The sequence below is a fragment of the Furipterus horrens genome, unplaced genomic scaffold (assembly GCF_987537825.1).
Source record: "Furipterus horrens unplaced genomic scaffold, mFurHor1.1.pri manual_scaffold_9, whole genome shotgun sequence".
NCBI classification, from domain to species: domain Eukaryota; kingdom Metazoa; phylum Chordata; class Mammalia; order Chiroptera; family Furipteridae; genus Furipterus; species Furipterus horrens.
In genome coordinates this window covers 502,018-617,089 of record NW_028327179.1, presented here as the reverse complement: position 1 = coordinate 617,089, position 115,072 = coordinate 502,018, and the positions used below count along the sequence as shown (strand labels likewise).

Below are 115,072 nucleotides of genomic sequence, written 5' to 3'. Positions count from 1 at the left end.
TCAGCCTCCCCACGCCGACCCGTGGTTACACCAGGAAGCGTTGTCCCCGTCCGTGGGGTGGTCTTGTCTAGTGACATATTCGTTCACCCTCTGCCCCCATGGCCATGTAGGACGTAGAAGGCCCCAATGGGCAGTGTGCAGTGAGAGACTTCGGGGACGTCACCTGAGAGGCAGTGACATGCGCGGATGTCGTCAGTTGAATTGTGCCCCCCGCCTTCACATTTTGAGGTCCTCACCCCCAAGACCTCAGAATGTGACCTTGCTTGGAAATAAGGTCATTGCAGGCAGAGTTAAGGTGAGGCCACCTGAGCAGGGTGGGTCCCACTCCAACATGACTGTGTCCTTATACAGAGGGGGCTGTGGAGACAGACTGGCATCCAAGGAGGACACTGAAGACAGAGTGACGCTGCCGCAGGCCTGGAACAGCCCTTCCCGGGAGCCTTCAGCGGGAGTGGCCCTGCCCACACCTGGAGCTCGGACGTCCCGCCGCCAGGACGCCAGAGAGGATGCGCCAGGGTGCATCCCAGCAGCCTGTGTACCTGGCACCTGGTCTGTCCTGGATGATATCCGTGTGGCAGACAGTAAGTACCGACCAACAGCAAAGGGCTGGCTGCACAGACCCCACCGGGGCCGCCCTCCCCTCAGAGCCGAGCAGACCGAGGAGAGCGTCAGTGGTCCCGCTGGGTCCTGCTGGGCTGAGCAGGTGGACACTCAGTCACGTGCCGTAACCACGTGTGCTCTCTCCTCTCAGTACACCAAGCACGCGTGGCGGCCCTGGCCCTGTGGCTCAGGTGTCCCTCTGGTTTTCCATCATTTGCAATCGCATGTGTTCTGTGTATTTGAGCCTCAGAGCTGTGGGGGCCCTGGCCTTCGGACAAACCACACGAATCTCCCTGGATCGTGGGCGGCCACCAAAGGGGGACGGGTCTCAGCTGAGTGTGGACCCTGAGGCACGCGTCCCAGTGTCCCTTGCAGCTGTGTGACTTTGGGCAGGTTACTCAACCTCTCTGTGCCTCTTCTCCTCCTCCGACTGGCTCACAGGGTTCTCATGGGAAGGGAGCCCAGTGCGCAGGGAGCCTGTACGGAGCCAACTGTGACTCTCAGGCACCTGCAGAAACCCCCGCGGCCTGCTGGGAAGTCGTGCGACTCCGGCTTCTGCGCAGCGAGATCACTGAGTTCCTCCTCTTCGGTGGAGACCTGGCTTCCAGGCTTCCAGGCGAGAGTTCCTATCCTGTCCCCACTCTCTGTTCTGGCACAGAGTTGCCCGGTGGACGACGAGCTGCTGTGGAAACAGCTGGTGGGAAAGCAGCAGTTGATATTCAACAGGGAACTACATTCAGTGCCGCGAACTTCGTCCAAGTGCTTCTCGGGAGTCTCGTCCCCACACCATTGGCCTCATTAGGCGCTGAAATGGAGGAGCCCTGAGCCTGCAGGGCTCAGCTCGTTCCTGGCCCCTGGGTGCGGGACACAGCTCCTCGCTCCACCCTCAGGCACCCTTCCCCACCTCCCTCGGGCCCTCCCCCGCGGACTTGTGGTTGGGCATGTGGGGCGTGAACACAACCCGTGGAGAATTAGGAATGGCCCCAGGACCTCCTGAGGACAGAGCCCTCACCGACCAGCTCAGTCTAGAAACGGGAGCTGCATCCGGCCCACTGACTCGGAGCCTGGTCGGCTGGCTCAGGACCCCATGAAGCAAAGAGTGGCCACAGCTGCAGGCCCCGGAGGCCCGGGGAGGCTGCAGGGGGCAGGTGCTCCACTCCCAAAACAGAGGAGCGTGGCCCAGATGGCTGGAACCCAGGGCAAGAGGGTCCTCGAGCTGAAATCAGGGCCACTGGGCTGATGCCCAACGTTCCTCTGAGCCCCAGAGCAGGGACGGCGGGATCAGACTCACTTTTTCGGCCCCTCCACACTCCACTGTCCTGCATGGTGTGGGCGGGAAGAAAAAATGACAGGAGGTCAGTATGTGTCCGCCTCAGGAGGGGAGAGTGCTCTGGGCACGCTGGGCTCTGTGGCCCGTGGCCAAGGCCGCCAAGTGTGGCTGCAGCTGGGAGACCAGGTGCCTGAGCTCTCAAGGCTCAGACTAGGGGCGCAGACCCGCCTGGGCAGGGCCACCCCCTCTCCTGCATGGAGTCAGGGTCCCCAGGAGGTGTCTGTCATCTGGTGGGACCACAAGCGGCCTCATGAGGAGTGGACACCAGCCTCGGGTCGGCGGAAGGGTCCAGATGATGCTGGGAGGCACGCGCCCCCACGCCCAGGAGCATGTCCCTCCCCTTCCTGTTTCCTCTAAATGGCCATTTCTTCCTACTAAACTCAGAAGAAATTAGATTCTGGGCAGGTGTGCTTGGGTGTGCTCCGTGCCCGGCCCTGCATGCTTCCGCCACGTGCCCTCTTCAGACGCGGCCCTGGCCCGGGCGCGGGGACGCGGCTCTCAGGTAGGACTTTGCTGTCCCCGTCTCCCCACACTGCAGAGGGCACAGCAGCCCCTCACAGAGGTCAGCCACGGAGCAGGTTCCCCAGATGGGTTTCCACTGTCCCTGGTTTCCCCAGGTGACGGCGACTTCACAAGGGGTACAGTGGCCCCGTGTCCTCGCTGGGCACATCCTTGCAGGTGAGACCCAGATGCTGGAAGGTGCAGGGCTGAGGTGTGGGAGGGACAGGCTGGTGCCCCAGCCCCGAACCTGGCTGAGTGCCGCCCAAGGGTGTTGGGGACAGAGCTGGAACAATGCTTCCCAAGCACCCCTCACTGGATCTAGAGCCACATCCACGTGATTGTCTCAGGAAGGATCCTGCGTGGTCATTTTCGGAATCCGATGGCCTGGGGAGCGGGGGCTGAAGGAACCAGATAGGGCCACCAAACCAGGCCAAGTCTATCGGTGGGAAACTGTGGTGAGGAAGGACTCCATCCCAACTTGAGGTCACGGGGGAGGGCGTGGGCTGGCCGCCCTCCTGTGCAGGCTTCCTGCGAGCTGGGAAGCGGGCAGAGCCTTCCGGAGAGGCACAGAGGGGAGGCCTGCTGGGCAGAGACGCTGAGAGCGGAGACTGAGTGGCAGCGGAGGGAGCTGGGCGCTCTGCTCTCCCCGCTGTGGGCCCGTCCCCCCACCCCGTGTGTAAGAACCTGGGGTTGGGCCTTCCTGGCCAGGGGTCCCTGTGACAACCAGCTGAGCAGGTGGACTCCAGGGACACGCACATGCACACCCAGCCCCAGCGGGGCACCCAGCCTGGCCACTGCCCCCTGGCCCCTCAGGCGCAGACGCCTCTGCTTCTGCTGGGGTTCGGGGCAGGCCCCACGGACAGGGCTGCCCAGGGCCTCCTGAGGAGACACACTGAGGAAGGCCCCGCCTGCCCACCGGACCTCACAGTCCAGCGGGGAGAAGGTGGGGCCGCCGGGCATACGAGAGGCTGAGGACAGGCAGCGAGGACGGGCGGGGCCTCGCACCCCGCGGGTGGTGAGCCTCCCGGCTGACTGAGGTCCAGGGCGGGATTCCCTGTGAATTCCCCGGTGACGTCCAGGGTCCTCACAGTTCATGGAACAACACGCTTAGGGCTCACTCCCTCTGGGGGACCGTCCACCTGGGGACAAAGAGACCGTCCCAAAGCTGGCCACGGCCTGGGTTATTCAGAGTGGCCCAGGGGACCTAAGCAGACCGGCGTTCATCGGACGTGTGCGAACCGCCCAGGGGGTCTGGCCCAAAGTGGGGGCTCACCCTGCACACACAGGAGAGCTGAAAACGAGGTCTGCCGGGGAGCGCCACGCAGAATGTCGGCTCTGACAGCTGCGCCGAGAGGCGCTTCAGCCAGAGGATTTGTGCTAAAAATAGAATCGCTGGGTTGTGGGTAGAGAATCTGACCCAATTAGAGATTACCAGTTTCAGGAATTACTGGAAAAGAAATCTCATTAAACTGGTTAAATATAGGCGCCGAGGCTGGACCAGCCACATGGGATTAGAAGGAAAACCAAACTCCTGAAGCGCTGACCGGACACTCCACGTCGGGGAGGGGAGGGGCTGCGTGCTGGGGACGCACCTGGGACAGGGCCCCAGCCAGGGCAGCAGGTGCAGCGGCGGGTCTGCCAAGCCAGCCCCCCTCCCGCAGGAGAGCCTCAGCTCTGGGTCACACGTCCGTGTGCACCGCGCATGGGTCAGCCCACGGAGACGTGAGCCAGCAGCACCCAGATCCGTAGGCACCGCTTCACCCGGCAGGCGCCTGGCAGCCTCCCTGGCCACCTCCCTTCCTCACCCCACGTCCCATCTGTCCCCAAGTGCTGGGGATCCGCCCAAAATAGCTCCCTCCTGTGCGTCTGTACTCGGCCCACGGCATGGCCTCCTGCCAGGCCTCCTGGGACCCCCGCCTGCCCAGCACATGGGCCCTAAGTGGAAAGGGACCTACCCACTCCTCGCTTAAAAGCAGCCGCCTCCTCATGCCTCCAAGCACCCCCCAGGGTGTTTCCCAGCGCAGGTCCCCAGGGAAGCCCCGGAGGAGCAGCGTGGTGTCTGGATTCACTGAGACGCTGCGGGCAGGAGTCCTCACCTGGGTGTAGCACAGCCTTCCCAGCCACCTGGCCACGGGCGCCTGAGAGCCCGGGAAGCACCTGTCCCGCCGGCCCCACGTGCTGGCCACCCCACTCCTGCGAGTGACGCTCGCTGTCCCCTGCGTGGCTGGGCCTCTCCAGCCTCCGCTGTGCATCCTCGCTGCAGTCCAAGCGGTGGAAGCTGGGGTGGGGGGATGGGGCCCTGAGCACCTCTGATGGCCCTTGAGGCCCAAACCTGTTTTCCAGACACCAGCGGAGGGACGCTGCACCCGGAAGGTGCCCTGTGCCTCAGGGCTGCTCGCACACCGGCCGAGCCGGGAGGACTGTCCCCACCTGGCAGCCACCTGCAATCTCTGCCGAGAGCCTTCCAGCTTAGCCGGCTCCGTGCACACACGCCTGGGACAGCCAGCCCGCAGCCTGGTCCCGGGTCTGTGCAGAGCCGTGTGCAGGGGCCGCTGCTGAGATGAACAGTCATCACGCCCACGTGTAGGGGCTGACGGGGCTCCCTGTTCATGGACGCAGCCCCACCACCACCCCCCATGCTCCCACCACCCGCCACCCGGTGTCTGCCTTGTAGGGGCTGAGTGGGGGTCCCCGGAACTCATGTCCTCCTGGAGCCTCAGAATGCGACTGTGGAAATGGGGTCTTTGCAGGAGCCGTTAGTTAAGGACCTCAAGATGCCGTCATCCCGAAATCCAGTGCCTGGAGTCCGTCTGGGAGGAGAGGACACGCGGGCAGCGGGCCTCCCCCTGCAGGTTCAGAGGGAGGAGGGCCCCTCCTTCACCCTGACCTCCAGCTTTGGCTGCTGGGTGGCAAGAGGTAAGTTGCTGTTGCAGGACCACTGCCCCCGCTGCCCCGCTGGCCACTGTGACGCCCAGCGCCTCCGCCTGCCCCCCTGTGAACTCCTAGAGTACAGCGGCCACCTCTCACTCAGCTCCCCGACCCCAGGGCTCCGATCCTGGAGGCGGGTGCTCAGTGCTCGGGACGGGATTTGCTGTGTCGACGCCAAGGCCCAGAGTTTCAGAGCAGCAAGCAACGGCCACAGTTGGGGTGGCCCCTCCGTCACCCTGTGCTGTCCTGCGACACCCCGCGACACCCCGAAACATGCGCGGCAGCTCCCAGGCATGTCCATGTAGTGGGAAGGATGCCCATGTGTTCCTCCTCTTCTGTACACGTTTCTGCAGGTTACAAAATTTCTATGACAAATCTTTAACGTCAGAAAAAGACAATTCAATATGATAAGTTTTGGCTGAAGTCTAGCACGTTCCAGGTTTGCCGGGAGGCCCGATGAATAAGTCAGAATATACAGGGACCCTGGCAAGCTCGCCTTATTATTGTGATATTTCTTTTGCAAGTCAAGGTGGATTAGAACCAGAGAGAAAAAAGCAAGTCCACTTGTACATCCACAACTATTAAGCCTCTGCCCTCAGGGCCCGCAGGAACCGCAGCAAATCAGGGCCCTGGGCCGCCCGGGGCGCCTGGTCCACACGCCCGCCTTTCCCTCGGTCAGGTCGAGCTTCCTTCCCCCACAGACAGGCTAGCACGTCAGCCAGAAGTCAGGAAACACTCACTTATTGGGCGTTAATTCAAGTTCCCAGGAAGAAACAGAAAAAATCAGAACCCCAGAGAGGTAGCCTGAACCCCCAGGCATGGGCAGACCTGACGCCTGCTCTGCTCACAGCTGTGGGGCATGAGAGGCGTGGCCCTAGTCCCCAAGGGTGGCAGTCAGCAGCCTCCACAACCCCGGCTTGCACACCTGAGCACGCCTGTGCACACCGGCACCTGTGGGCCAAGTATGTGAAACAGTGTATAAACCTACAAAACAGAAAGCTTAAGCAATAGAATATTGTAGGGAGCCCAAATGTTATTTGAATATTGTACGATATTCTACACAGAAAACTCAACAAAATCTATGCTTGACTTATTAGAAGTGATGAGCGCGTAACTGTATGACTCGCTATAAGACAACTATCAAAAATTCACAGCGTGTTTACACCTCTGGAACAGACAGATTTTTCCAAGGGACCTGTTTACAACAGCAGCAATAATTACAGGGCCCTGGGCACTACCTCCACGGAAGAGGCGCAAGCCACGGAGGGACGAGACGGGGCAACGCGGCGGCCACTGCTCACAAGGACCGAGTGCACGGGCAGGCGCACGGAGGCCACGGTGAGGAAACACCAGGCTGGTGTCCGCTATTGCGACGCCTTCAAAATCCCCAAACCAGGTTCTTAAAACACATGGGCCGGCTGCTTCTAAAACCCTGTGGCAGACCAGAGACCCCGGGAGAGCAAACTGCTGAGGAATCGGGGGGGCCACCCGCTGGACAGGGAGGAGAATAACCGAGAAACAGACACCCTCGTACGCGGACGTGTGAGGAGGTCGCATTATTGGTCACTGGGAAAGGACGGGCGTCCGTCACCGGCGCGGGAAAGCCGGACGTCGGGCCTCGCTCTCCAGCACTCACGGGACTCGGTCGTTGGGGAATAAAGACAAACGCGAAAGGTGTCGTTTCCACCCCTTTAGAGAAAATGGAGGAGAGGCCGTGTTGCCTTTGGGGCAGGAAAGGGTTGCGTCAGCAGGACACCAAAGGCAAGATGCTCGTTGAATAAACCTGATGACGTTACAGTTGAACACTCCTGCTCACGAAGGACCGTGTGAGAGATGAGGGACCAGACGCTACCTGGGAAGGTCACGTGCCTCCTAAAGCGGAGAGTGTGCTCAGTGCCCAAATGACACGCGAGACACTCACAAATCAACAAGTGACAAATGACGCCCACCCTGAAAATGGGGGAAAGACGGGAGAAACGCATCACGGAAGAGGAGCGTGGCCGGCCACTGCACCCAGGTCCAATGCGGCGCAGGGAGGCGCACCCCACCTGCTGGTCCGTGGGAAGAGCTGTAGCTCTGGTTCCCACCTCCACACGGATAAACCAGAAGCGCGCGAGCGCAAACCACTGTGCACTGGCTCTTGGGAGCCCGTGTGACGTGGGAAAAGTAGAAGTCCAAAGGTTGCATTCGGATGCTTCCAGCGTGTCGATTCTACACACCAAGCGTCCAGGGCGCGGCCTCCAGTCTGTCTGCAGGGGGTGCTGAGGGTCCTCGCTGTGTGCCGGGCCCTGCGGGAGCACGTCACCACTCCTGGCTCAGGCCGTCCTGGTGGCCCAGGAGGTGGGGACAGTGAGGACGCGGAGCTTGAGGCTGCAGGTGGCTCCAAGGTCCTGACTGTCTCTCCGGTGCTGGGACCGGGAAGGAAGCAGTGAGGGGTGAGCCTATGCCCTGTGGCCGAAGGCGAGGCTGTGTGCACCCCGCGGTCGACTCTGCACCGAGGGCCTTTCCCGTAGGGGACCCGAGGACAAGGGTCCTTCACAGGGAACAGCCCCGTCCAGCAGGCCCTGCCCCAGAGACCCACACTGTCACTTCGTGAATCATTCTCAGAGGACAGGGCTGGGCTGGTCACCCCTATTTGCTGCACTTTCCCAGAGACGTGTTTGCAAAGGTGCCTTGAAAACCCGCAGCTCTCATGGCGCTGTTTCCTGCTCGTCAGAAAGGAGAGCAGCCATTTTCTTCTCTGGCTCTCGGTGCTGCCAGGACAGGCGAGGCCATTTACCTGGGGGGCTCCAGCGTGAGGGGGTTAACCACACAGAGCCCGTGGGCCGACTGTCCCCCTCCCCCTTGGAAACCAGTCATTAGAGGGGAAGTTATTTTTGAAAAGGAAAATGCCGTTCCAACAGCTGGAAGTGGCCCACCCTGTGATTCTCGGCCTTTTAAAAGACGTGTCTGCAAAGCCTTAAATGACAGCAAACTCAGAATCTCTGGGTGCTCAGCAGCCCCGCCCCCCATTCAGCCCCCCTCAGCGTCTGCCATCCGATCCCACCCTGGTCCTGATGTGCCCTGTCTGCAGCGACCTCCCCGTGGGGCGGGCGGCGCTGGCTCCTGGCCTCCGACCTGCGCCCCCTGCCCTCTGCTTCTGGCCCCACCCCCGCAGCCCCCTGGGACCTCTGGGAACAGAGGAGGTAACGCCATTCTGGACTGGATGGCCCTCGGCTTTCACCCCCTCCTCAAACGTCACCTGCCTTCCTTCCAAACACTGAGCACGTCCTGCTTTCTGCTCACAGGGATGCTGCGCTCTTGTCTCTTACCAGCTGTCCCCCTGCCGCCCTTTGTCAAAAATCCCCTTCTAAGAGACTCCAGGTTATGAGCCTGGCGGGGGGGCAGCCGCGTCCCCCCCACGGGCTCACGGCACAGCCTTGGGCTGCCTGTGGCTGGGGGCCCCTCGGGTGTGGGGGCGGCAAAGCCTTTCCCCCTTTGTTCTCCTCAGGGCCTTCAGGGGTGGGGACCCGGAGGCCTGGCGCAGCCACCGGGGTGCTGGAATCTGGTCGCGGGGGTCTTGCCCATTTTTCCTGAGCCCGGACATTTGTGATTCAGGGAGCCCCGGAAATTTGGACTTTGCTCTAAGTTTTGCCCGACCAAGATCTCTAAACGTGCAAAATTAGCATCAACCCTTCCGAGAGCAGCGTTGCCTGGTAACGTCAGCAATTGCTTTGGCTCCGCCAGGAAAGAACCCGAATGTCTGCGCTCGTATGTCCCTTCTCAGCACAGCTGGGCGCCCCGTCCGACAGCGGCAGGAAAACGCACAGAAGTCGCTGTCCAGCCATCCAGCCGTCCAGCCAGCCCAGGTTCGGGGCCAGGGACCCTCCGGCTCTTCAGATGGGTCCCTGTCACAGGCCGAGGTCCCCTCTGTCCCCTGTGTGACGCAGCCAGGCACCGCGCAGAGGGAACAGGGACACAAAGCGAGGACTGAGCTGCCGCCATGACCCCACTGCTGGCTGCTGGAACATGGGGCTAAAAACCAAAGCGCCTCCCAACCCAGGGCTCCTCCTCATCAAGGTGGTGAAGAAAACCACTCCTCACTGAAGAAGCAGCTAGAAAGAATGGGCCGCGTGTCCCAGGCAGCCGCAAACAGTCCAGGGATGGCGGGAAGCCCAGCCCCCAGCGCTGAGCAGGTACAGCCACGCCACTTCTGCTCTGGGGAAGGACAGACCCAAACAGCCTGCTGGCCACAGTGGTCCCTCCTAGATGCGCCTGGTCATGGGGCTGACCGGCCGGGCGCCCAGCCAGGTCTCCTTCCCTGAGATGCCAGGAGACGGGCACTGTCCCCCTGGACGGTTATGTTCCAAAGAGACGCTCCTGGTCCTGGAGGAAGACACTCCGGGGCTGTCCCACTGGCAAGAGGTTCATGCTGCTTTTACAGATTTCGCCGCATTCCTGGGGCAGACGAAGAACAGTCAGTGGCCTATTTTCTGAAGCAGACGCTCTGCAGAAACAGAGGGCCGTCCCCCCGTCTTTTCCCAGGAAGAGGAAGCCTCTTCTCTAAATTCCTACTCGTCTCCGGTGCCCGCCAGGCAGCATCCTGCAGGGCCAGGGTGACACAGCACGGCCTGTCCCCTGGGCTCTCTGGGCACCAAGTCAGGCCGCCAACTCCGCCCCGGCGTCTGATGGTCTGTGTGACGGGGCCACGACCATGACAGGTGCGCCGGCCTCCTGCGGGCACCGCTGAGAACCAAGGTGCTTCCCTGCGTGCGTATCAGACCGTGTTCACCGCTCGTGCTTCTCTTGGGGGCGAAGGACGAGAACGTAAGTGGGCGCAGGCCGGAAAGGGGCGGCCTCGTCCGTCTGTCCCCCATCCGTCCTGGGGGCGCAGTCCTTCTCACACGAGTGCTGGCGTCAGGGGCCGAGGGTGGTGGGGACACTGAGAGGCCGTGTCCCTGTCGGTGGTCACTGCTCACACGGTTCTCGGAACGCAGCATCATCCTTGCGACCGGCTGGAGACGCCCAGGCTCAGAAAACGCCCGGAGACCCGTCTCCAACCAGGTGGCCATTCCGCCGCTGCGGGGGTCCATGCGTCAGCGCCAGCTCCTCCCCTTGGACGTCACATGTCTCCCTGGTGTCATCATTTGACACTGAAGGTTCCATATCTAACCCTTCCTGTGATGCATCCCATCACGTCCCAGCTCAGAGGGTGTCCTCCGTGCCCGTGTCTGTCCTGTCTCCCTCCGGCATCTCTATCCTGACACTCTTCCCACCACGTCTGTGGGAGAGCAGCTCAGTCTCATCGCCACGCGGGAACCGGCGGCCACGGTGCAGCCCGCTGCCTGCCGGGGATGCATTTTCACCCCCTCAGCTGCCCACGGGGATTCAGATGTGAAACCTGCTTTGGGAGGGAACCTCCGCGGCCGCCTGCGCACAGGTGAATGGTGGGGGGCTGACACAGAGGGTCCGGCAAAGGCTGTCCCCTCCACGTCCTGTTGCTCCTGGTGACCCAGCAGGAACGTGTCCACCAGCATTTGCTCTGTCTTCTGTCCCTTCCTGGCCCGGAACGGCAGGCACCCCTCCCTCTGTCCTTCCGTCTGTGGGGCCTCGCGCTTCTGTCAGCGGCCCCTGCACCTGACCTAGAAAAGCACTGCTCCTGATGGTCAGGACCATGGCTGGAGGGTCCTCCAGATGAGGATTGATTATCCGGTGTCGGCCAGGCCTGCGGCCGGCAGCAGAGGGACTTGGGCAAGGTGTCCTCAACTGTTAGCGGCTCAGGGTCATCTGTCCAGTGCATGGCCAGCCACTATGGGATGTCTCCCAGGAGATGGCAGAAGTCAGCGTCTCTTAGCCTGCAGCTCAAGCCCTAAGATCTCCTTTCATCCCATTGAATCACTTCACTCAGCTCTCCCATGGCAATGACGGACACCAGGAGGCTGTTTCCAAAACCTGATTTTCTCATGATGACCTGTCTTTTCTGTGTCTTACAAGGACACAGAGTATTTATTGCCAGTACCATATTGAAGGAAAGCCCTCGCTGTGGGCACAGCGTGACTGTCTGGGTGTGTTGTACGTGGTCACATTGCTACTCATCAGCTCCAAGGCTGAGGCCATCTCCTTGTTTCTGCGATGGGATCTTTATTATTCAGAACTACAGCACAGAATTGGGGTGTTTATTTTCAATGAGGTGCAATTTCTCCTTCCAGAATTTATTTAGACTGTTTCATGGTGCATTTTAAACTGTAATCTGAAAAGTAATTTTCCACACCAGCAACCACCCAAACTGGCTACTGGCATAAAAAGAAAAGAACAGATATAACTTTCTCAGTTAGAAAAATGTGAATGATAAAATTGTCATTCTTTTTCAGAAAGAACATATGTAAAATCTTTAAAAATAAAAGTAGTCATGGGATGAATCGTGAAATATATGGGGAAAAAGAGAAAAGGAAAGGAAGTTACCTCTAATGCTACCAGCAGAGAACACCATTCGTAATATATCGGGGGTTTCCTTCCAGTCTTTCTTCTATGAAGTAACCCTGGAGGAGGCGGCTGGGCGTGAGCGGAGCAGCAGTGATGGGCCAGGTGTGGAGGGTCACCAGGGCGGGGAGCCCCGGGTGCCTGGCAACGGGCAAAGCTTCAAGACCTTGCACGGCCACGCCCCTAAGCATCAGCCCCTGGAGGTGACATCCAGGCCTCGGCTGTTTCAGCTCCAGGCCCAGGAAAGCAGCAAAACCAGACAAGCGACGCTATGGCTGACGTCAGTGAGGACCAGACGCACTGACTCGTGACCCCCTGCCCTGCGCCGACCAATCGGTGGAGGCCGTGATGGATACTGTATTGAGATCCTCCCCTGAGGCCTCAGATAAAAGCCCTGGGGACGGAGGACCCAGCCCTGCTCTCACTCCCTCTCCCCCCCCCCCCCTCTCTATCTCTCTCTTCTTTTTTCTCTCTCTCTCTCCTCAACTCCAAGGCCCTTCTTTTGCTGTAACTTGTTTCCTGAGCCCATTTCTACTACGGCTCCTTCTCTCTGCCTCTGTGACTTTCTTAAGTAAACTTTCTTGTATAACCTGAGTCCTGGCCCTGAACTCTTTCTTAGCCAGAACTCAGGTCCCGAGGTTTCGGAGCGAGATCCTACGCCTGGGGCCGTCTTCTGCTCAGACACACCCACGTCCTGAGCTGTGCGACGTTGTTGCAGGTGAATGTAGCAGCTTCAGTAACTTCCTGCAGAGAACAGAGCTCACATCGCTGCACGGATCGGCTCCTGGAGGTGAGACGGTCCTGGTGGGCGTGCAGCGATGACGCGGGATTCCAGTTTGTGCTTCCCAGGCGTTCTGTGGAGGGGCCGTGTGTCTAAGCCCACGGCCACATGCTCGTTCTGTGCGTCAGTTTGACAGTTTCCCCTGGTGGCCTCTGAGGCTCCCCGTCTTCTCTGCTGCATCCAGTCCTCGGCAAATTCTGCCCAGCGAGTGTCTGGCCTGAGGGTGCGCGTTTTTGGTTCTAGGGTTCCCACTGGGCTCTTCCCCAGCTTTCAAACCCTCACGCACCATGTTCAGTTTGTCCCAAGTCCTGACGTCAGTCCCGGCGGCTGCATCCCCTGTGAGTCTCTAAGGGCTGCGTGTCCTCACTGTGGTCACCTTTTCCTGTTTCTGCACATTCTGCATCTTGGTTTTTATTTTAGTAAGAGCAATGGTGTCATATGGCCTATACGCCACTAAAGTGTGTGTTTATGTATTTCCTTAAAAAATGTATTTTGTCTTCAATGTCAGCTTTTAACCTAAACTTACAGTTGCATGCACAATAATGTCAAATGTTTTATTTTCTATGAAATAATCTTTTAAAAGGTTTCTGTTGATCCCATGAATTGGATAAAAAAATAGAAACAATTTATATTAACTTTCCAATGAGAAGGCCTAATGTCACCAACAAGAGCTGGCGTTACTTAACTGACTTTGGAGGGCCCGTGTTAACCGACAGGACTTCACTGCTCATACGTGCAAACACCCAGAAATAAAACGGGACGTTAACCCAGAACAATGGCTATTTGACCTACAGAGTCCTGCATCCTCAAGTGGATCCCAGCCGCAGCCCCCGCCGTTCTCCTCCTTCGGACACGTTGCTCTGAAGCCAGCCGACCGCTGAACACGAGCTGGTGCTTCCTAGGCAGGCTTGGCCCCGGGAGGCGGGTGGTCCCGGGCCCTGTGTGGGCCGGGGCCGTACCGGCCGCCCCGCAGACACAGCCATGGGCCGCGGTCAGGCGGCTCACAGCACATGCACCCACACGTGGGTGAGCCACGGGAAGGGCCACGTGGTGGCTGCCAGCTCACCCAGCATGTCCCCATGGGATCATTCATCACAAAACAATCAAAACTTGAAAACTCAAGATAAGTAACAAGTTATGTGGGACGGCAGGACAGCAGGGTGCTCTGAGGGACTTGGGGCGCGTCATTGCGCTGTTCACACGTGGAGACGCCGGCAGCACACGTGTGTTCCCGCCTCGCGGCCCGGCCCCGCCCCGCCCATGGGCCCCTGCCACCAGGACGCTGAGCCCCCCGGCTGTGGGCCTGGACACTCTGTCCCAGCACCAGCCACACGGAGACCCCAGCTGCGTGTGCGTGCTCCCGCTGCTGGGCAGGTCCAGTAAGAACACGCCAGTCTGGTTTTCGAGGTGCCCGGCCGTTTGTCCCCATCTCTCCTATGTGTCGAGACAGATCACGCCACAGACTCAGCTTGTTCCATAACTGTGCTGATCGCTGTTCATAACAGGAGGCCACTATGGCTTGTTACTGGTCATCGGTGCTGGCAGGGGTGGCCCACATCTGTGAATCACGCGTGCGCTGCGAGCAGATTGGTCCCCGCGCGGCAGGTGTCCCCTTGCTCGGTGGGAACCTCCGCCGCCGGGAGGTTTGGAAATAGACGTACATCCTTAATGGGAACGTTAATACTTCATATGCGCCTCGCGCTGGTTGAGAACAGTGACAGGCACCGGCCAGCTCCCGTGACCACGCATGTGTACGTTTGGGGGAGTCTTAGCTTGTCGTGTTAGTAAGCCGTGGAGCGGCCTTTCACAGCGGGTGCAGCACAACAATGAGCAGGTGTCAGTAGGAAATGGCGCCCCAGCTGCAGGGGCCAGGCTGGTACTCACGGGGAAGCCAGGCTGACAGCCGGGTGACGCCATGAGCGGCTGCCCTGATGTCCGCTTCAGGGGTCACACCCTCCTCGCAGACACACAGACTCGACGCTGCCCAGCCACGCTGTCAGGACAGAAACGTCCAAGTGACCTGTGCGGTGACAGCGGCCACACCCCAAGCTCAGCTCAACTGAACAAACATCACGGAGCATGCACTGCGACAGGCCCAGCGCAGGTGCTGGGGACCCACGCGGGTCACGTGAGGTCCCGGCCGTGGGGCAGCTCACAGTCCTGTAGGAGCCAGGGGAGGAGAACAGGCACGACCCAGAGTGAGTGTGAGCAGAGCATGGTGAACAGATGGGGAAAGACACAAGCGGGGAAGCTTCCAGAAAACAGATGCGTGACGGGCAGGCATTCCAGGGAGTGACGCTCAGCGATCTCAGCCGTGTCTGCGACCCAGGTGGCCGCCCCCCACGCCTGTGGGAAGGGGCGAGGGTGCAGACGGAGCGTGAGCAGGTCCAGGAAGCACCAGGCGTAGGGACTTACAAAGCATCTCCGTCACACTGCTTTGCGACCCGCTGGACCTGAGGTCCCATCGGAGCCCCAGCCGTGCGGCAGAACAGACCCACCCTGGTCCCAGTCCCCAGCCCCAGCCAGGCTCTGTCCTCTGAGTTTCATGAAAAGGGGTCTCCACTTAGCTTGTCCCCAATGTCAAAAAAAAGCATCACTCACCCCCTTTGCTGTCCCCAAATCTCATTGGCAACAGAACCCCTTTTGGCAGACACACCTTGGTCTCGGTGTGACGATCATGGGCACGCACCTATGACATTGAGGGTGAGCTCAGATCATGTTCAGAGATGACACGTCCACTGTCACCTGCTGTCTGAGTGGCTCCAGAGGGGAAACCAAGTCACTAGATGGAGCATCTCCTGTCCTTCCTCCCAGCAGCATCTCCAATGCGAGCAGGAAGAGCAGCCTCGTGGCCACAGCCGCCGGCCCCCACTTTCAGTAAAGAAAGAAGTGAGGCCCTGGCTGGTGCGGCTCAGTGGACGGAGCGCCGGCCTGTGAACCAAAAGGTCGTAGGTTCAATTCCCAGTCAGGGCACAAGCCTGGGTTGTAGGCCAGGTCCCCAGTCGGGGGTGTGAGAGCAGCAACCAATTAATGTCTCTCTTGCTTAGTGAAGTTTCTCTCCCTCCCTTCCCCTCTCTCTAAAAGTAAATAAATGAAATCTTTAAAAAGAAAAAGGAAGAAAGAAGTGAGGAAAGGCTGTGCTGCTGCACCTGTGGTCGGGGGAAGTGTGACCTATGTGTCGTTCATAAGGGCACAGGAGATGCCCCGTTGGTCTGTGTTCTCACCTAAGCTTATCTGCTGGAAAACGATAAACCAAACCGCTCCAACAACACCCCACTCTGCGCTGTAGGGTTAACCAAGCAAACGTGATCGCGCCGGGCCCACAGCCGCGGAGCGCCCTCCCCAGCTGCCCGCCGTACGGCCGTGTGTGTGCACAGCAGCGCCGCGTCCCTCCGGCAGGTTCCAGGCAGCACCCACGGAGAGAAACACAAGTTTGCAGGGTTTTATGTGATTTTTCTATCAAACCAAAGAAAGGCCCTGGCAACGGGGATTAAAGAGGAATTTGAGTTTTGATTCCGGTGAATTAAGTGCCTCATGGCCTTCCAGGCTGAACCAACTAAAGGCTGGATAAAATATGAAAATGAAAAATGAACATGACAAGCAGAACACCGTGCCGTGGCGTGGCACTGATGGCAATCAAGCCCCTGAGGTCCTGGGCCTCCTGGCTGAGGCGCAGACGGGGCCGACCGCAGTGACCATCAAGCACTCGGCCACGCTGACCCCAGGAACAGGCGAGCGGTGGCTTCCGAGCGAGAGGTAAGAGCCAATGGAACTGGAAAAAGTCAGAAGAAACTCAATGAAAAGATGGCGGGGAGAAAGGAACAGGGAACAGAGCAGACCAGAGCCCTACCCATGTGACAGTAGGTTACATGAAGTTACATGACCGTGAGTAACCAGGCAGAGGCAGACGGAGGAGCACGTGGCTGCCTTTTTCAGCCCAGACAGAGACCCAGCAAAACCCCAGGGACACAAGCGGGGGGCCCCAGGCAACACCAGCCAGAAGGAAGCTGATGTGGCTCTTAAGTGTCAGACAAAAGAACCCTGGCTCAGCTGGCTGGAGCTTTGTCTGGCACCGAAAGGGTGTGGGTTTGATCCCGGTCAGGGAACATACCTAAGTGCTGGGTTCGATCCGCAGGGTGTGTATGGGAGTCAGCCAATCAGCGTTTCTCTCTCTCTCCCTAAAATCAATAAATATATCTTTGGGTGAGGATTTTTTTTTTTTAATGTTCTGGTCCTTAGAAAACTGTCCATATTTCTGTGTTTTACCAGCTAAGCCTTGAATATCATTATTGAACTGTCATTTTAATTAGCTTATATTTGCTAGTTTTTATTCACTTTCAAACTCTAGACTTTGACGAACATCATTTAGACAAGTATTGGAATTCATTAAATTTAAATGTAATATTTATTGGTGATTTTCCCTTCTCCATAAAACAGAAAAAAGCCCTTTCCAATAACTCACTAGGTAATGCAGGTTGTTCTTCTGAGCTGGGTTCCCTCTGGCTCAGCTGTGCTGACCAACCCGCAGCAGCGAGGGGAGGCCCCCGCCGGGTGGGGGCTCGGGGCAGCTGGCTCCAGGCCTCACTCACTCGGGGACTAATGGCCCGTCTTCCAGCACAGATGACTATCCTGCAGGGAAACCACACGCACAGCTGCCGGCGACATCAGCCTGGAGACTCCAAGATGCATGAAGTGTGTGAAGGAAGCACATCACAGAATAACCAACCGGAACAGCACAAGTCCGTTCGCGGGTTAAAAGCGGACACAGCTGCCATGTGCTGCCCTGGGCCACCGATGTGGGTGGGAAACCGTGGGGCAGCGGGAAGAAGAGCCAGGACAGAAGCCAGGACACGGTGACCCTGTGGGGAGAGGCGCTGGGCACGGGAAAGCACACAGCGTGACATGAGAGATTTCGGCGGCCACCAGCTGGGGGCGAGGGCCACACCCCGCCACGCTGCCTCCCAGGTTCGGAGTCGGCCCACCGGGGACCCCTCTCAACCTCTAACTGGAATATTCCTACTGCTCCCGAGTCGGCAAATGGGATGAATCAGGTTGTTGGGGATTCTCATGAGTCCTTCAGCCACTGTCACCAACCCAGGGGCCCCAATGACATTGGGTGATGAGGTTTAATTTTTGGAGGCTGTTTCTATTGCCATAGAAATAAGCAGTGAAGCTAATGAGACCCAAGACCCAGCCCCTGGAAGCAGCGCAGCCCCAGGGTGGCTGTGCAGACCAGGAGGCTGCATGTCCCTGTGTTCATGTTCATACATGTGTGCGTATGTGTGCATTGTATGTGCCCATGGGGACAGGCGTGCAGCTCCACTTCTCAGGCACACGAGCACAGCCGGCAGAGGCCCAGACAAGCGCTGGCTCGGGATGGACGCTCCTGCTCCCATAGCAGGGCCGTCTCCCCTTTCCTGGCAGTTTCCCCGGCCAGAACGAAAGGACTCTTCTCTCCGTCTCTGTGGGAAGTGCTCTGAGGAGACAGGAGAGATGAGCCAGAAGTTGTTCCGAACGCCCGACACAGGCCAAGACACATCCTCCCGTGGCTAGAAATGGCAGCAGAGATGCCACCGAAGGCCAGGACGGGAACCCATCCGTCCCCACAGACAAGCCACCCTTAGCTGCGCATGCTGTCTCTGTCTGGGACCTCCCTGCAGTCTGAAAGAGGAAGCGACCTCCACGCTGTGCCCTCCTCACGTCCCGCGTCCCTGCCAGGTGCAGTGACAGCAGGTGCTCACACGGCCTGGCTGGGGCGCAGGCCCACAGAGTGCCGTTCTTGGGGGCCACAGGTCTGGCCAGCTCCCCGTCCCCCGACCTGCTCCGGCGGGGACCACCCCTGGCATCGCGGTGGCCGCAGCCTGTCTCTGTGTTCCCAATGCACCGTGGTGGCCAGGGGAGCAGGCGCAGAATGACCCGCATCCCTGCTTCGAATGGCCTCAACCAGCACAGCCCCAGAGGTGGGGACACTGGACAGGGCAGATCTGCGTGGGGTGCCCACATGCTAATGTGCTCCAAGGTGCCAATGAGGCAAAGAATGTGGGAATCTGTGTTCTGGTTTCATCTTCAGCGGCCGGGGAGCACGAGTGCCCCTTGTTTCCTGTGGGAAGTGAGGCCCACGTCCCGGGCGCGGTGGCTGTTCGGTGAGATCATGGACATCCTGGCACTGGCGACACAGCTACCAGGGAGAGGTCACCCACACGCTCAGCTGGGTCTCATCACACGCCCTCACAGGCACACACACTGGCTGGCACACACGCACACCCAGCACATGCCAGGCTCACAGGTACACACACAGAATGTAACTGAGCCCTTAGTTATTTGCAATGAGGATCAAAGCAGAAAATGTGTGAAAATGGGAACTGAGAAGTGCAGACTTCCGAATCGTGTCAAAGAATGATCCGGTGTGTGTAAGGTCACATATGGTGAATCGTGTCCCCACAAAAGATGCGCTGCAGCCCTGGCCCCTGCCCATGTGGCTGGGACCTCACCGGAAGCAGGGTCTGCAGCCATGACCGCGGGCAGCTGGGCCAGTCAGCAGGAGAGACGGGGGACACAGGCAGAGGCCTGGAGGGACAACCCCACAGTGCAGGCCGGTGGTCCTTCCGTCATGTTACCTGGGAGAGAAGCGGCTTTGTTGCTCACGGTCCTTTTGGCTTATTCCGGCCTTGTCCCTGGGTGGTTCGCAGTTCGGCAGTGGGACTGCGTGCGGAGCGGGAAGGCGTAAGCACGGCAGGCGTGGAGGAGCCCACGGTCCCGTCGGCCACGTTCTGCTTCTCTGGGCTCGCGCTGCCCCCCAGGGAAAACCGAGCCTGTCCCATGAAGCACACGTGACCGGCATGTTTCTCGAGGACCCCGTGCCCCCCTTTCCTCTTCTTTTCTTGTGTCATTTAAACAGGAGATGGCTGCTCACCTCTCACCTGCAGGACCAGAACGACAATGAGGGCCAATTAGGGGCGAACTCCATGGTGCAGGGGGGCTGGGAGGGGCTGGTCAGGCCAAGGCAGGAGGCCCCCTGGCTGCAGGAGGTGGCAGCAGGGAGGCCCTGGGGTACGGCTGCGGGAGAGGCTGCGTTGCTGGGAGCCGGAGGACAGGAGGCTGGAGAGAAAGATGGAGGGACCCCGAGCCAAACACACGCCATCTGGGGCGGCAGCTATTCTGGGCCCCGGGCTGCGGAAGGAGCAGGTGTCCCAGAGCCTGAGGAGCAGAAGCGGGGCGCTGTAGGCAGAGGCTCCAGGCTGGGAGCCACAGTGGGCGGGGGAGGCGGGCGAGGGGGTCCACCAGCGCCAATCGCCTCTTCAAGGGGTCCCGGTGCCTCCGCCAGCCTGCACCCCAAGTCTTATATCCAAAGGGAGGCAGAGCAGAGCGGCCAGCCCTGCATGTCCTGGGGGGCGGGGAGCCCGCACCCCTACCTTCATGGGCATTTTACTCTTCTGACAGAAACCTCAGTACTGTGCGTGTGCGGTCGGCGGGCCTCACCTCGCGCGCCCCGGATGGGGCAGCCTCATGAAGACAGGCCGAGCCCACGGAGGCACTTCCTCCACGTGTTCCAGGCTTCCAGGCGTGCCTGCTGCACGTGCTGCCCGCCTGCCCGGTGCTGGGCAGCCTCCCCGCCTGGTGACCCGCGAGGAGCAGAGCTGGGGAGGCCTGACGCCCCGCGTGGCTCCTTGAGCCTCCCGTCCTCTCCACACCGTCACAGGTGAGCCTCCCGCCTGGGCGCCTCGTAGCTCCTCCGGGCACGGTGAGGGTGAGTCTGGAGGCTGAGCATTTGCTGAGCAGACACATGGCCCCTTCACGAAACACGTCCAGGCCACCTTCCCTGGTTAGGCTGTGAGCAAGGGGGCCACGGAGGGATTATGATTCATCATGTCAGTCCGTCGGCAGCTTGAAATGGCCACGTGTGTGTGTGCGCACACGTGTGCGTCTGTATGTGTGTGAGGGGGCCTTAACGGCCTTATTCCTGCGTTGAAAATCAGGTGACCTCATTTACAATTTCCAGTCCTTCTGAGTGAAAAAAGGTCAGTTGAACACACCTAGGGAATATCAGTGACATCTGTGCGTGGCGCTGTCCCCACATCCCAGTGCGGAGCTGGGCCCTGGGCACGGCCACGGGGGAGGCCGGCGGCTCTCCTGGCCAGCAGCCCTGCGACCGAGTGTGCACAGACCTGAGCACTCTGTGCCGGTCCTTCCACATCAGGGAAACTGAGGCCCAGAGCAGGTTGGCTGCAGTTCAGGCTCGAGGGCCTGGCACGTGCCAGAGCAGAGACTGTGCCTCCGTGACACGTCCTGTAGCTCCCCCAGGGCAGGCTGAGCATGAGGGCTGCAGCAGAGCCGTGGGCGCACAGGCAGAAGGAAGTCCCCACATGGACACCGCAGGGGTGGAGGAGTGGCGTTCCCTGGTGCCCAAGGGACAGGTGGCTTGCTGGCTAGAGGGCGCATGGACAAGGAGAGGAGCCCCACGTGGGCCCGAGCGGAGTCTGGCTCCGGCGTCCCTCATGACAGCCAGACAGTGGAAACCACCCCGCCTCCCCACCCTGCGTCTGGAGGCTCAAACCCGCCCACAGCTGGAGTGACAGAGAAATTCATCCTCGGAAATTACAAGCCCACACACCCACGGAAGTGCTACATATAAAAAATAAAAGCAGATTCTTTTGTCACTGTCCCCTGCTGGGGATATGTGCCAGCTTTGCTCAAACACGAACTCAAAGAGCACTTCTCTTAGGCAACTGGCTGCCTGGAGGGCAGACGTGGTCCCCGTCCCCACTACCCAGACCAGCCGCTCCGGCGAAGGCCCTCCTCCAAGCCACAGCTCCAGCAGGTGGCTGTCCACGCTGTGTTATATTCATTAACATTTAACCCTGACTAAATTAACAATCCTCCATGTTGGTTCCTTAAACATTCAGTTTCATTATTTGCAAGGGTAATTTTAGTAAACAGTAGCTATTCCAGATCTCTGTAGTGTGAAATTAAATATGTTGGTTAATTAATTGGAAGAATGTAGCAACTTCATTCAGCTTCGAGATTGTGGCATTGAAATTCCTGATCCCTGAAGTCATTCGCAGCAGAGCAAAGTCAAGTCCACGGACTAAACACAGTATCAGCTTTCAGCAACCAGCACGCGCCAGCTGTTTGCAACAATGTTATCAGAGCCTTAGCGCATTGCTCTACTTGTGCCCGCAGGCTCTTGTTCTAATAACAAATTGCTCAATCATTGCTTTGGGGCCGCGCGCTACAGCACCGACCAGGTGCCTGGATCGTTCTTCTCACTGTCACTGAACCCCAAGTCTGAGTGCCCCCCCTAAAGACAGTGGGAAGAGTGCTATTCAGTGAGTTCTCCTAGCTGAAGTTCTACAACGTGACCATACACCTTCCAGTTACAAATTATCACACGAAATGCGCTGGAACAGGACATTTTAAACAGTTGACTTCAAAAGACAATCCCCACCATATGTTTGGCCTCCACTAGCACCCACAACATAACCAATTAAAATAATGAGATTTTTTTCACCTGTTGAATTGGCCGAGATTAGAAGCGTGGGTGATCCCATGTTCACACAGCAGGTGAGAAAGCAGCTGAGAAGCTGTTGGAGGAGTAGAAACTGATACAATATTTATGAAAGCAACTTGGTATCAAAGCCTTTGAACAGAGCCCCCTGTGACAGCACATAAGCCCTGGCTGGTGTGGCTCGGTTGGCTGGGCACCATCCAGCAAACCAAAAGGTCGCAGGTTCGATTCCCAGTCAGGGCATGTGCCTGGGTTGCGGGTTCGGTCCCTGGTTGGGGCACATGCAGGAGGTGCTGATCTATGTTTCTCTCCCTCTTTCTTCCTCCCTTCCCCTCTCTCCAGGATCAATAAAAGACATATTTTATGGGACGCAGCACAGTTTTGGGTTTTGACCTATATAAATTAAATCTGAGGCATACAATCGGAGTGTGGTTTCTGCCCGTAATATCCACTCACCCCAACTGTGCTTTCTGATGAACTTCTGTGTCCACATGCCGACTTACCTAACTATACCTCAAGGGAAATTCTGTGGAGCCCTCAGCCGTCATCGCCGCAGGCTGGCGCAGTCTGGCTCTTTTATTTGTCATACCCTTGCAACTCCATGCCTCAGAAAATAAGCAAAACCCATAAAATCTGGAGTGTCCATGCTCCAGAGCTCCCCCGGGGTCCAAGGTGATGAAGGTTCTGGCCAGCTCCCCTGGAGGTGGCCCCGGTGCTCTTGGACGGCTGAGGCCACACCATGACCCGCACACGGCTCCCCTGGCCTTCTCCGGATTTGGTTAATTTAATGATCTTTGTCATTTATATTTCTGAGACGTGACTGCTAAGGCCGTGTGTCTCGGCACTTTTTTCTCTTTGCACGTGGATTCCATTTGTTAAAAACGTCGCCCCCACTGAGCTGCCTTTGCCGATGGCCAGTCCGCGGCGTCGGTGTCAGGCGGTGCGCGTCTGTCCCCTCGCACGTCAGCGTGTCCTCCCTCAGCAGCACCCTGCTCCCCGTGTCCCCGTTGCTTTGTAGCCCCTCGTCCCTGGCCCGGGCGGTCTCTGTCTTCCGTCCTTCTTGGTCAGCATGGGGAGAGACTCCCCTATTTTACTGATGTTTTCAAAGAGCCAGGTTTTGGTTTTGTTGGTTTTCTCTATGCGTCACCTGTTCTTAACGTTGTCGGTTTCCCGCCTCGTTGTCAGGACTCCCTTCCGCCTCCGTCCCTCCGCTAGGGACTACTCCGCTGGCTCCGGCTTCCTGCGGCGGCAGAGCCTGCCCTCCTAACGCGGTCGCGCCTCGAAGCTCGTGGGCCACAGAACGCGCCAAACCCTGTTCCCCACGCCTCGGCCCCCTCACACTTCCTGGGACCGTCGTGAGTCAGGCCGCCACCCGCAGGACAAAAGCCCATCGTTCTGTCAGTGTCGTCACGAGTTCTGGAACGAACTACCAGCGAGTACCAAGGCACCGCTGTGTGTGCGTTTCAAGCCTATAGAGGCGTGGCCCCATATGTGAATATATATGTTTTACTAAACACTGATTTCTGTTCCACATGGAAGTCCATGACCCACTTAGAGTTAGTTTTTGTGTCAGGTGTAAGGTTTGGGTCACGGCTCATCTCAGACGGGCGCCCACGCGGCCCAGCAGCTCCGTTGTCACGGGACAACCCTCCTCCGTGGAATGGGGCCTCTGCTAGGAGCCCCTCGGGCTCACTCTGTGGGGCTGGTTCTGGTTCTCCGCTCGTTCGTGAATAGCGTGCCTCTCCCTGGCGCCCCGACCCATGCCACGCTGCCTGGACCTCTGGGGCTGTGCGTGAGGCCCTTACAGCTGTCTCTGTGCCACGGCACACACAGCCAGCTGCGCCAGCATCTGTGAGACGCAAAGGGACCCTCCGTCCTGCGGCGACCGAACCAGGAGCTTCCCAGCCAGTGGCAGCCCTCTGGCTGGTGTCTCTCAGTGGGGGGTGGGGTGGGGGGGCTTCTCCCCTAACCTCTGGGTGGGGCTACTAATGCACTGTTCTTGAAGGTGCCCCCCACCTGCTTGGACGGGAAGGGCTCCCTTCAATCTGGGGAACAACTATGCCACCAGCTGCCCTTTGCTGCCAGGCTGAGGGCCCAGGTCACCTTTCTCCATTGCTGGGGGATGGGGGCGTGAGACCCCTATTGCTGAATTACTCTTCAGGCCTCGGGTCCCAGAGCAGCCCAGCCCCTCCTCCCACCTTTCAGAGGCCGCTCTGGCTACCCTCTGCTGTGTCCTCAGGGCAGGCAGATCAGGCGCCAGGCCTCCCACCCAGGCCCGAGGCCTCGCTGTCCTTACTTCATGTGGCAGAGCTTTGGCTCCAGCCCAGGCCCTTTAGCCTACTCCGCTCCGCAGTTTTTGTCCCATAGTGAACTCTACAGCAAATGACCCTCACGGTAATTAGGAGTCTCCAGGAAATCCAAGGCCACTCAAACAGTGATGTATAAACGAGGCCCCTCCCACGACATTCCAGTTGTCCACGGAGGCAGGCCCACATGGTCGTGAAATTCAGAAATCCCCCAAATCTGTCTTCTTTCATGAGAAGTGGGCAGCCTCTGTAAAAGCCGTGACTTGACACCCTTGAAAAATACGTTCATTATGTAAACCCACTGTCACACCGAGCGTAGAAATTAAAACCCCAAATGAATCCCACGTCAGCTCAGATTGTCACTGCAACTGCAGGGTTCTCGGCTGCCCAGGAGAATACTATAATTAGGGCCGCATCCCCCTGCACCCCCACAACCAAATGCTCGATGCTCGTGGTGTCATTCGCGGAGGCAGCCGCGCACGGGGTGCTGAGTGTGGGCAGCCGAATCCTTGCCGTTAAGAAGCCACTAACAGTGTGTGGAAGCCATCAGCAAGCACTGCGGTCCCCAGGCCCCTCCTCCAGTCACACCCTCAGAAAGCCCGGGGGCCCATCTGCCCGGAGCGCCTCTGGTGAGCGTCTCACCCCCTTCACACCGGCGTGGGCTCCGTGGGACGGAAGGCCACGGGAGTGGCCGCTCTGAGGACGCGAAGGCTGGGGAACAGGGCGTTGAGAAGCCACGCCTGGGCAGGCGACAGCTGCAGCAAGAGGGGGAATCTAAGAGTGAGAGGCTGCCCCCCGCCACACCTGGGGGGCCCTACTATCAGGCGGTGGCCCATCTCAGACAGGCTCCCAGAGCCACTCCCCCAAATGCTCTCATCCCCGTCCGGACAGGCTCCTAAGACCCGTCACACAGATTACAGGGGCCCCGTGCCCCGGTCACAAGAACCAAGTCACATCATATCATGTTACCCAAAGCCGCAGACACAGCAAGAGTCTTCGGGTGGCCAGAGAAGGAAGACATATGCACAGGGAGAGGGAGGAGGAGAGGGGGACAAGGGCGGGCTTTCACGCAGGTCTGAGGATGGTGAAGAAGCTTGGTCAACGTCTGAAGAAAAACGCCTGTCAGCCTAGAATTCTTTACCCGGAGAGAATAACTTTCAGAAAAGAAAAGCGGCTCAGTGGGCTGGGTTCCCGGTCAGCGCACAGGCCCCAGTCAGGCGCCTACGAGAAGCAACCGGTTGATGTTTCTCTCCCTCTCTTTTCTCGTCTAAAAACAAGATTTTCTTCTAAAGACGTCTTCAGTCAGAAGAAAGAGTCTCCAGCCGTCTGCACTATGAGAAACACGGACTGAAGGGAAATCCCAGCAGGCGGGAACCTGGACCTACACGGGCGCCGGCCAGCAGCGGAAATGACGGGCACGTAAGACTCGAAGAAGATGCACAGAAGCTCACTCCGCCTTCATAAAAGGTGACTGAGAGGGTCCCAGAGGGCAGCGTGGGAGGGGCTGGGCCGGCCCCCACGAGAGCACGCTGAACACACGTCCACGCAGAGCGCAGTGACTTCGAGACAGAGCAGAGAGTGAGGGCCGGAGGACCAGCCACGGAAGGAAAAGGCCCAAATGGAGACACCCCGGAGCCGCCCTGCTGCCGAGAGTCAGCCCAACTGCCCTTCTCCCTGTCGGTGGCCCAGCTGCCAGATGCCACCCAGAGACCAGCTCAAAGGGTGTCACGAGCGGGGTGGGGTGGGGGGCTGGCACCGCTGGGTCCCACGGGGGTTGCCTGAGGTCCAGAAGGAAGCAGCTACCCCTGCACCTGCGCCCTCTCACCAGAACAGGACAGCCACGTCCCACCCCCTGAAGGCCTGCACCCAGGCAGCACCTGGCCGGGTCCTGCTCCCTCGGCGGGCGCAGCCCCGCAGACACCCCCCAAGCTGCGGCCTTTGCCCCTCTGCAGTGCCCGGTCCCTGTCTCCCACTCTCCTGCGTGGGTCACTGTGGGGCTTGCCCTCCTGATCCAACCCCGACAGACACTCCTCTCACGGTACTTGGCAATTCTTCTTACTTTTCAATAGTTTTAGGAAAACGCTTCCGAACACCAGAGTAGGCTCCTCTCTACGGGCAGGGCTGCTGAGCCCAGGGCCGGTGGTTGGCCCAGGCCGTGACCCCGAGGCAGAGAGGCAGGGAGGCCCAGGCCGCGGGCCGGTTCTGGAGGCTCCCGTGGGTGTGTGGGTGCGTGGCGCCCCCTGCCGTCAGGCGTGGACCATGGCCTCTCTGTCCTCACGGAACCGGGCACCAGAAGCGGCCAGGGTCTGTCTCCAGAGAGGGCACAGGCAGGGCTCTGGCCCTCAGCTGTTTCCCAGCCGCCTGGGGTCCAGGACTTGACTCTCAACATCCCAGCATTATTATTATTATTATAAAATGCACTTAAGTTAAAATTAGCGTCTTAATCATGGTTCAGTGCACAGATCAGTGGCACTGAGCACACTCCCATTGTTGGGCCACTTCAGTGCCATCGATCCCCACTGAGGCACACCACAGCCACAGGAGGACTCCCGCGCACACCTGCACACACCGGCGCACACCTGCCCACACCGGCGCACACCTGCACACACCAGTGCACACCGGCACACACATTCCACACAGTCCCCAGGCCTTGGGATGAAGTCAGGTCCACGTGCTTTGCAGCCACTCACTGCTCTTTGCCCAGACCTGCTCTGAATCCCTGGGTCTGTTTAATTAAACCAAGAAAAGGGGGAAAGGAAGACTTCTGAGAGGGCCAGGGCACCCACAGCGGAAGGACTAGCGGGCTCCCCCTTGGGACGGCCCTGTCACTGCAGGGCAGCAGGAAGGCAGGGTACCACGGTGTGATGGGATTCAGGTGGGGGGCACCGGTGGCTGATGGGAGGTGGCCCACCTGCCTGGTACCCAGCGCCAAGCCATGCACAGGGTGAGGGCTCAGGGTTCCAGGGAATGAGTGTGCTGCCTGGGCCCTCTGCCTCTCTGCCCTCAGCTCGTGAACTGAAGGGAAGGTGGCGGCTGTGAGCAGACATCCGACGGCGTTCAGCAGCGCTGCCTGTGCAGGGTCTGGGCGCCGAATGCTCTTACCCTGTGCAGGCTCGTACTCCAGTGGAGCAGGGGACGAGCGCTCTGTCAGATGCGGGGACTCAGAGAGTGCAGAGGAGAGGGTCCCCGCCGGGAGGAGGCCAGCAGTCTGGCACACGGTGGTCCTTCCAGGTTCTCATGGTTCCTGCGTTCTGGTTCAGGGTTCACCAGTTCACTAAATAGGATTAAATAGGCCAGAAGCCTTTAGTGCATTGGGGCTCAAACACGGACCTTTCTTGCCCCGGTATGACAGGAAATGGGTACATACGGGGCCGAACCCTGGCCTTGGGTGCCAAGGACAGAGCTGCCGGCAGCCTCTGGCCGTGGGTGGCCTGGACCCCGGGTCCCAGATCGGGCTCTGACACTCACCGGCCGTGTAGCCGGCTATCTCGTCTGTGCCCCCGTCGCCCAGTGGGGACAGCACGCACTTGCAACATTTTTTGACGACTGGAAGCAGTAGTTATTCCTACAGCTTAGCACAGTCATGGTGCTTAAAACGTGCCCCCTGCCCTGACTGGTGTGGCTCAGTGGGTTGGGCGTCGTCCTGCAGACCAAAGGGTCACTGGTTTCATTCCTGGTCAGGGCACATGCCTGGGTCGCAGGCCAGGTACCCAGTTGGGGGCATGTGAGAACCAAATGATAGATTTTTTTTTTTAAGTGCCACATACAAATGAACCCTGCTGCTAATAAAAACCCACTCGCTTCATGTCTGTCTGACCTGGGAAGCTGCCTGCAGGGACGAGCATACAGGCCCTAGGGTCTGACGGCTTTCAGGGCGCTGCTGGGAGTGGGGACCGGAGCAGACCAGAGCCTGCAGGGGCTCAGGATCCAGGCGCCTCACAGGCCATCCGCCTCGCACCCCCTCGCTCCCGGGGCTGCTCATTGCCTTCACCAGGGGGAAAACAGACTTCACACACTGTTGCCACTGGACTGGGCTTGGGAGGAGTTACGCTCCTGCCTCCTGCGAAACTGGGAGACGGGGCATGACCCCCTTCAGAGCAACGGGCCGTTCCTGGGAGCGCTCCCAGGCCAGGCTGACAGGACCACTGTCTCCCAAAGCCGCGCACACGTTTCCGAGAGGAGGGCACAGGGCAGCTGCAAGTCTTCTACGGTAAAGGGTCTGAGAAAGGAGGGAGGAGGAGGGCCAGGAGGAGAGACCATGACCGTGGTTCCCAGACAGGGTGGGGTGCTAATGAGTGGGGGTCGTGCCCCCTCTTGGGCCTCAGTCACCAGCAAAGCAGTGGCTGCGGTGGTGTTTCCCTGTCACAGAGCTCAGGGTCGCCCCTGGGCGCATCAGGAGCAGCGTGGACTCCCCACGTTTCGTGACTTTGCTGTGGGCTGCGACTGCGCTCCCCGGTCAGGGACCTGGTGCTGGGCGAGGCCGCGGCACTGACCGTCTGTGCATGGGCTGGCCTCGGACGGGCTCCCTACGCGGGGGCCAGCGGAACACCCAGGGGGACAGGCACGGCCCCCGGGGAGTGCTGAGCTCCGCGCCCACACAGCGACGGCCACACGCAGCTTACCTATCCGCTCACCCACTGAAGGACGTCTTGGTCGCTTCCATAAACGAAGCTGCTATGAACGTCCTGCGCCGGTTCTACGTGGACCAAGTTTTCAGCTCCCCGGGGTGAATCACAGAGCGTGACGGCTGGGTCATACGGGGTCTTATTCTGTGCAGGCTGCTGTCACACAGCAGAAAAGAACAGTAACTCGGTGACTCACAAACGACAGAAGTTACTTCTCACGGCTCTGGAGCCTGCAGATCTCAGGCCAGGCGTCAGCAGGGCGGGGCGCGCACCCTGTGCTGCAGGCTCCCCGCCGCGTCCGCATGGGTGAAAGGGGCGAGAGGGCTTTCTGGGGTCTCTTCGCAGCGGAACCCTGGGGTGAGGAGGGTGCACACTTCCAGGAATTCACCGAACAGGAACCGACTCAGGCGGGGAAGAGGAGAGCACCAGACAGACAGACAGACAGACAGAAGGCAGGGACGGACGGAGGGCGGGCACGGCCACGAGAAAGTGGCCTCGTCACGCCGGGTTCCGGACTCTCGGTCGGCAACAGGCGGAACTAGAAGCGGGAGGTCCGCGGGGGAAGCCTTCGCACCGGGAGGTGGCTTCTGAGCACACGCGGCCGAGCCGCCGGTGACGCGGGGCTGCAAGGCCGTTAGACCTCCCGGCCGGAGGGTGCGCTGCAGCCGACGCGGACAGCGGCGGGGACAGAGGCGGAGAGAGAGCGGCGGCCGTGCGGGCTGGGGGGCGGGGGTTCCGGAGAATTAAACCGACCGGGACTGCGGGGGCGCGGGGGCACAGACAACCGGCGAAGGACGTGGGGTGGGGTTAGTGGTAACGACGTGAGGTCTTCAACAGAAGCAAAGTTACTGATTCCGTGGGAAACGGCAACGTGCAGGAAGGGGGACGACCCAGACCACACACAGGCCTCGGGGGCGCTCTGCTCGGCTTCCCCGCGCCTCACGCTGTAGGTGAACGTCAACACTTCAAAGTCAAGGGCGGCCTATCAAACCGCAGAGCTCTTGCTCTTTGTTATTTCTTTTAATTGCAGAATGCCGGCAAGTCGTGCCCCGGTTCCCGCAGGACGACCTCAGACCGGGGCGGCAACCGCGCGGTGCGGGTCCGCCCGTAGGGGCCCCGTCCGGCCCGCCCCCGGCGCGGGCAGGTCCGCTCCTCGCCCTGCGGGGACCGGGGCCGCCTCCACAGCCCTCGGGAGGCCGGGTTCCGCTGCACGACGCCCAGGCCTTCCACCCCTCCCTTCCGAGCGCTCCAGTCTCTTCCCCTCCCCGTTTCCCACACGGCCATCCCGTGCCTCCCGCTCCACTGCCCTCAACAAAGATGGCAACGGGCAGTCGGAGCGACTTCCGGCCGTGTGACCTCAACAAAGATGGCGCCCGACCGGAAAGGAGCCGGAGGCGCGACTTCCGGCCGGGAGGCCGGCGGCGCTCCGAGTGACGTAGGCGAGCGCGCCGTGCCGCACGGGCCGAGGACGGGCCGGGGCGCGTGGAGGTCAGCGGCGATGCTCGCGGGGCCGCGAGGTGGGTCTCGGGGGCACGGCGCTGCCGAGCGTGTGTCCTGCGGCCGGGAGGGGTGGCAGGGCGGGCGCGCCGGGACGCGGGGGCCGCCGGGGGCCGGGCGCCTAAGCCGGTCTCTGCGCGGGCGCACGCGCCGCTTCCCGCGGCCCCGGCCCTGGCCACGCGTCGGGCGTCGGGCGTCGGGCATCGGGTCGCGGTCTCCGCCGTAGCCCGCAGGGTGTCTGACCGCCGCGGGCCCCGTGCTCCTGGGTCGCGGCTTTTTTCTTTAGGCGGAGTTGGGCTGAGCCTTTTCGGAGCTGCGGTGACGCGCTCGCGTGGAAGTGAAACGTGCCGGCCGTAGCCAAGCGCCGGGAACCCAGGGACCACGCTCGCCCTGGCTTTGGCGGGAGGGAGGCCCGGGTCCGCCTTTCTCCCTGCCTCGGTCACGTGCCCGCCTTCGGTCACTGGCTGACCCCGGTGAGCAGGAGTGGCCGGCAGAGTTGTTCCGAGCAGCGCCATCGGGGCCCGTGACGGCTTCTGGGAGATGGGCCCGAGCCTGGGCGTGGGAAGGGGAAGGGCGGCCTCCCGGCCCGCGGCCCCGCCGGCCAAGCCTGTGCGGGGGAGGCGCGGGCTGCCCAGGGGCCCTGTGGCGGGAGCAGCGGCGCTGTCCTTGCGGTTGTGCGTGTGTGAGAGGCTGGTGACGATGCGGAGAACCTCCTCTGGCTGAGAACTGAAATGCGGCCGTAGAGCCTGTGTTTCAGGGGCTCTCAGGAGCGGTGTGATTGCAAGTGGCCTGTCCCGCTGTCCTCCATTCACTCTTAGTCCTGGGAAATCGTAACCCTTGGAGACGCGGTTTTCCAGGCCGTCCTCGCGGAGACTCCCGCGCGGGACGGCGGGGCTGCAGGGCGGCTCCTGGTGGCCGAGGACACCGGCCCCTTGCCGCCTCCTGCGTTGTGCGCTCTGGCTGCGCCGTGCCCCTGCGCGTAAGCAGCCGGGAAGGTCTGGGCTGCTGTGTGCAGAGCGCGGCTGCGACTGCTTCCCTGGTCACGTTCCCTGTGTCTGTGAGTCAGGAAGGCCCCTGCGCCACCCCCTTCTCTCTCTCTGCAGGGCCTTGAGATCACTTGCCAGGAGCGTCCCCTCCCTGCACGCCCGGCCTCATGGCAGTGCGCCTGGTGAAGCGGTGCTCATGTCTCCTGCGTGAGGCCACTCGTCTGGCCCCTGCTGGGGCTCCAGTTGGTGGGCTCAGACTGGCCAGGGTGGCCCACAGGACTCTGACTTCCTCAGCGACCTCAGCCAGTTCCCACGTCCCCGGTTCCTTGTCACAGCATGCGGAGAAGGCACCGGTGTTCACCCCCTACCCCGAGCGCCAGGAGGTAGATGAGCTCATCGAGAAGGCCACTCGGCCGGAGGAGCTCCTGGAGCTCGCTGGCGGCGGCCGCAGCCTGGACCAGAACCACGCGGCCCTCGCGCTCATCCAGCTGTCGCGCCTGCTGTCCGAGAGGCCGGAGGACCGAGCCGCGCTCGTGCAGGACGCCCGCTGTCAGCAGCTGCTGCACCTGGTCTGCGGTCAGGTGGGCGCCGGGGTCTCTGGCGGGGCACTGAGTCCGAAGCAGCCAGCGCCCCCCCACCCCCATCCCCGTGTGAAGCTCCCAGCAGCCCTGTTAGTGACTGTCACTGTCCTCTCAGGAAGCGCAGGGAGTCAGCTGGACTCTTCTTCTCTGCTCGTTGTGCCCACCCCTGGGGTCTCGCCGATGGCGCCACACTCAAAGCTGGAGGGGGTGTGGGGTGCTGGGTGGGGGAGCCCAGAAGCTTGAGAAGGACCTGGGCATTGTCCAGCCAGTCAGATCCTCAAAGAGTGAGGACAGAGATGGGGGCGCATGCAGCTCATAAAAATTACCTTAATTAGGAGCCCTCTTGTTCTAAGGCTGTAATGCTAGTTACCTTTGGAACATAAACCCAGTGGAACCCAGTTTGGGGAGACTACACATCGTAACAGTTTACGCTGGCAACAAATTGGGAACAGAGTGTATTTGCAACACCATGGTAACCCAGTGTTGCCCTCAAATCCGATGCTTCCCTCCTCCCCGGCCCTTCACAGGGCAGCTTTCTGTTTCTCACTTCACGTGCGAGTCCGGCTCCCTGCCTTGGCAGCGCAGTCTCACGGGAGGAGGGACAGGCTGCGGTCAAGAGCCGGGTGCCACCAGTAGTAAGCGATGACGGTGGTGTCTGGGCCCCGGGGCTCCTCTGAGGCCTGGAGCACACCCTGCGGGGCGCCGTCACCCTCAGTCAGAGACTGAGCAGGAGACCGAGGAGAAGGGAGGCCCTGGGGTGCAAAGGGAAGGCCGGAGCTCGGTGCCCTGGGGCAGCTTCTGGTCTGCCCTTCACGCACAGACCGCAGGGAAGTGACATGGACAGTGGGGCGGCCTGCGGGGTGCTGGCCCCTGGCCCCCGTGGGCTCCCGGAGCCGAGGAGTGTGGGGTGACAGGGCTCAGTGGGGCCGACACATCTAAGGGCAGAGGGCCCCGAGCAGCTTCAGACACAGGGCGGCGGGCTGCTTTGTCAGAGGAACAGGGTTCAGGGGTTGGGGCTTCCCAGACTTTACGTCAGTTATTTTCTTAAAGAAAAGTCTTTTTGACAGCTACAAGTTGTCATCAGCAGAGAGTGAAGTTCTTGATAAAACTGGCTTGTAAAAGCCTCCCACTCCTGCCCCGGCTGCTGCGGCTCAGCAGACTGAGCGCCGGCCTGCGAACCACGGGGTCGCCGGCTTGATTCCCAGTCAGCGCACAGGCCTGGGTTGTGGGCCGGGTCCCTGGCTAGGGGCGCATGCGAGGCTGCCCAGGCAGGAGGCACGTATGAGGGAGACGTGGGCAGCCTCGCCGCTCAGCCGTGGCCGCAGGGGCAGGAGCCGGGCAGCCGGCTCAGCACACAGGCTCCCCCCTGGGTCCTGGCGTGACCTTGCCTGTGTCCCCCACCTAGATAACTGTGGTCTGGCACGGGACCCTCGTGCAGCTGCTGCGGAGCCTCTACGCTCTAGAGCTCCCCGAGGCCTCCAAGGAGCTGCAGTCGGTGGAGCAGGAGGTGCGCTGGCGCCTGCGCAGGCTCAGGTACAAGCACCTGGCCTTCCTGGCCGAGACCAGCGCCGCCTGCATGCAGGAGCGGGGCTCCCAGGAGCTGCTGGCCGAGCTGCTCGTGCACCTGGAACGGCGCTGGGCGGAAATCGAGGACAGCCGTACGCTGGTGGCCATCATGATGAAGACAGGGCACCTCTCCGAGTCGCTGATGAACCGCCTGGAGGACAAGGTACTGAGCAAGGAGGGCACGGAGCAGGTCCAGGGTCTGCGGAGAGCGTGGACCTGACCCCCACCCTTAATCTCCCTCCCGAGAGGCCGCGTGCCCGTGACCTCCCCGAGTGTGGCCTGGGCCAGCCCCAGGGCTTCTTTGAGCCGTGGCGCCTGCAGCCAAGTCCAGCTCAGCCCCGTCCCGTCCTGGCAGGGGCAGGCCCGGTGCTGCCGCCTCCAGCTCCTCGGCTCGTGGGCCCCGGGGGTCCGTTCGGCTGCGGCCCTGGTGCTCCGGGCCCTGCTCGGGGGGCCCGTGTTTAGCGAGCTCAAGCCTAGTTGCTGTCTCGCAGGGGCTGTACCGCTGGGACCCGTGGCCCCCGGGCCGTGGCGCTGACCCTGCCGGCTGTGGTTGACAGTGCCTGGAGCTGGTGGAGCAGTTCGGCCCTGACGAGCTGCGGAAGGTGCTGGTGGCGCTGGCGGCTCAGAACCGGCGGTCGGTGCCCCTGCTGCGGGCCATCTCCTACCACCTGGTCCAGAAGCCCTTCCCCCTGACCAAAGGCGTCCTCCTGGATCTGGCCTATTCCTATGGTGAGCCCTGGCCCGGGGGCAGGGGCGGGAGGGCGCTCCCTGCAGCCGAGTCAAATTCAGTGCCTGCCCTGCCCGTGCCAGGCACTGGCCCCAAGAGCTGCCACAGAAATACTGTGACTCATGGGCCCTGGTCCCCCTGCTGGGCCTCAGGGATAAATGTGCTTACAGACAGCAAGCGCCCGGGCCTGGAGTCCAAGGGGTGGGGGTGCTGGGTGGGCTGCCGGGTGAACCCCAGGGTCTGCTCTGTCCCGAAGGCAAACTCGGCTTCCACCAGACCCAGGTGTTCCAGCGCTTGGCCGCCGACTTGCTGCCCCACACGCGCAGCCTCACGTCCAGCGAGGTGGTCCGCTGCGCTAAGTCCTTCGCCTTCCTCAAGTGGCTCAACCTGCCCCTGTTTGAGGCCTTCGCCCAGGTGAGCGGGGGGCCCAAGGGCTAGAAGCCCCCTTGGTGCAGACATGGGGTTCCTGCTCTGGCATGTTCAGGGAGATGGTGTGTTGGGGAGAAAACGAGTTCATGGAATCTTTCCCCCCACCCCACCAATCTTGGGGGGTTGTCGGGGAGCCGTGCAGATGGCAAGGCTGAGAACCCTTCCACTCTGCTCCAGACGGAGTCAGAGGGAAGGCGGTGTCTGCACTTGGGGTCATGGGCAGCTGGTCGGAGTGGCACTGCCTGGCGAAGCCGCGCTGGGACAGGGACGGGCCGTGCCCTGTGGAGTCAGCCTGGTGGCTGGGGGCCCAGCGGGCACAGGGCGCCCTCACTCCGCCCCTCTGCCTCCCTGCCTCGCAGCACGTCCTGAGCAGAGCCCAGAGCATCTCCACGCTGCACCTCTGCAACATGCTTCTGGCCTTCGCCCGCCTCAACTTCCGTCCAGAGCACGAGGACCCGTTCTTCAGCCTGGTGCGGCCTTCGCGCCCCGTCCCATCCCCCGCTTCCTCCCTGCAGGCGGGGCACATGCAGAAGCAGGAAGAGGGGGGGCCAGGCCTCCCAGGGCTCGTCTGGGGGAAAAATCAAAGTTGCTGTGTGGCCCAGAGCAGCTCTAGGGCAGGAAGGCTTTAGCCTCACTTTCTGTCACCTCCTCAGTGCCCCGTGGAGGCTCAGAGACCTCGGAAGGCCACTTCAGAGACACACGGGCAGGGCTTCTGCGGGTCGGGGTTGTGCCACCCTAGTTGGCCAGCTGCTTCCCCTCGTGCCCCCCGATTCCTCCCGGGGCCAGACTCAGGGTGTTGCCAGAGGCGTGGCTTGGTGCCACAGAGCCTGCTGGTGTCGGGGAGCGCGGGCAGTGGGAAAGCCCAGGGGGATGTCCTGTCCCGATGGGTCCTAGGGGTGTGGTGGTCTCTGGGACCTTCCCCGGGGGAGCCCAGTGCGGCCAGGTGTCTGCCGCCCCTGAGCAGAGCGCCCTCTCTCTGCCCCCCCGTCCCCCAGGTGCACGAGAAGCTGGGGAGCCAGCTGGCGGGCCTGAGCCCGGCGCTGCAGGTGGACGTGCTGTGGGCGCTCTGCGTGCTGCGGCAGGTCCGCGAGGCCCAGCTGCGGGCCGCGCTCCAGCCCGAGTTCCACACCCAGTTCCTCGGTGCGTGGGGGGTGGGCTGCCCCGCCGCCTCCTGGCCCTCGGCACCCCGCCCGGCTCACGGCGCCTCTTCCTTTAGGCGACGGGTCCCCGAAGGGTCAGAGCGCCTTCCAGAAGCTGCTGCACATCAACGCCACTGCCCAGCTGGAACACCCTGGGTACACGGGCCCCCTTCTGCCAGCCTCCGCCTTGGTCCCCAGGCACTCGGCCCTCGGCAGGAAGGTGACGCCCCTGCAGAAGGAGCTGGAGGGGGCCCTGAAGGGGCTGCTGGGGGCCCCCGAGAGGGGCCAGTTCTCAGTGACCACACAGTACGGCTGGGTTCTGGGTGAGTCTCCTCTGCCCCGCCTGCCCCCGCCCCCACCAGAGGGCCCCAGACGCTGCGTTCCCGCTCGGGGGGTCCCAGACGGTTTCTTCTCACCCCTCCCCAGATGCTGAGGTGCTGCTGGATGCCGAAGGCCAGTTCCTGCCCCTGAGGGACTTTGAGGCCCCTCACCTCGCCCCACCCTCTGGGGGCCAGCCACTGCCCCCTGGAGCCAAGAGGTAGGGTGAGCAGCTCCTGGATCGTCCCTTGGTTCCTTTCTGATGTCACCTTTTCCTCCGCAGACGGGGACAGTGGTCAGCACCCAACACCCTCTCTTCCCCCAGGCTGGCCTTCCTGCGCTGGGAGTTCCCCAACTTCAACAGCCGGAGCAAAGACCTGCTGGGGCGTTTCGTGCTGGCCCGGCGCCACGTGCGGGCGGCCGGCTTCCTGGTGGTGGACGTGAGTTCCCGGCAGCCGGCGGGGATGGCCCGGGGGTGTCTGCGGGGCTGCAGGGGCTGCTCCCACCTGGGAGCCCTTCACCAGCCCCTGGCCCCTCCCAGAGAGGCCATCCGAGGAGACCCACACGAGGGTCCTGTCACAGTGTGGCTCTGGGGTGTCCTTTTTTAAGCAGCTCTTTAAAAAGTACAAGCCCACACGCGCCCCGTGCGGCTCTGAGCCCTGACAGACACGGCACGGGTCCCCACCACCAGTCCCCGCACCTTCCTTCAGGACCTGGGGGCCCTGCTGATGCACCCCCGCCCGCCCCCCAGGTCCCGTACTACGAGTGGCTGGAGCTCAAGTCTGAGTGGCAGAAAGGCGCCTACCTCAAGGACAAGGTGCGGAAAGCAGTGGCCGAGGAGCTGGCCCAGTGACCTGCCCCACAGCAGGGCCTGCGTGCCCTGGGGCGGATATCCTGGAGGCCCACTGTCACCCCTGGGCAGGCGAGAGGCCACCTGCTCGAGGACAGACGTGTACGGCCTCGGCCAGAGCGGGCGCCGGCCTGCAGCCCTGAGCAGCCCGTGACCTTGTGGGTAATAAACCTTTAACTTGGGTTTCCAACACCAGGGGTGTCCCCGGCTCTGATGTGACCTCACACCAGCCACGCTGCTCCCGCACACCCGTCTGCTGTGGGCAGGGGTGGCCACTGGGGCCTCTGCCCTGCACTCCATCTAGACAGGGAGCCTGTCACCGGCTGCCCAGCTGTCCCAGCTTCTCTGCCACCCCCAGGGCACCTTTCTGGTGCACAGTCCTACGTGGCCTTCTCCGGTGTAGGGCCTGCCATCAGCCCAGCACAGACCGTGTCCTAAAACCATGAAGCCAGTTGAGGCGTCCCTGCCTGGCTTAGGGGTCTCATTGGGGTGTGAACTCAGTCATCCTGGGAGGTCCCCTCCCAACCGTGCTGTGAGGTGAGGGAGGGCACTCGGGAGGCACTGGCTCTGGAGCAGGAGACGGGAGAGACTGTCCTCACACCCAGGCCCGAGTGCCATCCAGGTGTGCCACCTGAGGCTGGAAGGGAAGGAGCCCTCCCTCCCTCCCTCTAACTCTGGTCCCTCCCCAGAGACTGCTGGCAGAATACAACTTGGGGGGACTGTGAGCGGTGTCACCAGCCCAACAGTGCCGTCCCGGAAGACGGCGTGGCGTGGAGAAGGGCCGCCTCAGTGCCCCACGCGCTCCCGTTACAGCCTCGCCACTCACGAGGGCAGGGGCGCAGGGCACCAGTGCACCAGTGCACAGAACCAAGTCTTGCCACCTGCACGTGCTGAGGGGCAGGCAGCCAGGCGTGACTGAAGCTGGCGACACCAAGCCCGTGCACGGCGAGGGGCAGGCACGAGGGTGCAGAGCCCCTTGGGGCCTCGGGAGACCCCACTGAGAGAGCACGAGCTTCTGCCCACTGCTCGGGACACTGCTGGCTGCACGGCGGTGAGACCCAGCGGAGGCCCCTGCCCACTGTGGGGCTGGCTCCCCGCCGCCCTGGGGGAACAGCGGTCTGCTCAGGGACCTCATGCCAGCCCACGGGCTGTCGGCTTGCCCTCTGGACCCACGTTGCCTCTTCGCCCTTAGCCACCGGCCCCACAGCCTGTCCTCCAGCTCTGCTTTACTTGGAGGATGTTCGTCGTGGGGCCCCAGTGCACCCCTTCCGCGGCCCCAGGATTTGGTCTTGGGCAGCTCTCTGGAAGCTCTTCCCAGTGTCGTGTGGCAGTCCCTCCTGGACACCACTGTGTGCATGTCCCGGGCAACTGCCCCACGAGCGCCACGCTGCACGTGCCAGGCAGGCCGCGGGGCTGGCGTCCCGGATCCACCCACCATGCCGAAGGAGCAGGGGCCCTGACTCCCGGTGGCGCGAGTGCTCTGACCTAGTGTCTCATCCGTGGGGGACCCTGTGGCTTTGCGTTGCATCTTCGCGATGGCTCAGGGGCCCTCCTTTGTGCCTCATCCAGCGCTGCAGAAGCACCTGTGGGCCCTCGTGGGGTTGTAAGAGCTCTGCTCTGCAGACAAGTCCCTCGTCAGATGGTGTGGCCTGCAGGTGTTTCCTGCCCTCAGCCTCACTTCCTTGGTCCCTCTGAGGCACACACGTCCCAGCTTTGCTGCTGGCCGGGGTGCGTCTCGTCCTGCCTTCCCTAACAGTCCCCTGGCGAACCCACGGCCGTGGAGATTGACCCCTGGCTTCTCCTCTAAGAATTCCGTAGTTTTGCTCCTACGCTTGTGTCTCCCGCACACTTTGAGTTCATCTTTGTATTTGGCAGGAAGTGCGCATCAACTCCATTCCTTTGCACATGAGCACCAGGTGTCCCGGCGCCATCGCTGGAAAGGACCCTCCCCGTGTGTGGTCCCGACACCCTTGCCAGAGCCCACACCGCAGGCACGGCGGCGGGGGGGGGGGGGGGGGGGGGCATTCCAGGCTCAACACACTGCCTCCCGGCGGCTGCTCTAGTGAGTTTCTAAACCGGGGCGTGTTGGGCCTGCTCTGGTCTTGTTCAAGGTTGTCTTGGCTCTTCCGGGATCTCTCTCATCTCTTCAGAGATAAACGTTGAACTCCATTTGTTAAACTTATTCCTAAGTAGTTCATTCCTTTTGGTGCCATTGTGAATGGAATTCTTTTATTTCAGTTTTGGATTGTTTGTTGAAAGTTGATAGAAATTCTATCAATTTTTATTGATCTTGAACCCTCCAAGCTTGCTGAACTAACTTTTTAGTCCTAACATTGCTTGCTTTTAAGGTTCTGTCTGGCTTTCGGTGTCTGTGTCTGTCTGTGGGTCTGTTGCGTGTGTCCCGCCGGGACCCCACTGGGCTTCTGGGGGGTGCAGCAGCTCGTTCCCAGTCCTGTCGGGAAGCTGGCGGCCCTCCGCCGTGCGTCCATCGGTGCGTTTCTTGGCGCCTCCGTTCCTCTGAGACCCTGCTCATCTTGCTTGCCTCTCTCCAGCCTGCGTGGCCTCCTGTGACATGCTTGGCGCTCACTAACGCCTGCCAGCTTCTCAAGTGAGTTCCAGGTCCCGTCCTTGATTGGTGTGTCCTTGCCATGACACCTTCCTTCACATCTCCACGCATCCCTTCTGTTCTGCGGACCCACTTCCTGTTCAACGTGGCATCTGGCTGCCCAGGCTGTTCCTGCCGCCTGTGTTTTTACTGGTGTGCAGGTCACGTTCCTGTCTTTAGTCGCTTTTTGTTGGAAATTGGACATTTTAGGTAAAATATTTAACAACTCGGTACGGATCCTCTCCCCTCTGGGGCTTGCGGTTGCTGCTCGTTTAGTGAGCGACTGGAGTCTGGGTGCAGTCTGCCCGTCTTCTGCGCTGCGCAGCCTCGGGGAGGTGCGTGGATGTGCCTGCAGTCTAGGGTGTGCCCACCTTACACCCACGAATCTCCTCCCGCCGGCCTTGTGTGACCCCCGCTGTTGAGAGCACCTGAGGCCCGGCTGCCCCAAGGCCGCCTCACGTCCCGCGGGCCAAGATGGGGCGCTGCCTGCCCTGCAGCCTGTTTCTCCCTGGCAACGCTGCAGGGGGTCTCCAGGGAGACGCCCCCCTCCAGGAGCTGAGCGTCGAGGTTGGGGGGTGGCCCCTGTTCTCAGCCTGCTGTGTCCATGGGGCGCCCTCCCCCATGGGGCTCAGCCAGAGAAAGGAGCAGCCGGCGTCTGGGGACAGGAGAGGAAATGCGGGAGCCCCCTGCCACCCCCCAGAGAGGCCCTGCAACAGGTGGGGCCTGCGTCTTTGGCTGCCTGTCTGGAGTGGATTCTCTGCCTCCCTGAGCAGGAGGGCGGAGGGCAGTCTGGGTTCGAGTACCATAGCCTCCGCTCTCTCCGTTCATCTGCCCGGGTTTCCTGGGGTCACTGTCGGCTCCCGTGCTCGCCCTTCAGACCGTTTCCAGGGGCTTCAGGACTTGGTCATTCTCACCAGGTTCACCGGGGGGGGGGGGGGGGGGGGCAGTCAGCAGAGCCCCGTGCGAGCCTGCAAGCCTGCCTGCCCTGACTCTGCGCCTCTGCAGGGGAGTGGGCGCCTGGCCCTGCGCCGCCTTGGGAAACACTCCGGCGGGGCCAGCTCTGGGCTCCTGCATCAAGTTTATCTGAGCCTGCTGGCTCTTCTTAAAATCTGAAGGGCTTTGGAGTATGTCAGGTGGTTTGGTATCGTACATCCTCTAGCATTTTTCTTTAGCCTGTTGGGGGGGCGAGTTACACTGATGACTTTTCACATGTAGAACCAGCGTCGCCGGCCTGGCGTGTCCAGTGGTGTGGTGTTTAACTCTGCACGCGCCAGCGTTCGGTTGGCCAGCCTTCTGTTGAGAATTTTTGTGCCTAGGCTCACGGGAGACGCTGGTCTGCCGCTTGCTTGCTCTGAGTGCTGGCTGTGCCTGGTTTCCCCGTGGGTTTCGAGGCTCTGGTGGTTGGCGCCCCCATGCAGGCCGCTGTCTTCCCGGAGGGCGGGTGCGTCCCACGGCCGTCCTCGTTCCTTTGCGCTCAGGTGGCAGCGCCTGCCTTCTGTTCCATGTTTAACTTGTGCGTAGTTTCCTCAGTGGTGGTGCTGGGGACGGAGGTGTACAGGGTCCCAGGTCCCAGCCCCTGGGAGCAGCGCGTCACCCCTTTGCTGGAGGCGTGGGCACCGCCTCTGTCTCAGTTCTTTACCTTTAGGGTGTCGCCTCCAGAGCTGGGGGTGGCCACGTGCTCATTCCCGTACGTCCTGCTCACGCGGATTCCCGCCCTTCCCGGTGCCCCCCCGGGCCCCCTGTCACCGCCACTCTGCCCAGGGGTGGCCTCAGCCCGTCTGCGGGCGGCCAGCAGCTCCAGTGTCCCTTCACCTGAGACTTTCTGGGTCTTGACCCGGGAAATGTACCACTTCTGCTGCGAGGCAGCGCGTCCTGCCTCCTGGGCCCCTGTCGCTGTGGCGGTCTCCCTGCGGCCGCTTCCAGGGCTTTGTCCTCCCTGTGAGAGGGCACAGGGCGGTGCGTCCGGCGAGCTCATCCTGCGGGGGTCTGCTCAGTGGCCTGACTCCGCGTGCCCGCCTTGTGCCTGATTTCAGAAGTTCCGGCCACCATTTCTCTGCATCCTCCTTCAGTCCTGTCCCCCCGTCCCTCCCACACGCCGGCGGTGCGGGCGGCAGCGCTGCCTCACCCAGGGCTCCTGTGCTCCCGCGCGGGTCTCCTTCCAGTGCGTCTCCGCCTGCGACCCAGCTGAGTGACACCCGCTGTCACTTCTGTCTGCGAATAACCCCGTTCAGCAAGGTGTTCGTTCCCCTGGTTTCCACTGGGTCCGTCTCTCTAACATCGGTTTCTTTGCTGAGATTCTCCGTTTGTTCCGAGCACGGGCGCGGCTGCCTGCTGGACAGCCCAGATGGCTGATCGCACGTCCGTGCCGGGTCCCTCCGCTGCGCCCCGCACCTCAGCGCCGCCGCCACAGCCAGCTTTTCTTGTTCCAGTTGTGGCTTCCTGGTGTGGCAGGGGTCTCATTACTGTGTCCTGGGCAGTTGGGCGCTTGTAAGCTTCTGGTGTTAGCAGGCAGCCGTCCCGGGCTGGGCTCATGACACCACCTGCGGTTCCAATGACTGTGTCGTTGAGAGGCGTGGTGGCACGGCATGGGTCTCATGCCACCGCAGGTCCCTGCTGGTGTGCCCAAAGCGGGGGGCGGGGTACGTTGTCACGGGATCCCCCTTGCCAGAACCACCCCTCTCCCACAGCACCTGGGTTGGGGAGAGCTGGGCCCAGTGGGGAGGGGCGTGCCCCCCTTGTCAGGGCCTTCCCTGACTTGCCAGGTGTACCAGGCCCCAGAGCACTAGCGGGACCCCGCTCCTCAGAGCAGAGCATGCTCCCTGCTCCTCCTGGAGGTGAGGCGCCCGGGTCCCCTCCGCCAGGCACTGCACTGCTGTCCCTCAGGGCCCAGCCCTCACCAGCTCGCCCTCCTGTCTCCTCTGAGAGCTCTGCTGGGTTTTCTCCTGCTCCCAACATTTACCATTGGGTTAGACGGGTGCAGAGACCAGCCCACAACCTCTCATTCACGCTGGGAGCCCCTCAAGCCCTGTGAAGGGCGGCTGGTCTCTGGTGGTGGCCAGGTGGGGGCAGCTGCCAGAGCTGGGGAGTCCGGGAGGGCAAGGGGCAGCGACCTAGAGCCCCTGGGGCGGGGGGGCCTGTGGAGGAGAGGGAGTCCCTGCCAGGAGACAGGGCAGGTTCCCAGCAACTGCAGGGCCCAGGTTGGGCGGGGTGGGGGTTCAGGGCAGCCCCTGGCTCCGTGGGCTTCGGGGTGGGGCCTGCAGAGGACACGCCCACCTGCCAACAACAGCAGCTGACTCCCTGCCCAGCCCTGCCCAGCCCGGGTGGTGACAGTGTCTCCCTGAGCCTGGCACGGAGGCTCATGCTCTGGGGGTGGGGCAGGGGCTCTGCCAGGACGGGTGGGGGAGGAAAGCGTGTTCCTCCCTGTTCCGAGCTGAGAGCTGAAGGGTGGGGCAGTGGGAGCTCAGGGGACCATTTTCCTCTCCAGCTCTGGTTGCCACAGAGCCGGGAGGCGGTTACCATGGAGACCAACCTGCTAGAAGCAGCCAATCAGTGAGCTGCAGGCCTAACTCACTTCTTGGATGGAGGCGCCAGGCTGGGCGGGGACTCTGACCCAGGCAGGTGGGGGCCAGGAGGCCAGGCAGGGGGGCTACGTTGCCTCCCGCAAAGCGCCCCAGTCCCCCAGAGCTTCCAACCACCTCCGGCCCTCCCACCCCGAGGTCTAGCAACCCCTGCCTCTTCCTGACCCAGCCATGGGGCGGTGCCACTCTGGGACCAGCCCAGCCTCGGCCAGCTGCAAACCCCTCTCCCATGAAGAGGGTGGGAGATTCTGAAGAAAGCCTGGGCTTCTGCTCCGCAGGAGGAGGGCGCACGGGGCAGGGAGGGACCCGCGCTCTGCAGTGCCTGGCGCCGCGCACACGCACTCGGAGAGCCCGGCGGGCGGGGCAGCCTGACGTCACCCACTGACCACCCCCCCCCTCCATCCCGGGCCGAGGGGCGGTGGCCGGGTGAGCTGCACGGGAGGGACTCACCCGGACAGGACCTGGACGGAAGGGCGGGCCCACGGCCAGGCCATGCCGGGGGAGGCAGCCTGTGCGGAGCTGCCGCTGCCGGAGGCAGGAGGCCTGGGGCCCCGCAAAGGTGAGGCCCCGCGCTTTCCCTGCGTGTGTCTCCCTGCCCCTTGTCCGCCCCTTTCCCTTCCCTTCTCCGCACCTGCGTGCTGACCCCTGCCCAGCCAGCCTCGGGACTGCAGGAAGGGCCGGTGTTGCGGGCTGGACTGAGCGCCCCAGCCCCAGTGCGCCCCATTGTCTGTGCGGAGCTGCAGGCTTGGACAGGTCAGCACCTGAGCCGGAGGCGACAGGCTCCCAGCTGTACCCTGGGCCGTGGGGACACTTGTCCCCAAGCTGCCTGAGGGCCCCTCGGGGCCTCAGGGCTGGCTCTGGTCCCAGAGGGAGGCTCAGGAAGGGAGCTGGCATCTGGGAAGCTGGAGGGGCGCTGCAGTCTGGGAGGAGGGAGGTCGGAGGTCCTGGGGACCCGCTGGCCCTGGGCCTTGCGGCCCTCGTCCTTGGAGGGCGAGGTCAGCCACACTGGAGATGTGAGTGTCTGCCTGGGCTGGGGAGACCAGCCGGTGGCCCAGCAGGTCAGCCTTGCGTGACTCCCAGGGCCAAGGGCACCTTGCTGTGGGCGAGGGGTCACCTGGGGGTGGAGCTGGTGCTGCTGCAGAGACCTGGCCCCCCTCTCCTCCAGGAAAGGGGCAGGGCTGGAGGCCCAGGCCCGGGCTCTAGGTCTGGCCGCGCTCAGACTGCTTGGTGACCTTGAATGAGTCACTAAAACCTTTGACCTTTGGGCTTCTCCACTTCAGCCCTGGCTCAACTCCGCCTTCCCCGCCCCGGGGCACTGGGGTCCAATTTGAGGGGCCGGGTCCCACTCCAGGCTCAGTGCCAAGGCCAGTCGTGGGCACCCAGCCACTCCCACCTCAGGTGCTGGGTGTTGGTCACACCCCAGTGGGCCCAAAAGCCCCGCTTCTCAGCACCCCCCGGACCCCCAGCACCTCAGCAGTGCGACCCAAGGGCCGGAACCTACTCCGGGCAGATGGGCACCCTGGGCAGGGGCCACGCCTTCAAAAGCTTCACCTCAAGTTTGGATGGATACTCCTTGTACCTGGGGCGGAATGTTCCGGGGCTGAGCAGTGCAGGCGCCGTGCCCCAGAGCCCAGAGCAGGAGGTCACAGAGGTCTCCCCCACCAAGCCCAGCAAGCCAGTGCCCTGGGAGACTGCCCTGCCCCCAGGGCTGAGCGCCTCACAAACAGCGGGCTGCCTGTCTGTGCCACAGCCACACCCCCACCCCCAAGCTGCTCGCTGCACTTAGAACCCTTGGGGAGTCTCCCCTTTCTCTGCTCCCCCTGACCAGACAACCCCTTCCAGGGCCCTGCGAGTCTTCCTCTTACCCTTCTTTCTCCACAGATCTGTCCTGCGATGCAGCGGAGGCCACCACCCCAAGGGGGGACCGGCCGGTGCAATGTGCCCTGACCCCTGGCCCCAGTGCCCTGGCCCTCACCTTCCTGCCCAGCGAGCCAGGCGCCCGGCCCCCACCCGAGGGAGCCAGCTGGGATGCAGGGCCCAGCCAGGCACCCTTGTCCTGGGCACTCCCTGTGGAGGGCAGCCCTAGCCCAGGGCCCCGCAAGGCCCAGTCCCCCGGGGAGCCTCTCCCAGCCACCCTGGAGCCACGGATTGTAATGGGGGAGGAGACATGCCGGGTGGCCCTGCGGCCTGGAGCAGCCCTGCCAGAGCTCAGGAACCAGGAGGGTGGGCCCTGCGGCCTGATCCCCCCACCCGTGTTTTGTCCTCAGGGTGACCTTCCTGTGCCTTTCCCTGACCCCGACCCTGATTCCTACTTTACGCCTCCCTCCACCCCCAGCGCAACCCCTGACCTGCTCCTCGGCCCCAGGCCCGACGGGGATGTGGGGGATGCCCAGGCTGAGCCAGGGGACTCGCCACCCACCTCGCCCTCCGGCTCCTACATCACCGCCGATGGGGACAGCTGGGCCTCGTCCCCATCCTGCTCCCTGAGCCTGCTGGCTCCGGCTGAAGGGCTGGACGTGGCCTCGGACTGGGGCTTCCCCCCAGGAGCTGAGGCCCCTGAGTGGGAGTTCCCCACCGCAGGGTCCCCGGGGCTCCCATCCCCCGAGTCCAGCCTCTCCACTGACAGCAGCTCTTCCTACGACCAGGAGGCCCACTTCTTTGAGCTGGATTTCCTGGCCAACGACCCCATGATCCCAGCCGCCCTCCTGCCTTTCCGGGGCAGCCTGATCTTCCAGGTGGAGGCGGTGGAGGTGGCGCCCCTGCCGCCCGAGCAGGAGCCAGAGCCGGAGCCGGAGCCGGAGCCGGAGCAGGCAGCTCCAGTGCCCGGCAGGGGCCGGGCCGGCCAGGGCGAGGATGACAGCAGCTCCGCGTCCTCCCTGCAGTCCCCGTCTGACCCCTCCGTCACCGAGGGTGTGGACGAGGCCTTCGCCTTCAGGGACGACACCTCGACTGCCTCCTCCGACCCCGACTCGGCAGCGGCCACGGACGATGAGAGGCTGTACAGCAGCGAACCCCACGCGCAGGCCCCCACCCTGCCGCCAGGCAGCCCAGGGGACTCCGAGGCCACAGCAGGCCCCTCGTCAGGCCAGGCGTCCCCTGCAGCCCCGGCCCCACAGGACACCCCGGGTCTCCCCAAGGCCACACCTCAGCCCCAGCAGGAGAGGGCCAGTGTCGCCTTCTGCCCTGAGCCCAGGACTGAGCCCCACGCCGCACGGTGGGGGGCGGGCCGTGCGCCCAGCCCAGACGCTCTGCAGGAAGCCACAGGCCAGGAGCCCCCATGCAGAGCGGACCCTGCTCCTGCAGCCACACGGGCGCCCCTCCTGGGTGCAGCCAGCCCTCGGGCCCTGCAGACAGAGGCAGGCTGCGCCTTAGGGACAGAGCCCATGGCCACCAGGGCCCAGCAGCAGGCAGGCAAGGCCTCAGGACTGAAGCCAGCTCTGGAGGAAAAGGACACAGGCCACACAGCCGACCCAGAGCCTCTGGCCTTTGACCAGACCCACCAGGGTAATCCACAGCCAGCTGCAGACATCGGGGTGCACTGGGCCTCGTGTGGCGGTGTGGGCCCCCTGAAGACCACTATGGAGACAGCAGGTACCCCTGAGCCCACCATGGAGGCCCCGGACACCCCCGAACTCACCTGTAAGGCCCCAGACACCCCTGAACTCACCTCAAATGCCCTGGACACCCTTCAACATGCCTCAAACACCCCTCAACTTCCCTCGGAGGCCCAGGACACCCCTCAACTTGCCTGTAAGGCCCCAGAAAACCCTGAACTTGCCTCGAAGGCCGCGGACACCCCTGAGCCTGCTGTAGATATCCAGGACCCCTCACATCCACCCATAGAGGCCCTTGACCCCCCAGACTCCACCAGTCCCACCATGGAGGCTCTGGACACCTTCAAGTCCACCACAAAGATATCAGACCCCCCCAATCCCACCTCAGAGACCCCAGACACCCTTGAGCCTGCTGGGGAGATCCAAGACCCTCGCCAGCGCCCCATGGAGGCCCTGGATCCCCCAAATCTCCGCAAGGAGGACCTGGGTTGCCCCAAGGTCACCTTGGAGATTCTGAAACCCCTGTATCCCCCCCCAGAGTCCCTGGACTCCCCCAAAGAGGCCCCAGGCTCCCCTGAGCCTACCTCTGGTCGGGAGGAAGTAGCTGAGGGCCTGCTGGCACCCAGAGTGGGAGCCTGCCCTCATGCCCACCTGCCTGCTGGTGAGGGGTCCGAGCCCCGCTCACCCTCGAAGGAGGCCCCAGGGGCACAGCACCGGGGACACAGCGGCCTCGGGCCGGCACCCCAGGGCCCTGGGAAGGCTCCTGGGAGCAGCTACCCCAACGGTGGCCGGGTGCAGCCCCAAAGCCCTGCAGAGAAGGGAGGGGTCACCCCAGGGCCTAGGCTGCAGCCCTCCGTGGCCTCAGAGTCTCCAGCAAGGGCTGCGCCCAGGTTGCGGGGGCGCTGCCCCGGAGACCCTGCACCCACGCCTCCAGCACCCGCCCCTCAGCCGGAGCCCACGGCAGGCCCGGCTCGGGAGGAGCAGGTCTGGGCGGCCTCTGGAGCCCGGGGCCCCTGCCCACCACAGCTGCAGGGCAGTCTCCCGAGCCCAGAGACATCCACTCCCCGCGCCCTCACGGGGGTGGCCCCTCCCCCCGCAGCGCCGCCTGTCCCCTGCCCTTGCCAGGGTCCCCGGGAAGGCTCTGTGGAAGGGGAGCCCCCCAGCTCACCAGACCGCCCGCCGCCCCAGGCAGGAGCCCTGCAGGCAGTGGCAGCCCTCTCAGGAACCAGGAAGCCCCCCGGGGCCGGGCCACAGGTCAGCCGCCCGCCCCCCTGCCCCCTCCTCAGCCCCGAGGCTGCCCCCATGGGGGGCACCCATGCCAAAGACCCAGCCTTGTGGATCCCGCCCCCCTGCCAAGTGCCTCCTGGCTCTGGCCCTCGAGGGCCCCTGGCCGCGGAGCAGCAGGACGAGCAGGACAGCGTGGAGGAAGGTGAGGGGCAGGGCCGGGGGGGCCACGGTGGCGGGAGGGGGCTGAGCGCCGCTCCCTGCGGCCGCCCTCACCCCTCCCGTCCCCAGAGTCGCCCCAGGCTCCGGGCTCCGGCCAGCACTCGGACAGCCAGGGGGAGTCGTCGGCCGAGCTGGAGGAGCAGGACCCCTCAGGAGCCCCGTCCGGGCAGCGCCTGGCCCAGGTGTCTGCTGGGGGAGGGGGTGCTGGGGGGCCCCACACCCCAGCCTTGGTGCTGAGACCCCCCCCCTTCTCCAGGCCCCAGCCAGCGGCAGCGAGGAGACCGCCGCCAAAGCCAAGCAGAGCCGCAGTGAGAAGAAAGCCCGGAAGGTGGGCTGGGGCTCTGCCCCCTCAGGAGGGCTGGGCTGGCCTGGCGACCCACCCTTCAGGACCGGGGACCCCTCCCATGGTGACCAGACCCCCCATGCTCCACCCGCGGGGCCCTGCCTGCAGCGCGCGGCCTCGCCTGCCCAGCCCCGACCCCGCAGACCCCGGGCAGCGCCCAGGCCTGAGCCTGCCGTGCCCACAGGCCATGTCCAAGCTGGGCCTGAGGCAGATCCAGGGTGTCACCAGGATCACCATCCAGAAGTCCAAGAACATCCTCTTCGTCATCGCCAAGCCCGACGTCTTCAAGAGCCCCGCCTCTGACACCTACGTGGTCTTCGGGGAGGCCAAGGTCGGCGGGCGGGGTTGGGGGGCCGGGACGGGGCGGTGGGGGGCAGGGGGCTGTGCGCGGGCGCTGAGAGCTGCCGTGCGCTGCAGATCGAGGACCTGTCCCAGCAAGTGCACAGAGCCGCCGCTGAGAAGTTCAAGGTGCCCACGGAGCCCTCCACCCTGGTCCCAGAGTCAGCGCCCGGGCCGCGCGCGAGGCCGGAGTGTGAGGAGGAGGGTGAAGAGGAGGTGAGGCCCCCCGGAGGCGGGAAGGGGGGGCTCTGGCTGGGGGAGGGGCGGGCGGCCCAGCACCTCCTGCCCCCGCAGGTGGACGAGGCTGGCCTGGAGCGGCGGGACATCGAGCTGGTGATGGCCCAGGCCAACGTGTCCAGGGCCAAGGCCGCGCGGGCCCTGAGGGACAACCAGAGCGACATTGTCAACGCCATCATGGTGAGTGCGTGGCCCCCGTCTGTCGGCCCCTCAGTCCGCAGACACCCCGCTGGGCCCCGGCCTGACCCTCTGCACTTCCTGCAGGAGCTGACAATGTAGCCACCGGCCAGGCCCCCGGCTCCCCCCCAACCCCAGCTCTGCTGCTCAATAAACGGGTGCCCCCATCATCTCTGCTCCTGCTCCAGCTGCTCCCCAAACGTGCTCTCCAGCTCAACAGGGTGTGAGAAGCCACAGGACACCCGAGGACGGTGGTCCTCCCCTCATGCCCCGGAGGGTGGGGGCCCCCATGGTGACCCCCTCCCCAGGTTCCAGGGGTGCCTAACTTGCCCAAGATTGCAAGCAGTCCAGTCACCGGGCAGTGACCCAGGCGTGGGCTCAAGGACTGGAGTTCCGTGAGAACCCCAGGCCAGGGCACTCGGGACTCAGAGGCTGCGGGCAGACGGCCTGTGCTCAGGGGAGGCAAGTAGGCGCCCAAGGTCATGGGGGCCCAGTCTCGGTGGCCTCATCCTCTCCACATCACTTCTCCGAAATACAGGGACCCACAGAGTAGGAATCACATCCTAGGACAAGGTGACCAGAGTGTCCCAGGACAGCAAGGCTGGGGAACCCACAGAGGGGGAGCCACACGTGGGGGGGCGGGGGGCCTCTGGAGGGTACGGAGAGGCTCCTAACAGTCCTCAGAGGGCCCAGCTCCCCGCGCAGGGGCTGGTCTCCAGAGGCACCATCTGAGTGAGGGGTGTCCTGGGTCTCCTTGCACCTGACCCTGCTGCCTCCCCATGTCCAAAGGGCACAGGAGGAGAGACTGAGGCCAAGGGGCGTGAGAACACAGTGCCCCTGCCTGTGCCCCTGAAGGCCAGGACCCCAGGCCCCATGACGTCACACTCAGGGTGGGGACGGCGCCTCCAGTGGGGGAGGGGAGGGAGACGCCGAGTTTGAGGGCAGACAGTGCCCTCGGAGCCTGGGGACCAGGCCCCAGACCCACAGGCCCCATACACCTGCCGTGGCCGCATGGCCAGGAGCAAAGGCCCCAGGCCCGCCCTCCCCGTGGGCCAGCTCGAGAGCTGCCCTGCTCCCTGGGGCGGGTGGTGTCAGCTGAAGTCAGTGCGGTGCCCAGGCCGGGGCGGGGGCAGCATGGACGCCCAGCCCCCACCAGGATCAGAAACACGCCGGCACCAGAGATAAATATTCACATTGCAGTAAACTTCTTTAAGGTCTCTGAGAGCTTTGATAGGAACGTCGTGTCCTGTGCAAAACCGACAGCTGTCGGGGGTCCGGCCCACAGGGCCCTCCCGGCAGGGCCGTGTGCAGGCGGCTGGGGGCACCTCCACCCCCGCACCGGGGTCTCCTTCACAGTCTAGGGCCGCGGCGGCTCAGACCGGGTCCTGGTCCAGGCTGCAGCCCAGCGCCTCAATGTCATCGCTGATGTCCGAGATCATGCGGTCCCACTCGTCACCCTCGGACGGCACCGACTGGTCATCGGCACTGCCCGCTGCCCGGGTCCCGGTGGAGGTGGAGGTGGAGGTGGAGCTCATGGCCCGCCGGTACCGGCCGAAGCTGTCAGTGAGGATGCCACGGCCGTCCTTCACCCCGATGGTCTCCAGGAAGTTCTCGAAGTGCTGGCTGTCCTTCTCGGGGATGAAGGGCCGCAGACCTGCGGACGCACCGCACGCCTGACCCGCATGCCCCGCAGGCAGCAGCTCTGCCAGGAACGTCCCAGACCGAGGGGAGACCAGAGGGCGCCCCGAGCGAGGCACCCCCACTGCCCAACTGCGCTCCCCCCTCTAGGGGACCACTCACTTCCAGGCAGGACGGGGAGGGCACCCTGAGCTGGGGGCAGAGCGCAGGACCCAGGAGCCTCCACCAGCCACCGTCAACCTGCTGTTCTCCAGGGTCTGCAGGGCTGGTTGGCAGAGCAGGTCCAGGGCCGCAGCCCACTCGCTGGACAAGCACAGGTCCCTCGGCTGCCATGGCGACTTCGCTCCCCGCCCCGCGAACCCCCGCCCAACCCCAAAGCTGCGCGCGCCCAGCTCACCCAGCAGCAGGAACTTGCGGCTGTCCCCGTACAGCCGCCGCAGGTTGATGCAGAACTCGTGCACCGAGGCCCCGTCACGGTACTCGTGCAGCAGGGCCGCGAACTGCTGGATCTCCTGCGAGGACAGCTTGGTGCGCAGCTGTGGGGAGCAGGCAGTGACCGGGAGCCGGGCCAGCGCCCCCATGCCCTCGGGGACACGGCAGCCAGAGCCCCTTCCAGCCCTCCCACGTGCGGCCCCGCTGGCGGGCGCCTACCGTGAGCATGTAGTCCTGCAGCAGCTCAGCAGCTGTGGCGCTCAGCTCGCTCTCGCTGGCCGTCTTGGCATGGGGCACCGTGGACACACACTCGGGAAAGGAGCTGCAAGGACACGGTCCTGCCCTGTACCCGCACCCAAGGCAACGTGCGAGGCCCAGGAAGCACCGGGGTCCGGGCGGGCGACAGGAGGGGCTCCACGGGGGAGTGAGGAACGTGGAAGGTGATGCCCAGCAGGGTCTCACATGATGTGAGCACAGCAGACTCTTGGGGAGCCCTTGGGTGGAACGGGGCCCGGGGACCCCACAGGGAGGGTGCGCAAAGGGCGGGCACTCACAAGGTGCTGGCGTCCACCTCGTATGGCTCCTTTGTGTCCACCTTGGTGGAAGAGTCATCTGTGCGGAAACACAGCGGGGTGAGCTCTCTGCGGCACCGCAGCCTGGTGGGGACTCCTCCTGGGGGCCTGTGAGCTCGGGGTGGCACAGGGCTCCCCAGAGCCAAGGACAAGAAAGGCCGTCTGTGGGGGTGGGCTCCCGTCAGCAGCGTCCAAGGTTTTCACTGTCCTCTGAGCCGGCAGGGTCCCTGGGCAGCCATGCCAGGCGGGGGAACCGAGAGGCTGTGCAGCCTGCTCCGTGCCAGATGGCTGACGAGGACAGAGGCCACGACCAGCTCTGACCACCAGCCTGGACGCAGCCAAGGACAGAGGCGGGCCCCCAAGGCCAAGACCCTCGGACCAGCTAACAGCCTGCTAGAGACGGTCCTGAGGGCACACTGGACAGACCATGAGGGACCCTAAAGCACAGTTACGTGCAATGACCGACAGCTGAAGGAGAGGCAGGTGACAGAGTGGACTGTGGGAGAGGAGAGCAGCAAAGAGACGTTGCCGGCAGAGGGAGCAAAGGAAGAGTGGTGGACAGATGTCACGTCACAGCCCGGGACCTGCGAGCACGTGTGACGGGAAGCGGGCAGCTCAGCTCTGACCGGACGCGGAGCCTGTCCTGGGCTACCTCAGGGGGTCCCTGCTGCCCCAGCCAGAGCCATGGAGATCAATGAAGCCCCGGGAGCCGTGAGGGGCAGGGACCAGCCTGTCCCTGGAGCCTCAGAGGGACAAGCCAGCCACACAGAGGGAGCCAGTGGACCCGCTCGGCTCCCCCACAGACAGTGCAACCCCTTGACGCCGAGCCGAGTGGGGTGGGGGCGTGGCCTGCCCGTGCAGACCCCCAGTGCGTGCAGCGTCCCTGCGGGCTGGAGCGCCCGACCAAGGAGTGAGCCCCGGGGCGGGGCAGGCAGGCCTCCGCACGGAGGGGCCGCACTGGGCTGCTGGGCCTCCGGCCTCCTTTCTGTGCACCTGACTTACAGAAGCCACGAGTCCTTAATAAACTGCAGGTTCCAAAAGCAGGTCTGGCTAAAGTGGGCGTGTACTCAGGAAGCGTCTGCGGGCGTGGCGACCAGTCCCTCCCTGAAAGCGCTGCGCGGCCCGCGTGCGGGGGTGGGGTGGCGCCCGAGTGCCTTTGGGGCTCCTGCGCTCGCCTGCACCCTGCACTCCGCACCCCACCTCCGCCGGCACCACCACCCCGGCAGCCTTGTCCCAGGAGGGACCCAGTCAGGCAGCTCACAGCCCCAGCAAGTCAGGTGCAATGACCGTAGCCACCCGCAGCTCCCGGAAAGTACCCCAGCCCCCGGTCATGCAAGGAGTCGTGGGGCTGGGCCTGAGCGGAGCACCGTCTGTGCTGACCGGCGCTGTGCGGGAGGTGAACGAGAACCGCGAAGTCTGGAAGCGCAGACGCCGGCTCAAACCCCCAGGACCTGGGGACAGTGGCAGCAACACCGTGCACAGCAGCGCCGCCCAAGAGGCGCGTCCCCCGTGGCAGGAGAGCCCGCCCCGCCGCCGCCCGCCAGCACTCACCGCTGTGGAGGGCCAGGTGGTGGGTGGGCGTCGAGGCCCCGTCAAATATGGCTCTGTCCAGGAAGTCGATGGTGGACTCCGTGTACACGATCTGGAAGACCTGCCCGAGCAGGGAGCACAGCTCCTCCGCGGCCACCTGTCACGGGGGCAGAGTGGCACCTCCCTGGGCGGCTTCCGGATGCCTGAGGCCTCAGGTGCCACACAGCACTGGGACCGAGGTCACTGCCCACCACGACACTCCCTGCAGCTCTTCCCACTGCCCTGCCGGCCACCACCCACCCCCACCTCCCGTCCCAGCTGCGGCGGGCTGGGGACAGCAAGCCCCACACCACAGGCTTCACGTGCCTGCTGCTGCGGCAGAGGGGCGGGCCAGGAAGGCAGCCACGGGGAGGAGCGACAGAGGAGGGTGCCAAGGGGCTCCGGGAGGCTGGTGGCCCTCAGGTGGCTGATGGGGCCCCAACCCTAACTCACCACTCCCAGAAATCCTGTAGGGCACAACTTGGGGTGCAGAGACCACCCCCCCCTGCCCCCCATCACACAGAGGAGGGAGGGCGAGGCCCGGGAAGAGACCCAGCCAGCACAGCCCCGGAAGCACCACTCAGTGGGACCTGGGGCCTGGCCTGGCGGGGGCGGGGCCTGGCCTGGCGGGGGCGGGGCCTGGCCTGGCGGGGGCGGGGCCTGGCCTGGCGGGGGCGGGGCCTGGCCTGGCGGGGCGGGGGCTGCTCCCAGCTCGCAGCCTGCTCACCTTGCTGTCCGTGGCCAGGATCACCAGGCAGCACGCCTCCACAGGCACCACTCCGCTCTCAGACAGGGAGCCTGCAGCGAGGCCTCCGGGGCTTTCTGCACACAGACTCTGGCTAGGGGAGACGCCAGGGTCCTGGGCTGGGAAGTCAACACCCTGGCAGGTTAGGGAGGTGGGGACAGGCCACGGGCCTCCCTGCCTTGTGAGCCGCCCCCATCTTCACGCTGCCCACGGCGGCCATCGCCTTGCTCGCCCTTCCCTCACCCTCACAAACACGGCGCAGACGGCTTAGGCTGAGACGCGCAACTGCCAGAACTCAGCTTCTTTTGACCTGCCCCAAAGGAGGTACTGACGAGGCAAGACGCAAAGGGCAGGGCAAAGGGTGTGCGAGGGGCGGCGTCCAGTGGGGACCCACTGCGAGCCCCACCCACGTTCCTAAGGCCAGCGGCTCCGACTGGATCCTCTGCCAAGTCCCCGCGTGGCTGCGCTCAGCCACCGCATCAGTGACACGGGCACAGACAGAATCCACCTTCACGGTCATTGTGCAGATTCAATGAGGTGATGCCTATCACAGCCTTCACGCGGGCGTGAGCCCCATAAATGGCCACTTTTGTGGATTAAAGCAGTTCAATATGGCGGTTTTGTGTTTTCAGTGTAAAGTCGCAGCGTCGTAACGTAGGTGCGCAGTGGGCACACGAAGGAGGCACAGGGGCCGAGCGGAGGGGGCTCAGCGTCGGTGACAGAGCAGGGGTGTGAGGCACGTATGAGGCGTGTGTGTGGGAGTGAGGCATGTATGTGTGTGGGGTGAGGCGCATGTGCGAGAACGTGGAGAACGCGTGTGCGTCCGGCCCAGAGCCAAGGGGCTTCGACCAGGGCGGCCACGGCGGGGTGGCGGGCAGCACCCCAGGCGCACAGGTGGGACGTCTTGACTGCCCCCACCCTCCAGGGCCGGCCCCGCTCCAGGAGCCAGCGACAAGGACGTCTCTCCCAGGGCCCCGGCTCTGAAGAGCAGTTCCCCGATGCCCGTGACCCCCGACCTCGGGAGGATGAAGGGCCTTCCCTCAGTACAGCCTGGTGGGTCTGCCGGCCACCCTCCCACCCCAGCCCCCAGGGAACGAATGGCTTCGGGGACAGAGCCCGGCGGAGCCCAGGGCAGTGTCTGTGCCACAGTGCCAACCTTGAACCCCAGCGGGGGGGCCCGGTGACCATTTCTCAGGGCAGACTATGGACCCGAGGGGCAGCTTGTCTAGGTGCCCAGTGAGGGGCCCTGCCACTGCTGAGGGGCGAGACCAGAGACGGTCCTTCTGACTCCCCTCAAGGGACCCCCTCAGACCACCCCACAGCCAGCGGGCTCCCTGAGGATCCGGCCTCCCCTCCGCGACCCGACTCGGGGGAGCACGGCCAAGACAGAGCCCAGACGCCGGCTGTGCGGAGCGGAGGCCCCACCACAGCCTCCAGTCCCCCTGCGTTAGGGGCCCTGGCTGGGCCTGGACGCCAGAGGACACCGCGCGATCCCGGAGGGGCCCACAGCGGGCAGAGCCCTCCTCTGGCCGAGGCTGACCCCGGGGACAGCAGGCGGGCCCAGCGCTGCAGCGGCCATCTCCAGAGCTCCGTCCACGCGGGCTGCAGCTGCCCAGGCGCGGCCCCGCCCCCACGGCCCGTACCTGTCTTCAGGACCACCAGGTGTGAGGCGTCGTCCCGCACGTAGGACACGGCGGCAATGTCGTGGATGGGGACCCTGAGGATGGTGTCCTCCCCGTCCCTCCAGGCCAGCTTGACGTTGTAAGCAGACAGGCTGATGACCGCATCGTGCTCCTGGGTCAGGTGTCCAGGCAGCTGGTGGGCCCTCTGGAAGGTACGTGGGGAGTCAGACACAAGGCGAGCCTGGGGCCCCGCTGCGCTCACCACGCGGGGTCCTCCGGGAAAGCCTGCAGACGCGGACCGACGCTGTGCAGTTCGGATGTATGAAAATGGGGCGCAGCCCAGAGTTGCAAGGAGCACGTCTGGGAACAAATTCACATTCAGATGGAGGAACCGAACGGGACAGGACTGGGTCTCCCTCACGGCCCTGACGGCCCAGGGTCAGAGGACCAGGAGCTGCCGCCAGAGCGTGAGGGTCAGAGGTCGGGGTTAGGAGGGTTACCTTTGCATTGTCTATGAAGTGCAGGATCTCGGTCCTACTGGACGGGTTCAGGTATCCTGGAATGGACGTCAGCTGACCTAAGTACTGAGAAGGCCAAGGGAGGGGCCGTCAGACAGGCGGTTGCCCTCGGCGCCTGGGCCGCAGGAGCTGCCCGCTGGGTGGCTGAAGGCGGGGCCCCTGGGAAGTGCCCCACGCTCTGGGGACACTTCTGCACAGGCAACACATCCGCACCACCTACTGCATTGGGCCCCCAGCGCCCCGGCTGTGGCCCAGCGCCAGCAGCGAAGGGGGGGCGCAGACAGGGAAATGACAAGTGCCCACAAGCAGGAACGGGCTTCACAAGGGTCCGTCTTCCGCGTGGGGGAGTCAGACTGTGGCGCCGCCTGTCACGGGTGCCGTCACGCTTCTACCGCCGACACGGCTCTTCCTGCGCTTTGAGTGTTCGCGGACTTCTTCCCGGTGCAGACACCCCCTCCACACGCCCGTCAGTCCTCACAGGCTCGCACGGCAGGGTCGCCGCTGTGCAGGGTGACGGGACTTCCATCCCCGTCCTCCCCAGAAAACCCAACCAACGGAAAATCAACCGCCCCCTTAGATCCACCGCCGTGAGGCCGTGGGGGCCGCAGGGGCCCCACGCAGAGGTGCGGGGAGGGGCGCTGACCACGGGCTGAGCCTGCGCGGACGATCGTGACACGAAGGCCGTGGGGCAGGCAGGCGGCAACGACCAGACAAACCGGCTGTTGTGTGAAGACATGATCCACACAGCAAAAGGCAGCCTGCAGCCTGCGGGAGGGGGAAATATCTGCAAACTGTCTCTCTGATAAGGGATCGATACTCGGAATGCAGAGAGGTCTCCTAAAACTCAACAACAATCGGTGAGTGATCAGCTAGGAGTTATTAAGCGGCTTCCTTTTCCTCAATAAAGATGCGTAAACAACAACAGGAAGGAACGGAGGACAAGACGTGGTCCCTCCGCACATGGGACGTGGCTCAGCCCAGAAGGAAGGAGGCTCTGCCACCTGCTGCCGCGGGGCTGGACCCGAGGGCGCGGTGCTGCTGAGAGACACCTGACCCAGAAGGACAGGACGCCCCGTCCCACTCACAGGCGGCCCCGGACGTCAGAGGAGAGACAGAGCAGCAGGGGGAGCCCGGGGCAGGGCGGAGTGATGCTGGGTGGGGACAGCGGTCAGCCCTGCAGGACGACGGGCAACGGCCGCACAGCATCGTGCGTGTGCTCAGCACCCCTGCGCGGCGCCCTGGAGGTGATTAAGGGGGTAGATTCCGGGTTACGCATCCTTTAACACAACAAAAAGTGTATTAGGTTCCTTCCAACCAGCCATCTGCAGTGGAACTGCCACCAAGATGCCAATTTTCGTGGGAGCCCTCACTGGGGGCGGCATCGCTCCCGAGGCTGAGCCCTTGGACGCAACAGAGAAGGTCAAGGCCGCGGCCCAGGGTGAGGAGGGGGTGTTTCCAAGCAGCAAGCTGACCCTGGCTGGCGGGCACTGGAAGATGGGTGTCCTGTGACCACAAGTCAACAGAAGCCCTCTCTCCATCCTGTGTTGAGAACTCATGGTGGTGCTGAGAACAGGACAGTCTCACACCAGTCCAGGGAGAAGAGGCACCAGAGAAAGAAGGCTCAGCCGTCCGTCCTGACACAGGACAGAGCAGACACACACGGCAACATCTGCCGCCTTCAGGTGAACACGCGGCAGCAGTTCCAGTGGCCACTTGACAGACACGGTTGTGGCCAATGTTGTCTGGCCTGTGGCTTCAACAAACCGTAAGACAAGTAACTGTGGGTTAATATAAGACATGAACCAGCCCTGGCTGGTACGGCTCAGTGGATTGAGTGTCCTCCTGCAAGTGGAAAGGTCGCCGGTTCGATTCCCAGTCCGGGTACAGGGTGCGGACCAGGTCCCCAGTTGGGGGTGTGTGAGAGGCAACAGGTCAATGTTTCTCTCGCACATGGATGTTTCTCTCCCTCGCTTTCTCTCTCCCTTCCCCGCTCTAAGAATAAGTAAAATCGTCTAAAAAAAAAAAAAAGACATGAACTAAAAAGAGGGTGCTCTCCTATTGTTTCCTGAAAGGTCGTAGTTTTACATTTTACCTTCGCGTCCACGCTTCCCCCATGAGATCATTTCGTGTGAGCGGTGAGTCTGCGTGGGCGCTGGCAGCTCCAGCGCCGTTTGTGGGGAAGCGGCCCTTCCTCTGTGGCCCTGGGGCCTTGGTCAGACACGCTGGGTGCATCCGTGTGGGTCCGGGTCAGCCCACGCGGACCCCTCGCAGTCCTCACGGCTGTGGCTCTGAGACCAGCACGTGGCTTCTCTCACTTTCAAAACTGTCTCATCCCTTCTATTCTGCTGCCTTTGCATAAGAACCTTAACATCACCTCGTCTGTGCCTGCAATCCTGCTGGCATGCTGAACGGAGCTGCCCGGACCCCGAACCCCAGCGTGGGGAGGGCTGACGTCTCGTCCAGGCTGCGCCTCCAGGCCCGGCGCTTGCCCCTCGCCGTTCCTGCAGCCTCAGAGCAGGAGCCCTGCACGCACGCCGTTACCCACACGGGGGTCGCGGATGTGAGCAGGGTACATGGTATCACACTCCCAGCGCACGGCCCCCTCCCTTCCTGTCCTCCTGACCGCCGGACACTCTGCCTCATGACTGACCTAGTTCTGCTGTCCTGGGCTTTGGGGGAAGACCCCCTGTGTCCCAACACAGGTTCGACAGGACCCTGGAGACCTGGCTGGGCCGTGACCATGGCGCCCGGAGCAGCTCTAACCCTTGACCAAGGAACCAAAACACACGGCCAGCCCGCGCGAGAGGCGGTGCTGCCGCAGGGAGAGCCGGGGGCGGGGGCCAGGCGCCTCGGCTTGCTGGCAGGACGGAGAGGGTGCGGGGCGGACACTGACCTTCACCTCCTTCTCGATGTAGTCGCTGAGCAGCCTGTCGGGCTCCACGCGCTCGGGCAGGGACAGCACCACCGTGTGCAGGGGCCGCCGCTCCGTCACCTTCTCGTGCGCCTTCTTGTCCCTGCCCTTCTCGCCCTTGAGGAAGACCCGCTTGAACGGTGACACGATGCCAGGCTGCGGGAGAAACGGCCACGGCCACGGTTACTGCTGACACACGCTCTGCGCGGAAGCGGCCGCCGCCACCACGTCCCCACGCAGACACACTGGCCGCGCGGCTGCGGAGAGAAGCACCCAGGCACCCACAGGCTGCGCTGGGCCTTCATCTGTACGCGGACACTTGGGAGGTCAAGGTGGGGGGTCAAGGGCCAACCCTCAGCAGGCGCGAGGGCAGAGGGAGGGAGAGCCTCCCCAGACAGCGAGAACAGCCCGCGGGCTCCACAGAGCACTCCGCTCTAGGCCCCGAGAGGCCGGAGCAGGTGGCTGACGGTGACGCCCCTGCCCCCGCCCCGTTTTAGTGACAGCACGTGCCCCTCTGCACGCGCTCCCTGGCCAGGGCCTGGGTGACCTCACACGCCGATAGGTCGGGATGGCCCTGGAGGCTCACCCTCCAGCTGCAGCGCGTGCACAGCCAGGGTGCAGCTGGAGAATGGGGCGATCCCGCCTGTGGCCCCGAGGCCGCCCATCTCCCTGACAACTGCAGGGAGCCCAAGCGCCACAACTGTCACCCGCACATGTGCCAGGGGTCACTGCCCCCGGTCATCCCCAACAAACGATTAAACAGTTGCCAACGGGCAGGAGACCACCAGGCACGGCTGAGCGGGAGCTGATGCCACAGCAGACCGTGCGTCGCCCCCTGTCCTTGGAGGACCCCACGGGCGACGGCAGCTGGACCCACGGCAGGCCCCGCTCTGCCAGCACTCACGGAGGCGAGGGAAGCTGACCTGGGCACAGTCACTGAAAACTCACACTTGCTCCTCCCGTGGAGGAAAAGCTGCCCTGTGCCAGTGCGGCAGGGGACAGCCTCACTCAGTCAGGATCCCTGCCCCGAGCACCCCCGAGCACCGCCTCGGGGCAGCAGTAAAAGCCAGCTAATGCACACTCGTTTGGGGCCCATGAGCGCCAGGCACCAGCAAGGCCCTGTGGGCGAACAAGAGGTGACGCCTATCCTCAGAGGTCGCAGTCACACAGGGGACATAAGCCCACAGCAGATGGACAGGGACTGAATCTGGGATGAGGCCACCGCCAGGTGCCTGCCTGGTGAGCTCAGTGCCAACCGGCCTGTTTTTAGGCGCTGCCCGGGCAGCCAGGCCAACATCGAGGATGGAGAAGGAGGGGGAGGGGAGGGGGGGGCGGTCCTCCCACCGCTTTGAGCTGGTGGGGCGTGGGAGCTGCCCCTCCAACCAGGTCCACCCATGAGCCCCCGCCAAGCGCGAACTCAGCTTTTGCAGACAGTGAGCAAGGGGGCACCACAGGGCTTGGACCTCATGTTGGTTTTGAACATGAAGATGGAAAGGGAAGTTCTGGTTGGAAAATAAAACAGAAACAACCGCGTCCCAGCCAGGGAGTGCGGGCTGTTCCCTGGGGGGGTCTGCAGACCCGCAGACTCACGGCGGCAGCAGGCCTGCGACCAGCCCTTCACGCTGGACCAGTGCTTTTATCGGGCGCCCAGGTTCATCACCACCAAAGCGTCTCGCAACCCTTGACCCCAAAAGACAAAAGGACCCACCCAGCCCCTGGAGCAGGGTGCTCTGGACGGAACCAGGGACTAGAGGAGCCTTTGCAGGGGCTACAGAGGCCGCGGCAATGAGCAGGACCCCGCGGCCCTCAGACCCGCCCCACCGCCCACGGCCCGGCCCGCCCCCCCCCCCCCCGCAGACGCAGCACCACACTGCCCCATATGTGAGCACGTGACGGAGTCCCAGGTGTGGGTCGCGGCTGTGGGTGCACTTTCCCAGACCTTTTTCCCGAGGCTATTTTCCAGCTCGGGCCTTGGGTCCTGACCGACCAAAGTGCACACGCAGATGCTCGTCCCTGGCAGTGGTGACCCCGTGGCCCCTACTCCTGACCTCAGGGGCACAAACAGCCCTCGCCTCACCACCACCCAGAGGTCCAGGTCCCAGACCCAGAAGCCAGAGGAACCCCCACCCACCTTCCCACAGCAGGGCCCCGGGGCCCTCCCTGCCACTGCGACTCTTCCCGCATGGAGCCAGTGCCCACCTCGCCCTCCACAGGCCAGCCCTTCGGAACGTCTGTGGGTGGAGGGGTCCCCGCGGAGGGGCTGTGGCCTCCCACCCCCGGCCGACCGGCGCTGTGCATGCTCCCCGGCTCGCTGTGCTCTTGGTGAAAACTGTGGTCAGGTGGCGGCCCTCCCTCCGAGAGCCAGTGAAGGGACCGGAAGGACAGGAACCACAGCTTCCGTCTGTTTCCAGCTTAAAAATAACGACACAGAGGCAGCACCATGACATTGGTGGCAAGTCCGAAGGGACGCCAAGGGGACCGCACTGCCCTCCCGCAGTCAAGCACTCAGCGCTGCCTGCCCCGTCGCTCGTTCAGAGGCCACTCGCGCGTCTTCCTGTGACCTGTCCGTCCCCGTTTCCTGCCTGTGTGTTCTCTCAGGTCACAGGTCTTTGTTCTATTTCTAGGAGAACCTTACATACAGAATATTTACCTTTGCTCAGAAGTTGCAAATATCTTCCTCAATTTGCTGTCTATCACTTCTGCTGATGTTATCAGGCCTTTGGCCTGGCCCCCACGGCTCCTGGGCTTCGAGTGACAGGAGGAGCGTCCCCACCTCCCAGGTCACTGCAGAATTGCCCAATTTTTGTGCAGATTTGGCTTGTCTGTCTTTAATTACATCTCTGACCATCTGTTGTTCACCTTGCTGTACCTGAGGGAGGGCGGGTCTCACGGGCTCCTTCCCACCAGCTTATCCACGCCCAGACACCATGCGGGGGCCGCGTCCCCACGCCGGGGTCCCTGGGGAGCGAAGCCCATTTCGGAAGTCCCCTGCATCTGTGGGGATCGTGCGACAGCACAGCCCAGTCTGCACAACTCCCCCTGCCCTTCCTTTCCAGAGGTTTTCTGGCTGTTCTTCCTTGTTTGTAACCCAAATGAGCGTTAAGTGCTCTAGTTCCAGGAAAAAGCCTGATGGTGTTCTTACTGGGATCACGTTATAAATTAAGTCAGGGGGACGGGCCCCGCCCCGTGTCACTGTCCCTCCCCAACACCAGGTGCTTCCCTCTCCAGCCTGTGGGGTGCTTTGCAGGAGTCTCTTCCAGAAAGAGGCCCTCTAGGAGGTGGGAAGTCCCTCCTCTTAAGGACAAAACCCAGACGCCTGCTTGACCGGTGGCCACAGGCCTGACCCCCGCTGCCAGGACGCTCGCCTCCCACCCTGTGGCCGGGCCGGGCCAGACCGCGCCCGGCCACCACCACGGGCACTGAAGCTGCCTGCAACCCCACACGCTGGACACCACGGCCAAGGGCCACCGTCGGGCTCTGCCCCGTGGGACAGATGGGACACCTGACCCGCGTGTCCTGTATTCACGCAGCCCATCGTGCACTCAGGAAGCACTGCCAGGGAGCAACTCCACAGCAGCCTGACCCACGGTGACAGGCACTCAGAAGGGACCCGTGTGGCCAGCCTGTCCCATCCCAGGTGCGCAGGTGGGTGCGAATGTGACAGAAGCCACACAGGAGACGCGCCCGGGGACACGGAGGCGCTGCCGAGAGTGAGGCTGGCGGCGCTCACGCAGCCTTGCTCCCTAGAGGACGCCGCCTGGGCGCTGGCGGGGCCCAGGAGCTCCTTGCAGGGCTTCTTAAATTTGGAATTATTCTAAAATAAAGTGATTTTTATAAACATGCACCAAGCCCTGGCCGGGCAACTTAGCTGATTGTAGCTTCGTCCTGACCAACCTGAGGTTGCAGGTTCCATCCCTGGTCAGGACACAAACAAGCGTCAACCAATGACGGAGCAACAAACCAATGTCTGTCTCTCTCTCTCTCTCTCTCTCTATCAAATCAGTGCATTGAAAAACAAAACAAAACAGAACACTTTTGTTTTTTTAGGTTTCCCAGCCCTGGCTGGTGTGGCTCAGTGGGTGGAGCACCAGCCTGCGAACCAAAGGGTCGCCGGTTCGACTCCCAGTCAGGACAGATGCCTGGGTTGCAGGCCAGGCCCCCAGTTGGGAGCACGCGAGAGGCAGCCGCACATGCATGTTTACCCCCCTTTCTCCCTGCCGTCCCCCCTCCCAGTGAGTGACCCCCACCCCAGTTTTCAGTAACACCTCGGTCAGAAGGTCCGTCCATCTTTCCTCCTCCTGGGCCACAAGACACACCGTGCGCTTCGCCATCCTAAGCCTCAAACAAAAGCCCAACTTCCAACCCCTCCTTATTAAGGAGGGTCACACTCACCACACACCTCTAATGCCTGCGATCAAATGTCTAATCTTAACCCCACAGCCCACACTGCTCAGGCGCCCGGGGAAACTATAACATGTCACCACTAGCTCGGGGTAAGAAAACATGTCTTTGTGTTTCTACTCAATTGACAAATCCCACTTCAGCTTCCTCACGACCCAGGAAATCTGGGCGCTGCTCCTGCAGGAAGGGACGGCTGAGCGAGGCCTCAGTGAGAGTGCCAGCACCCACGGTGCTCAGGACAGTGACGGTCACAGGGCCGTCCTGGGCCACGTGACAGCACAGAGTGCATGCGGGTGGCCCTGCCAGTTTGAGTCACCCTTCCAAGTCTGGGGCAACTGTGGAGACTAGGTCCTCAGCCCTCCGGGCTAGGAGGCCACATCCCAGCCCACGGCCCAGGCCCAGGGCCACTGCACCAATTCCTGTCACGTCAGCTGCCCTGGGCTTGCTTTGAAATCACCGGCTGCCCTAGCCCCACGGGGACCGGGGACCACAGACCGGGGCTCCCTCAGCCAACACCCCTGCCCTCCACCCACCCCTGGAGGCCGCACGCCAAGTGCAGGCAGTGCTGGATTCCCGAGGCCTCTCTCCAGGACATGGAGACAGGCCTTCTCCCCATCTCTCTGCGTGCGCACCCCCAGGGGGTTCTTTGTCCAAGTTTCCTCTTCTGATAAGGACGTAGGTCATACTGGACGGGGGCCACCCTACTGACCAGATTCAACCTCAACTGCCCACACCCACGCTGAAGTGCTGGGGGTACACGGTCCAGCTCATGCCCCCCGCGAGCAGGGACGGCTGGGGCTGTGCACCTGAACCAAGCTGTCCTGCACAGGCACTGTGTGAGGCTGGGCCTCCATGACACCACAAGATTCTCTCTACACTCGGGCTCTGAAAGGTTCCTGACTCGCTTCCTCACGACCCTCTCTGCCTGTGCCCTGGGCTCCACTGCAGGTCTGTGGCCACGGAGCTCACTGTCCCCAGCACGTGCGCCAGGCGCCTTCAGTGCCGGGGGACAGTCCTCGCGGAAACAGAGGACAAGCTCCAGTCGCTCCGGCTGCACGCAGGCCTCACCCACCTCCCTGACTCTGGAGGTCACGGCACGGCCCCCATGTCTCCCCTGACGCATGGGAACCAGCCCGCCCTCTGACTGTGAGCAGCTCACTTTCCCCACGAGAGGTGCCGTCGCAGCCCTCGTCCCACTGGACTATGGGTCAGTGGCCCTGGAATCTGTGAACAGGGCGGTGTCAGGCCGACCGCTGACCCAGCCTGTGGCCCTTAACCCAACCGCAGAGCAGGGCGAGCAGGTCAGCGGGGCGGCTGGGGCCGAAAGCAGCTGTAGGGACAGACATACAGGGCACAGAAGGGGCTCGTCCCTGACCTGCCAAGAGGAATGTTTGCCTGGTCAGCAGCCTCCTCTCAAAGCGCGTCCGAGCGGTGGCGGAGCACGGGAAGGTCCCTGCGCGCACTCCACGGCTCCGCTGTGGTGTCAGGGTGTGCGGCAGCGGACTGGCGGGAAGCAGGGACTTTATTCACGACCAAAATGAACCTGGAACCGTCTGCCTGCTCCTCTGGCCCCCCTGCCCTGGGGCACCACGTCGCCATCCCAGAATCACTATGAGGTGCGTGCGAGGGCAAAGGTAAAACAAGGCAGAGCGGCTGGGACTCCCCTTGGGAACCCACATTATAGCTGTGACGGCTACAGGATCGGTTTAGTTATGAAAGCGATGTAGGTAGTCACGGCCAGCAGTTTCATTAATGGAAAAACAAAAACAACAGTTTTAAACAATCAGCGTTCATGGCTTGGAGGAGGCATTACTTTAAACTTTCATTTCAGCCACACAAATATTTACACACGCACACGCCCCATGGAGAAGGTGAAGGGCGGTTGCTGGCCGCTGCGGCCACGGAAGTTTGAAAGGCACGGGTCTTGGCCACACTCCCAGTGCCTCGGACGCTGCCCGATGGGTGAGCTGGCAGGTACAGGGGCTGGTCACCTGGGGCCCATAACCTACGGGACCTTTTCCTCCCCACCTTTAATATGGAAATTCAGAAATTCACAAAAGTAGGCAGAATAATGAGTCGTGAGCCCCCACTGCGAAAACACTCAGCTGTCTCCCCTTGTTCTAGTGTGAATAATAGTAATTTCGTAAGTCTGTCACTTCACCTATAAAATCTCAGCGTCTACGTCTATCAGATCAGAACGTGACCACATGAGAAACTTAAGTCCTTGTTACCACTTACAATCTAGTCCTGCATTTCTAGGGCACCTCACACCTCTTTTTGAAGAGTGCAAATAAACTAGATCAATGTAGAAATATGTCATTTTGTTCTGGCTGAAATGCTGGCCACCAGTAGGGCCACCTGCGGCCTAACAGTGACCCAAGCAGCAGGAGCAGGACCCAGACAGGGTGGAGGCCCGTGGTGACCGGCCACAGGCTGCAATCCTCACCAGGGTCAATGTCTTAACACAGGTGCACACAACCCAACTCAAGTGCACAGCTACATTTCTTACAAGGAGCTACATCCTGACAGAATGGGGTCAAAACGCACAGAACTTGGGTCTGTTTTGTAAAGAGGCAGGTTCATTCACCAAACCCCAAATCAGGACTTGTGGTCCGGAAGGTACCAGTTGCTCTGAGACCTCCGGGCAGAAGGGGCCCCAGTGGGCCCAGGCTGCTGGCACCCAGCAGACTTCTGTATCCCCATGCCCACCCCGACATACAAGCAGCCACCCACCTCCCACAGGCAGGCTCCTCCTGCACCCCCACCACCCAGCGCCTCCCATGGGGCATGGCAGGGGCTCAAGTCACCCTCATCCTCTGCGCCAGGGTAGCCTCAGAAAGGACAGGACTGTGCCTGGGGCCACTTTATATGACATCCACTCGGTTCTCCTGGCTCTCTGGCAGCTTGCCTCTCCCCATCCTGAGGAATTAGGCCACGTTAGAACAAGCCTGAATAACTGCTTGGTGAGCACCAAGGCCAGTACCTGAAGACCTGAAGGGCCCTACGATCTACATTTTTAAATGGTTGAATGTGCATCTTTTGAGAGAGCTAACTTGGGAAGAGAATTTAAATGTCTAACTGGACTTTCATAAAGCTATTACGTCATTACCTCTGCTGTTTCAGCTTGAACTTGTGTATGAGTTTTAGAATAGTGTCTCTGGTTAGTTTACCACAATGAAAACAACTAACACCAAGTTTTAGGAGGGGGGGGTGGCCTCGCATTGGATGGGGGAGCATAGCAGGAAGGTTCTGCAGGCTTGCAACAGGCACAGGGCGACAGGAAAGTGTGCTAAGTGGTGGCCTGAATAGGAATTCACGTCCCAGAGCCCTGTGGCTGCCTGTGGGAAAATGAGCTGCAGAGGTGACAGAACAGAGAAGGCACACTCCTGCCCAAGGCAACTATGTATCCTCTGACAGAGACAATGAATCTCCTCCAACAGACAACGAAGCTGGGCAGCAGCCTTCTCTATGCCTAAACCTTTCCACTGCTCCAACTCTGAAATTGTTTTACTGTTGTTTCACTTCTATTCCAAAAGCTCAGGAATGTCTGCCTCTCTCTCTCTCTCTCAGTGTTGCTAAATGGTGTAATGTTTCTGCCACAGCTGGGAGAAGGTCAAGAGACGCGGTCAATCCCATCCCTCCTGGGGGGCACTAGCCCAGTGACTCCCTTTCGCTGACTGTGGAAGACTGGCTGGGACTGCGCTGGCAGCCGCGGGCTGGAGTCGGCCACCTCCTGCACAGACCCTGACCTGCAGGCTCTCTGCGACAGGGAAGGACCGAGGAGACAGAATGCCTTCCAGGGCCTTCGAGCAGCTTAGACTCAGCTCTCGCCCTTCGCGGTGGGCATGTCCCTCCGCAGACTAGCACGTCAGGCTGAATCGCTCTCTCGGGCCGTTTCCCAGACTGAAGCATCTGTGCAGGTTACTGCTGCTGCCCTGGAGGCGGACGTGTGTGCTCGCGACATGAAACTGGCTCGCAAGGTGAGAGGCAGCCCCACACGAGGCCCTGAGCACCCCCTGCCTCTACTCCATTTCAAATGCACCTTCTTTAAGTGGGGCGCCTCGTAAGACAGATGGTAACTCAACTGAAGGGCACAGCTGGCGCTGAGGTCTGTTTTAAACTTGAACATGGACGTGCACCACGCTCACACTTACTAGACCAAAAATGATAGGTAAGACACTTAAGCAGGTTACAAAGCCTGTATTTAAAAAAGATACATTCCATTGAAACCCATTTTCCATTTTAATGGTAGCTCATCCCACACGGTTATTTCAGTCTCCTTTAAACGCTGAGCTTCTTTATCAACCGCTCTAACCCCGTGATTGCAGCCTCATCTTAAAAACTACATAAACTGAAGCGCCTCTTGAACTACGGCCCAAATCCAATGCGAAACGTCCGGTCACTGAGATCACTCGCATGGTACCAGGCAGAGGAAACCCAGCCCGTGGACGGGCTGGCCCGCGGGGCACAGCTTCTGGTTTTACTCGGAATCCGAAACTTGGAGACGCGAAGCAGCAAACGCTCGTCCATGACGCTGACACCCGCTGTCTCTCAGGCTCCAGCCCGGGAAGACTGTTTGGCCCCTAAGTGGGGCCCGCTCCTCTGCATCCCTGGGCACTGCCCCGGGACAGGCCACGTGCAGAGCCTGGATTTGGGGGAGTCACCGGCCGGAAGGGGCGGAAAGGCGTGGCCCCTTCCTCCCCCGCCGCGCCGGCCGGCAGAGGACCCCGGACGGCATTGTCCCGGGGCGCGCCTCCTGCCCTCCGCGGAGACCCGCTCGGCCGCCCACCCGGCCCGGCGCGCCCGCCACGCTCACCCCGGCGTGTGCGCCCGGACCTCCCTCCCCGGCCGCCCCGCGCCGGCAGACCGAAGGCCGGCCCGCGGAAGCCTCCCTGTGCCCCCGAGCCCGGCCCCGCCGCCCCCCGCCCGGCCCTCGGGGGAACGCACCTTCTTGCCCTTCTTGCCCTCCTCCTCCATGTCGCCGCGAGCGGTCCCCGTGGCCCGGCCCGCCCCGGGAGCCCCGCGCCCCCCGCCACCGCTACATGCTCGCCCGGGCCCCGCGGCTGCCGCGGCCGCGTTCTTGCGCCGCCCGCCCTGCCGCCGTCTCCGCCCGCGGCCGCCAGGGGCCGTCCGCACCCCGCACTTCCGGGCCGAGGGCGCGGCCCCGCCCCCCGCACGCCCCGCCCCCAACCTTTCAGGGCGGTGAGAGCGCGCCGGCCATGCCCCGCCCCTTCGGGGCTGCGGGAGCGCGCCTGTCGCGCCCTTATCCCGTCCCCAGCCCGCCCGTTCCCCCTCAGGGCCGCGGGAGCGACTCCAGCTTTTCGATTCCGCCGCCATCTTTACGGCTGCCAACCTCCCGGCCTGCCTCGCGCTCGGGGAGGCCGCTCTCAGGCCAACGGAAACGATGGGCGGGGGCTGAGGGGCGGGGCCTGGGCGAGGGGCGGGGCACGCAGGAGGTGCTAACAGGAAGGTGCGAGCGGGACCGGGGAGGGGCGGAGCCTGAAGGGATGAGGGGCGGGTCCCGCTGGAAGGGCGGTGCTAACAGACCGGCGAGAGCCTGGTTTCACTGGCTCCCTTGTTTATGGAGCCTGCCACCGGCCAACCCGGCGCGGGCCGCCTGCCTGTCGAGTGTCCCCCCGCCCTTCGTGTAGGAAGCCAGGTTCAAGTTACACCCGGGAAGCTCCCGAGGTTGCAGCGGCCCACGGCCGGCCCTAGCAGAGTAAAACGCGGAAGCTGGAACCGGGTGGGGTGCCCGGAAGCGCACTGCAGTGGGACTCAGCAGCCGCAGCAGGCCCCCTGTCGTGCCCACTAAGCCGAGCTGCCAGCAAGAACGCTGCGGCACAGACAGGGCAAACTGAGCCGAGCGAACCGGTAAGGGATCCCGTGCCGGCTGCCCGTGCATTGCCCCTCGGCTCCGCCTCTCATTCCCTGCTCTGCGGGATGGAGCTGGGCGCTTGGGCACTCCTCTGCCTGCAGAAGGTGCTGGGAGGTCGTGCGATTTGGAGTCAGGTGACAAGTCGGTCCCTTGCCCTCCCAAGGCGCCCGGGTCCTCGGGAAGTAGTCCCAGGTTGTGAGACCAGCTGCGAATTTGTTTAGCCTTTAGGGACTTGCGTTCACTTGGAAAGGGCAGAGGCTGGAATTCTGAAGGCAAAGGGGTGCTCCTGCCACTTGGAAGAGTGCAGACCAACGTCCCCTTTCACTAGCGAGGCCGTCCCCGACTCCGTTCCTCGCAAGGTCTGCTTCCTCGCCGTCCCGGGGCTTTCAGGCTCGCGGCGCGCCAGGCCGCATCGAGCACTAGACTTGGGCTCCGTCCTCTCCCGGACGACCGAGGCGCGCAGCAACCGCCCTCCAGGGCTCGCCCGGAGCCCCGGTGACGTCACCTCCCTGGGCCGCGCCCAGCGGCAGGGCGCGGGCCTCGCGACGCCGCACGCCGCTTCGAGCGGGCTGCGTGGTGACGCAGGCGCGCTGTGCGTGTGGCGTGTGTGGCGGTATGCATGGCGGCCGGTAGCGCCGATGCCTTGTCCCGATGGGCCGCTCCTGGGTGTCGTCTGCATCCGAGGCCATCGATGCTCCCTGGTGGGGCCCGCCATCTGCTGAGGCCTGGTGAGAGTCGTGGGCCCGCGCGGTGGGGCGCGGCAGGTGCGCGGGCCTGCGGGACGCATCTCCAGCCGGCCTCCGAGGACACGTGAGGCTTGGCAGAGTAGGGGTGCGCTGGGCGTGGGGTCTCGGGGGCGGCTTCCCCAGGGGCGAGCACGGGGCGCCGCGAGGACCCCAGAGCTGAGCGCGCGCCTCCTCCGCAGCCGCCCTGCGACATGCGCTCGGAGTGCCACCTCCCAGCACCGGGCCCGCAGCGCCTCCGCCGTGGTTCCCAGGACATTGGTCACCGAGCCTACTCCCGTGCCCTTCCTGTAACCTCGCAGGGTGTGCCGACCTGTGGAAGAGTGTGGAGGAAGGGCCGCTGGGTGCAGTGACGTGATGGTGTGGATGGCCCCGGGGTCTGGTAAGTTCAGGCGCGCTGTGCTGCAATGGCGGAGAGGGACCCGTGTGCCCCGTAAGCCTGCCACTCCCAGGCTCCTGGAAGAAACACACGTGCGGTGCCGACGCCCCGCGGCCTGGCGCTCAGCACCCACCCGAGGGCAGGGGTCCCGGGTTGCAAGCCTCCAGCGTGCATGGGTCTGCGGTGGCCCGATGCATTCCTGCAGCGCTTGCGAGAGCATCCTGGAAGGGTTTGAGGCCTCGCTCTGCTGCACACGGAGCGAGGTTATAGACGTTCCAGACAGTCGCGTGCTCCCTCCCGACGCTGGCGTGCGGGGCGCCGTGCGGGTCCGCCCGCCCCAGGGCAGCCGCTCGCCGCACACGGTAAACTCCCACGTTCGGACTTCCGTCCACAGCGCGCACGCGCCAGGCACTCAGCAGCGCCAGGCACTCAGCAGCACGAGTCGAGTGGCCTGGATTCGAGCGCAGGCCACGGAACGGGCGTGTTTGCGCAGAAAACAGCCTTACAGAAGTTGAAAGTGAAACGGAGTGGGGGGAGGGCAGAGGCAGGTCAGCTGCAGGGAACAGAGAGCAGTGATGGGGACCAGGCCCTGAGGGACTGAGGGTCCAGGGGGCGAGCCTAAGAGGACCACGGGCTAAATCCTGCAGCACAGCAATGGCGGGCGCGCTCTCTGCACTGACTTAAAGAAAGAGCCCGTGGGAGAGGCGAGCAGCGATGTGGGCTGAGCTCTGCTGTGCAAGACTTAGACACCCTTCACCCGGTTTAAACACTAATATAGCGATTTATTGCTTCTTTAGACACGTTCTAAGGGAGGGGGAGCGGACTGACGAAAATAGCGGCTCATCCGGGACTGTCTTCCTTGGCTTTTCTGGAGCTCAGGCCCGGGGCTCTGAGCTCTGCCTCGTGCCCTCCTGGCCCCCGGGCCACACGAGGCTCGCTAGGTGTGTGTGTCTGGGGGCTTCAGAGAGCCCCCTGCCACTGCCTCCCTGCTCGGCTGCTCGCCGGAGAGCGGGAGGCTCGTGGTCTCCAAATGCCGTGACACCTGCACTGGAAGCCCCTCCCCCTCGGGTTTTGACTCCAGCCCCACCTTGGGCTGTGCGTCCTCCGGGGGCTCCAGCTTGGTGGCCGACTTCTGGTCAGAGCTGGACTCGGGGGCCTGCGAGGGCTTGGGGCCCCGGGAGCTGCCCCCACCCTTGTCGACGGCTGCAGCGGGCGGGCTCCGGGCCTTGGGCTGCACCCAGCAGTGGCTGAGGATCTCGTCGATGTGCGGCCGCCGGTTGACGTCCGGCTGCAGGATGCGGTAGATGAGGTCCTTGCACTCGTCCGTCAGGTGCTTCGAGCGCGGGAAGTTGATGCGATGCTCCTTCTGGACACGCAGCATCTTCTTGATGTTTGAGTCGTCGTAGGGCATGGAGCCGCAGACCATGATGTAGAGGACCACGCCCAGGCTCCAGATGTCGTAGACCTTGGGCTGGTAGGGGATGCCCTGCAGCACCTCGGGAGCCGCATACGCCGCCGACCCGCAGAAGGTCTTGCTCAGGCTCAGCCGGCCGCTGTCATCCCGCAGGCAGCGCTTGGAGAAGCCGAAGTCGGACAGCTTGATGTTGAAGTCCTTGTCGAGGAGAAGGTTCTCGCACTTGAGGTCCCGGTGGACAATGTCCAGGTCGTGGCAGTACTTGATGGCCAAGGAGAGCTGGTGGAACTTCTTGCGGGCATCATCTTCATGCAGGGCTCCCCGGGTTTTGATGAACTCAAGGAGGTCGCCCTGGACCCCGAGCTCCATGATAATGTAGACCTTGCCGTCCGAGGTCTCGAAGATCTCGTAGGTCTTGACAACGGAGCGGTGGTTTAGCATGATCAGAATCTCAATTTCCCGGGGCAGGAATTTCTCCAAGAAGTCCGTGGGGGCTTTCTTGCGGTCGATGATCTTGACTGCCACATTGAACTTCAGGCGCTCAGAGTAAGCGGATTTGACTTTCGCGTAGGAGCCCTCTCCCAGGTTGATCCCCATAATGTAGCCTCGGCGCTTGAGGACAGCAGCGTCGTCCATGGTGCCAGGAGCACCCAGGGCCTCTGACGCTGCCCTCCACACACCTGTGAGGCATGGGCTGTCGGTATCCTCATGTACGCTGTGGACAGAGTCCTCTGGGCTGGCTGGGCCTGCTGTCCCTGCCTGCAAGAGGCCCGAACTGGGGTGGAACATTCAGTGTTGTCTCCCAGGTGACTGCAGATGTGAGGTCATAGAGGAGGTGTGTCTTGGGGAAACAGGCTCTGCCCCGAGCCATTTGGACTCGGAACCCTGGAGGACCAGCCAGAGGCCGGAGGCAACTGAAGGCCTTGAGCACAGCCTGGCGCTTGACTAGGACCCAAGGGCAGCGAGGGCTGTGGAGATGCCTTGGTCTGCCCGTTGCCTCCCCACCCAAAGCCAGCCGGGGCTGTGTCAGGCGGAGACCCAGGGCAGGTGGTTGTATCAGTCCCGGTCCCGGCCAGAAACAGACTCCAGTTCATGAGGGCGTCATTGACAAAGGTGGGAGCAGAGTATGGGAAACCCCAGCAGTGGTCCCACTCCTCGGAGAAGGGAGGGATGACCACTCACCCTGGGGAGGGGAGTGCAGAGAGGCAGCGACCTTGTTCCCCTCTGGGGGTCTGCCAGACGCAGCCTGGACCTGAGGTCCCAGGGCAGGGCTAGGGCTGGGGGACGGGCTGGTCCTAGATCCTGCCACGAGTGTGCACAGCTGCTCCGGGAATGCTCTGAGGCCAGTGCTGGTTGGGAGGTCAGCGCCGGACAGGGACCTGTGTCTGGCACCTGCTGGGGCCACGCCCTGAGGGGCAGGAGCTGGAAGGTTTGGCCTAGCCTGGGGTGTAACCTTTGTCAAGTCTCCCTAAGAGTGGGTGCCCCTCTCAGATGACCCAGCTGGGCCAGTGGTCTGTGCACCTGGGCCGCGCATGCACCACCCCTTGGCACTTACTGGCCGGCATCGCGGGCGGGAGGTGGGGCATCTCAAAGCTCCACCCTCACCCCAGGTGGACAGCGGTGCCTCCCGCTCTCTGTTGCCAGGCTCGCTATGAGCAGGTGCAACCTCGGCTCAGGGCTGGCACCTTCACCTGGGGTGAATCTTTGAGAACCACCGTGGGTGTCAGGTCCATCCAGACAGGTGATGGTCAGAATTTGGTGCCCAGGCTCACCCCGCCAAAGAGGGCAGGCCAGCGGGAGGGACGCCCTGTGTTCTTACGTAGTGCCGGCCGTGGTTGCGGGCGCAGCGGGCCCTCTGGGCAGCAGGCTCACACCACCCCTCCCTTGAAGGTCAAGGCTTCCGGTGAACTCAGATCTCTCCTGTCCAAGTCCAGACACGCAACACTGGCCTCCACGGAGCGGCCACCAGGAGACACTTCACTGTCCGTGAGTCTCATGTTTCTGGGGTTCAGGGTATTCAGGACAGCCTTGGGTAGATAAGGTAGCTCCCCGTCCCGAGCAGAGACCCGCGTGCCCCGTCCATGGGCAGCGGCCTGCAGGAATTGGGGCCGGTGCTCTGACTGCTGACGCGACTGACCGGCTCCGTCCCGCTGAGCTTCCCGCAGCTGCCCTGTGTCCCTGCCCCGGCGAGGACTCCGCCGTCCTCCCTCCCCAGTGTTCCCGCCCCAGAAACCCCAGGGTGTCCGAGCTGGGCGAGGCCTGAGGGTATTGCCTTCAGTGGCCAGGAGGGGTCCTGACTTTCCGTGTTGTAAGTCGGGGCTGGCAGCCTTTGTGGCTTTGGATCCGATAGGCGCCCTTCTCCGGAACCCTCTAGGTCAGTGGCGCGTGGGCTGGAAAGAGCGGCTGCCACAGAGGCTCACAGCTCACGGCGGGGCTCGGAGTGGGGACCCGGGCTCTTTGTTCTCGCCGCTCTGGCGACCGGCCGCAGGCTCGCACCGCCCAGTTCTCACAGCGGGCCTTTGGGTTTTCCAGTTTTCTTGTTTTCACAGGGCACGTGGAGAGCCGTCCGTGCTGTGCGGCAGGATTCCGACACAGGCCTTCACCCCTCGCCTCTGAGCAGGTTCCAGTCCTCACTTGCCCCCCAACCCCCACCCCACCCCGCAAGGAGTCGAGGTTCCTGGCTCTGAGCTGGGGTGTGGGTGGCTCAGGGCCTGGCACCTGACTGACACTGTCTGGCCCCAGCTTGGGCACTGCCTTGACTGCTCCCAGAGCAAGGAGGTGGGCCCCTTGGATGTTACCTGAACGAAAAAAGGACACCATTTAATAAACAGTTTAAATGTGTGATTCGGTCCAGCCTATTTCTGTCCCCCATCCGCGGTCTGCTCTGTACACAGCGAAGGACCCTGCCCAGCTTGAAGGAGTTGGAGCCCAGCTGGAGGGAGGCCAAGTGCCTCCCATCCCCTCGCAGGCGCCCCTGTCAGCTACGGTGGGGAGCAGGGCAGGGGGCAAAGACCTGTGCTCAGGAAGTTTACCTGGAGATCCTGGGATGGTTTCTAGGGGCTTGGTGGGGTTCTGCGTCTGCTGGAACCCAAGTGTGAGCCAGCACCCTAGTGCGAGTGACGCGCCCACATATCTGATTTCACTTGACAAGTGCGTGGTGGCCACTACACCTGTGTGCACACAGCTACCCCGCGTGGTCAGGAGTGGCGGTGGGCTGGGCCAGGTGCCAGCGGCTCACGCTCCGCTTGCTAGTGATGAGCACCCTGGCCACACCGGCCACCCCCGGAGGCCCAGGCAGAAACTCACCTTGGAACAGAGCTGGACGCCACTGAGCCCTCCCGGCAGATGGGGACAGTGAGGGTGGCCTCGGAGCAGCTGTGCGCCTTGAGAGGACAGGCTGGAGCCAAGGCCTCCAGTGTGCAAGCCTCGAGCGGAGGTGATGTGGTCAAACCCTAAATGAGAGCCAAGGAACGGGACCAGGTGTGCTGCCCGGGTCGCAGGCATCAGCGAGGGACCGGGCAGGGGAGGCATCTTGGAACTGAAACGGGTCCAGATGAGACAGGACAGGGGTGGCTGCCCCGCCCTCCCCTGCCCCTCCTCCACTTCTCTTCCACGCTGTCAGGCCCGCAGGTGTGGGCCACACCTGTCCTGTGTGAGCCACAGCAGAGGCTGACCTGCCAGGCCCAGGAAGGGAAAGGATTTGCAGGGTGTCACCTTGGTGGGTGGGGACCCCACCGGCTGTGGGGGTCTGAGCGTGGTTCAGCTCAAGGTTGCTGGAGCCAAAAGCCGAGTCCCCAACCTAAGAGGTAAGGACATTCTCACGTGGAAAAGATAACCCAGTGAAAACTCAGGCCCTGGCAGGTGGCCGGGCTGGAGTGTCATCTGTGCACCAAGACGGGTTTCGGGTTCGGTCTCCGTTCTGGGCATGTAGTGGAGGCAACCGGTCAGTGTTTCACATCAGCGTTTCTCCCCATCTCTCAAATGAGTAAAAGCATATCTTTGGGTGAGGATTACAAAAGAAGAGAAAAACTCGTGACACATAAAAGTTTTGCTAGGTTCAGGGTTCAGTGTCCTGAAGTTCCACTGGAAAGGCCGTGTCGTTCCTTTGAGGGTTAATACGAACCCAGGTTGTTGACCTGGAGCTTCGGAGAAGTGAAACTCTGCTGCCGCTCACACAGAGCTCCCCGGGTTCTCCCCGGTTTGCTTTGGAAAGCCCTTCAAAAGTACCAGCCCAAGACGCAGGGTGGAGGCATCTCCAGAGCTTGGGAGGGTGAAACTTGACCCCCATTTGCCCACAGGACCCCCAGGGTGGAGCCAGAGAGCCCCATTCTGATGGGAGGCCCTCAGCTGGGCGCACGGCAGGTTTTATCCCACAGTGGAAGAATAAGCGCTTCTTGATTTTATTGAACAGGTATTTGCGGGGGCTGGGGGACCCTTTGCATATCCAACAATTATTTCAGAGCTTAAGAAGTGAGTTGATTGAAAGGCAACTGTTAAATGAACTAGTTTTTGAGGCAGAATCCCAAGACTGGCACTCCGGTGACTTGAATTTGGGAAACACTCTGTCGGCTCTGTCCAGGGAGGAGCGGGGAGAACTCACTTCTCCCGGACGACTGGTCCAGGGATGCTGTGGGGACAAAACCGAGCAGCTTGTAACTGCTGTCTGGTCCGCAGGGCCCGCGGGGCAGGAGGACTCCGTGTGCTGTCCCTGGTCCTTGCTACCAAAGGGGCAGGTGGGCGCCCCGAGCACAGGAAGGGACCTCTGGGAACCGTCCAGAGGCAGAGGCCAGGGCGTCAGCGTTTCCTCACCTTTACCAGGGCGCAGTGCACGCAGTGCGCCTACCCTAAAATCCTCCCTGAGATCAGAGGGTCGGGCTTGCCCCAGGGCCAGAGGGAACCCTCGGAGCAGTTAGGCAGCCCGCCCAGGAAGCAGGGGTCAGAGCCCCTCCCCGGGGCCAGAACCCACTTCCTACTTCACCACACTCGGAGGCGGCAGGGAGGGCTGCGGGCAGAGAGCCAGGCCTGCCCTCCGCACTCAGCACAGGAAGGCGGCCGGGCCACCTGTCTGGGCGCTCCCCGCCAGCAGGATGGAGGACGAGGAAGGCCCTGAGTGCGGCAAAGCGGACTTTGTGCTTTTGGACCAAGTGACCATGGAGGACTTCATGGAGAACCTGAAGCTCAGGTGGGCTGGGGCCTGGCTCCCTTCCCCCTTGTCCCCAGTTGGGGAGGGGAGCTGCACGCATAGCTACCCAGACCACCGTTGAGGTCACCGCAGGGGGATGTGGTGAGGCAGGCAGGACTGTCCCCTCAGGCCAGGGCAGATGGCCAGTGCTGGAGCGGACTCCCCAGACCCCTGCCTCCCACACAGCCAGCGCCTTCTGCCCCCCCTGCCCAGCACCCAGACTGGGGGGAATGCCCCATCCCGTGTGGGGTCCTCCTGGGCCCTGGGGGAAGTGGGCAAGCCGAGTGGGTCTCAGGCACGTGGTGTGCTGCCGGGCACAGCTGGTAGTGACACAGGCCGATTTCCCTTGGAGGAGGGCAGAGGGCAGGGAGAAGCCGGGGTCAGGCAGTGGCATGGATGGGTGCCAGCAGCTGGCCTCACGCCTGGGCAGCCGGGGAGCGGAAGGCGGCCCCACTGAGCGCAGATGTTGGCATCAGAGGACAGGGATGAGCTCTTCTGTATGGGGCACTGAGCTGAGCGTGACTGTACTTCATTCATACAAACTGGCTCGTTTGGCGGTGTCACCAGCTCCATTCAGACATGGGACACTGAGCCCTGGCCACAGAGCTAGCACAGGGGGAAGCGTCTCCCAGCAGGTCCCAGTGGCAGCTGAGGGTGTGCAGCCAGGGAACTCCTGCAGCAGAGGGTACTGAGGAAGAGGAACCCTGATGGGCGCCAGGGGACAGGCAGGTCCCAGACACCCCTGGGAGCAGCCTGCCAGTGCTCCCCACAAGCAGGACAGCCCCCCCACGGGTGCCCAGGTTCCTGAAGGGTCAAGAAGTCAGGATGTGCTGGGGAGGGTGGCGGCCCAGGCTCCCACGCCTGGCCATCTGGGTGGGGCTGGGCTGGGTCCCCTTCTGCCACTGGGGCCCCACCCAGGCTGTGAAACCGGAAGCAGCCGAGGCCCCTCCCTGTGCCTCCCAGGCCCTTTCTGGTCCAGGCTGCGACCTGTCTCCCTACCCACTGGCTCTGACTTGCCCAGTGTGGCTTTGGGCAAGGCGGTCTCTTCATAAAATGGCGGGGCAGGGGCCGGGTTCTGGGGAGATCACAGTTCCTGTGCCATCAGGACTCCGTGGAGGGCAGCGTGGACACTACACCGTGGTGGGGGTGGGTCCAGGAAGACTCAGGGCCACTGCCCTCCCACCTCTGAGCTCAGCCACAGGGTGGGCCAGGGCCCAGTGTGGATCCCCTGGGGGCTGAGGAGTGGCCCTGCCCTGCCAGGTTCCAGAAGGACCGCATCTACACCTACATCGGGGAAGTGCTGGTGTCTGTGAACCCCTACCAGGCGCTGCCCCTCTACGGGCCCGAGGCCATCGCCCGGTACCAGGGCCGCGAGCTCTACGAGCGGCCGCCGCACCTGTACGCCGTGGCCAACGCCGCCTACCGGGCGATGAAACGCAGGTCCAGGGACACCTGCATTGTTATCTCAGGTACCCGCTGGGGGCCCCGCGCCTTCGTTTGTGAGTGATGGGCGTGGGGGGGGCAGTGACTGGAGTACCTGGGGTGGGGTGGGCACGGGGAGCCGGTCAGAAGGAGGGGCCGCTCATTCTGCCTGTCCGTCTGTCTGGCAGGGGAGAGCGGGGCAGGGAAGACGGAAGCCAGCAAGCACATCATGCAGTACATCGCGGCTGTCACCAACCCCAGCCAGAGGGCCGAGGTGGAGAGGTGAGGCGGGCCAGGTGGGGCCCGACAGCCAGAGACGCCACTGAGCCTCGGGGGCGGTCTGTCAGGAAGGCTTCAGGGCCCCACCCCAGGACAGCTCAGCAGAGGAGGCGAGGGGAGGCGAGGCCGCCCCGGGAGCAGAGGGGGCCCAGGATACCAGCCAGGTGTCAGGGTTTTGGCTGGAAACCGGAAATCAGGGCCGCCCAGCAGCTCGCCAGCTCCAGGGGAGGGGCTTCCTGTGCGGGAACCTGCTCTTCCTGTGGATGTGGGGTGACATGGGGGGCCAGGCCTGGCTGAGCACACGTGGCCCGCAGCTGCTCCCCCTGCAGCTGGAGGTCGCTGGCGGACTGTCCAGGCCCAGTCCTCAGGGCAGGCTGCAGCTGGTGGAGGCAGGGGGGGCCCTCACCTGCCGCAGGTGCCCAGCAGGGTGCAGGGCCCTTCCACAGCCCACAGGGGCAGTGCCATCAGGGCCCCGTGGAGGACGCTGGACAGGGTGCATCCCCCGCCCAGGCGTCGGGATCGCAGGTCCGCCCTCTGCCCTCGCAGGGTCAAGGACGTGCTTCTCAAGTCCACCTGCGTGCTGGAGGCCTTCGGGAACGCCCGCACCAACCGCAACCACAACTCCAGCCGCTTCGGCAAGTACATGGACATCAACTTCGACTTCAAAGGAGACCCCGTCGGGGGGCACATCCACAGCTACCTGCTGGAGAAGGTGGGTCGCACGGGCCTGGGGCCCTGTGGGGGAGTCACAGGGGGGGGCTCCCTCCGTGGCCAGGCCAGCCACCCGCTTCCAGCACCGCCCTGGAGCGCTGGGGTCTGTCCTGGGGGGCTCCCCTCCACCCAGGCGCGGGCCCAGCTGTTCCTCTCTCCTCAGTCTCGGGTCCTCAAGCAGCACGTGGGGGAAAGGAACTTCCACGCCTTCTATCAGGTGAGCCACGGTAGGCAGGTGGGGCAGACCAGCCAGGACAGCCCTTCTGAACCCCCTGCCCCCAGCCCACGCCCACCCACTCTCTGCCCCACACCCCTTGGGGGGTTCTCCCTAGACATGGCGGTGTCTGCGCCCTGACCCTGACATTGAAGTGGGCTCTCAGGGGTTGTTCAGTGTCTGTACTGTATCTGACCACTGTACAGGGTCCTCCCTGCACTCAGGCAGTGCCCACACCTGCCCTGAGTGCCTGTGGCTGGCTGGGTTGAAAAGGGCCGAGGGCAAGTCTGTGCCGCCCTGCGTGTGCACACGGGGCCTGACCCAGGCTGCGCGTGTCCTCCAGGTGCTGCAAGGCTGTGAGGACGCAGAGCTGCAAGAGCTGCACCTGCAGAGAAGCCCTGCCCTGTACAACTTCGCCCGCCAGGGCGCAGGGCTCAGCGTGAGTAGGGGCTCCGTGTGCCCCGGGCGCCCGGGACGGCAGGACTGCTGGGATCCTGATCCCACAGGCATTCAGTGTGGGGAGTCGGGGTCATCGGGCTGGGGGGGCAGTGTTTGAGCATGTGCTGGGGTGCTGAGCCCCTCCTCCCCCAGGCCTCAGACAGCGACGAGAGGAGCCACCACCTGGCGGTGCTGGAGGCCATGAGGGTGATCGGCTTCCGTGCCGAGGAGGTGCGCTCCGTGCACCGGATCCTGGCCACCATTCTGCACCTGGTGAGCCCACGCCCGGGGCTGTCCCACAGGCCCCGGGGGGGAGGCAGGCCTGGGGGCCCAGCACGGAGCTGCCTGCTCGTCCCCTCTTTGGCAGTGGCTCCCTCGAGAAGGGCCCCGAGCCATGGGCTCTGCAGGCCCCGAGTGCGGCCGCTCAGATCTGTGAGACGCCTGGTCTGAGTCCGGTAGATGAGCCCACGCTTAGCAGGCCCAGGCCATCCCGGCCACTGAGCCGAGCCCCATGCAGCCCTACGTCTTGCTTCTGTCGTTCAAGAGCTGTGTGGCTTGGGGCCAGTTACGCTGAGCCTCTGAACCTGTGTTCTCTTCGAGGTGGTGGAGGGTGGTCAGGTGGCACGTAGCCAACATGCCTCTGGCTGCTGGGCAACCCTGTCACGTCCCTGGCTGTGTCCCACTGTCCCTTCCTCCTGCCCGAGCAAAGGCGTGCAGGCTGTTCTGGGACGTGGAGCCTAAGTCTTCCCGTTCCCCTGCCACCAGGGAAATGTTGAGTTTGTGGAGACGGAGGACGGGCACCTTTCCGTGGCTGAGGAGGTGCTGGTGGACCACGTGGCGGAACTGACAGCCACGCGCCGGGAGCTGGTGCTACGCTGCCTTCTGGCGCGCACTGTGGCCTCAGGGGGCAGGGAAGTCATTGAGAAGGGCCACACCGCAGCTGAGGCCAGCTACGCCCGGGATGCCTGTGCCAAGGTACTCTGGGGGCACACATTGCGGGGAGGAACCTAGGAGGCCTTCCTGGAGGAGGCAAGACCAGAGGCAGCCCAGGTTTTCCCCAGGCAGTGTACCAGCGGCTGTTTGAGTGGGTGGTGAACCGGATCAACAGTGTCATGGAAGCCCGGGGCCGGGACCCCCGTCGGCATGGCAAGGACACAGTCATCGGTGTGCTGGACATCTACGGCTTCGAAGTGTTCCCTGTCAACAGGTGGGCAGCCCAACTCAACCCCCAACCCCTAAGGCTACCACAGCCCCGGGTGGCTGGGGAGCGGGATGTCTGGTATCTGTCCCGGCGGGTCCCCAACCTCAGGGTCATGGCCAAGCCTGCCTCAGCCACCTGTCCAGGGGTTCCTACTAAGGCAAAACCCTGAGCTGCCTGCCCTCCCCATGAGCGTGCCTGCAGGAGGTTGGGGCCGGGGTAATGGAGAGGCGCCACAGTGGGCCCCGGGGCCCCGGACGGCCTCACCGGGGCTGTGCCACATGGAGCAAGAGCCCACCAGGCAGTGGCATGACGCTGGCGGGCCCTCGCTCCAGCTTTGAGCAGTTCTGCATCAACTACTGCAACGAGAAGCTGCAGCAGTTGTTCATCCAGCTCATCCTGAAGCAGGAGCAGGAGGAGTACCAGCGGGAGGGCATCGCCTGGCAGAGTGTGAGTGCCGCCCGCCCTGTGCAGCACGAGCCCCGGCGGGGCGGCGGTGCCCGGCCCGGGGAGAGGCCAGTGGGGCTCGTAAGCCACCTTGCTTCTCCGCCGCAGGTGGAGTACTTCAACAACGCCACCATCGTGGACCTGGTGGAGCGGCCACACCGGGGCATCCTGGCCGTGCTGGACGAGGCTTGCAGCTCCGCTGGCCCCATCACAGACCGCATCTTCCTACAGACCCTGGACACGCACCACCGCCACCACCCCCACTACAGCAGCCGCCAGGTGCCCCGCCCCTGCGGTCCATCCCCCTCGTACTGCCCAGCGCTGGCGTGCACCCAGGGCACCACCCTGCCCGTCTCGGCCAGAATATAGGGGCGACCGGGCCTTCTCTGCAGGACGGTCCCCCCTCCCTGCACACCCCTTCTGTGCCTTGACCCTGGTTGTCCCCTCCTCCCACAGCTCTGCCCCACAGACAAGACCATGGAGTTTGGCCGCGACTTCCGGATCAAGCACTATGCAGGGGACGTCACGTAAGGCCCCACTGATCCCTTGGTCCTCTCTCCTGCCCCTCCTTTTCTAAGACACTGAAAATGTGCCCTTCATCAGAGGGCTTTTAGGAACAGTTCTCAGCCTGGGCTACATCAGAGAATCTTCTGGGGAGTTTTCAGACGTGCCCCCATCTGAGCCCCGCCCCAGGTGCAGCCAGGTGGGGCTTCCGCTCAGAGCCCAGGGTTACGTGTCACACGGTGGGGCAGGTGCAGGTCCACGCCTAGGGCAGCGGGGCCAGCGTCTACGCTTCTAACAAGTGCGCAGTCCTCAGGCCACACTAAGTACCAAGGCCCTGGCTGTCCTCCAGAACTCATTCTGATTAGGATTAACCTGTTGCTTGCCTCGTCCTGAGTTGAATTTGCAGTGACTGACAGAGAGGCACGTGTGTCTTGTGTCCCTCACAAGGCTGACTAGAATAGACGAAGCAGCCAGACATCTGATCCGGGCCCTGAGCCTGTGCGGGGCTACAAGCAGGCCAGGACCTCAGCATCCTCGTAGTCAAAGTCGCGACAAGGAACCAGACAGGCTCTCGGTGCACGGGAGCTCCTGGCTGTTGGCTTGAGGGACAGAGAAGTTTAGGAACCTGTCCCGGGTCACACAGCATGTATGCATCAGAGCAGGATTCCCAGCTGTGACATCTGGGGCCAGAGCTCTGGGCGTGGCCACTGCGTTCGCTGTCAGGAGAGAAACTCCTCGGGCAGAGAGAAAGGTTTCGGGGGGAGGACGGTGGCATTCCTGCTCCTCACGCCAGCCCGGCCCGCAGGTACTCCGTTCAGGGCTTCATCGACAAGAACAGAGACGCCCTCTTCCAGGACTTCAAGCGGCTGTTGTACAACAGGTGCGTGGCCCGGGCTCGGCGGGCAGGGCCCCCTGACACGCAGGCCTGGCTCCTGCCTGACAGCCGGAAGGTTCTAGATGGCCGGGCTGGGAGGGGGCTGCCTCCCCGAGGGTGGCTGAGCATGGGACCCATGTCCACAGCGCGGACCCTACCCTGCGGGCCATGTGGCCGGATGGGCAGCAGGATATCACCGAAGTGACCAAGCGCCCCCTGACGGCCGGCACACTCTTCAAGAACTCCATGGTGGCCCTGGTCGAAAACCTGGCCTCCAAGGTACCAGCCCGGCCCCACCCTGGATCCATCCAGGTCCTCTGTGCCCCAGTGTCAGTCACGTCGGGCCCCCAGCTGCCCCTGTGCAGCATAAGGAGGGGCTGCTTCTTCCTGTCTGCTGTGAGCCCCTGCCAGCGGGGAGGGCGGGAGGGCACCGTGGTCAGTTAGGGTGCCCTGGGGCCAGGCAGCAACGCGGCCCTGCAGGCGTCCTCGGTCCCCCGTCCCCAGGAGCCCTTCTATGTGCGCTGCATCAAGCCCAACGAGGACAAGGCGGCAGGGCGGCTGGACGAGGGCCACTGCCGCCACCAGGTGGCCTACCTGGGGCTGCTGGAGAACGTGAGGGTCCGCAGGGCCGGCTTCGCCTCCCGCCAGCCCTACCCCCGCTTCCTGCTCAGGTACAGCCCACCCCCAGCTGGGGCCTGTGTGCGCCCTGTGGAGTCCCGAAAGCAGCTTCTCAGGCCCGGCTCACGGGACCTGAAGGCAATGAGGACCCAGGCGGGGCCGGGGGCCAGTGCGATGTGGTGGGGTGTGGGCTGGCAAAGGCGTGGGTGGCAGGTGCCGGGCAGGGGGCCGGCCACCACCCCGCCAGAGCTGGGCACCCACGGCGCATCCTGCGGCCACAGGTACAAGATGACCTGTGAGTACACGTGGCCCAACCACCTGCTGGGCTCCGACCAGGCGGCCGTGAGCGCCCTGCTGGAGCAGCATGGCCTGCAAGGGGACGTGGCCTTCGGCCGCAGCAAGGTCTTCATCCGCTCGCCGCGGACGCTGGTCACGCTGGAGCAGAGCCGCGCGCGCCTCATCCCCATCATCGTGCTGCTGCTGCAGAAGGTGCGGGGGGCGGAGGCTGCACCCGCGGGCCGTGGCTCACCTCCCAGGGTTGCCGGGCTCCCAGCTCACTCCCAGGACACAGACCACGAGTGAAACAGGCAGGCAGGAAGTGCGGTCAGGTTCAAGTCCCTCAGCCCTGTGGCCACCACCTTCAGGCCCAGGTGAACTCAGGTGCTCAAAACAAGGTGCTCTGGAGCCTGCCTGCCTTCCTTCCTTCGTTTTTCCTCCTTTTCTTCTACTTACCCTGAAAGACCTCAGAGCTAGAGGACAGTGCTTTCCCCACCGCTCCCCGCGGCCTCTTGTTTCAAACCTGCAGAAACACTGGAAGATCAGTGCACTGACTACCAGTCAGCAGGACTGCAGGCCCTGTGCACCCCACCCTGCCCCCGTCTCCTGGTCTCTGTCTCTCTTCACACCCACGTACGGACAGTCACATGTGCACAGACTGTACTTTTCCTGAACCACGTAAATTAAGGCCACCCGTACATACTACACAGGGACATGCTAAGCCCACCAACACCCAAGAACTCTGCTGCTGGTCACACACAACCTGCGTGTCTGAGCAGCTAACACGTGGCCTTGCCCGCGTTTCCGCCAGGGCCCGATGACACGTTACACCTTGTAGAGACCCAGAAGCCCCTCAGCAGTGACACAGGTGCACAGCTGTCACCTCTGCTAATGCCTGGAACACACAGGCACTGTGTTTAAGACTGTGGCACCGCCCTGGTCTCAGAAACAGGACTGAGACAGGACACGCTGACCGGTCGCTGTCTGCACCCGCGCAGCCGCAGCCCCCACCACCCACCTGCTCGGGCCGCGGTCCAGACAGTTGCCGTCCCCTCGACGTGGTTTGTCTGATTTAACCTGTGGTCTGTTGGCTGCCTGCCGGCCTTGTAGGGTTTGCCGTCTGGGTTTTCACGGTTGCATTCTTGGGGTGGCCCTCCATCTAGGGGTCTCCTGGGAGTGGGAGGTTCGGTCTCCACCAGGTCAAATTCCAGGGGACAGTTGGCAGTTGCCCCCATAGGTAAGGAAGGGGATGCATTTGCCCCCATTTCCTGTCACATGCTTTCTTCCTGGGGGCACCTGGGAGTCCCTAGCTGTGTGGGGTCTCAGCTTAAAAGGCCTGGATCAGGTGAGCAGCCCTTTCCCAAGTATTGGGCAGAGGCTGCAGCAGGGCCAGGTGGAGGTGGCTCACGGGAGGCGGGGGCAGGGGCGCCTCACTGGCGCCCACGGGCTGCAGGTAAAGCAGAGGGGCTTCCCTGAGAGAAGCAGGATGTTTTCTGGAGAGACGTGAGCACAGGCCAGGGCAGGGTTGCGGTGAGCGGGGTGGGGCCTGGCTGGGCCTGACCCAGCCCCCCTGACCCGGCCACAGGCCTGGCGGGGCACACTGGCAAGGTGGCGCTGCCGGCGACTGCGGGCCATCTACACCATCATGCGCTGGTTCCGGAGGCACAAGGTGCGTGCGCACCTGGTAGAGCTGCACCGGCGGTTCCAGGCTGCGCGGCAGCCCCCACTCTACGGCCGGGACCTCGTCTGGCCGCCACCCCCTGCTGTGCTGCAGCCTTTCCAGGACACCTGCCACGCACTCTTCTGCAGGTACTGCCCTTGCTGCCGCCCACCCCCCCGCTCTTTCCAGCTCAGCTGGTGCCCACTGAACACCCGGACTCGGCCGCTCAGTCATTGGACCCCCGCACTGTCGGCTGGTGACATCGGGAAGCAGAGGGCAGCCCAACCCCTCCCCCCCACAGCTGGCAGCAGAGCCTGCGTCACCAACCATGCTGGGCACCCAGGGGACACAGCCTCAGGCTCCACACTAGAGGCTGGCAGGGGTCAGGAGTGGGCACCTGAGTCGGGCTTTGAAGGCTGAGTAGGAGCTCTCCAAGAGGAGGGATGGCTGGGACAGGCAGGGCAAGGGGCTTGGCCTCCTGTGCGGGGAGGAGCGAGAGAGGCAGGGCCTGGGTGAGGAAGGGTGAGGGAGCACAGGGGCCCCTCGAGCGCTGTCTCCCCCAGGTGGCGAGCCCGGCAGCTGGTGAAGAACATCCCCCCTTCAGACATGGCCCAGATCAAAGCCAAGGTGGCCGCCATGGCAGCCCTGCAAGAGCACCGGCCAGACTGGGGCTGCCAACGGGCCTGGGTGCGAGACTACCTGTCCTCCGTGAGTGTTCCGGGCTGGGTGCCCAGGGCCGGCTCCAGCCCGAGACCTTGCTGTGTTCCCCCCTGGGCCTGCCTGCGGTCTGTCCTCTGGACCCTGCTCCCCACCCTGTGCCTCTGAAGTTGAAGGGTTTTCACCCAGAAGCAGCTGGCTTGGGCTTACTGAGCACCTCCTCCTCTGCCCTGCTCCCACCCCCTGCCCCCTGCTCTAAGGCCAGCCCCCGTTCTCAGCCACAGCCCCCCCCCCCCAGCCAACACCCCAGCCACGTGGGTGGGCGCTGTCAACACACCCCTGGCGGGTCCACAGGAGGTGACCGCTCAGGGGCCCGGGGTCTGCCCAGGTCTGCAAGGAGGGGCCTGGTCCGCGCCGGCTGCTGCCTTTTCGGCCTCCGTCCAGGTCTGGCCTGACGAGCAGGGCCGGCGGGCAGAGAACCAGCACCTTAGGCCACGGGGTCTGTGCTGGGCCCTTGGGACTCAGCGTGGCGGGAGGGTGGGCACACACACAGCCCGACTCAGTTTCCCAGGCGTAGGGAGGCAGGGGCCATTCACCAGCATTGCTGTCAATCATGGTCGCCAGACCCCATCCCAAGTAGCCCCCGTCTGTGCTCAGGCCACTGACAACCCCGCCGCCTCTGGCCTGTTCGCTCAGCGCCTGAAGGCACTCCGGGACAAGGACGGCTTCGGGACCGTGCTCTTCTCCAGCCACGTCCGCAAGGTGAGCGTGGGCAGGGCCCCCGGCAGGCCCTCCCCAGAGGCCTCGCAGTGGCTCCCAGCACGTGGGACATGGTCAGCTCCAACCCAGGTGGGGAGAGCACTAGGCGGGGCGTGGGAGGGACGCCCCAGTGGCGAGTGACCCCAAGCGCCTGCCCTGCAGGTGAACCGCTTCAACAAACGCCGGGACCGAGCGCTCCTGCTCACTGACCGGCACCTGTACAAGCTGGACCCCGGCCGGCAGTACCGGGTGATGCGCGCTGTGCCGCTGGACGCGGTGAGCCGTGGGGACGGGCTGTGGCGTCCTGGGCCCTCCTCTCCCACCGGCTGGAATTCTTTCTTTCTTTTTAAATATTTTATTTATTTATTTCTAGAGAGAGAGGAAAGAAGGGAAAAAGAGAGGGAGAGAAACATCAATGTGTGGTTGTCTCTCATGTACCCCCAACTCGGGATCTGGCCCGCAACCCAGGCCTGTGCCCTGACTGGGAATCAGACTGGCAAACCTTTGGCTCGCAGGCCAGCACTCAATCCACTGAGCCACACCAGCCAGGGCTAGAACTTTCTAGAACAGTCAACTCAGGATGCTCTCCCCAGCAGCCTGTGTGGGGTTTCCTGTGGACACGGTCCCTTCCCTCCCCCAACGCTCTACTCCCCGGCCCCGAGGTGGGCCCTCTCCCTCCTCACACCTGTGCCTGGCTGGGGCTCTTGCACCGGAACCTTGTGGGCCCTGCTTGCCACCTGGTTCTGTGGCTCACTGGCCCCTGTAGCCCCAGCTCCTCCTGTTCCCACAGGGCAAGGATTGGCCCCGCGCAGGTCCAGGGGTGGGGGGACCAGTGTGGCTGCTTAGGAACAATGGGAAAGACAGAAAACGGAAAGGGCAGCTCCTTAGTACCGCCAGGACGGCCCAGGACTCGAGCCACTGGGGAGAAAGGGGACCTGGGGCGGCCGATGAGGGAGGGGCAGGTGGCGGCCCAGAGGCTGGGTCCCAGGGTGCAAGGTCGGGAGGAGAGCCTGTCGCCCCCTGACACTGACCCACCCCCCAGGTGACCGGGCTGAGCGTGACCAACGGGCGGGACCAGCTGGCGGTGCTGCATGCGAAGGGCCAGGACGACCTGGTGGTGTGTCTGCACCGCTCACAGCCGCCGCTGGACAACCGCATCGGGGAGCTGGTGGGCACGCTGGTCGCGCACTGCCAGGGGTGAGCAGGCGGGCACCGCGGGCCGGCCCCTGGCCACCTGTCCCCTGCCTGCGCCCCACTGCGCCCCTGGCTGCCTGCTCATTTCCCCACCTGACCTGTCGCCCACCCACTTCAGGGAAGGTCGTCCCCTGGAGGTCCGCGTGTCCGACTGCATCCCCCTGAGCCAGCGAGGCGCCCGGCGCCTGGTGTCTGTGGAGCCCAGGCCAGGGCAGCCCGAGCCTGACTTCAGCTGCAACCGCGGCGACTTCACCCTCCTGTGGCCCAGCAGCTGAGCCCACCACCCTGCCTGAGCTGGGGCAGCGGGGCCTCTGGCCTCAGCAGCGACAGCCCCTCTGCCCACACCTGCCCTCAAGAATCCCCCCCAACACAGGGCAATAAAAAATGCCGTGCCTGCTGCGCGGGCTCACGTCTGTGGGTGGACGTCCTCGCCTGCTTGGCAATGCCACGCCAGCACCCTCCGCTGACCCCTGTGGGGTCACCCCAGTGGAGGAGGCGGCGTCAGCCTAGGAATCCGCCGGACATGGAGCCAGTGGCCTGAGAGGAAATGTTGCCCTTTCTGCCCCAGGCTGTCCCTCCCCTGTGCCTCCTGTAGAACTCCGGGCCTGGAGTTCCTACTGGGTCCTGGGGAAGCCAGCAGTCCCAGCACCCACTGGGGGTCCCAAGCAGGCCCCGCCAGCCTTCTGGGGTGCATGCTGTCCCAGGCTCTGGGAGCCCCACCACAGAGGGGAGCATCCGGGGCCTCCCGGAGTCTGGGGGCCTGGCCTCCGTCTGGACTTCATGGGAAGCCAACAAAGGAAGGCCAGAGTGGGCACACGGGGTCCCCACGGCCGTCCCAGCCGCAGGCAACCCCTCCGCCCTCACAGCGGGAGCGCCCTGACGTGCGGTGTCCTTGTTTGGGTGTGCCCGGCGGGGATGGAGAGAGTCTGCCCCTGTTGGCAGTGGCCTTGTGGCGTGTCCCTGAAGGGCTCCGACCTCACCAAGCTCCCGTCACCGTCCAGGGGCACACAGGGCCACCTCCTGCCCTGGGAGAGCTGCTCATGCCTGAGCCAGCCCCAAGGTGTCAGCTGGGGGGCTGCAGCCCCCTCCCCACCGCCCACAGACACAGGTGACATTGCTCGTCAGAGAGCCACCGGCCCCACCTACCTCTTTAGGAGACCCAGCTGAGACAGGGCTTGGTGGTGGGTGGGAACCCCGTGGAGCCTGGAGGGGGTGCCTCGCACTCCACCTGGCAGCGTCTGGGGGTCCAGCACTGCTGGGGGCTGCTGCACACCTGGACCCCGGGCCACGCGCAGCGTCCAGCCTCCAGAGAGAAAGGGTGGTTTTCACGTGTGCTTCCTGCGGCTTTGGGATCCTGAGACCCAGTTCCAGGAGTGGATGACGAGCTAGGGAGAGGGGTGTGACAGAACCCCGTTATTGCACGCTTCGCCTCGGGCAGGTCCCATACATTACGTGTCACCCTCACGTGTGTCCCCTATGACTGTGACGCACCCCAAACCTGCATGGTCAGCGTGACCTATGTCCCCCTGCTGTGACAGGTGGGGAAGTGGGAGGCTCAGCGACCTGCCTGGGGCTGCCCGGGTGCTGAGTGGGGCAGATCCAGGGGTGTGTGTCCCGTGTCATGCCTGCACCAAGCTGCTGGGCCAGGCAGCAGCACCAGAGACGGGATGGGTGCTGTTGTATCTGAGGAGACCTCACAAACCACGTCAGAGGCCACTGGGTAGCACATGTCTGCTCCCCACCTCAGGGACGCGGGGCTCCAATGCGGGGCCCTCCCTCACACTGCAATTCTACCCACCCCACCCCCCGCTCCCCTGTCCCAAGTCCCCACACGGAGGACGAGAGTCTGGGCCTCCCAACTGCAGGGAACAAGCGTGCAGACACCCCTCCCAACAGAGACGGTGGGGACGATGTCCGCCTCCGCCTCTGCTCTCTCGGGGCCACTCCTGGGGAAAGTGGTCACGGGTCCATCCACTGCGCCTTTTGGAGCGCGGGGTGAGCCTGGGTCAGCCGTGCGGCACCCACGCACCACACGGACAGAGCTGCAGTGGCTGCCAACCATGCCGCACGCGTAATGAATTTTATAGCAAGATCGTCAAGTTCTCTTGGCTACTCAAGACGCGACCCAGTCATTTATTTTTTACAGTAACTCGTTTTTAATTGCAGCGACCGTTGTCTGCCGAGAAGTGATGCTCGTAACTCAACCAACAGATCTCAGGGAAGTCAACAGCCCTCGCCCCTGCGGCCGCACTGCACGGAAACACGCGCCAGCACCGCAGCCCCCAGGGCCGCGCTGAGGCTGCGACCTCAGAGCCGAGGGTCAGGCGGGGCCCCTGCTGCTAGCCAGGAAGAGCTGCTGCTTTTTCTAGGGGTCCCTACAGGGCCCAGAACCACACTGGAACCACAGTGGCCGTGGTGGGGACAGTGGCGGCTGCAAAGTCCCCACATCCAAGGGCACAACCAGAGCAGCTGAGGGATTCCCTGGAAGCACGCCCACCCCCCCACCCCGTGTCTATCACCTGTGCACCAGCAGGGGCTTCTGATAAACGGGTCACTGTGCACCCCGATCCCGAAGGCCTGGAGTGCCACCATCCATCGGGGTGTCTACCCCCCGCACCCGCCAGTCTGACCTTTCCACCGGATGCCTGGCCTGTGCCACACGATGCAGAGGGGGACCCCGGGGGGCGCTGCTGGCTGGTTCCCGGTTTCTCACCTGCTGCCGGCCCAGGAGGGCGGTCTTGTGTGAAAACCTCTGGTAGCATCTGGAGGGGCTGTCCGCACTAGATCTTTCCAGAACACCACACTTAGGTGGTCGGCCAATACCCGTGACCTGACAGAAGGCCCTGGTGGAATGAACCAATGGCCTTCCACACCGGCCGCCCAAGGCCCAGCCTGAGTTCCGTCCTGAAGTGTGGGACCTGCCCCGCGGCAGGTATCTGTGAGGCCCTCTGACACACACCCCATGTGACCTTCACAGCTAAGCTTCGAGGTTCACACGCTCATTTCTCAATGCAGGGAAGCAGGGCTCAGGCGCCCCGAGACCCTGAAATGACAGGGAGACGAGCACCCCGGGGGGGGGGGGCAGCACCTGCACACGGTCCAGGCTGCTGGGCTGCGGCCGGGCTCTTCCAAGGTCTCTGACTGAAAGCTCACGCCGCCCCCGCCAAGGGGCCTGTGGGAGGGTCTCACCCGGGATGGGTCTTCTCAGGTATAAGAAGGGGCAGTGACCCTGCATGGGAGTTTGGGGGGTGGCTGTTTGGTCGAAGCAAAGGTAAGTTAAGAGAGGTGTAGGCAGGGGAGTCCCCTCCCCGCCACGCATGAAACCTGACAGCAGAAGCTCGAGGCCCGGGAGGCAGCCGCATGGGCTCTGCAGACAGTGGAGGTCCTGCCCCCGGGTGTGGGCTCAGGACTGCCCCACGCCCCAGGGTCACAGCCAGTTGTGGGCTGAACTGTGTCCCCCAAGTTCACACATCAGGGATCTAACCCCCAGGAGATAAAGTGAGGTTCCCAGGGGTAGCCCTGATCCAACATGGCCGGGTCCTTAGGAGAAGAGGAGATGGGACACAGAGGGATGACCGGGCGAGGACAGGAGAGGCCTCGGAAGGAGCCGGCCCTGCGGCGCCGGATGGGGATGCCCAGCCTCTGGGGCAGGGAGAGGACGGGGGTCTTCGGCTAAAGCCACGGCCTGCGGTGTGCAGCCCGTCCTGCAGCGCCCCACCAGGATGTGCCCGGGGGAGCCTCCCTCTGCCCCTTCCCAGCCCGTCTGGACCAGGGTCAGGGTTCTGCAGACACTTCCGGGACCCCCTCCCTCCACCCAAACCACCCGGCACCCGGTGGGAGGTGGCCCCTTCCTTCTGACCCTGTGCAGCCCCAGCCACTGTCCCCGTGTCCTGGAGCCACTGGGCGCGCCCCCTGGTGTCCCTGGGAGCCCTGGCTGCTCCCGAACCACTGATGCGACAGGGCAGCCAGCGCAGCATGTGGCCTCCAGATGAGAGAGGAGGTGCTCTGAGCTCCACCTGGGAGAAGAGGAGGAGTGGCTAAGGCAGGGAGCGGAGGGGTCCCCCGTGCTCAGAGCGTGCAGGACACGGGACACGTGGGAGCCCGCATCGCGGACCCTCGCCCACATGCATTTCAACCCCCTTCTCAAGGGCCCACACAGAGTTACGTCTCTGGTCTCTCAAAACCTGCGCTTAGAGACACAATTGCACGGAAGCCATGTGGAAGCAACATGGAGGAGACCAATCTGGAGACGCGGGGCCCAGGGCCGCCATCACAGCACGCACTACCCTGCAGAGCGGAAATAACCTTCACAGGAGCATCACTTGTGACAAACAGAAGCGGGAACGAGCCAGGTCCCCAAGCCCAGACACCTGAACAGATGGTCCCAGCTCATTTCAGTCGGTGACCACACGGTGACATGGAGAGGCCGCGCGACACGGTGGCGCAGTCACGTACGCAGGGAGGGAATGGAGAAAGCCTGTTTTCAGCCTCCGACCTGCGGCCACGCACCGGCGGTACAGCGTACACGCGGGCACACGTGCCGACGGAAACCAGACGGGACCAGGAACGGGGCAGAGGTCCGCCAGGCCGTAGCATCACGTGTGAAATGTTTTCATTTTAAATTCCCTCAATGTTTAAGGTTTTAACAAATGATACTTTAAAAACATTTCTATCTCCTGAAGTAAAGCTTGCATTAAGCAAGGAAGCAGCTCACCTGGAGGAGGAGGAGGGTGACGGACGTCCGGCTGCTTCTCTGCCCAGGACAACACAGCCGGGGGGTGGGGGTGGGGGGAGAGTGAGCTCCGTGCGCTGGACCCAGAGCACACTTCCCGTGTGCGTGCGGGAATGAGGTTGTGCTCCGTGCGGCTGACCGTGGGCCCCGCGGCCAGGGGCTGGGGAGCAGATGGCGCGGCTGAGCCTCCCATGGTGGGGACAGCCAGGGCCAGGGCTTGGGGGGAGCCAGGGGCTGGTCTCACTGCATGGAGTCTGAGATGGAGGCAGGACAGCCAGCCAGAGCCACCTGGCCGCAGAGTGAGGGACTCTAACGGCGACAGAAGACCAGGGAGGGTGACAAGGTGACAGCCCACTGCAAAGCAGTTACAGCTCAGAGACCCATCAACACTCTCAGGCAAGGCATGAGGGGCCACCAGGACCCCAAGGTGGCAGTGGGAAGTCACCAAGGCAGGAGCACAAGCACAAATGACTGTGTTAAGAATTCCTTGCCCAGGCCCTGGCCAGTGTGGCTCAGTGGGTTGAAGCGTTGTCCTGTAAACGTAAAAGTCACAGGTTCAATTCCCGGTCAGGGCACACGCCTGGGTTGCAGGCCAGGTCCCAGGTTGGGGGTGTGTGAGAGGCAACCGATTGATGTTTCTCACATCGATGTTCCTCTCCCTTTCTTTCTCCCTCCCCTCCCCTCTCTAAAAATAAATAAAATCTTAAAAAAAACAAAAATAGCCATGAGTAGGCCACCTGTAGCAACAAGCAGGTGGACACGCACCTGCCTGACAGCTCAGGCGACGCCTCTGGGCTCCCTACCTTCCTCCAGGTAAGGATTTTTTAACGGCTGTGGCTGTAGTTCAGGCCGGTGTCGCTATCGCAGGCGGGAAACAGTCCCTCGGTCACATGGCCTTGCTTTCTGCCCAGCAGGCGTGGGCATCTCCAGCCCACGGGAGGCCCTCGTCTCACTGGGGGAAGGGCAGACGGGGTAACCAGGTGGGGCCGGTTCTGAGCCAGACGGCCTTCTGGAAGGAGCAGGGGAGGCAGAAGCAGAGTCCCCAGGAAGTGTTGGGGGGAGGACGAAACACCGGGAGTTTCTGGATGAAATGAGAAGCCAGAACAGATGGCCGTTGTCCGGCTCCATGGAGAGACCACACATGGCCTAGGGGCACTGGCAAGGGCACACCTGCTCCCCACAGCAGCTGGGAGGAGAGCCCTGACCGGGGGCTTCGTGAGCACAGCTGGCCCTGCCGAGCTGAGGGCCACTGGAAGAGGCCTCGTGCCCACTGTGGCCCAGCACAGGCCACCCCGTTCCTTGGGGCTGGAGTGACCGAGTCGTGGCTTCTTTGCATATGGCTGATACACCTTCCAATGGTGCTATTTCTAGGGGTCCTATCCCTTTTTTAAATTCTTTTAGATTTTTATTTTTATTTATTTTTAAAGAGGGGGGAAGGGAGGGAGAAAGAGAGGAAGAGAAACATCGATTGGTTGCCTCTCACATGCCCCCAGCCAGGCACCTGGCCCACAACCCAGGCCTGAGCCCTGAGAATCCAGCCAGCGACCCTTCAGCTCACAGGCCAGCACTCAATCCACTGAGCCACGCCAGCCAGGGCGGGGTCCTATTCCTTTCAAGGTTGTTGTGTTGGGGTTCCAACTCTCTTGCCCAACAAACATACCCCCAAAGAAAGACGAGGTAGGTCTGGGTTTTATGTGCCTGCTCCCCACTCAACCCTGGGTCTTTACAGAATGGGGAGACCATGCGCAGCCTGTGAGCAACACCATCTGGGGCGGGGCCGTGTCCCCAAGCCAGGCACACCTCCCTCCGTGACATCGGGGAAGCACCTGTTACCTGTCACTGCCAGTGAGAGGGGGGCAGCAAGGCCCAGGTGGTCCAAGGACACAGACATCCTTGGGGGCTCCAAGGTCATGTGGGAGCTGCCTGAGTGGGACAACCAGGTGGGTGCAGAGCCTCCCAGCCCCTGGAAGGGCCTCAGGCTGTTATTTTCAAGGCCAAGGGAAACCACAAGTCACAGAGGGCTACTGAGCTGATCGGGAAGCCCCGAGGCTGGGACACCTGCCGTGGAGCCAACACCAACAGTTTCCTGCCTCAGAGAAGACCCAGGGCCCGGCTTCCGTGCAGCCTGCGGGAAGTGGTCTGTGCAGACGCTGCAAGAGCACACTTGCTCCCAACCGCACAAACCCGAGAAAATGTCACTGGAGGCGCCAGCTGAACCCTGGGCTGGCCCGCAGGGAGGGCAGCCTCAGCTCGTTTCTCCAGAGCCTCTGTCCTGCCTGCTGCCCCTCAGTCCTCTCTCCCCACAGGTGGGCAGGGGCAGACCAGGCGGCTTCTGTGCCGTGCAAGGCTAGAGAGTTCTCGGCGGTGTCCGCGCTTTGGTCCCAAACGCATGTGAACAACCCCTCAGGCCCAAAGTGGGGAACAGTCCACACAGCAACCAGCCATTACCCCTCGAATTTGTCAATGTGGGCAGACACGGGCTGAGGCAGGACCAGTCCCCGAGTAGAGAAAAAGAACGCAGCCCCCTCACCCCCAGCGCCAAGGCAGCGGGACCTTTTGCTACAAAGAACATAATTAGGATACTTGGCAAAAAATGAATCAAGTTGTTGATTAGATAACAGTATCGGATCTGTGCTGATTTCCTGATTTTAATCACTGTGCTCTGGTTAGACAAGAGAGCGCCCTTGTTTCAGGACAAGGATGCTGAAGGAATACCATGTCAGACCTCGTTCTCGGGAGGAAGGAAAAATGCGAGGCAAGGAAGCAAAGGGAGCAGATATTAACATCTGGAGGTCTGGATAAAGAGCGACGCCCTTGAACTGTTGTGCGAATTTCAGTTTTAAGCTTAAGAGGGAAAAAAGGCACGCCCTGCAATGTCTGAACCCTTCCTCCTTCTCCTGGCTGGAAGCAGGCAGAGGGCCGGCCATCTGAGGCCACTGTCCCAGGGCTGGCAAGGCCGCTCCCCTCTGCTCCGCCTGCCCCAGCCATGGCCAGACCCACAGCCTAGGGGCTCTCGTCCCACTCAAGTCTTGCAGTCTCCACACCCCGTCCCCAGCACATGCCTCACTCCAGGGCCCTGCGACAGACACGGTCCTCGACAGGATCAGGTCCAGCTTCTCTCCTCTCACCAGCAGCTCCTGTGTCTCTCCTCCTCTCTCCTTTTTCAGAAGAAAAAGGACACCTTCTTGTCCCCCAGGGCCCAGCCCCTTCCCTATGAGCCCACTGGAAGCCCTCCTTAATGACCACTTTCCCAGCACCGCTCCCCAGCTGGCCGCCTCCCTCTGCCACCCAGGCAGCCCCCAGCCCGTACTCCTGCCATGAGGTCCCTCATTGACACTGTGACATGTGGCTTCCATGCGCCCCCTGAGGCGGCAGGGTCCAAGACAGCACTTGGAGAGGGAGACTTGGGCTGCAGTCCCTGCTCCACTCCTTAGGACCTGTGCATCTCAGCATGTTTCCAGAACGTGTGGGAAGTGCCCAAGCAGGCTCGGCACGAACAGTCACATCTGACTCCTTGGCCAGTCTCTCTGCCCGTCTTGCTCGCCTGGCCCCGACTCCTCGACTCAGCCTCCTGGGAGCTGACATCAAACCCATCCCATCTGCTGGCAGCTCCCAAAGCTGCATCTCTGTGGCTGCCCCTGCTCTTGACTCCGCTTGTCTGGGTCCCACAGCTGCCTGGACATGTGCCCTTAGGCATCCAGCCAGCTCCTCAAATTTAACACGCCAACACTTAAGAGGCCCTCTCGGTCATGCTGGATTCACCAAAAGGCAGTCACCAGCAGGTGCCTAAAGCCGCTGAGAAGTAACAAACTTCCGGGGGAAATTTTTAGTATTCCAAAAATGCATCAAAGCGGCTCATCCTGTGTGTAGAGTCTAGTGTGAACTGGGGCGGGGGGGGGGGGGGCTCCTGCCCTCTGCAGCATCTCCCTGTCACGTCCAACAAAAATGCTCCCTTCCCGGGCAGCCTTGGGAGCCAGCCGCTCTGCATCCCCTCTAACACCACCCTTTAGTCCTCTTTCAAGCTCCAGTGTCCCTCCCTCTCCACCAGCCATGCCCCGTCCTGCTGGCGTGGGCCTGCAGCACGTCACTGCCTCCTAACCGAGCCTGCACATGCTGTTCTCTGCCACGGTTGCCTCCGCGAAGCAGAGTGGAGGCACCACACTCCTATTTACACAGCTCCGGGGGCTCCCCCTTGACTCAAGTCCAAGCTCCCGCCTGCAAGTCAGGGCCTCCCCCATGAGCCCCAGTCTAGCTGCCTCCCACTCTGCTGTTCATCACCCCCTCCTCACAGATCCTGGGCTCCAGCCAAACTATTCTTCTAGCCATCTGGGAACAAATGTTCCTGCTGCCCAAAATAACCTACATCCATCTCCACCTGTTGAGATCTGTCCTTGAAGGGCTATTTGATAAATAGTACTGAAACAATTGGTCATTTGAAAGAAATATTTTAGATTCTTCACATCATACCACACACCAAAATATATTCCAGCTAAGCTATAGTTAACTCTAAACTATAAATACATGATATAATCACATATTTTAAAAATCAAACTGCAAAAACTCTGAAAAACATGTGATTATTGAATATTATGATTCAGTATTAGATCCTTGGCTTAAAGGAATGACATGTCAAAGGAAACAAAGCAACTGTTGGCCTTAAATCATCAGCTGTTTCTCCAGCAAAATGGGTTTATTTGGGAAGAACAAAGCATTGCAATGTGGGCATTCGGTCTAATGGCAGGTGAACCAGGAGGGTAAGTCCAGAGAACAAAGGAAGGGAACACTTTTTTCTAGAGGCCAGGGGGGAATGCAGAGGGGCTGTTGTCAACAGAGAGCCCATGGAGGAGACAGAGTTCAGAGTACAGCAGTTTTTCACTGGCTGAGTGGTTGCCAGGCAAGAAGATCCTCCTTCCCGCTGGCGTAGTGGAGTAAGAAGCGTCTTCCTGTGGGAGATGGACAGTGGGTATCTTCAAGGTCGGGGTAATTAACAAATGGTAGGGTGTGAGATCTTCCCCGAAAGGCCCTCCCCATTCCCACTGAAATGAGGTTTCTGCTTATTAATCTTCACACAATAGATCTCACTCTACAATAGGCCTTGACGATCGCTTCTTGTCTCTTGGCTAAGATCAAGTGTAAACCAAACCGGTAAGAAATGAACAGGGGTGTCAATAACCCTTCCACGGTGGGGTCCCCACACAGGGAAGTGGTCTAGTTTGCAAGGAATCACAGAAGGAGCTGTGTGGACATCTGCCCTGAAGGCCAAGGGAGGCCTGACAGCACATTCCTTCCCCAGGGGTCCCAAGCGTCCAGATCTTCTCCAAGACGGCAATGTCCGAGGCCCACGATTTCACGTCTTCCCCTGGACCCTCCTGTGTTCGGCTGAGAGCTATTATTCTAATTTTGTTTGAATGTTTGTTTGTTTGTTTCACGCGAGACAGGTTATGTACCAACATCATAACAAGGTTTGAGGGCGGCACCTCTCACACCATCATCACACCCATGAGCTAGGAAAGGATCTGCCTGGGTTTTTTCAATTTTTATTATTATTTTAAATCTTTCTTTTATTTTTTGTTTTACAGAGGGGAAGGGAGGAAGGAAGGGCAGGAAACATTGATGTGTGAGATACGTCAACTGGTTGCCTCCCAAACGCCCAAAAACGAACCGGTGACCTTCTGAGCCGCAGGCCGGCGCTCAGTCCACGGAGCCCACCAGCCGGGGCTGACCGGGTCTTTCTTTATGAAACTGGAGCAAGGGTGGTTAATGTTTAGAGCTTCCTCTGGGTCAGGTCATGTCTTTTACATGCTTTACCTCACTGACTGTAAAACAAAATCGACTAGGTATTCCATTTCCGAAGAGGATTTACCTGAGATAAAGGACTGCAACCCAGTATGTCTGCCCGTGGCGAGCCGCGTGGAAGGAGAGAGAAGCGCAGAAAGCCCCTGTTACTGAGGGGAAGAGGGAAGCCAAGGGACGGGGCTCTCCCCGGGGCCGTCCTGACTCCGGGCAGGCTAACGTCTTCGCCGTAAGTTGCGTGTGTCCCGTTTAACTCCTGTAACAACCCAGGAGGCAGGTCCTATGATTCGCATTTAACAGTGGGGGCGGTCGCAGGGCTAATGTGGGGCTCAGAGCCGGGACACGCGGTGTCCCCCGCAGAGAGCCACACTTCTTCCTTCCGGAATCCATTCCTGTTCTGCACGTGTCACTCGAAACATGGGTTCTTCTTAGTCAACACGGCAAACGGCTGTCAGGGCCTGTGCATCAGCGCGGCGGGAAGTGCCGCCCTTCGCGGAGCTCGGGGTCCCTGGCAGGTCCCACTTCGGCCCTCACCGCTGTTCTCCCGCGGCGCGACGGCAACGAGGGCGTTTCCACGTCCGTCCGGGCGTCCTCCGAGCCTCCCGCGAGCCGAGGCCGAGTCCACGTTTACGGCGCACTCGCCACGCCTCAGGGGCTGCGCCGTCCGTTTCCCAGGAACTATCTCCCGTCGGTCCCGTCGGGCTGGTTTCGCTCCGCCTGAGTTCTCGGGACCCCAGCACCCCCTCCTTGAAAGCCGCCCTCTTTAAAGACCCCGTACCAGCCCTGGCGGGTGTGGGAGGCTCCGCGGAGGAGCGCCGGCCTGCCAAGAGGTCGCGGGTTCGATTCCCAGGCAGGGCACACGCCTGGGACGCGGGCCAGGTCCCCAGCGGGGGGCGCGCGAGAGGCAACCGATGCTTCCCTCCCTCTCTCGCTCCCTCCCTTCCCTTCTCTCTAAAAATAAATAAAATCTCTAAGAAAAAGCAGTCCCCGTATTAACTGCGTGCAGGTCAAATTCACCTACAATAAATGCACTTACTTAGGACGTACGCCTCCGTGAGCTCTGACACACCTCGGAGACCAGTTCCCCCAGGCAGCCCACCCGCCGGCCCCACGCTTCCCGCCCCCGCCCCGGCCCCTTCCCGTGACGTCACTGCTCTGCGCCTCGCCGCCGCCGCGCGGGGCGGTTCCGGCCGCCAGGACGTGGTGGGCGTGGTGGGGCTCGTTACGCGAGCGCGCGCCGGAAGCAGACTCGGGCCGGACGGAAGTGGCGGGGCGGGGCGCGGGGGCGATGGGGGGGCGGAGGCCGGCAATGAGCGGCCGGAGAGAGTGAGTCGGACGGCGGCGAGGCTGGGGGGCCCCGGAGAACGAGCCGCAGGGCGGAGGGCAGGGGCGCGAGTGCGGCGGGCGGCGGGCGGCGGCCAAGGCGCGGCGGCGGCGGCGGCGGCGGCGGCGGCCAGGGCGCGGCGGCCGAGAAGATGGCGGACGGCGACAGCGGCAGCGAGCGCGGCGGCAGCGGGCCCGGCGGCTTCCAGCCCGCGTCCCGCGGCGGCGGCGAGCAGGAGACGCAGGAGCTGGCCTCGAAGCGGCTGGACATCCAGAACAAGCGCTTCTACCTGGACGTGAAGCAGAACGCCAAGGGCCGCTTCCTCAAGATCGCCGAGGTGGGCGCGGGCGGCTCCAAGAGCCGCCTCACGCTGTCCATGGCCGTGGCCGCCGAGTTCCGCGACTACCTGGGCGACTTCATCGAGCACTACGCGCAGCTGGGCCCCAGCAGCCCCGAGCAGGTGGCGGCGGCCGCGGCGGCCGAGGAGGGCGGCGGGCCGCGGCGCGCGCTCAAGAGCGAGTTCCTGGTGCGCGAGAACCGCAAGTACTACCTGGACCTCAAGGAGAACCAGCGCGGCCGCTTCCTGCGCATCCGCCAGACGGTGACGCGCGGCGGCCCCGCGCCCGGCGGCCTGCAGAGCGGCCAGACCATCGCGCTGCCGGCGCAGGGCCTCATCGAGTTCCGCGACGCGCTGGCCAAGCTCATCGACGACTACGGCGGCGACGACGACGAGCTGGCGGGCGGCCCGGGCGGCGGCCCCGGGGGCCCCGGGGGCGGCCTGTACGGGGAGCTGCCCGAGGGCACCTCCATCACGGTGGACTCGAAGCGCTTCTTCTTCGACGTGGGCTGCAACAAGTACGGGGTGTTCCTGCGCGTGAGCGAAGTGAAGCCGTCCTACCGCAACGCCATCACCGTCCCCTTCAAGGCCTGGGGCAAGTTCGGCGGCGCCTTCTGCCGGTACGCGGAGGAGATGAAGGAGATCCAGGAGCGGCAGCGGGATAAGCTGTACGAGCGGCGCGGCGGGGGCGGCGGCGGCGGGGACGAGTCCGAGGGCGAGGAGGTGGACGAGGACTGAAGCGCGCCGCTCCCTCCTGGCCTCCCCCCGCCTCCGCCCCTCGTCTGAAGAGCTCCCTTTCCTGCCCATCCCCAGCGAGCTGGCGCGGGGGGAGCACGGGAGGCCCGCAGGGAGAAAACAAAATTTAAAATAATGTAGTTAATTGCGAACAATGAGCGGAAGAGAACAGTCACGGACAATTAGAGAAAAGCAGCCGAGTCCCAAGGAGCTGACGGCAGCCTGCGAAGAGCGGCAGTGACTCCGCACCCGAGCACAGCAGTCCCGGCCTCTGTGGTGTCCCGGCTGAGGCTCTGGCCCCGCAGGATGACCCTGGTGGGGACAGGCCTTAGCACGTCGTGCGCCACGGAGCGCTTCGAGTTACCCGGACCCCTTGACAACAGCTGAGTTTGTGTCGAACCTGGGAACCTGGTCCGAAGGTCTCTCCAGACCTCACTGTTGCAGCGTCTGTCCCTTCACCTCCACTGAAGTCAGCGTTTTGGATTTAGGTTTTCATGAAACTCCTGAGAAGGGAGAGAGGACTTTGCAGTTACCCAGTTCTTAGGGTACACGTTTCATGAAAAGGAATGCAACTTTAAATAATCATGGACACGGCGAAATATGAACTCAAGAAGTCAGCTGGGAATACAGAAACAAATTGGATCTATGTCGTTTAAAACAGTTTTGCACGATACCTGGACCAAGGCCAGTATCTTTTTCTTTCTTTTTTTTTTTTTTTTTTTTTGCAGAATTGTTTTACAGGATGCAAATGGATTCAGATGTCAATCCTCGACCTAGAATTGGCTACTAAAATATTTTAAAAGTTGGCAAATTTTTTTGAAGATGAAAGCAGTTTTACATTGGAGGTTGCTGAGATGGGCACAAGAAAAAAAATCAGGCATAAAGCACAAGGAAAAAAACTGTTTGAGTGGATTGGTTGCTGCTCACTAAAGTTCTTCCCCTGATCTCTTAAACATGGAGGTCATTACCAAGACACGGCTTAGGTGTGAACGAGAGCCAGATCCCTGTGGCTCCCCCATGGGAACCAATGAATTGTGGCTAATTCGGCTGTTTCGGCCACTGATTGGCTGGATTTTAAACTATTAAAACTTGAAAAAGGAACAGTGTGGCTACAAGCCTGAGCTTTAATGAAATACATGTCTCAGAAAAGTTTGAAATAACCAAAACTGAAGTCTTACTCTCTTCAGTTTAATCTGTGGATTTGTTCAAATACTAAAGATCCTCAGGTCCAGAATTCCAGCATCGTTTATTTTTTTTAAATAAATTTTTAAAAACTTGATCCATTGTATCAGTACCTCACAATCAAAGTTGGCAAGTGATGGATGTGTGATTCAGGCAAGCAGCGTGCCCTTTGGAAGCTGAAATCCATCTGAATGGAGTTGAAGTGAACATAAATATGCTGACTATATCCTGGAAGCATTTTTATATCATCTTGAAGTTTCAACAAAAACTGGCTTTTGCCAGTTTATCCAGCTGTCTTTCAAGAATAAACGTTGGGGTTTTCATGGATCGCCTCTTCTATATTTTAAATGGATTTTCAGTAGAAATGGTTTTTTCTAATCAAGTTAATCCCACCCTATCAAAAGGTATTTCTGGGAATGTTATAGACGTAGGTAACTTTGAATCGAATGGGAGCTATGTTCTTTCCAAAATTTTTCAGGTAGGCTTGGTGCGACACCTTCTCAACCAGGAGGCAAGTAACCCCACCTCCACGATCTTGTTTTTTTCTGTTTTGTTTTTTTAACTGCATGACTGCCCTTTATTTGAGCTGCCTTTTAATTTATTGCGTACCCTTTTTATGATCTTACTTTGGTATTATTCAATATATACAATCTTTTTGTATTTATTGGGAAATACGTAATATACAAAAAGGTCGTTTTCATTCATCGTGGCTGAGAGGGAGGGAAGTAATCATGTATATAAAATTAGGCTTTTTAAAAAATTAGTCTGTGATTCAGAATACTGTTAACCTTAGATTTTAAAAAAAAAAAAAAAAGTGGAAGAGCCACAAACATTGGTGCCCTTTTCAGACAATTTCTCTACTCTCATCATCCACAGTAGACTTTTTAAAGAGATTTTTTTTAAATTTTCTTTTTTAAAAATTTTTCTCCGTTGCAAAGAATGTTTCCTAAATTGTATGGGAGCAATAGTATTTCGATGTTTTAATGACATCTGTATACTTGTACTGTATTTTGTACTACAAGGCAGCTGTTTTCAATGATGTCCTGCTGTATTTACCTATGTGTTTTGAGTGTTTTATTTCTTTGCTGCGGAGAACAAATCCCTAAATAGTTTTAGTAAAGGAGCTGAGAAACTAAACTAGCATTAGGTTTGCAGAAACTGTTTAAGTTTCAAACTCTGCGGCAGCAATGAAAATTAAGGTTGCAGCTGTTAGTTGATGGCTGTAACTGTCTCATTTTCAGACCACGTACAAGTCCTGTACAGACCAACTCGTGTTCTCGCTCCAGCGGTGGTTGTGTTGCTCAGCTGCACTGAGCCAGTTCAGTTTTGCAAAGGTGCGGCACCGCTCCTTTTTAAGGAGTGGGCTTGTTCTTCTTTTCTGTTCTTTTTGTTTGGCTGAATTGCAGTAACTAGCCTTGCCTTTCTATTCTGTAGAAATGACAGGGTCTTCACAATCCTCACCAGTGGCTACTAAGCTATAATTAGCTGAATAGAAAGAATGTGGAAGTGGTCTGAGGCATATGGAGTCTATGCCAAGAACACTACCATATATGGAATCAGCTTTGGTTACCAGAGAAATTTTCTTAGTCATTAGACCATATAACAGTAATATATCATATGTAAATCTTTAGATATCAATTTGAGAATCCTCCAAAAAAAGGAGCAAAGAATGCATAAGCTATGTGTTGGAAAAGTAATTTATATTAAAATTTTGACCTGCCTATGTAAGATTAAGTGGTAAATGTCATAGTGGTGGGTTTTAAGTCTTAACCAATCTCAAAGCTTTGTTCTCCTGTAGGGGTGGTAGATGGCCTCTCTTCCCACTGCAGGAAGGTTACAGAAGGATGTGGATTGATTGTAGCATTTCACTGATCCTCATTCCAGTCACTAGAGACAATAGAAATCTGCAAAGCACAGACGACACTTTCAACGTGTGGTTTGTTAAACAAGGCGGTATTAACGCCTGTCTTTCAGATATTGCTTATTAAAAGAAATAACCTTTGTTAAGTCCAGGCAGAAAATGTTTTCAACCGCTGCTGTGAACAGTGATTTAGGGCTTTTTTTACTTTGGCAAATATCCCAGCTAATAACACATTCAAAATCATCCTATTCCTGAGAAGTAGGGAAGTAAAATTTCTTTTCCAATAATTGGTAGGACGTTCGTTTCTCAAACTACTGCAGTTACAGAAGTGAGAAGTCCACAATTTCAGGGACAGAGTTGAAGGAGCAGAAAACTCTGTGACGAGATCCCACGATTGCCTTCTGGTTTCTATTGTCCCTACCTGTCATTCATGTGGAACCGTAGTTCCAGTCAGCAGAGGATGTTATCAGTGCGTATGCTGCACAGAACAAAGTGTAAATTTGGATGGCACCAAAAATCAAAGCAAAAACCAAACCAAACCCAGATACCCTATGTTACTGCGGGAGGCTTGTAGGTGGTGCAGGTGACTGTGGCTGCGATACAGACACAGCGCGTCTCACGTCACTTTCCATAACACTTACTGCAAAATGACGGGAGGCCTTCGGGGCAGGCAGCCGTTGACCTGCTTCCTTTGTTGCCTCTCGGTCACTTTGCAATAAATTGCAGGTCTTTCTAAGAGATTCAAGCTTCAGTTTTTTCAAGACAAAACAATTATCCTGTCTTATCTGAAAATGCAGGGTTGTGGGCAGAAGAGGCTGGTTATAATAATGCCCTCATATTGAGTGGTCTCTACATGGCTGCACACTTCAGGCACTCTAGTTGCTGAGGATGCTTTGTTAAACGTGACCTTGACTGGCTTTACAGGGGGGTAGAGTGATATACACAAGGTATTAAAAGGTGACAATTCACTTACATCTGCCTTGTCTTGAGGTAGATGAAATTAAGGAGAAGCTTGAGTGTGTAAGCTATGCACATAAGTATTCTTCACTGTAAATTTTGTTTTCATTTTAACCCAATTATGGTACTTTGTCCAATGCACAACTGATCTCTCAGTAGATATTCATTTGAAAATAGTGTGGCCTTGATCGGTGAGAAGGGGAAAGAGAGAAGTAACTTTTTGCTTATGTAAAAATTGACTCGTTTGCCAAGAGTCGTTCTACAGCACTCTCAGTACCTGATGTGTTTGTTACTGGTCTCCTTTTCGATTGGGGAAACTTAACAGTTTGGACCCTGGAGTTATTAATTCAATTGAGTTGTCTTCTATTTGTGGGAAGTATCAGAAATGACTGCTTTGATGTCCAATCTCAGGTTTTAGAATATATATTGTGGTGTAAAATCCCACTGTTAACTCTTAAAAAAGTTTTATTTAGTGCACCCTAAAAGTCACATGCATAAGGCCTGTTCAGAGAACAGAGCCTCCCATCTTTTTGCTCCATTTTGTACTTCACTTGAGAAATTGTGATTTTACATTGTATATTGCCATTTTAACCCTGACATATTTTTCAAGATAAAGCACTTTGATCATGAAATATGTAGAATCTGTGTGTGATGTGGATCATGGTTTCTCAGGCTCCCCTAGATAATCTGCTTATGAATATTATTCTGTGTATGAAGAGTAGACATCTTTGTTAATGTTAGAAAGTTTGTATTACTGATCAAGAATGCATTTCGCTAGCTTCCAATGGATGAGACAGTTACCAATGCTGCATTCACAGTTTGTAAGTTACTTTCCCTTGAGCCTTAAGGTAACTTTTTTTGTCAACAACAGCACTGAAGTTATAGTGAATGAATGAGATTCAGTTTTCAGGGTTAGTTTTAGAGTACTGTAAATCAATTAAATGTCTTCCTAAACAGTTACTGTTCCCATCGAACGTGCTGAGTAGTGGGTGTGTGGGTGAGGCTGGGGGAGGGAGGCAATAGATTGTAAAAAATGGGGGGAAAAAATAACATTCACCTTAAGAAAAATACAGACAAAAAAGAAAAATGCATGTCGATGCCCTGTTTGAAATTCTAAATATAAGGTAGAAATGGCAGATTATAACTTCATTTCCCATTTTAATCTAGAAAAGTAGTCATTTTCAAATGTTAGACCCCAGAAGTTTCAAGAGAGAGTTAAATGGTGAGTTCTCTTGATACAGCTAACTTGACTGTTTTAAAGCCACTGTTCCCAGTCCTCAGTCTCAAAACTTAGTTTCATTACTGATGGATTTAACAGACTCTTATTTCAAGAAACGTGGTCCAGTTGTCAGTACTGAAAATTAAATGTGGAAAATGAAAAAAATAATAAAACTGCATCATGAACTCTTATTCAACATAATTTCTAATTGGATCCGTACCTCTGATCCAAGTAAGTCCTTTACGAATGTATTTTATATTTCCTAATGAAACAGGGGCTGCGTCATCAATGTAATCACCTTTATTCACAATCTTGTACTCATCACCTGAAAAGGTAGCTCATGCGGCTTAAAGGAGACGTTCCAGCCGAGGCCAGCGAAGCCATGACAGGGCAGCAGCAGATGCCGTGTGGGTGGTTTCACTGCCCAGTAGGACTTCTGATAAAGGGAGGACAGGGCTTTATTTGAAGCTACAATGTTACTGTTTTCCCCACAGTGATTCTAACAACCCGATAAAAGAGAGTTACTGTACTTGTAGTTAACATGAGATTCTGAGTTCAGGAGCAGATTTCATTTTCCCTCTGTTATGTGTAAAGTATCCCATTGGCACGCATAAGAGAGGGCTGGTTATACCTTTAGTATGATGGACTGTGGACTCGGTATTAAGAGAAAAAGCGATAGACCTGTCCAGGTTCATTGTCCACTGGTACATTGCAAGACACGAAATTGTCTTTTCTTATCCTTCTTTTATACTTAAATAATTGTAACAGCTCTTTCAAGAAAATTGATTTAGACCACCTGTTACTCTAAACTTAAAGGCAAACTTTTGTCCACAGTCTTACCCTGTGTTACAAGATCAGGCTAATTTTTAAAAAAATTTTATATTTGGAAATAGCCAGGCAAGTAGTATATTTCCCCTTTTAAAATTGCTTTTTCAGGAACCTACAACTGCAGAGAGGGTCCTAAGAAATTTGAAAAAATTATTTAAGCACTTACGTAGGATTTTGAGAGTTTTATTTTCAACTCTTCAGATATGAGACAGACTTTTTTTCCCAGTGCACATGTCACCTCTATCAAAGCTCTCTGGATTCCTAGAAGTTAATAGGTTGGGCAGAAACATTTTAAATCAGCAGGGCATACTTACAAAGAGTGAGCAATTTTGCATATTATGGTAGCAGGCAAGTATATTTGAGTTTTTTCAATGATTATTAATATTTGCATAATATTGTATTTGGGCTTTTTCAAAAGTTCTAGGAAAATTAGTAGGGATTTATGCTTCCTTTTGCACCTTCATGTAGGTGTTTTTTTGTGATCATTTTTAAAAGTCCATTTGTCTTCTGAGATGATTCCAGTCATATCTACTAGGGCTTCCTTAGACTAGATTCTTCACTCCAGAGTGAGGCTGATGTCCTGCTGGTAGAGAATCTACAGGCGTCATGTGAATGAAGTAAAACCAAATCTTGATAGCAGGAAACAGTTTCCTGATCTAAATAGATGTACAACTAGACTTTAGGTTAGAGAAGTTACTTTGAAAAGGGGGTTTTGGGGTGTTTTCAATCTGTGTAAATACCCACATGCTGTGCATTGTAAACCAAGTGTGTGTTCTTACATGTGAATTTGTAGGACTGACTTATGCTTCAAGAGAAGCCGCACCTTTAATTTTATAAGGTCCCCTCCACCTGTAACCCTATAAATATTTGTAAATAGAACACTAAAATTTGTAGTGATAGGATCAATTTGGGAATATCTGCTGAGAGACCAAAAAGTTCATTTTTTTAAGTACCTTGGTTAAAGAGTAAAGATTATTCCTCTTATTTTTTAAAATAAGAATGCACTTTAACAAACAGCTGCATGGGCAATTCAAACAAATCCGTGAAGTGCAGTACCCATTCAGAAACCATACTTTCTGGAAACCGTTCAATAGCAGAGTCTAGACGGGCTGTTGATCTCACTGCCTGGAGGTTGAAGCTCAGATTGCGGTCAATTTCTAGGTGAGCAGGGCTGCTTCAAGAGCAACGTGACTACAGCCAGAAGCTTCAGACAGGTCTCTAAAATGGCGGGTCCCGTAATTACCACTAACTAGCAAAACTGACAGAAAAACTCAGACAGAAAAATGTTTAAGAATCCTTACTGCTGGTGTGTACTCCTTACAATAGCAGACTTTTGCAAATGGAGTTTTACAGTCTATATTTAAAAAATTGTATGTTTGTAACAAATAAAGTATGCGGAAAAGTGAATGACCACCTTGTGCTGGTGTCTTATTTAAGGGATTACCTGGTGACTGGGAGGGAGACTCCACATATCATCTGCTGGGGCTTACAGATTGGTCTGCAGCTGGGTGAGCTCCCACTGAGCCGACTTGCGAACCACTGCGTGTTCTGTCTGCCTCCGAGTTCCCATCGCCCTTTTCTGGTTGGTAAGTGATCTGTGGAGTAAGTCAGTTGCAAATGAATTTCATGTTTTGGTTCATTTCCCGGACAGGCCACTTGTCACTTGCCCTAATTTCTTCCTATTCTACTGGCCTTGGGGCCCTATCTTTTCCAGTGGATGTGAAAAACTTCCCTCGTTCTGTATCATCATAACTGACTTCTTACAGAGCGGTTTAGGCCAGTCTTATGCCAATGTTAATGGAAAAAGTGTTACGTCCACGGATCCCAGCCATGGTTCCCATTGTTTTTCATCTGAGAAGCCCCTTTATACTCAAAACTTTCTGAAGATCCCCAAGGAGATTTTTATCTTTCAGGGCTATAATAATTGGTACTTATTACATTAGAAATTGAACCTTTTTTTTTTTTAAATCCTCATCCAGGGATATGCTTGGCTTTTTTGTATCAGGGAGGGAGCAGCATTGATCAGTTGCCTCTCATACATGCCTGGACCAGGGATCAAACCTACAACCTCGGTATATGCCCTGCCTGGGAATCGAGCCCACAGTTTTGGTGTACTGGACCACGCTTCAACCAACGGAGCCACCTGGCCAGGGCAGAAATTCAACCATTTTTAAGACAAAAATAAGTATACGTCCATTCACTATCATCAGTGACGTCACATCACTTAGTCTCTGGACAACACTAAACTTGCAAGAGAACGAACATGAACAAGTCCAAGAACAATGTTAGGAAAGTAATTCTGACTTCTGGGCTCCGAGAGATTCTTAGGGGATCACCCTCTAAGAAACAAGTAGTCGGATGTAAAAAATATGACTCTGAAGATCAGGGATGGAATTGGAGAAGACGCAGCTTATTAATCTTTTAGTTCTTGCCATGTTTATAGTAGAGGCTCGCTCTGAAATAATTACTCCCACCACCACCACCACACACAAACAGACACACACCATCTGGCAGTGGTTCTCAATGCTGGCTGTAGAAGCACTGGGAGAGCCTTGGATGCTGATGCCCAGGCCGCGCGCCCTGACCAACTGGACCGGAATTTTGGGTCATAGATACAGTGTTTTGGTTTACCTTGTTAGGCTCTCCCCTGTGAGGCTGGGGGATCTTGTGGTATGAGAAAGGGCTGGGAATCGGCTAGAGGAAGAAAAGAGATGCAGGATCGCAGGACTTGAACACATGGCCTTAACCCGCTTACTGCTGTGCCGAAGTTACCCACACCGCCATTTAGACCCCAAAATAGCTAATTTTGAGAAGAGTTTGCCGATGGAATCTTGGAGCATTGTGTCAGCAGCGCCCTCACTGGGGGAGCAAGGGGGCCTTACTCGCACAGAGAACTGTTTAGCCTGCTTCAGTCATTTGGAGAGCTGCTTAAACACCACTTCCTGAGTTGCTGGTTCAGCTGGTCTGGATGGAGCCTGAGAAGCTGCATTTCTAACAGATTCCCAGGTTATGTGCTGCTTCTGGTCAAGGACACCCCACCTGGAGTCTCACTGCAGAAATCACAGAAATTCTGGGAAATTAACTCAGTGTCACCAACCGACCGAGGCCTTAGGAAGCATTCACCCTGGTGCACTGGTTCTGCCATAGCCCCGCTGAATTTTTCAGCTTGATGTGAGTTCTGGATGTAGCCAGGCTGAAGCCTGAAGAGCTTTGAAGCCAGCACCTCAAGGAATAGGTATTTTGTGAATCAGTTTCTGTCCCTCGCTGCCATAAACTAACAGTGACTCTGGGCAAGTATCTTTAACACAAAAATCCTTACGGTCCTACAACAGTGTCTGGTTTCCTGGAGGAGCAATTGAGACTTAGGGAGACAAGAGCCACCTGGTGGTCAGCACTGAAATCCTTTAAGTAACCACCGTGAGGTCAGATCTTTTGTAAATTCATTCACTCGGTTCTTTATTGGGTAGCTATGTGCCAGGTACTGTACTAGGTGAGGAAGATATGGTCCAGATGGAACTTATCAGTTTAGTGGGTCAGGAGATAAAATAATAGAACTAGGAGGAACTAACATACACTGGACTAGGGTATTAGGGTTCAAATGCTCTGGTTCGTGTCTACCTCAGTCTCCAAACTAGAATGGGTTGCAGTTCAAATTTGCTACAGATCTCCCTTCTCAGTCAAACACCTCTATGAATCTGAAATCCGAAGCCACTTCCCCAAACCCTAGTGAGGAGGTGGGTAGACAGAGGAAGGCAGGAGTGGGAGAATTCGCTGAGCCCAGGTCTGTCTTCTTCCCGTTTTTCCTCCGGCATTACTCACTGTACAGTTAGGATCTGGGGTGGGTGCAGCCCCATCACTGAGTGTGCACCTCAAGCTCGTGCAGCCAGTGAGCACTAGCACTGGACTCTGACCAGGTCCAGTAGGTGTTCCTTCTCCTTGTGCATGCTTCCCTTGAGCGAGGTGACAAGCAGGTTCCTAGTGGAAACTGAGTAAACCAGTCTCCCTAGCTAATAACCAGACCTCAATCCAAGCAATAGAGAATTTATTTCCCACCTCATTCCTGACCCAGGCCTTTACTGCTTACAACAGACAGCACCATCGAAAATATGAAAAGAGACACTCCCACCCCAGCTGGTGTGGCTTGGTTGAAGCACAGTCCTGTAACTGAAATATTGCGGGTTCAATGCTCAGGGCACATACCTAGGTGGCAGGGTCAGTCCCCGGTCTGGGCACATGTGATCCACAGTCCAGGCACTAAGGGTTCCCGGTCTGGGAGCATGCAGGAGGCAACCAATCACTTTTCCTTTCTCCCTTCCTCTCTCTAAAAGCAATTTAAAAATGTCCTCGGGTGAGGATTTAAAAATAAAAAAAGAGCCCTGGCTGCTATGGCTCAGTGGATTGAGCGTCGGCCTGCGAACCAAGTGTCGCTGGTTCGATTCCCAGTCAGGGCACATGATTAGGTTGCACCTCAGGTCCCTAGTTGGGGGCGCATGAGAGGCAACCATGCAGTGATGTTTCTCACCCTCTCTTTCTCCTTTCCCCGCTCTCTAAAAAAAATAAATAAAAATAAAAAAGATGCTCCCCATGCAAGATGTAACTTCTCGACCTCCATGATACTTCATGTAGACCTCTCAATGGGCCAAATTCAAGTTTCGAAACTAGTTAGTGTAAAGAGTGAACACACATCTGAACCAGTTCTCTGATCTGCTACACAACACTGCCACAGAAAGGACACACTCCCATGCTAAGACCCTCATGCAGCACATGACAGATCCACAAAGCTGTGCAGAACCTCTGATGGTTTCTGCAGACAGGCTGTCCTCAGACTTAGAAACTGAGGGTCACACTCATCAGTGTTTTCACAATATGATATCTGAGAACAAAATAAAAATATTTCCCCAAAGTTAAAAAAAAAATGCTGATTTGGTTCATTTGTATCAATGACCAAGAAATAAAATGCTAGTCTTCTACCAGAGTAAACATCTTGGGATGCCCAACTTAATTATAAGTACCCTCTGTATGTTACAATCATGTTTTCCCTTGTCAGAACACAAATGGTCCCAAAATCACATAGCAGGAGTGGACTAGAAGCACACAAGTCTCGATATGAAATCAGTGACATGGAACCATGAGGACCTGAAAACTACTCCCTTTTATGCTATTTTATATTTTCCCCATCCTATGTGTCAAATCAAGAAATACCCAAGTTATTTGGCTGAACTGAGTGGCTGGGTTGGTGAAGAATGAGGTGGTCTGTGGGCTTCACCTTAAAATGGGTTTCTCTTTTCTATCCTAATGGGTTGGACAGAAAGGACCCAGAGGTCTGAGAGAGGGGAAACCTAAAATACTTCCCTCAGCCCAAGCTAAGCGGGCAAAAGGGTTTTGGACAGGTATGATGTGCCTGGCACACCTTCCTCCAAAAAAGCCCTTCTTTTTTCCCTAATGGGGGACAATAAAAAATTAATCCCTGCCTTTTGTCATCTAGTGGTTATAGATTGAATGATGCCTTTTAACCTTGTTGCCAAATCTGTTGCCCCCAGAATACAAGGACGCCAGCCTGTTAAACCAAGCACGCTGTTGTCCGGGGACAGCCAACTGACCTGGAGTCTGCACAGTCCTTCCCCGTGTGGGAAGGCAACCCTCCCCTCCACACCCCCACTCTTATTAGGGATTTCTGGACCCAAGGGTAGGTAGGACGATGACCATGTCCAATTTGAAGCAGCTAGAGGAGCAGGAGACCTCCGCCCATTGTCCTCTATAAGATTATGAAGGGTCTCAAGTCTGAGAAGGGGGATTTTTTTTTATTGTTATAAAAATTAATTAAAAATAATAATAATATAGGAAAGGGAGAAACCGGAGAGCTTGTATGTGTGACCCATGGGCATGGACTGGGGGAGGCGGCGGTGGGATCGCTGGGGGAGGGGGATGCTGGGCAGAGGGGAGCAAAGGGGAAAAAGTGGAACTATTATGACAATATAATCAATAAAATATACCTAAAAAATAAAAAATAAAAAAAAGAAATAAAAGAAAAAAGAAATACCCAAGTTAGCCCTGGCTGGTGTGGCTCATTGGATTGAACACCAGGCTGCAAACCAAAAGGTTGACAGTTCAATTCCCAGTCAGGGCACAGGCCTGGGTTGCACATCAGGTCCCCACTTGGGGGCGTGCAGGAGGCAACCACACACTTAGATTTCTCTCTTTATCCCTCCCTTCCCCTCTCTCTAAAAATAAACTTTTTTAAAAAATAAATAAGAATAAAATTGTTATTCAATGAAGTGATCCTCTGCTGAGAATTTATTCAACTGGGTACAGAGATCCAGGTGCCCACAGCTTTTGTGCTCCAAAAGTGTTTAGTTTAAAAATAAGAAAACTTGTGTTTCTGATACACTATAGTACCTACAGTGTGTGCTCTTTATATATATAGGTCCTGACCCTACCTACATCTAGCTGCTTCTGACCTGGAAGCTTTAGCTTAGAAATCAGAAAGAGCCTTTATGAACATACGACTTGTACATTGGGTCCCCTGTGATGCATAGTTCAGAACATAAAGGCAGGGTCCCCACCTTCAGCATAAATAATATACAAAGAGAAAGCATGTTACGTTCTCTGGAAGAATGGAAGAAAATGGTCTTCTGAGGTAAGGAAAGCTGTTGTCAGCAACGTGGAATGTTCTAGTCCAGCAGCTGCCAATTTTCCCAGAGGGAAAACCCAGCTGGCGATATCACTCAGGCAAGTGAGTCGTCAGGACAGTGGGATCTCATCTGTCTGCTCCTCATCTGACCCACCTTCTCTGGTGGCAACTGCAAGCTCTCTTTTGGTTACAGCGAATGAACTCCCCCAGACCTTTGTCAGTTCAAGGTTTCTCTTTGGACTTAGGACAGAAACAAGTGTGCAGATTTTACGGGGTTTTGTTGCAGTGTTTCTACACTGTAACCACCTCTTTGAAGGCTTCCGAGGGAGCACTTCAGCACATCGATTCACTTCCTGCCAATCTATTTTCTATGTAAATGAGTAAAAGAATGCAAATTCTCTTTAAGGAGAAATTCTAGCACCATTTGTCAAACAGATTGTGCTTTCCTCCATTGAATTTTCTTTTTTAAAATAATTTTATTGATTTGAGAAAGATGGAAACATTGATTTGCTGCTCTACTTAGTTATGCATTCATTGGCTGATTATTGTGTGTCCTGACCAGGGATCAAACTCACAACTTTGGGGTATTGAGAAGGTACTCTAACCAACTGAGCTACCCAGCCAGGACCCCCACTGACCAAGTGACCATAGGATTCTAATTTATTCCAGTGGTCTATGTCTATTCATATGCCAGTACCTCATCTTGACTACTGTAACTTTGTAGTAAGTTTTGAAATCCACAAGTGTGCATCTACCAACATCATTATTTTTCAAGATTTTGGCATTCTGGTTCTCTTACATTTCCATATGAATT

At 60.5% G+C, this 115,072-nt stretch overlaps 6 protein-coding genes, 2 long non-coding RNA genes, 2 other non-coding genes and 1 pseudogene across 15 annotated transcripts; 7 read left to right on the top strand and 4 right to left on the bottom strand.

The window, feature by feature from the left end:
- Positions 1 to 19,430: 19,430 nt before the first annotated feature.
- On the bottom strand, positions 19,431 to 27,671 carry LOC150001169 (uncharacterized). Its single transcript, XR_016512938.1, has 3 exons — positions 27,513 to 27,671; positions 22,108 to 22,180; positions 19,431 to 19,519 (listed from the first exon to the last, which is right to left on the bottom strand). It is a non-coding gene; the product is annotated as an uncharacterized LOC150001169 (long non-coding RNA).
- A 2,793-nt stretch (positions 27,672 to 30,464) lies between these two features.
- Positions 30,465 to 37,320, top strand: FASTKD4 (FASTK mitochondrial RNA regulator 4). The gene is made up of 11 exons (XM_090286981.1): positions 30,465 to 30,552; positions 31,636 to 32,099; positions 33,505 to 33,828; positions 34,223 to 34,394; positions 34,649 to 34,806; positions 35,181 to 35,291; positions 35,817 to 35,961; positions 36,038 to 36,283; positions 36,387 to 36,498; positions 36,604 to 36,718; positions 37,030 to 37,320. Exons 2-11 carry the CDS (start codon positions 31,686 to 31,688, stop codon positions 37,129 to 37,131), a joined length of 1,899 nt encoding a protein of 632 aa, XP_090143107.1. The 5' UTR covers positions 30,465 to 30,552; positions 31,636 to 31,685; the 3' UTR covers positions 37,132 to 37,320.
- LOC150001168 (small nucleolar RNA SNORA5) lies at positions 34,435 to 34,568 on the top strand. The gene has a single exon (XR_016513214.1). It is a non-coding gene; the product is annotated as a small nucleolar RNA SNORA5 (small nucleolar RNA).
- A 6,409-nt stretch (positions 37,321 to 43,729) lies between the features above and the next one.
- NACAD (NAC alpha domain containing) lies at positions 43,730 to 53,092 on the top strand. Its single transcript, XM_090286978.1, has 8 exons — positions 43,730 to 43,870; positions 45,193 to 48,294; positions 48,381 to 48,493; positions 48,568 to 48,639; positions 48,839 to 48,985; positions 49,072 to 49,209; positions 49,288 to 49,410; positions 49,495 to 53,092. The coding sequence occupies exons 1-8, from the start codon at positions 43,804 to 43,806 to the stop codon at positions 49,507 to 49,509; spliced, it is 3,777 nt and encodes a 1,258-aa protein (XP_090143104.1). The 5' UTR covers positions 43,730 to 43,803; the 3' UTR covers positions 49,510 to 53,092.
- CCM2 (CCM2 scaffold protein) lies at positions 50,596 to 68,911 on the bottom strand. 2 transcript variants are annotated; one of them, XM_090286980.1, is made up of 10 exons: positions 68,763 to 68,911; positions 59,397 to 59,570; positions 56,486 to 56,569; positions 56,007 to 56,190; positions 54,346 to 54,482; positions 53,601 to 53,736; positions 52,032 to 52,089; positions 51,697 to 51,799; positions 51,443 to 51,581; positions 50,596 to 51,061 (listed from the first exon to the last, which is right to left on the bottom strand). In XM_090286980.1, exons 1-10 carry the CDS (start codon positions 68,790 to 68,792, stop codon positions 50,781 to 50,783), a joined length of 1,326 nt encoding a protein of 441 aa, XP_090143106.1. In that variant the 5' UTR covers positions 68,793 to 68,911; the 3' UTR covers positions 50,596 to 50,780. The 2 variants fall into 2 exon arrangements, with proteins under 2 accessions (XP_090143106.1, XP_090143105.1); XM_090286979.1 differs by lacking the exon at positions 68,763 to 68,911 and adding an exon at positions 61,614 to 61,868.
- An 880-nt stretch (positions 68,912 to 69,791) lies between these two features.
- Positions 69,792 to 74,723, top strand: LOC150001162 (uncharacterized). Of its 4 annotated transcripts, none has more exons than XR_016512989.1 (3): positions 69,792 to 70,418; positions 70,736 to 70,815; positions 74,117 to 74,723. It is a non-coding gene; the product is annotated as an uncharacterized LOC150001162 (long non-coding RNA). The 4 variants fall into 4 exon arrangements; XR_016512992.1 differs by lacking the exon at positions 69,792 to 70,418 and adding an exon at positions 70,431 to 70,454; XR_016512990.1 differs by lacking the exon at positions 69,792 to 70,418 and adding an exon at positions 70,435 to 70,500.
- Positions 70,966 to 71,097, top strand: LOC150001164 (small nucleolar RNA SNORA9). Its single transcript, XR_016513218.1, has one exon. It is a non-coding gene; the product is annotated as a small nucleolar RNA SNORA9 (small nucleolar RNA).
- LOC150001163 (testis-specific serine/threonine-protein kinase 1-like) lies at positions 71,687 to 73,620 on the bottom strand. The gene has a single exon (XM_090286977.1). It carries the CDS (start codon positions 73,013 to 73,015, stop codon positions 71,750 to 71,752), a length of 1,266 nt encoding a protein of 421 aa, XP_090143103.1. The 5' UTR covers positions 73,016 to 73,620; the 3' UTR covers positions 71,687 to 71,749.
- A 2,463-nt stretch (positions 74,724 to 77,186) lies between the features above and the next one.
- MYO1G (myosin IG) lies at positions 77,187 to 89,058 on the top strand. Of its 2 annotated transcripts, XM_090286976.1 has the most exons (22): positions 77,188 to 77,408; positions 78,669 to 78,877; positions 79,019 to 79,112; positions 79,656 to 79,821; positions 79,984 to 80,037; positions 80,378 to 80,473; positions 80,626 to 80,745; positions 81,238 to 81,447; positions 81,534 to 81,679; positions 82,006 to 82,120; positions 82,226 to 82,396; positions 82,574 to 82,644; positions 83,427 to 83,501; positions 83,642 to 83,774; positions 84,000 to 84,166; positions 84,395 to 84,602; positions 85,975 to 86,198; positions 86,613 to 86,757; positions 87,364 to 87,468; positions 87,628 to 87,741; positions 88,508 to 88,662; positions 88,778 to 89,058. In XM_090286976.1, the coding sequence occupies exons 1-22, from the start codon at positions 77,314 to 77,316 to the stop codon at positions 88,932 to 88,934; spliced, it is 3,030 nt and encodes a 1,009-aa protein (XP_090143102.1). In that variant the 5' UTR covers positions 77,188 to 77,313; the 3' UTR covers positions 88,935 to 89,058. The 2 variants fall into 2 exon arrangements, with proteins under 2 accessions (XP_090143101.1, XP_090143102.1); XM_090286975.1 differs by lacking the exon at positions 79,984 to 80,037 and having other exon boundaries at positions 77,187 to 77,408.
- A 9,761-nt stretch (positions 89,059 to 98,819) lies between these two features.
- Positions 98,820 to 98,907, bottom strand: LOC150001160 (small nucleolar RNA U13; annotated as a pseudogene).
- A 1,720-nt stretch (positions 98,908 to 100,627) lies between these two features.
- On the top strand, positions 100,628 to 101,683 carry PURB (purine rich element binding protein B). Its single transcript, XM_090286974.1, has one exon. It carries the CDS (start codon positions 100,660 to 100,662, stop codon positions 101,581 to 101,583), a length of 924 nt encoding a protein of 307 aa, XP_090143100.1. The 5' UTR covers positions 100,628 to 100,659; the 3' UTR covers positions 101,584 to 101,683.
- The last annotated feature ends 13,389 nt before the right edge of the window (positions 101,684 to 115,072 follow it).

What these genes read in the sequence shown, in the direction of transcription:
- FASTKD4 (XM_090286981.1), top strand. Translation starts at nt 31,686, where the DNA reads ATGGCAGTGCGCCTGGTGAAGCGGTGCTCATGTCTCCTGCGTGAGGCC. An exon ending in TGCACCTGGTCTGCGGTCAG is followed by an intron (nt 32,100 to 33,504) that starts GTGGGCGCCGGG and finishes TCCCCCACCTAG; the next exon opens with ATAACTGTGGTCTGGCACGG. An exon ending in ACAGTACGGCTGGGTTCTGG is followed by an intron (nt 36,284 to 36,386) that starts GTGAGTCTCCTC and finishes ACCCCTCCCCAG; the next exon opens with ATGCTGAGGTGCTGCTGGAT.
- NACAD (XM_090286978.1), top strand. Translation starts at nt 43,804, where the DNA reads ATGCCGGGGGAGGCAGCCTGTGCGGAGCTGCCGCTGCCGGAGGCAGGA. An exon ending in AGGCCTGGGGCCCCGCAAAG is followed by an intron (nt 43,871 to 45,192) that starts GTGAGGCCCCGC and finishes CTTTCTCCACAG; the next exon opens with ATCTGTCCTGCGATGCAGCG. An exon ending in AGGAGGAGGGTGAAGAGGAG is followed by an intron (nt 49,210 to 49,287) that starts GTGAGGCCCCCC and finishes CTGCCCCCGCAG; the next exon opens with GTGGACGAGGCTGGCCTGGA.
- CCM2 (XM_090286979.1), bottom strand. Translation starts at nt 61,712, where the DNA reads ATGCACAGCGCCGGTCGGCCGGGGGTGGGAGGCCACAGCCCCTCCGCG. An exon ending in ACTTCATAGACAATGCAAAG is followed by an intron (nt 56,191 to 56,485) that starts GTAACCCTCCTA and finishes CGTACCTTCCAG; the next exon opens with AGGGCCCACCAGCTGCCTGG. An exon ending in TGCAGGACTACATGCTCACG is followed by an intron (nt 51,582 to 51,696) that starts GTAGGCGCCCGC and finishes TGCTCCCCACAG; the next exon opens with CTGCGCACCAAGCTGTCCTC.
- LOC150001163 (XM_090286977.1), bottom strand. Translation starts at nt 73,015, where the DNA reads ATGTTCCACCCCAGTTCGGGCCTCTTGCAGGCAGGGACAGCAGGCCCA.
- MYO1G (XM_090286976.1), top strand. Translation starts at nt 77,314, where the DNA reads ATGGAGGACGAGGAAGGCCCTGAGTGCGGCAAAGCGGACTTTGTGCTT. An exon ending in CACCTGCATTGTTATCTCAG is followed by an intron (nt 78,878 to 79,018) that starts GTACCCGCTGGG and finishes TCTGTCTGGCAG; the next exon opens with GGGAGAGCGGGGCAGGGAAG. An exon ending in GAAGTGTTCCCTGTCAACAG is followed by an intron (nt 81,680 to 82,005) that starts GTGGGCAGCCCA and finishes CCCTCGCTCCAG; the next exon opens with CTTTGAGCAGTTCTGCATCA.
- PURB (XM_090286974.1), top strand. Translation starts at nt 100,660, where the DNA reads ATGGCGGACGGCGACAGCGGCAGCGAGCGCGGCGGCAGCGGGCCCGGC.